Source organism: Ruditapes philippinarum, unplaced genomic scaffold (genome assembly GCF_026571515.1).
Source record: "Ruditapes philippinarum isolate M1 unplaced genomic scaffold, ASM2657151v2 ctg1285_1_1_1_1, whole genome shotgun sequence".
NCBI classification, from domain to species: domain Eukaryota; kingdom Metazoa; phylum Mollusca; class Bivalvia; order Venerida; family Veneridae; genus Ruditapes; species Ruditapes philippinarum.
In genome coordinates, this window is record NW_026856576.1 from 310 (window position 1) to 144,488 (window position 144,179).

The 144,179-nt window shown below is 32.0% G+C and overlaps 6 protein-coding genes across 7 annotated transcripts in view; 3 read left to right on the forward strand and 3 right to left on the reverse strand.

Annotated features, from left to right (window-relative positions):
• Window positions 1–7,322: 7,322 nt before the first annotated feature.
• LOC132747031 (T-cell-specific guanine nucleotide triphosphate-binding protein 2-like) lies at window positions 7,323–11,230 on the reverse strand (the record flags this gene model as incomplete). The annotated part of the gene is given in 2 exon segments (XM_060736341.1): window positions 7,323–8,000; window positions 9,967–11,230. Coding segments are annotated over 2 exon segments (725 nt in total), but the record flags the coding sequence as incomplete, so codon positions are not given.
• Window positions 11,231–25,579: 14,349 nt separating this feature from the next.
• Window positions 25,580–26,935, forward strand: LOC132747032 (GTPase IMAP family member 8-like). The gene is made up of 2 exons (XM_060736342.1): window positions 25,580–25,698; window positions 25,943–26,935. Exon 2 carries the CDS (start codon window positions 25,951–25,953, stop codon window positions 26,698–26,700), a length of 750 nt encoding a protein of 249 aa, XP_060592325.1. The 5' UTR covers window positions 25,580–25,698; window positions 25,943–25,950; the 3' UTR covers window positions 26,701–26,935.
• An 11,333-nt stretch (window positions 26,936–38,268) lies between these two features.
• LOC132747034 (interferon-induced very large GTPase 1-like) lies at window positions 38,269–91,577 on the forward strand. 2 transcript variants are annotated; one of them, XM_060736344.1, is made up of 25 exons: window positions 38,269–38,610; window positions 42,829–42,851; window positions 58,964–59,083; window positions 60,976–61,200; window positions 61,613–61,678; window positions 64,443–64,634; window positions 64,849–64,917; window positions 65,191–65,364; window positions 65,826–65,894; window positions 66,649–66,840; window positions 67,380–67,448; window positions 68,228–68,416; window positions 68,659–68,727; window positions 70,469–70,639; window positions 71,631–71,699; window positions 72,930–73,118; window positions 73,702–73,770; window positions 74,523–74,711; window positions 74,951–75,019; window positions 75,381–75,551; window positions 76,471–76,539; window positions 77,480–77,551; window positions 78,163–78,192; window positions 82,353–82,418; window positions 83,109–91,577. In XM_060736344.1, exons 4-25 carry the CDS (start codon window positions 60,981–60,983, stop codon window positions 87,983–87,985), a joined length of 7,350 nt encoding a protein of 2,449 aa, XP_060592327.1. In that variant the 5' UTR covers window positions 38,269–38,610; window positions 42,829–42,851; window positions 58,964–59,083; window positions 60,976–60,980; the 3' UTR covers window positions 87,986–91,577. The 2 variants fall into 2 exon arrangements, with proteins under 2 accessions (XP_060592327.1, XP_060592328.1); XM_060736345.1 differs by lacking the exons at window positions 38,269–38,610; window positions 42,829–42,851 and adding an exon at window positions 56,864–57,028.
• A 16,297-nt stretch (window positions 91,578–107,874) lies between these two features.
• LOC132747037 (GTPase IMAP family member 8-like) lies at window positions 107,875–108,624 on the reverse strand. The gene has a single exon (XM_060736347.1). The coding sequence runs from the start codon at window positions 108,622–108,624 to the stop codon at window positions 107,875–107,877; it is 750 nt and encodes a 249-aa protein (XP_060592330.1).
• Window positions 108,625–117,172: 8,548 nt separating this feature from the next.
• On the forward strand, window positions 117,173–118,803 carry LOC132747033 (uncharacterized). The gene is made up of 2 exons (XM_060736343.1): window positions 117,173–117,279; window positions 117,836–118,803. The coding sequence occupies exons 1-2, from the start codon at window positions 117,199–117,201 to the stop codon at window positions 118,127–118,129; spliced, it is 375 nt and encodes a 124-aa protein (XP_060592326.1). The 5' UTR covers window positions 117,173–117,198; the 3' UTR covers window positions 118,130–118,803.
• Window positions 118,804–123,162: 4,359 nt separating this feature from the next.
• The window catches only part of LOC132747036 (uncharacterized), a 22,760-nt gene continuing 1,743 nt past the window's right edge, over window positions 123,163–144,179 (reverse strand). Inside the window, exons 2-5 of the mRNA XM_060736346.1 lie at window positions 134,420–134,476; window positions 129,335–129,746; window positions 128,769–128,962; window positions 123,163–127,494 (exon numbers count right to left, since the gene is read on the reverse strand). Coding sequence (XP_060592329.1) covers window positions 126,127–127,494; window positions 128,769–128,962; window positions 129,335–129,746; window positions 134,420–134,422 — 1,977 coding nt within the window. The 5' untranslated portion in view covers window positions 134,423–134,476 and the 3' untranslated portion in view covers window positions 123,163–126,126. The remainder of the gene's footprint in view (window positions 127,495–128,768; window positions 128,963–129,334; window positions 129,747–134,419; window positions 134,477–144,179) is intronic.

The following is a 144,179-nucleotide window of genomic DNA, read 5'->3' on the forward strand; positions in this document are numbered from 1 at the left end:
GATTTTTTGCAGTATTTTAGCTCAACTGGAGATTGTAGCTTTTAAAATGTTAATATACTTTTTTTTAAATACAGAAATGTATATCTTAGAAATAACTAGGAAAAATAATTTTTAGAAGTACAACTTTACAGCTGATGTGCAAACCAAAGACATCTTAAACACTATTTTAAGGAAGAAGAACTTTAATAAAAGTCATAGTTAAAAGATACCGATTGTTTTTGGTATGATTTAGCAATTTGCTTGGTAGTCAAACTTTCAAGTATAATTATAATACTAATTTAAATGAATTAAATGTGTAACATGGATGTAAAACTTACCTGTATGTAAAATTATAACTGCAGTATGATCCACCATGACCTTTTGGTGGTGAGTAGGTGTGTATAGCGTTAAATTATTTGTAAGATGTTTGGACAATATTCAATGAAATAAGGGTCAATGGAAAACAAAAGGGCAAACATTACCATTTATCTACTTCAATCATTCGATCAAATTAATCTTTGAAAGAATACTAAGTGTCTGACGTTTAATCCATTTGTTTTTAAAATGCTTCAACATAGTTGTCCAAGGTATATATTTTAATAAACTATTTGGTGTTTTGGGTGTCTAGGATTGAGAAAAAATGTCTCAGGTTGCATCATCTGAAGAATACGGTGGATGTTAAAAGTCACTGGTTTTTCTCGATCAATATCAAATATGCACGTAGCAGCTCCTTTGTGTGCAGTACCATTGTCATCCAGAAAATACTGGTCGTTCATATAAGTTGAAAGAAAAACTTTGTAGAAGTGGGTTTTTCCATTTTTTCTTAACACGACTTCTCTATAATATATAATAGTTATAGTATACGAAACTTGTTAGTTACGAGGATATTACACTGGCTTGGGCGACATCAAGGGATGTTTCTGCTAACAAATGGCGAGGCCATTAGGCCGAGACAATTTCTTTTGCAGAAACATTCCGATATGTCGCTCAGTCAGTGTTATATCCTCGTAACTAACGAGCTTCATATACTATAACTGTTTTATCGCAATGGCATGATGTTATTTTTTTTTTAAATAGAAATAAATAAATAAATCGCTAGCTACATTACAGTTATTTATGATAAAGCAGTTTTTTCAAGTTGTTTTCGCTGCCGCAAAAAAACAAAATATACAAAAGACATCAAATTTTAGAGGCGGACTGTAAACAGTTACCAATATTGATTCAAGATTAAAGGCCTCTTTTCATTGGACATATTTCATTCAGCGGATGTACCTTTTGATTAAATGAGAGTAAATTTCATTTCATTAATAATCTTTGTTTATATTTTTCATTGTATTTATTTATTTATTTTATTTTATGGATTCCATTTTTTTCCTACTGGGAATGTTCGTTACCACTGCCCCATTTGAGCCTCTGTGAAAGAAACTACATTGATATATACAAGGTGCGAAAACTCAACCGCTATATAGCAGTCGAGTGTTTTTCCTGTATGAATCAATGAAAAAACTGTACTGCTATATATCAATACAGTTTTCAAATGCTCATTGCAGTGCACTTAGTATAATGGGTTAGTAAGAACAAAGGAAAAGTTCCAAACCATGCGATAATTGGATTAGAAAGAATGGGAAGTGTGAAAACAAAAGTAAGATACATAATTTTTTGACTCTTGTCAATCGCTAAGCAATGCATGGTCGCCAAACATTTGTTTATATTGCACTTGGTAGCTTGCATAAAATAGTGAAACCAAATTTCATCACCAGTCACAATATAAGAACAACAGCGACTGTCATAATTATAAGGGACACATTTTCAATATTTTCGAACGAATAAAACCAGTCCTTACCCAGGTCAGATGCTTGCAAAAGGAATATCTATCTGGCAGTTATTCGCCTGAATAAATCTGTAAAAACTACCAATCATTAATTGTCTAGTTTACCTAAATCAGTATTGAAAATGAATATGAACGAAACAAACGTTTTTTTTTCTTATGGCATAGACGGGATAGTATATATCTATCTTATAATTGTAGTGCATTATTGTAGTGCTATTATACATACTTGTCATATTGGTCATTTATTTATGCAAAATTTATATTTTGTAAAGATTTTTGACATGTTGTAAGGTCATAATAAATTAATGGTTGTAAATTTACTTTGAAACTATTACGATGTTATTCTGTGTAAAAAGAAAATAAATAACTCAATTAACATTGATACGCTAAATACACAATGTATTCATTTGACGATAACCATTAAATGTACTTTGATACAAGTATACAATGCATATGTATATAGAAACATCATTATTATACAGAAGACAATTATGATTAGCAAGCCATAAATGGCACAAAACAATGACTCTCCTGCAGTTATCGAAAAAGAAGAGCCTTTCGAATAACATTCATTTGTTCAAATTCTTTTGTAAAATTACTTTTACTGCTGTTGGCATATTATTTAATGGTTAGATAATACATGTATTAAACAGTGTAATTGTGTGGGAGAGTAGATTTAATGTTTATTTTGTTGTCTGATAAATCATCAATTCTGTCATCTAACTTGGCGCCATGTTATTTAAATTTTTAAAAACAGTGTTTAACTTACAGTGTGTAATTACTATCATTATCAAACAAGCACTGAACTATCATTGAATTATGTATAGCTCTTTTTATCATTTTGCTAAGTACATCAGTCATGCCAGTATGATAACTGTATATTAAATTAAATGAAATGTTCTGCATGATATACTTCAAGTCTTTTCTAATGAAAACATTGTATGTTAATTGATACACTACTGTGCTCTTGTTTATTTTCTTTTTTACACACAATAGCATCTTTATGATTTCAAAGTAAGTTTTTTTTATGGTATGCCAATTCCGTTAAGCCTAAAGGCATAATTAACACTAATGGAATTTTTATTTAAAGCTTAAATGGATACTGAACTGCGACTGTGCAAACAGAAGTGATGGGCTAAACAGTGATAGGGTGATTTTTTCATGATATAAACAAAGAATATAACGCCGCTTATAGTTCCCAACGAATATTTTATTTAACGTGCTCTATTTTGATGGATTTAAAGCACTCTATATATGGTATGTCATTACGTGTTCGACTTAGGTTCATTTCAATATTGCATCTATTGTAACATTATTATATAATTAATCATCATCAGTGCAATAATCATCATCATTAAAATCATCAATCTCATCATCATCATCTTCATCATTATCATCATAATATTTTCGTCATCGTCGTCGTCATCATCAATCGTCGTCGTTCGTCGTCGTCGTCGTCATCATCATCATTATCTTATAATTTTCATCATCAATCAGCAGCAGCAACATTATCTCGTCATCGTCGACGTCTCTTTAGTCAATCAAACATCATCGTCATAATCAGTTTAAAAACGTCGTAACTCCATCATAATCACTGTCATTTTTGTCATCATAAAAACGACATCATCATCATCAGAACCACATCACTTAGTTATTGTCAGCAGATAATCATCATCATCATCTGCACCATCACCATTGTCAAAATCAGATAATTATTATCTTTATAATCATTTCTATCATGACCATCATTTTATTTTTGTCTGTTTTAATGATAAATGTTTTTCATCCAATTAAAGAAGATTGTACAAGAGGCAATACGATTTCACCATATACCTTCATTCTATATGCAGAGATGTACCCCTATCATTTATTATAAAGGGGTATATATTTGGCATAAATTCTTTTTGTTGGACTATATTTTACATTTATTGGCAGAACATCAAGATTTTAGGTATCGGTTTCTTATGGTTCCGATTACTAAGTTTAAGTGGTATATATATTCATTTTAATGCAATGTATGGCAAAACAAATGGACTTTGAATACAGATAATGGATATTCATTAGTAAAGAAAACTGTTGTTCTGAAGGTCATTGCTATTTCAATCGACTTAAAAACGAGAAAGAAAAAAACGGCGTCAGGGATAACTGCTTTAAACAATGAATCATATATGATATTACGTGTGAGCCTGAAAATATAAGGAATGTATTCTGATCATTTAAGACGGAAAATGTCACTCATTTCTTAACTAAATGCGGGACTAGTAAAACGAAGAATTTAAAGTGATAGTTTAAAAAGTATCTATTTAAGCTCGGTTGTGTTAAAACTTGCATTTTATTTGAACTAATCACGAGTCAGCTCCCTAGCCATTATTTCATATGAGACAACATAGTCTTGACAAAGCCAGTATTTTTGGGTGAAAAAAGTTTCTTAAGGTCAAGGCTGGTGATGCCTTTAGCGCTTTTGTCCTGCATAGTACCGCCGTGATGATTCAAAAGCTAAATGAAACGTACGTGTACTATCTCATTCAGTAAAAGTTAACCGGTAAGAAGGAAAAACAACAAATTTCCTTGAAGCATGCACAGATTTTATTTATATGTACATATGACAACACACGTTCAATCTCGTTATACAAAAGAAGCTGTAATTATTTAGTTAATTCCTTAAATGTTATAATATATATTAGAAGTCTTAATATTATGTTTGATGTAGTTAATTAAATGACATTCTATTCATATTGTAACGTTATGATGATTTGAAAAAAAAAACAGATATTTTAAGAAGCATACTAGGTGTAACACTGCAAACAAAATAACACACAATGTGACCAGGTTTATATTCTGTAATTAAATATTCGTTTCTGCCTTACATACATACATATTTACAAACAACCTTAAAATACTCTTGGATATAAAATTCTTACGGAACCAAATTATTGATTCGTGTTTTATGTTACAAAACAACAACAACAAAAACGAAAAAAAAAACACAAAAAACACTGTTCCAGCAAAAATAGCGACAATTGGTTCGATTCTAATCAGAATATTTATTTCACAAAAATTAGCATTGCATACTCAAGTAGACAAGCATACTTCATAGCAAAACCACATAACTGCCTTGATTAAATATATATTATGCTTAAATTCGATATTTGAAAATGATAATTATGATACAGTCTCGTTTAAAATTTTAAACGAACATTTATTTTAGACGCCACATGTTTAATCTAACTTTAAATATCGTTTAACATTTAATTAAGTGTTTAAGTACTTGTAATGTAAGGCTGTTTGTGAAGAATAAAAATCATAATGCCAGTTTTGGTTATAACAATCAAATGAGCGTTGTTTAAACATATTTTGACGTTACATCATTTGCATTATACAAACATAGAGTAAAGTCGCGCTAAATGTTAGCATTACACTACAGGCGCGTCAATGAAAAATAATTAATTTACAATCTTAACAGTCTTTATTTCGGGTATGTGATAGATAGAATATAATATTATTTGGTATTAGTGTAGGTTCATTAATGAATTTATTGAACTCGTTGAAAAAATAATATTTTGCTCGCCATAGACTCGTATGATATAATTTTATTCAACTCGTTTAATTAATTCCCGTATTTTTAAAAACCCAAAACTCATTCAAATTTCCTATATATCCTCTTTCGTTTGGGAAAGAAGTTTTTTCCCGTTTCCCCGGGAAAAAATTTTGTATTTTTATATTTTATCAATAATGCCCTCAACATTTTCCAAAAACCATATATGTTTTATATCCATTTCTTGTTAACCCCTACCCACAAAAAATAACCAAAAACCGTTTCTTTTTACATTTTAATATACCACACATCCCACATGTCAAAACAAATTTTCTTTTAAACAAGTCATACAATTTTATTAAAAAAAATCCATCATTCGCCACTGTTTTGTTAAAACCATTTAAAAATTTCATTCTTTCCTAAAGCAAAATTAGTTTAAATTTAAAAAATGTACTGTTTTAAAACATAAAATATTTGCAAAAATTTGTTTTTTGACCCAAAAAAAAAGTCCCCTTTTTATAAATTAAATGATTATGACAAACCCGTTGGGATATTTGGTGGGTAATTAAGGGAAACTTTTTACTGCAAGGTGGGATTATCTTTTTACAATTTAAACCCCAATTCATTAAAAATTTATTTATTTTTTTTATTTATTTTATTTATAGATTTTGTTTTTTTCATTTTTTCCCCTTTTAAATGGTTGACATATTATTAAAACTACAAAATTAGCAATTTAATTAGACATAATTTTATCATTTGATACAACCTTAATTGTGTTAAAGTCAATAATACAACTACATAGTAAAACCTACAACATTATGTATAATAATTACTCGTATTATATAGAAAAACAAAACAAAAAAGCACGCACATAAAAACTGCAAACTTCTTATTCATGTACTTATACATGTACTATGAAATTTTATTTCCATGGAAATAACCATATCCCAAAGTCAATTGAAAAAAATATATAAAAGTTAGATTTCGTTAATTGCAAATGAACTACCACTACCTTTGTCATGGTACAAAATACCGCTTTATATTTATTTGAAATGCATATTAAGCTTAAAATTTTTTTTCTTATTTTCTCACTAGGTACTTAAAGAGTGTAACTCTTTCTTTCCATCTACCAAAATAAATGTCCAAAACTGCACATGTCCGTTTTTTTCAGTCACTGCAAAATTTGTCATTGACAAGTATCTTGGTTAAATAATAACTGACAAACTGTCCAGATTTCGCTAATTAATGCAATATTGTATTTCTTGACTTTTACTAACCTCTGATTAAACTTTTTTACAAATTGTACATTTCAGAACGGTGTTGTATATTATAAACTATACTTATATTAGTAATAAAAGTAACATAGCGGAAACATTTTAAACTTTATACAAAGCAAATATAGTAACAATTATAATCATTTGATCCTAAACTGACTTTTGTAAGAGTCAACGTCTTTATAGTGAATGCATTAGTTTGAAGCAGCATCACTGATCATTGTTTTGGTCATCTTTTCATCAAAGAAACTGATTGCTCTTTCATGGAGCAATTTAAGATTCGTTTCCAAGGCATTCTTAGAAAATCTATACAGTAACGTGCTCTCCTTGGACCAAGTGAATAAATCAGCCAAGCGCTTCTAAATAGCTGCCTCCTCCTTTTGAGTTGTAGGTGATTTGATAGCCTTTCCTTCAACATTTTCTGCCCCATCGACGACAAGACGGAACTCTCTTATATTATCTTCGGTGAGGGACAAAATGTCCTTGTACCCGGAAAGTGTTGAAGCATCGACATTAAACTGCTTCAGGTAAAAGTTCAATTCGCTTTGAAATTTTGCTTTCTCTTCATTTTTGTTTGAGCTCATTGTTATATCAAGAGCAACTCCGTGTATTCTCTTTAAGAGAACTATTTTCTTCTCATCTATCATTTCCCCTGTTACTGCGGAAAGAGATAATGCAAGGGCATCTTTCTTCAATTCATCACAGTTTTCCGAAGTCATATTTACTCGGACTGAAGTTGTCGATAAGAAACACCTTTGGTTTTTGTATTCCACTTTCTTCAAGGCACCGTTCTGTTGTTTGTTTTATTGATAGAAGAAGCTTATCTTCATCATGATCTTCTGAATTATCCTTTTCATCGTTTGCGATATCAGCATCGATATTTGTTCGAACAAAAACAAATTTTTTTTTGCAACTTTGTACCTCCGTCGCAAGCCACATGTCATTTTCTGTAAATCTGCCCTTGCTGATTATGATGAAAAAGTCATATTTCTTATATTCAACATTTTCTAAATAGTTTTTCTTCTTGAATTTGGGTGTTCCAACGCCAGGGAGATCCCAAACCAAAAAGCTCTTGTTATCTGGATGCTCGTATTGTGTGCATTCTTGCGTGGTTTCATTGACACCAACTTTAGCGGCGCCTGGTTGTCTAGCTTTCAGGCCTCTTAAAGAATTAATGAAAGATGATTTCCCAGAACCGGCATTCCCCGTGACTGCTGTATGTAGCGGAATATGTTGCCATCTTTTTAAGTCCTCACTTATTTGATTTTTTACACCATGCATTCCTTTTTTGCTTATAGTATATTTGTACTGAGCTATATCTATTTGTTCCATTGTTTCTTCCTCTGAATTCTGACTCGAATCTGGTTTTGAACCGAACCAACTGAAATAAACCGTTTTTGTATTACCGGTATTTGTATATTCAGGTTAGCAGATTGGGGCTGACAAACCAAAACTTAGTAGAATATATATATTTTATATCGGTAAGCTTACATTCCTAATATAAATGAACAATTTAGTCTGTATAGCAATAAAATTAATTAATACTTCGGTGAACTCAATAGGTAGAACGCTGAGCAATGAATCGGGCGGTCAGGGTTCGATTCCCGAATGGTGCAGCTCATTTTCGTTGTGATTAATTACGGTCATCCGCTCTGTACCCCTGCTATGTCATGTACATAAGTTACCAGTTCCTTCTGCTTGACAGCTTGCTAAAGAACAATGCGGTGGCTGACATTTTCTTAGGTAAATTCAACGTACCTACTGCAGTGATTCGGAGTTTATAAAGAAAAACATGGGTTTTTACCAACGTATATTTCTGAACTATTCCCTCCAATGGTCAATGAAAATAATCATTATGATCTGAGAAATAACTCAAACTATTTAACTGTACAAAGACGTACAGAAATTTATCCTAGATCTGTAATCCCTTCATGAACTTTCACAAACCATTCGCGATGCTCCAAATCTTTCAAATATCAAAAATTTAATAAAATCATTTTTAAGCCGCCTGTTGTTCCTAAATTCTTTTTAAGTGGGGATCGTACTTCTTCTGTTCATCATGCTAGAATAAGAAACCAATGCAGTAATTTAAATGCAGATTTGTTTAGGAATTACTTACGTCAAAATCCTTTCTGTGACTGTGGTAGCGGAGAAGAAGATGCAGAGCACTAGCCTATATTTAAATGCAAACATTTTACTGAACAAAGACTTAACTTATTTTTAGCTACTATACCTTTTCACCCCATAAATACAGAAAAACTCTTATTTGGAAACCCATTACTTAATGATGTCGAAAATGAATTTGTTTTTTCTGAAGTACAAAAATTTATTAAACATTCTAAAAGATTTTTATAAATTCAAAATTGATGTATACAAGTAAAAACCAGATCAGGACTTGAACCTGAGACCTTCCTATAACCATGTCCACACAAAGTCTAGGCTGCTCTACCGGCTGAGCTATCTGGTTAACTTGTAATGGTATATGTTTTTTTCTTTAATCTATCCACTTTCTACAATTTTTGTACAGTACAATACAAAATCCAGGTCACTCATGATACAGTCATAGACAGTCTTATGTTCCGCTTTTATTCCTATTCTAAAGTGGTACCGATAAATATACATGTAAATACTTTACTTACTTCAACTGACCGCTAAATCCATCTGTCAATGATTATAAAATTGTAAACTTAAAATGTGTTTACAAATATGTCATTTCCTTGTTGACACACGTGTACGTAAAGTAGATATATGACGTAAAACAATTGCCGAATTTGATTTCAAATTATCGCTGTCGACACTATCACACATCATCTCTGTCAATTTCATGGGTCAGGCAACGTAGGGGATTTTTTTTTCTCTCTCTCTGTTAAGGGCTGTTTAAAAATTTTTTTCAATTTTGTCAAGCTAAATAATTCCCCATTCTATCCAGGGTCTAAAATTTCTTTTGAAAGACCCTGTTCTATCTTAATTCTATGGAGCATTTTAATTGATAATTTATAAGAAATATATAAATACATGTGTGTGTGTGTGTGTGTGCGTGCGTGCGTGCGTGCGCGTTTTGATTTATTTCTCACTTCCACCTGTGTAACTATTCTTATGAAACTATCCGGAATATATGTATTATAAAGTTTGACTGTGTGGGAAAGGCTGTAGCTAATGTTGTAATAACTTGTAGCCCAACCCATTTGCACTATACTTATATGTACATTTGTTTTTGTTTCTTTGTGTGTTATTCATATCTTACATGTATTATATAGTTGCAATAAAATATTATTAAACTAAACTAGTGATTCGGAGAATAAACTAACAACAGCACCACCACCAATAAGATTATTTTACAAGCTTACCGCTGATAGAATTTCCTTTTATCTTGAGGTTCTTTCGGTTCTGCCATGTTTAATCTGCCAAATACATAACCAGAAGTCTTGTCACTTGCATATATAAACAAATCTCAATATTTAATATATGTGTACATGCATATTTATACAGTAGCTATAATAAAACCGGTACTACATGATAATTACAGAAGTAAATTAAGTAAACACTTCGAGTATTTTAATACCAGATGGCAGGCACGTTCTTTTCACAGTATAACAGACAACGAAAGGCCATATAAGGCCACATTTAGTACATCACTCGAAATATATATGAATGCATTTATGAATCTCGATTTATTTGATGTAATGTACCGTCGACTGCGTAAACAATTTAATAAATCCCTGTCAAATATGAATATATTGTCCCAATGCACTGCTTTGTATTTCTCATCGACTCCATATCTTTTATGTCTGTTAATAATAAATAATCGATTTGGTTTGCAGGTAACACCTGTCAAGCCGTAACATTTACGTAGCAGTCATATTTCTCTACAGTTCGATAAACAATCCATCTCCTGTACCATTCCCATTTCATCATCCATTAACTTATATATTTTATTTAGACAATACGTGCATACCTCAGTAATTACAGACTTCCCAGACCATCTCAAGTATGCGCACTTAGATTTATATATTTCCATTGTTTACACAAAAAATTTCAGCGCTGTGTTTATGTACTTTGATAAACATATTTCCTCGGTTTACACCAGACATTGTTTTTTTTTCTTTCGACATTTTAGGCCTTTGTTCATGTCCTAACAATTAATTGTAATTAATCATTATGTTTCATTATCATGTATCTTTCTATTGACTATTTATGTATTTCGGCACTGTATTTATGCACTTTGCTAAATAATGTATGTTTCTATGGTTTACACCAGAAATTGTTACTGTTCAAAGTGAACGAAACTTTGAGCATACAATCACGGCCGGATGTTAGACGTCAAATGCCACAGGGTGACAAAAATGTGTAGCCTGACCTTGACTTGAACACAGGGCCTTTGGAATACCGTTTTGCGTCTTAGCACATCATGCATTATATATTAACTTCAGACACATATAAATTAATAGTCAAAAATGCATTTTATATTCATAATACACCTTACTTTCGGTTTTTCAGCGGTAGAGGTCACCTCTTTGCTACTGATTTTTCCTATGACAGATAATCTTTCTTTCATTTTTGAAAGCATCTTTACCCTTTTAAGCGTTGTATTGATAATTTAAAAGTAATATTCATTTACACATTCTCTTAAATAATATGTAACATTTGGTCCATCAAGTGATACAGCGCAGGCAATCAATAGCCTTGCCACAGTATAGCATATTTAATGAATACACAATCAGGAATGGACAATCGCAAAAGAAGATAAATCACAATTTTGTGCACAGGAACCAACATTTTCAGGACAGTCTTTCATTAACTTAAGAATAGTGACAGTTTGCCAATGTCGTCACAGGTGATGAAACTTGGGTCCAGTAAACACACAACAAACGCCCAATGATTGCCAAAAACGGTCTTTGAGTGCAAAGAAGGTTTTGCATGCAACTTTCTTCTTTTGGGAAGGAGTCGCAATAAAAGTGCCGGTGAAAAAGGGCAATTCTATCACTGGGAAGTACTACAAAGACGTAGTAGTACTTAAGAAACTGAAACAATATTATAAGAAACGACGCCCTGTCACTGGTTTTAAGCATATCCGTCTTCTTCATGACAATGCCCCCGCTTATACCTCCGTTTCGGCGTTTTTGAAAAAAGAAAAAGTAACTGTTTTGCCTCACCTCTCGTTTTCTTCAGACCTTGCTGCATGTGATTTCTTTTTGTTTCCGAAATTGAAATCCGTCCTTGCTGGGCGGAAATATATGTCCCGACTGTTACCGTGACGCCTTCAAGAAGTGGATACATCGGCTAAAACTTTGCATTTCTAGCCACAGGGAGTGCTTGGGGGCATAAAGAACACTTTTGAGCAAATTTGGGTATCTAAAAAGTTGCTGGGGTCCCATTTATTTTACAGCCTTTGCGCGAAAACCTAAACACCCCCCCAAAAAAAAAAAACCAAAAAAAAAACACAAAACACAAAAAAACACACACTCACACGAAATCGCAACAAAGAAAATATAAAACGGGCGAAAAGTCAACTTGGGAAAACTTTTTGGTTAATTTAAGCATATTTTGCATATGATTTTTAGCGCATATCAACGTATGAGTAGCGTATACGAGCATAACAGTATAGTATGCAAAACATGTATTGTATATAGTTTGTAAAAGAATGCGTTTAAAATAAACTTAGACTTGCATAGTTTACTTATATTCTTTTCTGTTGTTAATATTATACAAATATTGTGATTTTTTACACGATACTTCTGCAGTTAAAGCGCCGACTGTAGAAACATTTCACACATGTTGAAAAAAGATATTCTAGTGGCTGATATCAAGGTATGTAAAATACAAGAGGAAACGTATAATTCGATTTTACTGTTTAATATTGATTGGGCAGGCTAGATTTGAGTCAAAACACCCAAATTTTTTTTTTGTTTAGGTTTTGTGTAAAGCATGTATAACAAATCGGAAATGGCACAACCAGGTATTTTTTACAGGGTTCATTTTTAATTTAATTAAAAATTAAGGGAAATATTTCTATATGAAATTAGTCAAACACTTATTGAAATTTGTGTTGAGAAACTACGTGTAAGTTTTTTTGGATGGCTGTTTTTGCTTCTCGCTTGATACTTTTGTTGTTTAAGTATTCATAGTAAACTAAATCAATTTAACCCGAATAAAGCCCAAGAAAAAATGTATTTCTTTCCTGTTCTTTTTATATGTGGTTAGATGGCACGAATGTGTTATTTAATCGATTTAAGGGCGCTTATTTAAAAGGGGTTTATTATAAATAGTTTATTTCCAAAATTTTTTGGCTAACTTAGAATTTTAATTTCTTATCTATCATTGATTATTGACACGACAGTTTACTCTTGTATTGTTGAATGTCATTTACGGTATAGCTCGAATTCGATATTTCTTTCATTATCTGTTTACATTAATTTTGACAATTTAGGGCTGACAATATTTCGCTTCCATGACATTTCGTCGAAAGACATCTCATTGAATATGACAGTTGGTCGAATCCGACATTTTTTGGAATTTTACAACTTGTAGAATGTTATAATTGGTCGTATTTTAGTTAATGTCAATCATTATCGAAAATTTGTAAATTTTGCGGAAAAAAATAAGTGAAAGAAACAACATAAAATGTAGGTTAAAATATATAACATTCTTTATTTACACAGCTATTTTTCTTTGTAAAAAAAAGAATTTTCCGGTGAGTTATCCGAATGACATTTATCACCGATGTGTATGTCATATGCGTAAGTTCACTATTTCAGTCAGTATCTGATATTGTGCACAATACCTATTCTTATATAAAAGTATACGTCTCATCGCCTAAATCTTACCCCATCTTAACAAAGGTCGTTCAGCGTAATAGCGTAGTGGTAGAGTGTCCGCTTTATGTGTGAAGCGACACTAATTCGAATCCTGGAAAAGGGCATTTTTATAGATATTTTTCAATCAACTGGATTTTAGCACAGGTGGCAGTATCAGTGTTTGGATACCCACCCCTATCTGCCCCTGAACCCCTACTACAACCCTGGAAAAAAATATAATTCAACACTCTAAGGCTTACTATAAGGTACCAAATACAAAACCACCGATGAAATTATATAAAAAAAAAAAAATTTTCCACTATCAAAATTATAGTTATAGAAAGGTGAAAAGCCTACTATATGTTCATTTGCCGAACAATGTGGAACACGGGAAATCGTCGTTTCTGCGACTGAGGCGCATTCCAAAGGCATTTTGCTGCATCATTCATTTACATCAATAAAAAGAACTTGAATTCCACAGCTTACTTAATTCAAGTTTAACGAATATCAATATTCTATCGATTTTTTGTATTTCACGGTAATTTTTGACTTGTCGCTGCCATTTTGGATTCTGATACCTGTGTGTTATACGCGATCTGATTGGACGTCAAATTTCGCTCGTCCAATTAGATTGCGTATTTCAACCCAGGTATCAGACTGCAAAATGGCTACGACATTTCAAAAAATACCGTGAAACAGAAAAAATCGGAATGATAGTGATATTCGTTAGACTTGAATTAGATAAGCTGTGGAATTCTAGTTCTTTTTATTAATGTTAATGAATGATGCAGCGAAATCCTGCCGGAATGCTCCTCAGTCACCGAAACGACTATTTCCCGTGTTCCACAATGTTTGGCAAATGAACATATTGTAGGCTTTTCACCTTTCTATAACTATAAATTTGATAGTGGAAAATTTTTTTTTTATAATTTCATCGGTGGTTTTGTATTTGGTACCTTATAGTAAGCCTTAGAGTGTTATTTTTTTCAGGGTTGTAGTAGGGGTCCAGGGGCAGATAGGGGTGGGGTGTCCAAACACTGATACTGCCACCTGTGGATTTTAGTTCCTCGTAAAAATCATACACACAATGCTAATCGATAACATTTAGTTTTTACAAACACTTAAATGAAAAAGACTGGGTTAAAGTCAACGCAGACGGTAATAAGGACTTACTCATGCAATGGTAGAACATTTAATTTATACTTTAAAAAACAAGGTAAAACATGTTGTGGATATTTATTTCTTGTAAACAAAAGAAAAATGTATTTTAGTGAATGAATAAAAGAAGTCCTATTTATATTACTTTTTAGTTTTTTCAAATACAATTAGAAAAGTAAATGTCAAACGGACAAACAGTTCGCTCAGTTTTTCGCTTGAAAGTTAAGCAACAAAAGCCTTGTTTTATGTTACAAATTAAGCGTTTATATTAATAGAAAACAACGATATCCTCGATACGACATTTGCAGTGGTGAGTTCCATCGGTTATGAGTTACATGCAAAATTGAAAGTGTGTCGGTAGCAGGAACCCAGTTTGGATAAGTAGGACAATTCCATTATTCCTTTTTATATACATTTGTATTTAACTTATTGTTCGGTTCGAGGCTCAGCTCATATTTTACTTAAATTACTACTTTTACAATCAAATATCATGTTATCTATTGAAGAATTAGAAATAATAAAAATGTGTTTGTGTTAGAAATACACAATTAAAATGTTTTAGCAATTATTGTTCTAACTTGCAAATACCCCATAGGTAGCTTTTTTAATTTATAAGATATCATCAGCATGATTTCATTTCAGTGTTTTAGACTATGACAAATTATATACATGGACACAATGATAAACACAAATTATACCAGTTTGCTTACATGCGTATAGTATACATCAATTTACACTGGGGATTATAACCAATAGAGTAAAAAAAGTTTTCAAATTTGTTATAATTATATCTCTGATATTTTGAATGATTGACTGAGAAGATGAATGTCTATTAAGGAGGGTTTATAAAGTCTGATTTTATTGACCTGTCAATTATGAATATTTTATAGCAATCATTTAGATATTTAATGTCACTTCGGCTCTGTCCGTGCATTCAACGAGAATTGATACGGAGCATATAAAAGTTATGTTATGAAATGTCACACCAGTTTAATTCATAGGCTTTGTTCCATCCGCAAACGCATAGTATTTTGTGTGATTGCCTAATATGTTTTAGGTCTGTGGTTCAATCCCTACTTTTGCCATTGTTTTAAACCTACTCTGTCTATATTTTTACAGTTATATTTTGGTGCTTGCAAAATTGTCTCGATTTGTATTGTTTTTTTTTCGGCATTGAAATGACAATTATTTAATTTGATACGGATGAATTTTAAATATTAATTCTTCAACCGTATCATTTAAATATAGTTTATAGTTTACCAAAATAATTGTATAACATAATAAATAAATTATAATACAAAACGAAAGAAACAAAAGACAATCGAAGCTTTAATAATATTGAAAATATAAAAAAAACATGGACCTTCGCGGTCTCAATCTTACAATTCGGAAGAATTCATAAATTCATGAACCTGAAATCGTGAAGTCACAAATTCCGTTGTGAATTCATGAAGATGAAATAGGAAATTCGTGAAGATGAGATGGCTCTTCCGGTCTTTCGTAATTGTGTATGTTACTTTACGCGTAAACACGACGTGTATTATACGTACTCTACGACTTTATCCCTAAAGAGCTATTCAAAAAGTATCTTCTTACGTTTGTACGGAAGCGTATCAGAGCCTACAGTTGGTGAGATGTTTTGCGCTAAGTCGACTTATTTTTATTCGCATTGATAAGATGTTTTTGCATTTCTCAATAAAATGTACTGACAAAGATGAGAAGCTTTTAGGCATTGCAACTGCATTTTTCTCGAAATGCTTAAAGCTTTTGTCTCTTCGGCGAAAATCCTGTTGAAACTTCTTGATTTCACGACTTTGCTGAAATATTTAGTAAGACGCAAAGACGTTACTCGCATTGACAAATACTGTATGTGTAGAAACATTCGCGGGCTTCAAATTTTCGCGGTCTTCGCGGTGACATTTGATCCGCGAATTCATGTTTAGCGCGAATATTTCTACACCAATAATTTCTTAATAGTCATATTTTCGCGCTTCTATAGAACAATGTGCCAGTGTGTGATTTGCTTTCACACTTATTATTTAAATGTTTACTGAGTAATTGTGTTTTGTTTTCTAAGTTATTCATCATTTAAAATCGTTTATGTTTGTGGTTTTTTTTGTATTGTTTTTTTTTTTGAGTAAAACCAAAACATGATCTGATCAGATGCGTTTATAACGCAAACTGTGAAAAATTTTGCACGTTTACGGGCATTCTTTTGTTTGCTATAATTTGTCCGCTAGACAATGTCTTTTTCTTTACAATAGCGTATTGTTTGACACCTGGTATCGAAAATAACTGTGAACTCCCACGATGATAATAATTATTAGTCCCCTACCGGTTTACCGGAGGGGACTTTAGGTTTACCCTCCGTCCGTCTGTCCGTCCGTCCGTCCGTCAGTCCGTCCGTCCACAAAACTGGATCCCGCGATAACACAAAAACTACTAAAAATATTTTAATGAAACTTGATATATGGATAGATGGCAGTATGGAGATTATGCACGTCTTTTTCTTTTCTTCCTATGTTGAAAATTCTGGTTGCTATGGCAACAAATAGACTGAAAATATGGCAAATTTTACACATAACCTGGATCCAGTGATAACACAAAAAGTACTGAAAATATGTTTATGAAACTTGACATATGGGTATATGGCAGTATGGAAATTATAAACATCCTTTTCTTATCTTCCTATGTTGAAAATTCTGGTTGCTATGGCAACAAATAGACTGAATTTCAAGATTTCTGATTCTAGTTTTTAAGTTTTTTCACTATAAGTTCTTTATTTCTTAAGGTATTTTCTTTAAACTTTAAATATAAGTTGCTTGTAATCAACCACATCATATGTGACAAGGTTTACAACTCTAGCACAAAATTTATCAGAATTACCTCCCTTGAACTTAAAATTTTCATAAAAAAACATTTTTTTTTTTTTTTAATAACTTCTTTTTCTGAATGTATCTACTTCAAACTTCATATAAATGTTTCTTATTATCACTCAACATTTGTGATGGTCCAATACTCTAGCAAGACTATTTCCAGAATTATGCCCCTTTTGAACTTAGATTTTTTTTTGAGAAATTGGTAATTTTTACTCCAACTTCTTCAATCATGATAGGATTTTAAAAATGATATATTTTGATAACAGGGATGTTTAAAAAATAACTTTAGAGTGTCCTTCAGTCCGTCTGTCTGTACATAAAAACTGTTTCCTGTGATCACTTTTAAAGAACTTTTTCAACAAATTTACTTAAAATAGGAACATAAGTAAATGGCAAATGGCCCTTCAGAATGTTGCTTGGGCTCTTACCGGTAGGGGACTTATGGATTGCTTGCAATACTATGATAATTGCTTGTTTTCTTTATTTTTTAACCTGAGTGGTCAACGCGAATTCATGATTTTCCGCGAATTCAAAATAGCGCGAATATTTGTATAGACCCCCAAAGTGGACCTTTCCGCGAAAATTTGCTTCCGCGGATTTAAATACACATACAGTAGCTCACGCAATTCAACAAAGTTTTTTGCAATGATTAAAAACTTCTACTTATTACGTATTAATCATTACGCCTTCATGGAATGTTTTATGTATTACGTATTAATCATAACGTCTTCATGAAATGTTTTTGGTCAAAACGAGAAGAAACAAGTTGACATGACGTGAAACTTTTAGATAAGTGGAGGCCCTTATAAACTTCCGTACGTTTGTACTTAAGTCGACTTGTATCGCTCTTTTGTATTGTTTATAGATAAAGTAGCGAGATTAATTTTAATCTTCGCGGGAATCAAAGTGTAAACAAAACTTTGGGATGATTAAGCTAATTCCTTCATATTTCTTTCGGACTTAAAATATTGTTTTGTTCGGGTCACCCGACCCTTAATTATAACCTACAATTTAAAGGTCTGTCAAACATGCTAAATTTTCAAACAAATATGAACAAATAATTAGAAGTCCCATCAACAACATGATTTAAATATTATATTCATGAAATCGATGTAAAAAAAGTATTAAAGTTTGGAAAATAAAAGTCGAAAATGATATGCGATCGAAAACCGCGAATTCGCCGTACAAAACTAAGGAAGTTAGCAGTGAGCAGTAGCAAATTTATTAAACGTAAAGTCAGCAGAAGCACAGCAGTAGCAGTTCAAATTTATAAAACATGAAGTTGGAACTAGCAGTAGCGCAGCAGTAGCTGTAGCAGTAGCACATCCGTAGCAGTAGCGCAGCAGTAGCAGTTGAAGAAGCACAACAGTAGCGGTAGCAGTGGCATAACATTAGCAGTAGCGCAGCAGTAGCAGCAGTACAACAGTAGCAGTAGCACAACAGTAGCAGTTGCACAGCAGTTGTGACAGTAGTTGCAGTAGCAAAGCAGTAGTAGTAGCAGTAGCAAAACAGTAGCAGAAGTACAATAGTAGCAATAACACAGCAGTATGAGTAACGCGGCAGTTGCAGTAACATAGAGGTAGCAGTAGCACAGCGGTAGCAGTAGCATAGCGGTAGCGATAGCTGTAGGACAGCAATAGTAGTAGCAGTAACATTGTAGCAGTAGGACAGCAACGCATTTTCGCGACTTCACTAACAATGTTTAGATGGAAAAAAGAGGGCCTTAAAATAGGGCAATATTTCGCCCTATTGACTGGGAAGGTGAAAATTCGATATATATCACAGGGTTAACAGGTGAAAGTGCAGTTCTTCGTTTTGCATTGCGATTCCATTTACAATCGCCCTTCAGACGTCAGTGTAAAACCAAGCTGGTTAAACAAACAAACAAACACATTAAAGTTCTCTTTAAGTATACGTTACAACATACTGTAATGTTTGTAATCAGTTTGAAGTACTCTACCTTAAAGTTTTGAAAATTATGTCATCTGGTTATTGTTTAAACATTTGATCGCTGAATATCGTGGTTTCGTTGTTTTGAGTTAAATTTGTGCAGCGATGGCTCGAATGCGACGTTTTGCTGACTTTTCTCATCCTTGACTTTTCGACTCCTAGGTTATTCCCTCTCCCAAGATATACTTATAATGGATTTAATATTAATATCATTAGTAAGGAAGCTTATCAGGGCCTCCACTTAGCTAAAAGTTTCACTTGTTTCTTCTCGTTTTGAAGAAAAAAAATTCCATGAAGACGTTATGATTAATACGTAAGACATAAACATTCCATGAAGACGTTATGATGTTATGATTAATACGTAATATTTCAGGACAGTCGTGAAATCACGAAGTTTCGACAAGATTTTTGTAAAAGAGACAAAAGCTTCAAGCATGTCGAGAAAAATTTAGTTGCAATGCCTAAAAGCTTCTCATCTTTGTCAGTAAATTTTGTTAAGAAATGCAAAAAACATCTTATCAATGCGAATGAAAATAATTCGACTTAGCGCAAAAACTCATCGACTGTAGGCCCTGATAAGCTTCCGTGCATTAGGGTTAGGGCCCCATATTTACTATCATTAGGGTAAGTTATAATGTTGGTAACCTTTCATTGATGTTAGAAAACATGTAATATTTTCTTTGGGGTGACAAAACGCTATGTATTACGTGATTAATGAAGTTGCGACTCGAAAATCGGTAATATTTTCACGAAGTTGAATACGGAATATTTTATCTAAATGCGTGACTATCACTGTTGCGTTATCGGATAGATCAATACCAACAAGAGAAATAAACAAGTTTGCTTATATATGAAGGTATGCATTATTGAAGTGTAAGTGTTGTTGCATTGAATTTGTGTCCGTTTCTGTTAATATCTTTATGAAGTTTCATGCAAAACGTGATGTACATTGTATTTATCCCTGGGTGGAAGGAATAAATATTTGATCCAATCATTTTTGTTATTCGTGGCTCTTAAACAATAACAATGTTCTTTACAAACATTATAATGAAAACCAGCATCTAACAAAATCCTGCTTTTTTGACTGAAAATTGTCAAATGAAAGTCGTAATAAATGTTAAAGCGAATTTATTGTTAAAAATATATTATTCATGTCACTGCTCAGTTATTTCTGTGCTACTGCCGATGCTTCTGCAAGTGATTTGCTTCTGCTTCTGCTGTGCCTCTGCTACCGCTGTGCTATTGTGACTGCTATACTACTGCTTCTGCTGTGCTTATGCCACTGTTACTGCTGTGCTTCTGCAACTGCAAATTTCACTTTTATAATTTTGCTACTGCTATTTCTGAACGGAACATTAATAACATTGCCTGATTTATATAAGTCGGTAGTTTGGAGATTTTTAACATTCTTGGATCTTCTGTATAACCTCCTTAAAATTATGGAACATGATTAAAATGAAGATTTCTTTTGCTTGAACATAATCAAAGTAATGTTTTAAACAATTGAATAATATTTTAAATGAAAATTACGTGTACCATTAACATGAGAGATATATAATTTAGTTCTACTAATTTTGTAACATAGTTAAAGTTTGTTCCCTGCCCTAACTCCTATATGAACTTGTATCCCAAATGTTGTAAGTGGTGTTTTTCTAAAGACAAATCAACACCTTTTAAAAACATGGTAAAGGCAATCAATAATTTTACTGAGAATGAAATGCACTGACTGATACGATAAGTATATCTCATCAGCACAGAAAATATAGAAAAACAGAAGCTGTTTTATGCAATTTTGAAAACAAGCAGACTGCATATAAACCATAGTTTAATATTTGTGCAATGCACTGAACTGTATATTAAAATGATTATTCTAAATACAACAATCGGTCAACTGTCTCGACTTCGTCAATGGCACATTTATTCTCGCTATCAATGTCTAAATGTTGTACTTTTCTTGTCCCTTTTGCTTCATTACCGAAAAACATTTCAACATCTGTTTTTTTTATATTTTCGGTTATCCCAGTACCAGCATGATACAATTCTGGGGCTGTATCTAAAGTTTTAAATAAAATATGATGATGTGATAAAATTTTCTTGATGGACCTCGTTGATAAAGTATCTACTTTTTATATTCGAAAACACCTTTTCAATATCAAATTGTCATTTGATAATAACGTCTTAAAGGAACAAAGGTTTTATAATTACTTTTGTGACTATAAAATCCAGTGCAAATGACCGCTCAATAAAAAATAATGCGAAATGCAAAGAATACGGATACGAATTTAAATATTTTCCTGCAAACAGGTTCTTTCTAAAGATTTTGGATATGTGACCAGACTCTGGAAGTGTTCACCTGACGTTCCGAAAGGTAGCGTATAAAGGCAGCTCTTTTTGATATAATAACGTCAACCAAAGTTCCTTACGTTATGTCAACAGTCTACATAATTTTGGGACATCCCTCATAATTAAAAAGTCTTTAACAAAACACTAACGTGCTATATTGCATGTCTTTTTGTACAAACTCATTGATCTAGTATACATTTCAATAATAATAATTTATCGTTGCAATATGATACTGCAGAAATAAAGTGCCAATGTTACTAAAAATTGAATAAACGTTTGATAAAAAATCATACAATTTTAATCATAAATGCATGATATATCAATGATAAAATTTCTAAAAAAATGCTAACGTTAACATTTTCATTTATCAAAAATAACCTTTTGTCACATCTTTCCGGTGTAATACTTTTGTGACAAGTATGCCTTTCTTGAAGGTAAATTCTTGCAAAACAAAACATATCTGTGGAATAATATTAAGGACATTGTTTGAATTAGCCATTAAGGACATAGGTATTTATTGGATTTCAAAGTAAATCTTACGGATTTTAAAGTATGGCATTACGGTATACATGGTTCATGTATGACTTAAAGATACAACACTTGCCTTAGTGACAAGGCGGAAATACTTTCGGTTTCAATTTAGTGGTTATGAGATTAAAAAAGAAATTATGGGAATTAATCAATGTTTTATCCACTTATGCTGCACAAACTTATCAGAAAATAAAAGAAGAAAATGTGCCAAATTAGTTGTAAACCTTTACGAAGGTTGTTCACTACGAGTCGGGTGTTGTACTGCAACGCGATGACACTTTGAACGATTTCGTGGATGATGTTATGCAGAATTGCCCTATTTAATATCTTTCCAACAGTGTAAACACTACCATTCAGCTTAACTCATTTGTAAGCTAATCGCAATTTTAATACAGCCAGTCGTTGACCAGTGTTATAAAAAATGGTTGAGAAACTGATTTGGAATTTTAAATAAATAAGAACTTATATCATTGTTCCACCAAAACCCGGTCATTCGGTAAAGCAGATCTGTACTGAAGTGGGGGAAGATTGTGTGTCTGATAAACACTATTTGTGAGACAGTTCGTTTGTGGAGACAGAATATCTGACTTTCTGTCAAAAGTTCACGTCAGAAAAGTGAAAGAAATTATTAAAAATAATGGAAAGTAAAGGATTCGTGATATTGCCAAAGCTGTTTTGAAAGTGCAAATCATTTATGCCAGATGAATTTCACATTTATTGACAGATGACCAAACTAAGGGTACGAGTACAAATCGCTTAGAAATTGTTTAAATGCTCCGAACCTAATCAAAGACAATTTGCAAACACTGTTACTGGTGGCTAAACATAGGTTTACTATTTTGAACAAGTCAGAAAAATTGGAAACAAAATTAAACATGGTAGTAGGTCTGAATTTCCAAACGTATCATCAGCACAAGAATGTCTATTATTGCATTTTCTTTATACACATTACTAATAAAACAACCCCTTGTATATACACAATGGTTAATGTGTTGCCGATCTCATGTTTTTTAAAGGGAGATAAACTGTGAGCAACCTATTTAAAAAAGTGACACGTTAAGCTTTGTCTGGAATTTTCATTAAAAGCTATCAAAATCACCCAATTGCTCCACGCCTGTTTATACCGACCTGAGATTTATTTGCATTTATTTGCTGGGTTTGGCGGAGCAGTGATGATCTTGCTTGCTATATCAATGCTTCTGTGTTTGCCAATTCTTCCCTGTAAATATTTCAAGTTTGATGAAGCTATATTCCAATAACAATGTCGGAAATAAACCTTGGACCACCACTAGCACACGTGGACCGGAGCCCAATCAGTAATAGTTGAAGCTAACATGACTACTAGCTTTTTGGCTAAAGTGAACATATAGTGCTCACTTTATGATGAACGTTAATGATCAATTGCCATTTACCTGTCGTCCGATATTTGTGCACTATTTGATGTTATTCTCGAGCAAACTTTCATATCATTCGCTCACTTCGGGTTTTCCAGAAAAATAAACATGTGCGAATGTGCAAACTGATCTATAAATGAAAATCGTTGCAATGCATTGAAATTTATGGCATATGTAATTAGATTTTGATTCAGATGAGAACACAATTTCTTGATTGACTCTTGTCAATTTTTACATGTTTGTGCACCAATTGAGTTAAAGAAACCTTTGTGAAAATAAATTACTTTGTTTCCCCATATAATCGTATTTTTCCCTTATTTAATATACTTAATTAGTATGTATCTTCATAACTTGCCTTTATATAATATTGATGGGTTTGAGGTCCCTTCATGTCATGGTCAACCCTTTCAATGTTTAGACTAGATTAATCTTCTATCTGGCATAAAATCATTCATTTGTTGATCGTTGAAATAAGGAACATTGCATTAAACTAAATTTTAAAAAGGATCTAAATACATATACGTTATACTCAAATCAATAAAATTTGTTATTGACTTATTATTTCCTTTTATATAAGACGGCGAAAGAACCAAATTCCTTTTCAACCTTTACCTATTGCACAAAATTAAAATGATGGTTTGAATCATATTTCATTATTCATTTTAAAGTCAACTAAATTTATTGTTAAACATTATACATGTATTCTGTAATAGTAAATACAAGTTGAGAAGTTAGACATTTTAAATCGGATTTCTATTACGAAATCAAATAATTATTTTGCCAAAGAGACATGATACGGCGTATGCTAGGGTAATAACATAGAATTTGCCGGCTCTGCACTTTATCCCATACAAATAATAATGAGAAATTATTATAATAACAAATACATTTTGTATTTGTATTTAGAGATATCACAAAAAGTCAGGTTGTATCGGTACCATGCTTATCAATGTACCTGGACATAAGCATTTAATTATTGATTAATTATATAAAAAATATTAGTTGTTTCCTTACAAGTGACGTAAATTTTATTATTATACCTTTACCTCTCTGTTTTTCAGTAGGTAACGTCTCCGTATTAATCACTTGAGTTTTTCTCGAAGCACTGCTTAAGCATATGCCTTTGTGAAAGAATTTATTTCCTCATTAGATATGAAAACTAACAATATATAAAAAATCACTATAGTTAAGAAAACGCAAAAAGTAATTCATATCATGTTGTATAGCAAAATATTAGAAAGCTTTTTCAAAACATATTGATAAGTATATTTGAATTTGACGTACATTGTTTTTTGCTTGTTTTGGAATATGCAATTAGATTTTGATTCTATTAAGAAAAAAATTTCTTGATTGACTCTTGTCAATTTTTCCATTTTTGTGCACCAATTGAATTAAAGAAACCTTGGTAAAAACAGTTTACTTTGTTTCCCCACATAATACTCGTAATTCTTCCTTAATATACATCGTATGTATCTTCATAAAAACATATTGATAAGTATATTTAAATTCAACATATTAAATTATTTTATTGCTTAACTGCGATTTTACCTTTAAGACTCGCCGGTACTTTTAATCAACATATATTAGTTAAATTGTGTAGCACATATGTAGCGGTATTGATTGTTGTAGTAAAGTTTAAAAAAATATCAAAACATTGCCTGATCATATATTGAACATTTGCTTTGTATTTTTATTTATGGTTTCAAATATTCAAAAGTAGGATAACACATCCCTCTTCACAAAAACACACAAGATACTTCATATCAATAAGGTAAGCTAAATTGAAATTTATATTAAAGTCCTTCATTTTTATTATATTTGCTGATAAACATAAATTACGTTAATCTTAAAGAATAAATAAAATAAAATGTCTTTTATGACAAGTTTTGTTTACGTTGTGATAAAGGTTAAATTTGGCAGAATATTTAGTATCAAGGAATATATCAGAAAAATATACATAATTCACTTGGACACAGATATAAGATCAGACAGTCACAGTTGTTTTTGAAAAAAATCGCTTGGATTGTTTGGTAAAATTCAATTTATTAAGATTAAATTGTTCTTTAAAAAAATCATCATTTAATTTTTAAATACTAATTTTACTACAATATTTCTAATTTGGTGCATAAAGTTATTTTAATTTTACTTTGCTAATAACATGCACTCTTATACACATTCGAATTATATTTAATATTCATTTTATTTATAAAAAATATCGATTTAGATACAACATTTGACATTTGTTTTAGTCAAAAGATATACACATTTTTGTAGATTTTCAAATGGATAGATACACAAGAAAACTTATAGTTGTTGGGGAAAATGGAAACGGGAAAAGCTCAACATGCAACACACTTCTTGAAAAAGAAATATTTGTCGGAGCGAATAGAGCACGCACCGCTCGATGTGAAACCTGCTTTATACATATGGGATCAGTTAATGTTTGGCTGGTTGATTCTCCAGGGATGTTTGAGCCAAACAGTGTCCTTGCAGAGCGTGCATTGGAAATACAAAATGCAGTTACAGAGTGTGAAGAACCTCACGCTTTTTTAATTGTGTTTAAAGCAGATGCACAGACGGATGAGCGCATAATACAAACTGTTGATATGCTTCGTCTTATCTTTGGACAACAGGTCATGAATCACGCAATTATTGTAATAACGAATGCAGCTAAGTTCAAGTCTGACGCAGATTTTCAGAAATTCTACCAGACTGGTAAACTAAAGGAAATAGTCAAAATGTGTAAAGAGAGGATTGTTAAATTAGAAAATATAAGATACACACAAGAGAGAAAGAAAGAAATGGTTGATGATATATTTGCGGTAGTTGATAAAGTATCAAGAATGGGAAAGCATTGTTTTAAAAACAGTGACTTGGAAATTCATAAAGACATGTTAGAACAGCATCTAGCCAAGGTAGATGCTGAAAAGCCGATAAATGAGCAAATAGAATTGATGAAAAAACGACTTAAAGAGCAGCTTCCATTGCAACAAGGCGACAGTGGTTACTATGATGTGGTAGATGGTCACTGACATTAAGCACATTTAAAGTTCTATATATATGAACAAAGTTTTTACCGCCTCTTATCCGAACAATTTTTGTTCCAGCTCAAAGATGCGTACGGGGAATGAGAAACAGATGCAAAAAGATACATAGTATGGCATGACTAGATGTAGTTATTGCTATTTATCTAAATGTATATACTCGTTCCTTTATATATTATGGTACGCCCTAAGAAGTGTATTTACTTAGAAAAATGTTGTTACTTTCATGTGTCGATGATATTATGATAATCATTACTTTATGTTATTTGTTCTGATGTTTGAATGTTTGACTTCAGTTTATCTTTACGCCGATTTCTACAACATTTTGTTTTTATCTCGGAGTATCCACCTAACCGATATTCCTGGACAACTACATTTCTACTCATCTAATATATTTCCTCGGACAAATGCCTGTTAAATTAAATTTCCGCAATGAATTGTCACAGAGAAATGACGCTTCGCCCGAGGACAGAACAAGGATCGCTTGATCCGGAGCTATTTCTTTTGAGCTAGGCGGGCGGACTTTGCCTTCAATGTTCGGTGGACAATAGTTGAGTTGTATAAGAAACAGTGCCTTCTGATTATTTTGAGCAATACACACGGCTACCTGGATGCGGCGTTCTTATTCGGATGCAGTAAATAAGATTTCCGCATATAAACTGTAAAATAATTTCATTGTGTGTTCTTTGTAACAAGCGGTCTACTGATAGATTGCAAACCAGCCGATTTGACGGAAATAACCAGTTTAAAACGAACCACTATGAAGTTTATCTTAAGTAATTTAAGAAAAGCGATAGTGTAATTGAAAATAAACATGTAGTTTTAAACATTTAATCCAATGAATGATTTTTTCCTATATATATTACAGATCGTGAATTGTGATAAAAGCAAATAAATACGAGTATCATGGTAGTAAATTTGAATTACCTCCCCTTACATGGAGCTAAATTATTGCACAGGTACCCATTTTCAAGGACAATCCGTGACCCATTTGGTATAAGTCTCGAATCAGAAATGAGAAGTCTGAAATTCGTGATCTGTTGAATGCTACATTTAGTACTGATACTATATTTTCAGTCTTACCTTATTATCCACTAAATGCAAGAATAATTGCAAGCACGTGTTTCCAAATAAAAGAAAGAAAATGACTAAAAATTTAATATGCAAATTTTTTGTCGGCGTTCAAACTTTTTTTCTCTTTCCGATCTAATACTGTCTACCACTAAACAAATTTCATATGCTGAAGAAGACAGAAAATAATTGCAATGTTGCCGGATCGGTTTGACTGATTCTGTTCATGAACTTAAGAGGTATTGCAAGCTACCGTCAATGACTTCTAGTCCCGGTTAAAGCCAAATTTGAACATGAAAATAGTAAATTTTGAATTAAGAATCATCCGCAGATGTGCTCACACGGAGGTTTTCATGTAACCTACAATACTATTCTTCTTTTGCATCACGGTAATGTCTAATAAGAATGTTACTAATTACTATTTATGTAAGGCTCGTTATGTGTCATTTGTGTTGTAATGTACATTTGTTTCATTTAATTAGAACATATTAAAATTGCATTGCTCATTTATTACCGAAAACATGACTATAAGCAGTTTCGTTTAATCTTTAACATATCATGTACATGCATTGTATATTATATAAATATATAATATATGATTTTGCTTCAGCAGATGTTGAGTTCCAAATCTTGCATTGGCCAATATTTTGTAAAAGTAGTCTCTACAAACAGGACAAATAGTTTAACTTTTTCTGTTTTGACGACATTAATTTGCTCTATTTTCACTAACAGTGTGCAGACATTAAATAACTAATATACTTGAAGGTTGGTGATCCAATCCGTTTTAAATTCATCTGTATTGTACATGAACGTAAGTGGATTGTCATTTTGGATTGATCAATTTCATATCATAAATTATGATATACATGTGCGTACATCATACTGTGTATATAACATGAATGAATAATCTTAACATGCAAATGTAAGGTAGTTAATTTCTTACGATTCTACTGAACGTTCCACATTTATGATGTCTTTACACCTTTAAGAATCTCTCACATATTTATTTTCTGAGATGTTTTTAAGTCTTTAATTTTTGTGATATACACTTTTCTTCCATGGATACCCTTAAATGACATATTATGGCTGATGCAAGTATATTAACCCATTCTAACGTAGGTCTTTATATTTAATCATTTAAGTAATATCAATATTTTGACATTAAGAGTTGTACTTCGTTTAAAATATATCTAATACCTTGTAAACACTCGAGACTTTTAACTTTGTTTCATCCTAACATAAGTGTCATTAGGTTGAAATGTATGCAGATAGGTATTATTAAGAACATTCAAGTAATGTCTTTTCCATTTAAAGTTTTTCGTGATAAGTTTTGAAAAAGATCTGCTTTTTTAGTTAAGTTAAACCGTAAACGGCACTGCAAGAATAGCTATTAGGGGAGCTTTATTCGTCGACACTTATTCAACGACACGTTACTTCCATTATCCATTTTTTCATTTTTAAATAAAGTAATTTTGACATTTTCAATTAATATCATCATCAAGATTACCTAAAAATACATAACAATACAATTAAACTTTACATCAGCAGAAACAATGAAAAGTTTAGTTTGCTTAAATATAATATAAAATTGCTAGAAAGACATACGTGAAGAGTATATACAGTTGTAACTTCAAAATTGTATAAGCATATTGCTTAAGAGATGATATAGGCAAGATGTGTAATACAACAATAGATAATTTTCGTCCTCATATTCGAGGAGCAGTTTCACTTATTACTTCAGGGAAGCTTTATTTTCTTATTTTTTATTGTTTTGTTGTTTCTTTGTCACTAAATATAAGATATAAAATTATTAATTTAATACAAAATAGTAGAATTTGTATATGTTTACGACATATGCATTGCGCTATTGTTTATATCAATATAATAGATTCTTAATGAATGTTGTCGTGCAATGACATCTTGATAAATGCGAGGCTGACGTCTTGAGGAACGTTCCATATTTATGATGTCTTTACACCTTTAAGAATCTCTCACATATTTATTTTCTGAGATGTTTTAAAACTCTACACTCTTTTGTCATATATAGAGGATATTGAATGAGTGTAGGTTTAATACTAAATTTATTGAACGAGTTGAATAAAATCATATTATGCGAGCCTCTGGCGAGCATAATATTATTCTATTCAACGAGCTCAATATATTTAGTATTGAATCTACACGAATATAATATTCTACTTATCACATATATAAAATAAGAACGGTAAACTGTTAACAAGAGTCACTTTTATTTGACGCGCCTATAGTGGTAACGCTAACACTAGCGCGATTTAACGCTATGTTTATAGCGCAAATGACGTAACGTTAAAGTGTTATTACACTAGTGTAATATCGTCTAGTGTAATATCGTTTTTATTAAATGGCTTTATTACACTCCTGCGCCGCGGTTTATGTGATTCCATGGATACCCCTCAATTGACATATTTTGGCTGATGGCTGACATGTATATAAACCATCTAAAGTAGGTCTCTATGTTTACATAATTTCAGAAATAACTTTATGTTTGCATTAAGGGTTGTGATCCGTTTAAAATATATCTCATATCTTGTAAACACTTAAGATTTTTAATCTTAAGAATTTTGTTTTATCTTAACATAAGTGTCATTGGGTTAAAATTAATGCAGATAAATAATATTAGGAACATTCAAGTATTTGTTTTTTCAATTTGATGTAATAAGTGATAAGTTATGAGAAAGGCTTGCCTCTTTAGTTAATTTACGTCGTATACGGCTATGAAAGAATAGCTATTAGGAGAGCATTATTTGTCGATACTTTACTTCTATTTCAACGAATAAAAATATAAACCTAAAAAATAAAGACATATATACGTCAAGGTACCACATAGTGACGAATACAGGTCCTCACGTACAAACAGGCAACTCATTTTTTAGCCTATTTTTTCATTTTTCATATTTTAAATAAAAGCAGTTTAAATTGTTATGACATCATCAATTAACATCATCGTCAACATAACTGAACAATGAAAAACAATTAAACTTGTTAACAGCTGTCGAGAAAAGCTTAAACAATAACACATATTCATTAAAGGAATAGGAATGGATGGATTGATGTGTGTCTAATATAAATATTCATCGTTTAAAAAGAGGAACCATGACAGTTTTCCTATTGACATCAACCCTCTAAGAGAGAAATTCGTGTTTTAAGACACTATTTTTTACTTGAGAAATAAGTTCATGGGCGCCGCCATTTTGGCGTTCTGTCATTCTCGCGAGACAGACGAGACCGAGATTGTGACGTGTTATACCCACTTCCGGTATAGGTGTACACGCTGGTACAACTGAAATATATCTTGATGAAGAACTTATTAATTTTATTGCGTACTTTATATATTATTTATGAAAACATCATATGGAACTGAATTGCTTTAATTAATTAATTGAAGACGCCGCGACATTAATTATCATTAGTCCGATATTCAAGCTTGCTGATGATCCCACCATATGATTTAAGCAATGACTGCTTAATTTTCAAAGATAAACCATAAATTTAATTTGGGTACTATGAGAAACTTCTTCAAATTGACGATATATCCTTTTATTTTGTACTTAATTTTCGCTAGACAAGCTGTCCAAATAGGGTACATCGCCGGTCATGTATCTTTTTTTTTCAGGTAAAATATCAACTAAATCCAATATGCTGAGGACGCGATCTTCCGCCATTGACGCTATAAATGAGAACGGGTTTATTCAGTCCCCTAAAGCTTTTTTCCACGTTATCTTCTTACCAAATTCTTTTCCCCAACAGATTAATAATATCTGTCATATGTTGCGGTTCGGACCGGAATATCCGTCCCGAGGGGACCCGCCCATTGGGCGGTAACGAGGCTTGCCGAGTTACCGCCCATGGGCGGGTTCCCGAGGGACGGATATTCCGACCCGAACCGCAAACATATGAAAGATATTTTTTCTTTCATATTCTGCCATATTATTTCATATATAAAATGGTTTACCTCAATATGATATATGTTCATGGAAATTAAAGTCATTTCATCCATAACTATTTTCTTACAATAGCGTATGAACTTACAACTTAAATAACAACGGCGAAATGACGTCATCCTAAGACATATTTCCCTTCTAAAACGACGTCATTTTAACGCGGTTCATTCATAAATGGCGCTAAAATGACGTTGTTATTTGGCACGCGACTCATCTGGCACCCCCCATGCCAGATGAAATTTCCGGCATGGGTAAAACTCACGGAAACGCCAGTCTGCTATGCAAGAAACACATTTCTACTACCGTAAATTTAATCCAATAAAACAAAAAATCATTAATCTACTAAATATTTAAAATGATTATTGGTAATTGAAAAAAATGTGTTGCTATTTTATGACGTGCTGTAATTTACTATAGTATAATTTGACAGGTGTGGAATCTAATTCCCCCTAAGGTCATTCAGTTCACTGATGAAGCGTAAAAAAATAGATGTGTTTTTCGTCATTAGAATATTTGAGACAAGGGTGATTAACCAATCAGGGCAACATTGTGCATGATCAAATGGTCTGGCGGCACAGAGGTATACAAGGAGCAATAAAAATCGTCAGTACACAGTGTGACAGGAGCATAAATTAGGAACAATTAAAATGGACAATGCGCAGTATTAGACATAAGTAGTAAGAACCAGCAATTGTGTGAATAAATTATGTAAATTAGATTTTTGAGCAGCCAATAAAAATGATTTGCCTGCAGTTAATATAAGGCTACGATTACGATGCGCAGCATCATACGTTGTCAGACATGTTAACAATTTACTTTTCAAAAGAGTTGCTTATATTTTTGAAATGTGTACATCAATTATAACGTATGTTCACACCTTTAAATTTGAAAGTCAGAATCAAACTGCAAATATTTAATTATATGTACTATTAAGAACACGTTTTAAATGGAAGTGTCTAGCGTACGAGCCCGTACGGCTAGCAAAAAGTTTTAGCCGTAAGTGAGTCAAGTACGACTAGCAAGGACACGCTGTATTGGCTAGCCGTACGGCACTTTTCAAAATTTTATGGAAGTCGAAAATGCATATGTTATTTTATGACTTTGAGCGAGGATTTTAACCAAGAAACAGCATTAATTGTCTTTGGATGTTAACTTTGTAGAGATTAATCGCCTTGATCGCTATAGATATCTATCTTTGTCGTCGCAAGATGTCGAGAAAAAATACCCTTTGCTTGCATTTAGACCAATTGAAATAGTTTACAAAATTTTGATAATAATCCTTTTTTGTTTCATTAAGTTTAATTTTCGACACCTTTTATATGAAAAAAAAAACAAACAAAAAAAAACCAAACACTGAAATTGATTGTTGTTAGGCTCTTGATAATTGCGACTATTACCGACGGTACTGTATAGAAGTTTGTCAATCAAGGAAAGTTTGCATGTTCCGTGAAAGGCATTCTAAAATTCTATTGTCAGTCCCTGGATATGTTTTAATTAAGGCTAATTAATTGATTGACTGTGCTTATATGTTCGATATTTATCTACTGTTTTGAAAATTATATAATTGTTTTTGCATGTCACCGTTTTTTTTTTTTTTTTTTTCATCAATGTTCTTTTTATTTATTTATTCCTCTCCGATCATTTTTTATTCGATCCATGTGCTTAAAATTAACAAAAATGATTTAATAATTCATACAAATAAAACAACAAATGATAAGAATGAAAATCAACAATTTTATAACGTTCGACTTCCATATAATTTTGAAAAGTGCCGTACGGCTAGACAATACGTACAGTGCGTCCTGGCTAGTCGTTCGTGACTCACGTATGGCTAGAACTTTTGGCTAGCCGTACGTTTCTTTATTTTTATTTTTGATATTGTTACGTATTTTGAACCATACAAAATCTCCTCTACAACTCCTGTGAAAATTAAATTGTCTGGTCAATACTTTATTATATTAATAGTTCCTTACGATTCAACTAGATTTATCATGAATCTAAAGATGTGGGGAAATGACATCACGCGCACCTGTTTTTATACGGCCAATACACAAACATGGCCGCGCTTACTGATTTGTAGAAATCGGTGATTTAGCGATTTAAATTTTGTTATCATTCGTTTAATATTATTATTTGGCGGCAGAAAATTTGCAGACTTATTATTTATAGTATTCTCTTTCTGAAATCAAGTTTTTATTCTAACCTTGTCTTTCCCTTTAATATAAATATCTAATATGTTTTAAACAATAAAATAACATTCCACATTGAGTAAACTGAAAATCATTTGGAGAATGATTTTAGTATTTAGGCGAACAACATATAAACATTAGTTATAAGTGTATGCAGACTAGAAAAGTTACAAAATTGGTTAGTAACAAGTTAATGTGGGCTAGAATAACTTATAGTTCGTGTTGTCGGGTCAGTGATTTCTTTTACTAACTATTTATTTCATATATTAAATTCAAAATTAAAATGACTTAATTTTTCTTGATTTTTGTATTTATTTATTATATAATAATTTATTTCATTTTTTTGTTTCTTTTTCATTGAATATTAAATATAAAATTTTTATTAGAGTAATAAAAACATGTATATCACTTGTGTATTACGTTATTGCTTATATTAATATAATAAATGTTTTATGCTATTTTGCATTTTTTCGTGCACTGACATCGCCATGAGTAAGAGGCAGACGCCTCGATTTACAGTATTTTCCTCGGGATAATATATTAAGTATTTATTGTTTTTTACAAAGCGGTGTATTATTTCTACGATAACATCTCATCTGTTAAAAGGATCAATCGCACAAACAAAAACTGTCGTGTCCTTTGAAGCGTTTGATTGTTGTAGCGAAGTCTCAATTCGTTTTAGATTTTAATCCATTATGTAATTCAATACCTTATTTAAAGTGTCATTATGCCTATCAAAGTTTAAATAGATAGTAATTGTACAGGCTAAAGACAAAATAAGTTTACTTTTTGCAATAATTGTGTTCAAATAATGTTTTACTATGCAAAAATAATAAATAATCCACCTGACCCACGCAAATTTATATTATATCGTTTCGAATGTATCGGTAACGGTCATTTTATCAAGAAATGAGTCGGACAGTCCTTTTAAAAGTAAGGTAGTTTTATGATTGATTCTAGTCATTTTAATCATAACGTATTGTTCAATCACCAAAATAATAGTGAATATTTTGAAACAATTATATAATTTAACTTAACTTGGGGGCGAAAAAAAATGAATATAATGTCACCTTACACCTGTCTCACAGGACCAATACAGTTTGACACCTTGAAATAAGTTATAATCGTTTTATCCACTGTTCATTTTCTTCTGACACCGTTCTATTAAAGAAGAAAATTTCATATAAGCTTTAAGCTTTCCTGATGCAATTTATGTATTGTAATTTTGTCTTTAAATATCGAAGAAGAAATAAATATTGTTTAAACCAACCAATAGTAAAGTTTGTATGTTTATTCAGAAAATATTATATACTCGTACATAATTGTCAAAGGGGCTGCATGAAGATATTTTATATAAAGCCCGGTAACAGTAACTCATACGTATGTTCACATGTCTCCAATTATCATAAGAACTATAATTGTTCTGTTCGTTGGTATATCGATTGTTGTGATATTGTATGCGTCGGTTGCTTACTATGAAACCTTACATGTACCTTTAGAAAAGGGTTTAAAAGAATTATGGAATTGTCCTACACATCTAAATTGGGTTCCTGATACCGAAACATTTGCACCATCTACAAAAGGCGTATCGAAGATCTTTAGCCGACACAGGTCTTCACTGAATTAAACAAATTTTTGACATGTTAAGATATCTGATAAAAGTTTTATTCGTATTATAATCGTATGTCATTATATAAGGTAAATTATTATAGCGTGTTATTCTATTAAGGATTTATTAGTAATTAAAAACACTTTAAAGCTATAAGAACAGCATAGCGGGCTGTTTGTCCGTTTGACATTAATTTTTCTAATTGTATTTTAATCTATTTTTTTAGAAACTTAATAGTGACATAAATAGGATTTTTTTGTTATTCAAAGAGATTTTCTTTTGTTAACAAGAAATCAATACACGTAACATTACCTTGTTTATCAAAATATAATATCGAAATATGTGTGTTACTTTACTGGTTGATACGTTAATACCCCCGCAAAGGTATTCAAACAGTATCTTTTTTAGTCCTTACTAAAGTCTTGTATTGTCTTTTTGTTTTTTATATATACTATAGGGGGAATAAGATATGTGGCCTGCTTTCTAACATTGTCTTTTGATGTCTTATCTGTGATATACAGGCTTTGTAACCTCTGATCCCCTTTCAAAACTCCATTCTGTTTTGTTCCGCCTATTGAATTCTCGTTTAAGGCACACACCTTTTATTACTTGAGGACCATACTCCGCTTTTCATGGAATGAATTAGATACCGACACATCGCCAAATATGTTTGCAGTTAACGTACTTGTTATATTAACCTTTTAAATAGTAGGCTGGTTCTGACTGCAAACACTGTCGCTTAAATGCAGTCATCTCATCTTATTGACACACACACAAATATATATATATATATATATATATATAAGATAGGAAAGAATATACCATGTTTTCGCTGTATTGGTAATGATGTAGTTACTAACGAGGTAGTATCAAGCGAGTGAAACAGCAACAAGAATTATTGTCACATGAGCTTCTCAAGAAATTAATTAGTGTTGATACTTCCATATAAAAATATCCCCTCATTCTTCATTATAGAAATCAACTGCATAATACATGTTGTGCATGTCGGATCATTTCCGAATTGTTACTTGCATTCACAAATAACAATATACAATTTGTTGTTTTTACTTAGACATCCAATAAATAAACTGCAATATTGGAGGTATATTCATCGTTGGCGGTATATTTCATTAATATGAAAAATATATTTGAAAATTAAAAACTTTATACCGATTTAACATATAAATCACTTATTTGAAATTACTGTGAGTACCGGATAAATTTGTTTAAGATGTTTCTCGATATTTTCCTTTCAATTCACCGTATGCCCAAATTTGTGCCCCCCCCCCCTTTTCTTTCGTCACACCTTCTCCCAACTATTCTCGTATAGGCTCTTTTAGTTCTTATTATTTCACTTATTACGTGTTCCTTCCCTCCATCGCAACCCTTGTATCCTTTAAGTTTTTGGTTCGGTGCCTTCAGGGTGACCTTCTGCTGTGGTTGAGTTGTTTCGGGAGCTGCGCTCGGTTAATGTTGCCTGGCCTTGCTTATTATTCTCATCTTTAACGGGGTTGTCAACGTTATTGGTGGTCTCGTTACTTGTGACAAAATTTATGACTCAATTATGAGTTTTAAAAGCAGTGTAAAATAATTCGTAGGAGGAAACATGGTTAAACAGAACTTATAAAACTGGGAAACTGAACTAGAATTTGGAAGAACTCAAAACTTTGAGAAACATAAAAAAGTTTGTTTTCGCAATTCCTTTTGATAAATTAAGAATAAGCCGCATATATTATTTCAGAGGAACCATTTACATAATTTTTCATAGCCGATAAGATAAGTTTTAAATTTTGAAATGACCAATGAAGATGAATTTAAGTATATGCAGGTTTTTCCTGTAAATTTTACAAAATATCAAACTGATATAAGACGGCCTCTGGACGACAAAAACACCATTTTATCTCTCTTGGCAACTAGCTGTTTGTCCACAGTCCCCGTTATATCCTTGACATCATTCACGATACATTATATATTAAAATAGAGAAAACAAAAATCCCCAAAGAACGCCATTAACAACAAAATTGAAAATATTGCAGGCTCGGTTTGATTGAGCATGCTCATTAACTGTAGTGGAACGTTCTTGCAACCGTCTACGCCCCTAGCACTGGCTAAAGCAGCATTGTATATCTAAACGTGGTAATAGAGAAATTTTTAGTTTCAAAACATCCGCATGTGATCATAAGGCGGTTATCATGACACCTTCAATGTGATACTTTCGTGCCATTACATGAAAAGCAGCGTATATGGTCCTCAAGTAAAAGAATGCATGTTCCTTTCCAACAAAAAAAAAAAAAACAATGAGCGTAACGAAACAAAATGGAATTTGAAAGAAGATCTGATGTTATGAAGCCTGCATATCACAGATAAATCTTCAAAAGACAAATTAAAAAAAGAACAAAAAACCCTAAGGATGATTTAATAGTACTCATGTAAGAACATATTGGAACCACCCATCCAGAAAGAAGGATCAATTAGAATGAACTTCATCACCATAAACATGCACACACAGCCATAATGTCGTGCTGAACGATATTAAGTGATCGAAAATATAACAACTTTGATTAAATGTACGGGCCTCTATGTCACATTTATGTTTTAATATTTTGGCAGCATTTAAATTTTGAGAAATGAATAGCCCACCTCTGACATGGCAGAAAAGTATAAGTTAAGATTATTTACCAATGTGAAATCCATAAATCAATCATGAAGACAATATACTAGTATTGTTAGGGATATGTTTTGCACATGTTATAGTTTTAGACAAAGGGAGGAATATTCATATTACATTTTAATCACTTACAATTGTTACGATATACTTTTGTTTTTTTTTATTTTTGTCATAATGTGTTTCCTTATCACGTTTGTTAGTCTACGTCCTTCAAAACTGTATAATTGTTGACTTTGGAAACTATGAAATTAAATTGGTATACAAGAGTAACTTTTGTAAACAATGGATTAATTTAACAGTGATATCAAAATTAAACAGGGTAAATTTAAATTGCGATAACAAATACATCATGATCGTGTGTTCTGTCTGATTATATTGCTTGAAGTAAGTGCGATTTAATTTAACCACTCTTTTAAAGAATAGATTTTTTAAAATGTTTACCACTTTTCTTCTTATTCTGTTGTTGTTTATACCTAGGGGTTGCAGTGAGAAAAGTACGTAGAACTTGGTAACAAATATTCTCTATTTAAGGTAACAGGATTTAAAGGGATACCTGCTCAGGACATAATATTCTGTTCTCTGATCTGCTTGACAGTCAATAAAATCAAATTGCAACATGCCACGCGTGCATTTAATAATTATAGAGGATATCTTATGATTGTAGGTTTAGTAATGCATTTATTGACCAAATTGTATAAAATAATATTATGTGAACCTCTGATCTGAAAGATCGAGAATGTTTAGAGAAAGTTATCAACTGTCAATAACCTTTATATATACCAACTTCATTGGTTGTGCATTTGAAATCAACTGAATAACCAGTTTTAAGTTGATGGTATCAAAGTCTACACTCTTTTACAAAATTTGCAGTAGGCTATAATAACTAAATGACCGTCGTTTACTTGTTTTGCAAAAAAAAAAGCTTTTCATAAGATCATATTTTTAATTCGTAATTTTTCTCTATGCTTTTTGCATATATTTCACGAAGTCTCTATTTTTATCGGATTTTTATTTATCTAAACCAGCTTTACACAGTCTTGTTCTCCTGTGTGACGTTAGAAGTGTCATTGTAGTCATATTTTTGCGGTATTTCATAAGCGTTGATTATATAAATTGAGCATAAAAGAGATGCTTTAGCGTTCTATAAAAGATTTATTTTTGAATATAAAGACTAAATTTGGTACTAATAATTGATTTATGATTTTTTTTTTGGTGAATACCATTACAACAAACAAACTGCTAAAATATATATTATCTATTTAAGCTTGATAACTAAAAAGATCAGCATAACGTAAATATATAAGTATAATTATGCAAATTTAAATGATTTACAATACATCCGGAACGTTCGACCATTTTTCAAAATGTCGGACAATTCCTGTTGGTATGTAATAAAGTGCAGATTTTTCAACTAAATATGCATCTTAAAATTACATAAATAGTCATGTAAAAATGGAACGAAACGTTTCTTTAACAAACAAAAATGTCAATTCAAATTATTAATAAAATTTCATTTTTTGCATGACAGATCTACGTTTATATGAATAGATAGTCCAAGTATTTTTTTGCCAATTGATGCTGAATTATGTACTGACAAAACTATGGTGTCAGATTCCTGCCATTTCGTGCTTTTTTATTTTGTTGCGGTTGAAAAAAAAACCTTCTGACAACCCCCTGATGTATCTTATGGATTGGGGGCGGCGCCGAAAAAGTAGACACTTATTTAAGCAACTTTTCTCAAACAAAAGCAAGTGTTGGGGGCCTTAATAACTAAAGGCTTTTTTCACCATTTGAGACAACAAATGGGGGGAAGGCGTTAAAAGGCGTGTATATCCGGTAATGGGTCAAATAAAACACTACTTGCTGATGAAAATAAAGAAAACTGATAAGAAATTAGAAAAATTTATAAATGATAAAAAACAGCTTTAGGATAAATATATAACCCTTGAACGGCGTTAATACGAAACAAAATATGAGAGAGCAGATACGTAAACAATACCACTTTTGATTGCCACATTATAGCGACAAAAAATAAAACAAATAAAATCTTAAAAAATAAAGAGAGCAACTAAGCGATTAATATTTGTATTATTCTATTTAATTGACCCTTTGAAAATGTCTTTGATCTTGAGAGAAAATATCTTCGTTGTAAAAAGTCCTTTGTAAACACTTGATTTTGCAAAGAAATGGTGTAATTAAAATTGGCATATTAAAATCAAATTATTTCTTTATATTTTGTTTTGTTAATACACCTTTGGAATATATACTTCATCATTATATATAAAGATACGTGTCTATCATATCTAAAAAAAAGTAACGTCAAACATTTTATGAAACTTTTATTACTTGTTACGAAATTAAAGACTTTTTCTTTAAAATATGATAAACAAGATCAACAAAGAAAGCCGCTTTAAAGCCGCTGATGAAGCAAAAAGGTCCCTTACACGTAAATGAATTCCCTGCCGCATGTTTATTGCTTGATTATTAGATTATTATAAAAGGAATGTCAAGATGTAATGAATCGGCTTTTCTTTCTCAGACCCCTATGTTTTACGCTTGATTATTGCATAACAAACAAATATCGCACCAGACGGAGTCACAATATTCGGTAACATACTCTAACATCCCTTTATGACCCACTGTCATCTGACCAATAAAACTGCTGATAAGTATAATTTTATATCAGATTTTTTTCCAAATCTTAACGCTGTTCGCTGTCCGTCTGGTATCTGTCCCAACTGTTACGTGACTATCAGTAAAATTTAAGGCATTGCTGGGATGGAACACATTTACCGTGCGTACAACATGAAGGGTATTTAATTATTATTATTATTATTATTATTGTTATTATTGTTATTATTATTATTATATATCATGTCACTCTGCCTGTGTATTCGTGTATGAAATTCCATTAAAATTTATATTACAATTTAAGGACCTTTAAATTTAAAGGCTTCTTTAGCATTACTTGTTTTATATAATTATGTTTTGACCACTTTATTATCAACATCATAAATATCAGTTGCTATCTTAATTTTTATGGTGGCGATCGACATATACTATTTTTCTTTCATGAAGTATTACTAAAAGTAATAATGGGTATATAAATCAAGATTACAAGTACTTAATTTTAAGCACCTGTTCGATGCACAAATGAGAACGGAATATAATACATGTACACTTTTGTCCTTACAATACTAATTCGTATAAATGTTTTGACATTTCTAAATAAAAATAAAAGGTCTTACTCATTCAAATTGATCCGACATTCCTGACTTTCATTATCACTATAACATTCATATTGTATATGCATGTCACCAATCTGCAGACTATCATAATACTATTTTCGAATTTCAAGTTTAACACCTGATCACAAACATTATAAGCGTCCACAAAAAGTAACGTTTCTGTTTCTTTTCTCATTTTATGATTGTACAGCAAGCCTCAAGCTTCGTGGGGCACCACACGAAAAAATGAAATTACGACAAAGAGACTTCTTTCGCAGATACGAAAATACGACAACGTGGTTACATAACCCAAATCATCTACCATACTTAACACACATTAATTAATGACGATTATTCAACGTTTTACGATTGATTACAGAATTATATTTATAAGTTTAATAAATTGATTCTAATCACTTTACTACAACGACTTTGAATTTTATTTTATTACTGGCACACTTTTGAGGTAGTTTTATAAGACGGGTCTTGTGGATATCAAAAGAACAATTCAAGATCACATTTTGTAGTTAAGCAGTTTTCGCAATGCCTTTTTACTGGCGCATTTACTTGTTGTTGTTTTTGGGGTTGATGTTTATGACAATCAATGGACACAATAGATTTACCACTTCCTAAAATGTTTCTTCATATCGCACATTTTGTTTAGACTAATCTTTCTTTTAAGGATGTATAGGATATTTTTCAATATCTGAACCCTTAGACCTGTTCACGACCAGTCAAAAGCAGATAGACTAGACAAGACTTAATGTAAAAGACTAGGTTTTGAACATCTTTTGATTTGATGAAATTTTTAGTTATTTCTGTTGATCAAAGAATGTTAATTTGTAAGTTTTTGCGAAACTGAACAACCGTGGTTCTTTAAGTATTTGCACTTCATCAAAAGTAATAATCAGCAACAATACTCAATTCGTTCTAATTATGGTTGCTCTTTAAAAAACTGAATGTGTACAGTCATGTACTTATACATCATATATCGCATCAAATGCAAGGTTATAAAATGTTTTGCAAGAACTTCGCGCTTTTGAATTATAAAACTATCCTTATTAGTCGGTTAAAAATATCGGACGATTGTCAATTACGAGGTGTAAAAAATTAAATTTGTAATTAAAAATTCTTTAAGTATTGTTATTGTATTTAATTTTGTTTCCTTCTTGATTTTCTTGTTATATAATAAGCATTCATGATTAATGATGTTTAAAGTCGTGTAAACATGGATAAAATTGGTAATCGTACTTCTTTGACAACATAAGATTTTTTACATAATATTAAGAATATATTTTAACTATAGTCTTATTGCACGTTGATGTTTTATGAAATTGTTTTTTTAAATAATTGCTTATTATACTTTTTATTTCAGTATCCCAGCTTGCTGATTTTCTGGTAAGTATGATTTTCTCGATAAATATAATAAACTGTCGAATTGTGCACTTTGTGTATACTGTAACAATTAGAATATATTTTATATATTATATAATATAAGTTTACGTTTGCATGCATTAATGAAAACACAGACCAAGTGTTACATAACAGGTTTCTTTAATATGTCTGCTTAGTATAATATGATATTTATATTTATATGATTTACAATACATACAGTAATATCTTTTGAACCGTACATTTTACCATCTTTTTATATCTTAATGAATCATGAATATTTAAAGGAGTGATATGCTCTAATATTATCCTATTTCACCTCATTTCCATTTACTTGTTATTATATATTTGACTACTTGCATTGAAAGACATTTCGCACGCTCTCTGCAAAGATTACCACATTACAACTTATGCGACATTTATCATGTTTGTTGAACAAGCAAATAAAAGCAAAAGGGACTGGTGTCCGCCATTTTGATTCTTTCTAAACAAACATACATTAAAGTTGTTTCTTTAGATGTAAAACAAACTTCATATTCTACTTCAAAATTCCCGTTCTTCACGATAATTGAGTACAAAAAATTACCATGGATTCATCTTAATTTACCAGGGAAACACCTTTTGTGATATTGATAGAAAAAAGAAAAAGAAAAAAAGAAATAAATTTTAATACTTTGTTTGACTGTCATAAAGAATTTTATAAATAAATTTTAATGTGGTAATTGCTGCTTTACAGCACACATCCTCGTTCAATTTAGACCATTCAGCCTAACATAAAAAGCTATATTTGAATTAATAGTATCACAATCATTCTTTTTCAAAACCTAATTTGGGATTGAAACTCCCAATTTCCTGTTTCAATATATGTATTTAAAAGACTTTTACAAAATTTTATAATTTCCTCATGCTTTCATAAGTATTGATAGGGTTTTTAAAACCCCTTAATTCGCTTTGATATCTTTTACGTTGGAGTGTGCGAAATATTTTATTCTGACTTCAAACTTCTAATTATAAGTAAGTTAGTCCTCATTAGACTTTTCGATATTTGAAAAAACAACTTCATTCTTTGTTTCCAGATTTTTTCATTATGTGTTGTTATTATTGAAGATATGAAATAATCAGTATTAAGTCTTTATGGTACTGCGTAATAACATAGCAGGACGTGGTAATATCCCGTGTAATACATAAAAGCATTTCATTTTTTAAAAAAAAAATTAAATGGCCTGGCCATTCTAGCTTTTGTCAGTTATTTAAATCAAAATATTATTTAAAGTGACATTATGACAATCCAAGTATAAATGGTGAATGCACAGATTTAAGAAGAAATAACCTTTCGATTTGCCATATTTGTGTTCGCATAATGTTTCACTGTGCAAAATAATATATTATCGACCTGGTCGACTGTAAGTTATATAAATGTCGTTCGGACTGTATTCGTAACGTTCAATTTATAAAAAGAGTAGGACAGTCTTTTTACAAGTTAGGTAATTTTTATATTTGAAGTCATTTTAATCATAAAGTATTCAATTTGGTCAATCACCATTATAGTAGTAAATCTTCTGAAAGAAATTGCTAATAAAACTTAATTTTGCAGCAAAAAAAAAAATGAACATAATGTCATTTTCAACACCTGTGTTACAGAATCATTACACTTTGACGAAATGATTTAGCACTGACTTTGAAAACAGTTATAATAATCTTATCTACTGTAAAGCAATTTTACGCTATTTTACTTTTGACAGTATCCTTTGATGTTAAAAGATATGGCAATCAATAGAAAAAGGTTCAGAAAATATTATATTACATAATTGCCAAAGGGACTGAACACTGGTATATTATTAGGCCCGGTATCAGTAACTCATAAATATATTCACATGTATATATGACTGGTTTGTTTCCAATATCATAACAACTATTACTGTTTTGTCCGTTGGTATATCGATTGTTGTCATATTGTATGCTTCAGTTTTTACAAATTTAGCTATTAAACAGTGCATGTAAAAATGAATAATATGTTTAAAAGTATACAACTAAGTCAACTATCGTTATCTCGACATCGCTTTTCTCGATATTTCGTTATCTCGATGAAATTTTGAAAGTCCCGATTTTCTTCCTTCTTTATCTATATTGGAAATATTTGTTTATCTCGATATTTTTATTTCGATATTATCAGTATCTCGATGTAAAATTTCAGCCCCAACAGTTATTTTCACACTATTATCCTTTGTTTATCTCGACTTATAGTTTTCTTTCGTTTGTTCCCTTCAGACGTGTGAAAAACACAAACTAGACGATAATTGCTCAATAGCCTGTGTCATAATGATGATAATGTTTGTAACAAGTTTAGCTATCTTTATAAAAGTTAATCTATTTAGCGTGTTGATTGACTTATGTCCAAAATGAGTGAATTTTGCGTTCTTTATAAATATTCGAACACTGTATTAATTCATTATGACTTTAAATGTAAATAAAATAGTGAAAGTATAGAAACGCTATCGTTGCAATATTGTTTCGCAACATCACCACCAACACAATCAGCGGTCGAACAATCTCGAGAAAGACCCGATAAATAACACGGGAGGATATCCGGATCAACCACCCTGAAAACAATGTTTTCACTATATTGGTGTATTACTGAGTAAACCTCACTATTTTTTTTATCACAGACACCCGTATTTCATTTGGTAAAAATCCGCTTATGTTACTTTGTTAAATATTGGGTAGGCCTATGAAACAAGACTTGGGGATATCATAGTTTATTTGACATAAGGTATGCACATGTCTTTTGTAAAAATCGGTTTCTGCCTTATTCAAACCCTAAAATGTTTATCTCGACATTTCGTTATCTCGATATTTTTTGGACGGTCCCTATGACTTCGAGATAACGAGAGTCGACTGTAGTCTTACTGATGTTTTTTTTCTTGCGAAATAAATTCTAACATCGTTCAATATCGTTATCGGATATTTCCGGAAAGTTTTTTTTTCAAACTCTTTGGCATAATATTATTAACAAATACTCATCCTTTATCGCCATGTACTTAATTCGGTTATTAACGGTTGATTATTAATGAATACCAAATATTTTGAAAAATTACATTTTGAAAATGACTGTTTTATTACAAAATTGACCGATGTTAAAAATCATTTCAGTAAGATTACCTTTATTAACTCACGTAATTCATTTTCCTGAATGCGATATTAGAATTGAATACAAATAAAAAACATCTGTATACTTAAATATTTAGCAAAATATTAATGTTGACAATGTCTGTAAGCGCCTAGGTGAGAAATGTTTTAACTAAAAGATGTTTTTCAAACAGCGTATCTCTTACTAATTAATTTAAGAAATAATTAAAGACATTTAATGATAAAATATGACATGTATATTAAAAACAAAAATGAGATTAAATGATTACTGGGACTGAGAATTTTATAAATTAAGTATCTCGAAATACATAATTGAATATATTAACAAGGGAAGAAAAAAATGGAGACAAGAACGATCGAACGAAGGCAAGATGTAATGAACGAATGAATATACGATTGATGGTAAGGGCAAAAGAAGGAAAACAAAAGAGAGAAAGAACGAAGGAAGAACGCACGATCATATAAAGGATCAAACGATAGAAAGAAGGAACGATTAAAGGACGAGGAACTAAAGAAAGAAGGAATTAACAAAGGAAGAACAACGAACGAAAACGGACAAAGGAAAGACAAAGAAATGTATGAACTAATAAATGAAGACAGGAAGGAAGGTATGGACGAAAGAAGGAAATAAGGAACAAACGAACTAACGAAGGCAGGAATAACGAAACAATAAACAAACAAAGGAAGGAAGAACCAAAGAACGATAGAATGATAGAAAACGTGAAGAAAGGAAGGAAATATAGAGAGGGAAGGAACGAAAGGAAAAAGAAGAAACAATCAAACGAAGGAACTAACAAATGAAAAAAGAATGAACGGACAAACAACAGACGAACGGACATACCAAGGAGGGAACGAAAGGACGAATGACTTAAAATGGACGAAATATGATTGAATAACTACTTATCATAGCACCGGCTGCTAAAGTGTTATAGTTATACATAATTATGTTTATGGTATTTTTAGTTTGTTTAAAAGGTTGGTTATTAAGAATTGCTAAAGCTAAACATGCGTGTTTTTGCAAGTATTTTGTTACACTCATAGGTGTTTGTTCATACTCCGACCGTAACATGAACTATTTGCTTAGGAATTACTACTGAATATTTATGAATTACTATTGAATATTTTCCCAGACAGAAGCAATGTTTAACTTGCTGCACAACTTTGACTTTCCTTGCTGCAAAACTTTGACTTGCTGCGCTACTTGGACTTGATACAGTATAAAACTTTCTAAATAATTTTGATTTGTTTCTGCAACTTTGAGACTTGCTTGTATTGCTAATATAATAGTGTCCTTGCTGCATAGCCTAGACTTGCTGCACGACTGGGGCTTACTGCATAAGATGAACTTCCTACAATGTTAGAGATTCTACACAGCCTAGGTTTTCTGCAAAACATCAACAAACTCCTTAATTTGGACTTGTTGCATACTTTTGTCTTGCTGCGCTTCTTAGACTTCCTATGTGGCTGCTCTATTTAAAAGGCACATCTCACTTGTTCACAGGTTAGCTTATTTCATAGGAAGAGGAGCTCACTAATAATTGCTCATTTCAATCGAAGCAGACCTCTTTTATCAGGATCCTAGATTTGCTGCGTTGCTTGATTCCTTCATAACATGAATTTCGCCAGGTGTTTTGCTGACGGAATGAGACTTTAGCTACTTAAAACGATTTTTAACCATTTTATTATGGTTTCGTTCATAGTAAATTGTTTCTACCTCTACTATTTTATTTTCAATTTCATGTCATATAAATACACATGCGCGAACCGAATAGAACACAACAATTATAACGTCACTTCAAAATGGCTATTTTGACAGGCAAACGCTTTACATCATTCACATTGGTCTTAACAACAAGCAAGTGGTCGAATGATTTAGAAGTAAGGTCCAATTACTTATGACTTTGATTGCAGTTTGAACTGTTGATGAGTGTATCGGTACGTGTGTGCGTGTGTGTGCGTGTGTGTGCGTGTGTGTGCGAGTGTGTGTGTGCACGCGCGCGCGCGTGTGTGTGTTTATTTATACTCGAAAACTGTTGCCCATTGTGGGCTAGTCCTCTTGAAGAGTATTTAATTTAGTCATTTTAGATTTTTGAGAATAGTGCAAAATACTGATACAGAAATAAACCTATTTCCAGAAACTTCTTCTGGTTCTTTAACATGTCAAAAGTCCATGCATTCATACACGAAGCTACTAGTAAAACTCATACGAAAGACTGATTAATATTTTTAATGGCTAGCCCGGGAATCGAACCCACAATGTCGAGACTTCAAGTCTTGCGCTTTAATCAATATATTTAAGCGGGCGGGTTACATGATTTATAGTTTCGTAGATGCCATTATAAATATAATGGACTTTGATAACACCTGAATCAACATGAAAACAAAAAGTATCTTTTTGTGCTCATGCAGCGCCTGTTTAATAATGCTGTAATTACAGTTAATACTTGTGCAAGCTTGAAAAAGTGATTGCAAACAGTTATGCAAGGCTCTCAATAGTACGACCCAATAATCCGACTTTGCATGTTAAAATATTTAGACTATTAAAATATTTTTAAGATGAGTTTTACTTGGATGCATTTTTGTCATTGGCCATCTGTTTTAATATTTTTTGATTTAATTGATGAAGATGATTTGTTGATTCTAACGGATTTGCAACAACGACCGCAATATTAAAAAACACGTAAGAAATTTTTTAGAAATATATCAGAAATATACTTGAACATTATAGACTTAATATCGATCAAACACATAAATTATTTATTTGACATAACTGAGAGTACCGTAGTTTAGTTCTTATCATTCCACGTATTACATGTCAATACTCTTCTTCGCCATCCTTGTTTACTCTTCCAGTTTTTGGTTCGGTGCCTTTTAGGTAGTCTGCTGGTGTGAATGGTTTGTTTCGTGGGCCGCGTTCTGTGAATGTCGCATTGCCTTGATCTCTCCTTTCATCTTTAAAGGGATTGTCACATTATTGGTGGTCTTGTTATTTTATGCTAAATTCATAACTATATAGCATTTTAAAATAGTTTGTAAATGGAAACATTGTTAAACAGAACTTAAGTATCTGAGAAACTAATATAGAAATTAGAAAAACTCTATGAGAAACCGAGAAGTTAGTTTCCACAACTCCTTTAGATTGATTAAGAGTACCTGCATATATTTATTCCGGTGGACCATTAAGATTATTTTTACTTGGCAAATGAGATTCCCAGATTTTAAATTGTAATTTTAAAACTACCAAAGAAAAATCTACTCATATTCAAGTCGTCTCTGGAAATTTTAAAGGAAATCAAACTGACATTAAATACAACCCATTATCTCGCATTGCATTTGGTTTTCCCCTGCAAGTAGCTGTTCGTCGACAGCCTCTATCATATCCTTGCCATCAATCAAGTTACTATATGCATTTTAATAGAGAAAACCAAAATCCCTAAAGAACGCCCTTAAAAATTAAAATATTGCAGACTTGCTACGCCCCCTAGCACTGGCTTAAGCAGAATTAATCATTTGAACGTGGTAATTGAGAAATGTTAATTTTCAAAATGTCCGCATGTGTTTATACGGCGGTTATAACGGAGCTATTTAATGTGACTCTTTCGTGCCATTCCATGTAAAGCGGCGTATATATGGTTCCCATGTTAAGGAATGTGCCCCAATCAAGAACGGAATGGGCGGAACGACACAAAATAGAATTTTGAAAGAAAACTTAAGCGAAACACTAATGTTGTGCTAAACGATATATAGGGATCGAAAACATAATAAAATTGCTTAAATGCACGGGGCCTTCATGTCATATTTATGTTTCAATATTTTGGCGGCATATCAATTAAGAAATTAATAGCCCAACTTAGCCACCTTCGAAATGACAGAGCATTATAATTAAGGATTATGTGTCCGTTGGTCTTTTATGTCAAATCCATAAATCAATTACGTAGACAATATACTTGTTATGTGGGGGATATGTTTTACACTTGATGGGGTATTTTGTCATAGTTGTTAACAAAGGGAGGATTGTTCCTATTACATTTAATTTCTTACAATTGTTGCGATATACGTTTTTATTCTTTTTTTTATGGTTTCCTTTCTTATATCGTTTAGTAGCTTACGTCAGTCAAAACTGTATAATTGTTGATTAAACAAAACACTATGGAATTTAACTAGAATGCCAGAGGTACTTTTACAAACCATAGACTAATTTACAGTGATATCAAAATTAAATGGCAGAATTTAATTGTGATAAGCAATACATCATGATGGTGTGATATCATTTTATTTAATTTTTGCCTGATTAAATTGCTTTAATTGATATTTTTTATTTTTACCGCACCTTTCAGGACTAGATTCATTTGAATTACATCATTATAAGTTGGTTAAAAGTATCGGATGATTGTCAATGATGCTTAAGTTGAAAAATATCGTTTGAAAATTAAAACAAAACGCATTGCATTTAATTGTGTTTGATATGTGGATAAATACATGTATTGTGATAAAGGCTCATGCAGGGAAACGTGCCGTCTGATCTATTAAGTTCCAGTTAGATAATGGATGAAAATAAGATTTGATCTTATCAAGGTTCCCGACAGTACTTGTACTCTTCTACCCTTAAAACCACGTTCACATATTAAACTGTTTCCTTGAATTGCAAGAGAAAGTTGTTCTTTGGTTTCTTTTAATTTATAAAGGTTTCCTTTACGAAACCTTACGATCAACCTATACTATATAAACATGTTACATAGCTTCAAAACACTCCCATTTCTGTAAGATGATATAAATGTGATTTGAGCACAACAAGGTAAAACATTCCTTTTGGTACTAACTATACATTCGAGTGTCCAAACGGTTAACGAAGCACGATTTGTAATCTAAGATTAGCTGGTCATCTGGGTCCAAACCAGTAAGGGACAAGCGTTCTTTTCGCGCGCAGGAATCGTTTGGCTCATTGCTTAAAACTGGATGGTTCCGATATTATATTCAAAATTCTTTCAAAAAGCGTATAGCACAATATACACAATCGAACTTAAAATAAATTTGTATAAATGAAATGAAACTAACTGTGCATCACTGTTCGCCGATTTGCTTTTGTACGAGCAAAATTCAAAATTTAACTATCCAGATACACAACAGAAATGATCAACAAATGACATTTAAGATACAGAACTCATATTTAGGTTAGATAGTTAGTAGAATAGTTTATATTTAAAGATCGTAAGTGTTTGCAAATAGTCCTCGTTTTTTCCTTTATTTTGATAAACACATCATTAAAACAAATGAAAGGGGAGATTATTGTTATTTCAATATAGTGAATTTTTATATTTTAAATTAGATGAAGAAGTACCTCATGCAATATCTTATTAGTTGTACATGTATGTTTCTCAATACCTTTTGAGTTCGATTTGCTATATCTTGTAGTCAATATTTTATATTTTGCTGTAAGGCTACTATTTATCTAGAATTTTAATGAACAAAGAGATACCGTTATCATTAATTACGTAGGTATTCTACTTCACATCATTTGTACTGGCTTATTTATAGAATCCTGTTTTCTATGGAGATGTGATTCCGTTGTTGAGGCATATAGCATGTTCATTCAGGCATTTTACGCTTGGCTTTCCTTTCTGATTACATTCGATATTTTGTCTTTCTTTCTTGGCTCCTGTTGCTGCTCTTCTTTCCTTTTAGACATTGGTTATTTTTGTTCATGTCATTTGTTGTTTCATTCTTCTTAGTATATGTATATAAATTTTTTTTTCTGTGTTTTCTTTATTTACTCTCCCTGGAACATAATGACTGTTATAACTGTTAAATTTATCTTAGCGGGGAATCATTTACACTGGCTCGTCTAACATGGACATGATCTGTCTAAGAGCGTGGTTTTGTATACCATTAACCCGTTTGAACTGAAGGCGGTGGCCCTCAGTTTACAATCATGCATGTCGTCGTTAACATTTCTATGTCAAGTGTAAATAACCTTAACTGATTATGTTCATTCTTGTCAAGGGGTAACGGCATTTACAGTTCGTATTTCATTCCAATCTAGGTATTTGGCTTATTCTAATTCCCTTTTGGTCGATTTCCCTTTTAATTGCATGTTTTAAATTTTATGTGAATCTTCCTTATTTCACGACTGCTAATTTTCTCACCTGCTCAACTATTACGCAACATTGTTGGACGAGAATTTTTTGAAGACAGATGCCGTTCAGACAAAGATACTGTATTACAGGGCAATTCCCCCATCAACACAGCAAACGCTACGGTTACATTTAGAATAGTTGTATCCCTCATGCAAAGTTTAGTATTTTGGAATATTTTGGACTCAAGTTGAACGAAAGATTTTACATGTGAGACATAAAGGTATTTTGTTACCTCGTGTAGACAACATTCCCATTCATTACAGATCTATAATTGCTTGTAGAATTGCAAATACTTGAACAATAACAGATCGAATAGTACAAGATCTTATTTGTAATGTGCGTTCCGTAATGTGCGTTCCCACAGTTTTTGTACAATACAAAAGTGTTGCTTGGTTTAATCTTTTGATCGAATTTTTAAGTAGATAACTTTTTACTACGAACAATGTAAATAGCTACGTAATTGAGATTTATTGAACCAATACATGTAATAAATGGTTATTCCACTTTAAAGGGACTATTGTAATGCTATCAAGTTACATAATTAAACAAAAAATGTTATTGTCGGGACATAGAAGTCATTTTTTAAAATTCTTTTAATACCAATGTAACAATACTTGAAGATTAAACAGTTAAAAAGTAAAATGTTGGATTTTCTTATTTCTGTTATAATTTTCTTTTTCTTTAAGTAAATCGATAAATAATTGGAAGGTATAACTTTGTTGACAGTATCTAGTACAATACGTGACTGCAAATCCCAAAATAATTGTGTCGATAATTCTGATAATAAAAGTGCGGTACATCAACCTGTATGAAAAATCTAAGTTAAGCCAAAACTTAATTTTTCTGGAACAGAATATTATAATAATTACTCATATAAATGTCGATACTATAGCACTTATTTGAAATATACACTACCGAAATAGTAAATTTCGAAATCAACAACTTATTTGGCGTTCTAGTAATATTCCCGGATTCAATTCTTTTAACCACTGGAAAATGCAACAAGCCGTGAATGATAAAGTGGTTTCATCAAACATATAAAATAATGAAGACAACAATGAACACTTTAATGGACTATTGTAATGCTATCAAGTTACATAATTAAACAAAAAAATTTATTGTCGGGACATGGAAATCATTTTTTAAAATTCTTTTAATACTTTAATGGACTATTGTAATGCTATCAAGTTACATAATTAAACAAAACAATTTTTTGTCGGGCCATGGAAGTCATTTTTTAAAATTCTTTTAATACCAATGTAACAATACTTGTAACTTGTTACCGTGAATGATAAAGTGGTTTCATGAAACATATAAAATAATGAAGACAACAATGAACACTTTAATGGACTATTGTAATGCTATCAAGTTACATAATTAAACAAAAAATTTTATTGTCGGGACATGGAAGTCATTTTTTATACTTTAGTATTAAAGTATTAATTTATTAATTTATTTTAGTATTAAAGTATTAAAGTGATTATCATTAACTTGTAACAATACAATGTAACAATCTTTTAAATCTAAAATATTTACATATAAAAATGAATTATCCATTATTATTTATGCAGACAAGTATATTTTCTAAAACGATGTATTGTAAGATATTTAACGTGATAATATTGGTCAAAATAAATGCAAAAGTAAAACGCATATCTAATAATCTGTGTTATGCATATATTATCATCGCCATTCATATTTTCACTTTCATGACTGACAAATATTAGATTCAGACAGATAAACGTCCCAAAATACTATATGATCGGCAGGTCTTAGATTCGGTTTAATTTGTCCGGAGTGTTACGTACGTAGTTCTCTGAAATACTTAAAGGTACAAAAACAATGCAACGTGATCTGTTAAAAAAAAGTAAAGCGTTGCCAAAAAATCTGTTCAGATGCATTTGGAAAAATAAGAAGAGTTGAAAAGAAACAAATACATTATCACTCAAAAGTTCAATTCGGTAAATTGCGAAATAATATGCGAAGACGAAAAAGGAAAACCATCAATGGTGTTAAGATATAAAGACAAGCGCATTTATTAACATTGGTAAGATTGCATGATTTCATTTATTGTAGCACTTAAACTCATGCTAAAGTAGATCTAATAGAATAGCCAATTGATGATTTAGCTTCTTATGTGTATAATTATTAGGTTAAGAGTGTTTCTGTTATATAGCTATGGCGAGTAACTGTCAAATTGTCCTTATAAATGATTTCAAAATGTAATAAGGAACGCACACCTCGACCAAGACGCAAGTTCAAGATATATAGGCCTTCACTCTTACTTAGTTAAGCTGAGCGGATGGGCTGTTTAATATTACATAATGTAAAGTCAAAACATTTACAGAGACATAAACTATAATATCACCATCGCATAGGTTATATATAAGATTTTATAATTCATAATTTCGTATGAAAAACATAAAATATTTAAACCACTTTTGTGTCTCGAGCTAGGTCACAGCCCCGCAAGCATGATCTAATTTTCCGATAACACCAACGTGAAAAGCATAAAAAGTTGTTGCAAATTAGCTGTCAGACTAAAAGATTTACTATAGTTATATACATCGATGTCTGATTGCCATTTACACATTGTATACTAACCGAAATACGTATAAATAACACTGTAGTTCTATATCACAGACGTTCATCATATATGTGTCTGCATAAAATTTGTTATTACGCTTTGTTCTTAACGACAACTTTCTCTCTTCAAATCCGGTAAAAGTTGATGGGTTTTCTTATTAACTTGTCGTCATGATCAATGTGCTTTTTACGGGACCTTAAAGTGTTACGGTTATACATATAACACTCGAATAACGCTTTGTTATAGTCACATTTACACATGTATATTCCCCGTATATCCCAGCAGCAACTTTTATAGCTTATATTATACAATGTAGCTTATATTATCTTCTATACTCTCCCATATACTGTATGTGTAGAAATATTCGCGGGCTTCAAATTTTCGCGATCTTCGCGGTGACATTCGATCCGCGAATTCATGTTTAGTGCTAATATTTCTACACCAATAATTTCTTAATAGTCATATTTTCGCGATTCTATAGAACAATGTATGTCAGAGTGTGATATGCTTTCACACTTTTTATTTAAATGTTAACTGAGTAATTGTGTTTTGTTTCCTAAGATATTCATCATTTAAAATAGTTTATTATGTTTTTTTGTATTGTTTGTTTAGAAAAACGAAAACATGATCTGATCAGATGTCAAGACGTTTATAACGCAAACTGTGAAAAATTATGCACTTAACGGGCATTCTTTTGTTTGCTATAATCTGTCCGCTAGAAAATGTTTTTTTCTGTACAATAGCGTACTGTTTGACACCTGGTATTGAAAATACGTGTGAACTCCCACGATGATTACAGTTATTTTCCTTATTTTCTAACCTGAGTGGTCAACGCGAATTCATGATTTTCGGCAGTCACCTCCGCGAATTCAAAATAGCGCGAATATTTGTATAGACCCCCCCCCCCCCAAAGTAGACCTTTCCGCGAAAAATTGCAACCGCGAATTTAAATACACATACAGTATCCGGATAAGTTAAATTTGATGTAAATATACACACGGCCGATATTCAAATTAGCAGAAAACTACCTTCAGGCAACGGATAATGCCCACCAATTTGAAGAGTTTTGAAATTAACCAGGTTCAATCTGTTCTAAAAGTAAATATTTTTAAGTTATTGATTTATATAGTACCGGTATGCCATATGATTATCTACTCTGTCCTGGAGCACATGATTTACATTTTATGGTGATAATGTTTTGTTTGTTTATGTTCTTGTTTATTTCATATAGGTGACTAGTATTATCACTTTAAAAACGTTATCATGTATCATTAAGTTTTTCTGTCGGTAGATGTATTTACAATTGTTAAAAGCTCTCTCTAAAGTTATCGTTTTGCTGAGTACTCTTCTCAAATTTACACTGTAGCTCAACATCACTAAACAAAACTTCCACTGTGTTATATGATGAACATGGAAAGAAGAGTTAAAGTGTTTTAATTTGTATTCCAACAGTATTCAAATGTGAATTTGTTTGTAAGATATTTTGGCTTTTGAGGGTAAAAAACGAGATTTTAAGATAAAAATGATTACTTCATGTTAAGCATTCACTACGTCATGCATTAGTTGGTCAATTTCTGGCAACGTTTTCCACTTTTAAGAAATGAATTAGATCATAGTACTTTAATTTGATAAAGTGTTAAAGCATGACTATAGGACTCAACTCGAATAATTGCTCTTTTACGTTTTCAACATGCGGAATAAACGATTTCAGCTTGATGATCACGATAACAGCTTAACGAATTCACGATCTAACTTCCGGAATTCACGATTTCAACTTCATGAATGTACGATTTCATCTTCACGAATGCACGACCTCTACTTCATGAATTCACGACTTAAACTTTATGAATCAAAGTTAAAAGCGTAATTCATGAAATTAAAATAATAATTTCATGAAGATGAAATCATGAATTCATGAAGTTGAAATTGTGAATTCCCGACGATTAAACTTTGAATTCAAGCAAATGAAATGGCGAATTCAAGAGGTTGAAATGTCCCGATCGGTCTTTCGTAGAAATACGTTTATTCATATTTGATAAAGTTCATCGATTTCAAAAAGTTTTCACAAAAGTAACTCATAGCAGTAAATGAATGCATGCATGGTTGCAGATAAAGCATGTGATCGTTTAAAATATATTGTGTTACGTCCACCAAGATCTATGTAACCAATCAATGATTTTAAACATGTAGTATCTAGTTTTAATCTGATTAAACATTTTGGTATCTTACGCACGTGATTTCAGAGTTGTGAGCCTACGTTAAACAGGAATATTTTGTTGTACATACCACATTCAGTGCAATATATGAATTTTTAGGTAGGTTTTTTTTGTTAACATATTTATTATCGCTTGTTTCTAGCATTGGCATTTAAAACATATTTCAGTGACTTATCCTTCTCTACTTTTTTCTCTTTTTTGTCTGTTCGTATTGTAATAAAACTTAACTGTGGAGATGAAGAGAAAATATCATACTAGTATGCGTTGAAACCGAACTGGTAAAATGCATGTCTGACCTCTATAAACAATGTTTACAATGTCATGTCCTGGTTCAACTGAAAGTCAAAAACAAAGTTATCAAAAATCAGGGCCGTCATGGTTGTTGATGTTTTATCTCATATATCCGAGATGTTTTCATCTTCGTGATTTGTTTAGATAATGATTATAATTGCATCCTGTACCTTGTACTCTGCTTTATGAAACAGTCTAAGCTGTTTCTCTGGTAGAAAGTACATTTGCAGAAATGATTTTTTAAGTATTATCGTGAAAATGAAATCCATTTGCCAGTTTATAACATATGTAAATCATGTTAGCAAAGAGAAGTTTGGCTTTAGAGTGTAAAATAAAGATATTTTAAGATAGATATGAATCACAAAGTTTTAAATAATATGTACATGTGAACGCCTTTGCTATAATTTAAAACATGAACCCTTGCAATACTAGCATAGGCAAAAAAGCCTTTTCTAAAGACATGAATCGAAACAAGGCAATATATATGTAGAGTTAATTCAATAAAGTCTAAAATAATCTTACCTAAGTATTGATGTTTTAAAAATACTATAATCGCGTATTCAGAAATAAACTTTTAAGATATCGTGTCGCTTTTCTACGGAAGTATTGGGGCAACTTTTTAATACTGCCACACGACACTTGACAATGCAATTTACAGTCCAAATTTTGTAATGGATGTGTGTCATGTAAAAAATGATTTACTAAGTTTTTTCCCTTTGTGTTGTCGATCATGAAGAAAAAAGAGATCGTTTTATCTAAAGTATTGTATACCGCTATTTGTGTTAATGTCTATAAAATCATGTAAGTGAATATCGTATTTTAGCGTAAATATACGCTATTACCAGAGGGCGTTTAAAGCTTAATAAGTTTCAAGTTTTGTGAAAATCAATTTATTTGCATGAGAAAAAATGACCTTAAATATTTAAATTTAAACTGACCATGCTTATTTCATACATTTATGATAAAGTAAGCGGGGAGACTTTTCCAAAAGGAGTTATTTAGGAGTGTTTCTCCTGCACATAAAAAGCCAAAACTCCTCAAGTGTAATTAAATTATCAGAAAAGTTGGGGCGTGCATTTGATTTAACAGTTTTTATTAAAACAAACATGAAATGAAAAGAAAACTTTAAAAACTATATAAGCAGTGGTGAAAGTGAAAATGATGTTAAAGTCAATAACTGATGACGATCAATGGATCTCAGAAAAATAATTATAACAAAGTTTGAAGTTACATCCACTTTAACCACAGCTTGCCGGAATTCAAGACTTGTATACTAATCACTTTACCACTACGATTTTGAATTTTATTTCTCGCACAATCTGTGGTCATTTTTTAAGACGTGTTAAACAAAAAATATTGAACGATAAAAACAAAGGTTAATTGATTTGGTCGGTACACATTTTTCGTGATACCTAATCATTGGCACATAGAAATATATTTTGGTTGTTTTTATGACAATCCATTAGTGATTACCAACTACTTAAAATGCTAATTTGCCAATCTTTATTCAAACGGTTAGTTGTAGGGAAAATGTAAAATTTCCATTGTTGTTTTAAAGTTTGTATTCTTCTTCAAAAAAGTAAACAATAATCCACATTACTCATCAAAAATTCTATACATATCCTTCGGATGTAATCTTTGTTCATTAAACACAAAGAGGGGCAGTCTTACTAACAAAAAAAACAATTGGCATATTGTGTATAGACTGACCTTTTATTAAAGTGTGTATCGAACATTTTTCAGCGGCGGAACAATGTGAGAATAGTTTTAAGCCAGGAACACAGATATTGAAGAATATGAGTGACGTACCCTTCCGACGATTCGATTTTTAACATCTTTAAAAGGTGGAACGCTAGACTTAAGGTAAAAGACACAGTTTTGCCATCTATTCAATTGAATATTTTCGAGTATTTCTTTTTTTTTTTTTTTTTTTTTTTTTTTTTTTTAAAAAAACATGTTGAAAAATGGTAGATTATTTATGACATGTCATATTTTATCCAGCCAGGCGCCACTCGACCGAGAAAATACGGAAAACTGATCACTTTGTCGGTCGTATTTTCGTGTTTTCGTATTTCGCCAGACAAAATCAGAAAAAAGCAAGAAAATACCACAAAGCGACGCGATCACATTTCGTTTTATCATCTTTCTCTTCGCGGGGGACCATACATCAATATGACCACTTTGTTGTACTTCCGCTCTGTCCGACGCCTGATGAAAACTTGAAAATACGTTGTTTACCTGGCGACCCATAAAGTAAAAATACGGCATGGCATAAATCAGTCACCATATGCATATAAATGTTTGATGCTTTATGAAGGCTATTGTGGATTTTATGTATTGGTTTTTGTATTATGCAATACTCATTCGTTTACATTATACGCTACCCTATATAGTAAAGAAAGTGTACAAAAATGAATATCATATATCGCATCAATTGAAAAGTATTGCAAGTATTAGTATTACCGACTGTCATTGACTCTGGGGCAATTTTTGTCCGACTAAACTATAAACCTTTAATTAAATCTTTCTTCAGAAATTGCATATTATGATTTTTAACTCAGGTTTCAGCTTGCAGATTCTTTGTTACATGATTCTCACGATAATTGTCATACAACCTCGTATTGTGCACTGTGTGTTTACTTTTATAATGCAAATGCATTAACAAAGTTTATATCTGCATAAATGAATTAAAATACGAACCAACTGGTAACATTTTAGGTCTCTTAAATATCTTAAGGTGAAGTATGAAATTCATAAATGTATTAATTGCAGTACAAAAACTTATATCTATTTTAACCGTAGATGTTAACAGCTAGCTGTTCAAAGCTCTTTGAATTGTTATGAATCATGCATGTTTAAAGGAGTTTTATCACGAAAGTTCATCGCATTACCATTTAAATATTAATAATACTGATCACAAACATTTAAAAGACACTCCCCATGCACAGACTTAAATGCATAAAGGCAGCATGACAATACTTTAAGTGGGAATTGTGTTCAGGGGATAAAAAAAGTCCGATAGATTTTTTATCAGCTGCACGTTCATATTGTGTATCTTATTTAATCTGATTTGATAATTCTCATTATAAAAACACTCTATTAGAGAACGTGCAACATCTTTAAACCATAAGACACTTTTGCTTAAAAAAGGGAAAAAGAGAGAGTAGGCATTTACTTTATATTAAGGATTGATCACATAATATTATGTAAAGTTCATTGTCTAAGAACCATAATTCTCTTTCTTTTATTTTGACCATATTTTAACTTTTAACTTTTTTTGTCCATGGTATAGTTAAAATACTATTGAAGATAATAAAATGGTATTTTACATAAAATGCGTACTGTATCAGACCCATACATAATTGGACTTTTATTTCCATGTAATACAAACGTTAACGACTACAAAAGAACTCCATGACGTATTTTGACATTAGATATTTTGTCATTTTTATCAATAAAATTAGAAAATAAAGTATTTAGGCCTTATTATGAGGTCTTTTTATCATGATACTTTTGCAAGGTACAAGGTGCAGAAGATAAGTTTAATCAAATTATATTTGGTGGGGATATCAATTCAACAAATATGCCTGCAGATATTGCACTTTTTTGAGCCAATTGAACAGCATTTGACACAAAAGAATTTTAAATGCCATTAGATAAAATCTAAAATTTAATATTGCAAATCATAAACGTTTTAACATAATTTTTTAATCATCGTTAAATATAATGAAAGTGTCCATATCCATGATTTGTAGAGACAATGGGCGTTGATATTCAAACATACAGAGCAAGAATTGGCACTTACACGCATTCCCGATGTGATGAAACTATTGGGAACTACAGACAGTCAAGTGGTTGTAATGTTGCAGTCACTGACATTTATGTTAGCAATGGCCTGAAAACTGTTGGTTGTGTGTTTTTCATTTGCGTTCTTTTAATAATTGCTGGTATTGAACAAAACCCTGGTCCGGTGGAAAAAGGTAAATATTTGCACATACAGACACACACAAACACATGTATATTACAGTGATATTTTTAGAGTGTTCATTACTGATACTGGTAATTGCTTTAAGGCCAGGAAAATTAGAATTTCTATAGAATTTCTAAACATTCTAACATATGTTCTATACAAAGATATCAAGTTATCAAAGTTGTAAACGACTCTCGATATTGAGTCCCTAACCGTAATAATAAGTAGTACATTTCCAGGACTGTCTTCACGTTTATCATGTTCACTTTGCACTAAGACCTTTTTCTATTGTTTGTATGGAGTATTCCCCAAAACCCAAAAGAGAAATTAAATTAAGCGTAAATTTAATATGCTGAATGTATTTGTATTACGTAAATTTCATATTTAATCATTCACTATGTATGCAGTTTATACCTTAAAAGGTTCTGAATGTTGCCAGAACGATGAGGTAGATGGAGTTGTAAAAGGCGCAGAGATGAGGGCAGATGGTATTTGTATAGTTTTAAATTTTATACGTTAAATGAATGTTTACATGCACTTTAAACATTTACATATTATTATATATAACACATAATCATACAACTTGTTCCATTTTAGCTCACCTGAGCAAAACATGCTCATGGTGAGCTATTGTGACACCATCTGTCTGTCTTCGTTCGTCATGTGATCTGTATTGCGCGTCGTCAACATTTTCTTTATTTAAAAACAATATTTTTTTTAAACAAATGTGATATCATCTATAGGTCCTCTACAAAATTATGCCCGTAGTGTAAAATTCTTCCCCATCCCGGGGATCATAGGTTTTCCTAATATGTATAAAGAAACGACAATGGCTAGAAGTAAAATAGTTGGCATGAATAACTGTGTAGTGAGCCTCTACAAAGTTTTTTCAAATTATTTAGCCATGTGTCAAAATTCACAGGGACATTGATTTTCATTATGTACATAAAGTAAAAACATAAACATTCTCCTCTGAAATAACAAAGGCTTAAGCTAAGATAATTTACTTGAAACATTGTTTAGTGGAACTCTATTAAATGTTGTTCAAATTGTTTCTGTTATCTCAAAATTGAGCCTGCATCGGGGAATATAATTGTTTCCTTATAAACATAGAGTAAACTTGTTTTTAAATCCTTGCCCTCTGAAATGATAATGTCAAGAGGCTCGGTATTTGACTAAATCATTGTATTAGTGGATCTCTAACACGTTTGTACAAATTAAAGCCTTGTGGTCAACATTGGTCCTGCCCAGGGGCGATAGTGATCTCATTTTTATGACCCCTTCGAAGAAGAGGGGGTATATTGTTTTGCTAAAGTCGGTCGGTCTGTCCGTCGGTAGACCACATAGTTCCGCTGATTATCTTGCAAATGTCTTCATATAATCACTATAAAATCAATAAAACTGAACATTTTATCAATCAATTCAGTTTTGTAACTGATAAATTCATTTTATCATATCTGACAACTCTTTCTATTCCTGGCAATACTGCCTAATTATGTCTATCGCTTACTATAAAGGGGACAACTCTAAAGTAAAATACTGATATAAGTAATACGATTAATCTCCCTTTGAAAAATCAATACTCTGAATTGCCGAAAATACCTTTCCCGGACTTACATCGAGTATAAAAAAGTTTATTTGTAGGCAAATCTATCCAATCCTTAACGCTAGACATAAATTTCCGGTTTGACATAGAATAAGCCAAAATACAGCTGATTTCCAGCAAGGCACGACAATAACACCTTTTGTTTTATCAAATTTCATTTTTGACAATACTCTGTATTATTGAAATTGGTGGGACAAAATATCTGAAATCATTGCCCCAAAACTTTGTGAATGCGTCTACCCCTGCAGAAGACGGATTTCAAAATCTGGAATAAAAACGATCTATTTTCGCATAATTTTCGGAAGCAAACCAGTCTATCTCAAATTGACCAAAACGTGTTTGCAATAAATCGAAAGTTTGAGAGGCAAGTACCCAATCGTTAAAATCTAAAAATTTTTATGAATAATCAGCTTGATCATTCTTCGATTCTTTGACCCATTCTATTTTTGTTAGAAAACGGTTTAGGTAGGGACAACAATGTTACTGTCAACGTCTAGTGATGTCATTTAGCTTCAATTTGATATACAATTGACTTTGCAATTTTTACTTATACTGGAATAATGGCATTCGGGCGATTTGACGAGTTCAACCCCTTGTCTATATATTATATAATTTATACAGTATATATTTTTTTCGAGAATTACTTTTTTACACTACCCCAACACTGTGCTGGGTCCCTGTGTGCCAGTATCATCATTATATTATTATTATTATTTTTTTTTTTTTTGGGGGGGGGGGTCCTTTCTTTTTTATCAAATTCATTCAAATATAAGAAATATTATGAATTTTTTATCATCAAAATATTAATAAATTTTGTTATCTGATAATTTTTTATTCCGGTTTTGTGGCATAGATTTCGGTTTGTAAGAAGCAAGGGAACCTATCACAATATTACATTTTTATCGATGAGATCAGGAAAATCATTTTGGTTAATTCATTTTTCTCAGTTTGTATTTCGAAGTAAATCTATATTTATAATAAATTTCAAAGCAGAACTAATATAAATTATTTAATCTTGCTTTTTACACGTCGATTTCTGTATAGCAATATATATTCCGACTAACATTAAATGGGGAAGTAATCATAATAGTATATTTTCGTCCCTAACGCAATCAATATAAATCATTTTACCGTGATTTTTGCATGTAAGTTTTATTCAAACGTAAACATAAAAACAAATTCAAATAAATGATTTGATTGTTATTATTTTAGTTTATTTCGGTTAATGAAAAAATTATTTCGGTAAGTTGCCGGAAGCGAGCTGATTTCGGTATCATAACGTACCAGCAATTTAATCATACCCCATGAATTATGGGCAACTTCTGTATATATCAGAGAAAATCAACAGACATTTGTGCATCACAAGTCCGGATAAAATATGCACTATCTAGCCTAGTTGTCGTTATATGATGATATTGTACGTTATTAGTATTTTAGTTATGATAAAAGTGATTTGTATGGGAATTTGGTTTCATTTGTTACACCTAATTGCCTGTCAGACCTCAGTGGAGTTCCTTTAATATCATTATATCAACTGACGATATTGATATTGAAAATGTCTTCTGAAATATGAAATAGGGAAGTGTATCAACGAAGACCAACTACATAATTCTATCATTTCTTAATAATTCTATTTCAAACTTTAGATACAGCCCATAAATTGTATCATGCAGAATCAACTCGACGAATAAAAATAACTGGATTAATGGAACATATGAATAAACAGATGCTTAAAATGTTTTTTGATGAAGAAGAGAGGAATGGCGGCGGAAAAGTGATAGCTATTGACATTGATAACACAAATAAATGTGCAATTGTCGAATTCGAAGACGAGACAGGTGACAATAGTTTGTAATTAAAATGTATCAGTTTGAATTGCTCTATGTATGCATTAACATTCAAATGATGTTTATACGTATGAATGCTTGTTATCAAGAATTGCATATAACAACTTCTATTTTTCATAGTTTTTGTGCTGATGATTTCTCCGTATCGTATCAGTGTATTACATTTTCAATACAATTGTTGATTTCTTTAACCATATTTTTTAAGGTGTTGATTTGATCATGAAAAAGACACCGGTGACAATATGCGGTATGCAAGTTCATATAGAGGTACCTGGTAGGTACAAACCTTAACTACTTTGGATTATTAGAACTAAATAATATCCCTCTCATCTACAAAGGTATACCTTGTTCTCATATCACGTATTATTCCATTTTTTAATATTACTTTATTTATGGTCAGCTTTGAGTTCAATGTCATATGATTACTCTAAATAACAATTTTTCATGTATAAAAACAATACGCAGTAATTAATTCATCATGTACATTCATATATATGACATAAATATTTTCAAATAAAACAGTAATGATTCGTGCATTCATTTTAAGGAGATGAAACAGAAAAGCCAAAAATGATAAAAATCTCAAAACTACCGGCTAATATAAATAAGGATATGTTGTTAATGTTCTTTGAAAACAAGATAGAGTGTAATGGAAAAGTTGTTAGCGTGACCGTGAACACTAAGGATTCGTATGCCATTGTTGAATTTGACAAGTCAGCAGGTAGGTTAATTAATCAAATTCTTTTAAAGCTTATACATTATAGGCTTTTCATTTAAGCTCAAGAATCAAAAATCATATTCCAATTATCCAACAGTTAGTTCCCTTTCATATTGCATTAGCGTGTCATATTCATAAAAATGCCTACTTATGCTTTCCCATGAGTATCTATTTTTAGAGATGAACACAATTTAATGTTATTATTGATCCAGTTTTGAAAGAAATTAAAATAATAGCACAACTCTGCAAATAAGTTATGTCTTTTGTCAAGTTAAATATGATTATGGCATATTGGCGTATTTTTTCTCTTTTAAATGTGTATTCATGTTCGGCTTTTCGGATATATACTGCACTATAAATGCACTAATGTGGTTGATAGATTTACATATAGGCATTGGTATGAAAATTGAAATAGTGAATTGGTGCCTTTATATTTCCTATATAGCTATAACACTGTTTTTCAGCTGTTTATGGAGTAATGGCTAAGCAACCATTAGCAATTTTTGGTTTTACAGTAGAAGTAGATACTTTCGGTAAGCTAGTTATTATTAATGATTCAACAAGTTATTCAAACAATGAAAGCATAAATGAGTGTATATACCACAGCTTAATAGCCAAGGGCAATCATTGTTGTTTTTTTTATGGAGTAAAGGACATTTATGCAAGATATAACATCATGCAACAGTACCTTATTAAAAACAACTGACGAAAAAGTCACAAGACTGCACGGCGGCCAATACATATCACAAAGGCGTCAACATACTTTCGATTTGCATTTATTAGTGAAATCGCAAGACACATGTGTAATTCGAATCACGCACCTCGCTATTCATGTTTCCGAACTATCTTTATCTTTTATTCATTGAAAAAAGGGGCGAGATTCCCGAACGCAGAGTAGATAAATGAAATAACATACACATTTACAACAAAACAAAATTTCTCTTGTTACATGTTCTCTCTTTATAAATGGAGCTGTGAGTTATGCATATAATACGTATACAATTCTAGTTATCGAAGTTTGAAATAATATCAGCCTTACCTTCAAACAAAATGACATTATGTTTGAGATGAAGTATGTTATACCGTGTATACCATGTGATTGGTAATATCATCTTGATGACGTAACATTAATGTAACTGTCCAAGTATGTCCGAATTGGCAGTTGCATTTTTTTCAGGACATTCTTTTAAAATGTAGATGTATGCAATTTCCATATACAAGATGCATCCGTTATTTAGCGCACTAAATATGTTGCTGTATCTTTGTACAAAGCTGAATTTGTATCAGTTCCAGAAACGTCACTTGTGAAATCACAGGATATACCGCGTATAAGAATTTCCGGATTAAAAGAGAATACAAACAAGGAGATACTCACAATGTACTTTGAACATGAAGAGAGAAAAGGCGGCGGAAAGGTGAAAAATATTGAAATGGATCAGAAGGGGACGCTTGCTACAGTTGACTTTGAGGAGAAAGCTGGTACTTTTTTATAATGCTAAAGTAATCATGTAATTGTGTTTTTGATTTTGATTTGGATACATGATTAGGAGAAAGTTCAGAAGTTTTTAAAGTTTTTTTAAACATTTTAGATTACATATAAAACAAAAAATGTGATTATTTCATGTTATTTTATGAATTATGAAACTATATCTGGTCTTGGTAAAAATTCAAAATGATGTAAACGTGATTTTCATTATTATGCAATTCAATTAAATTTAACAAATTTTGTATATCTTTGAAATAAACTTTTAACGGAGTGTTAACGTACTCTACTCTATTCGAGTATAAACTTCTGCATTAGCACGAGGATACAATTAAGCCTGAGTCCACACTATTGTTGAATATACGTCAACATTTCGTATATTGCATTAGCTTACGTATAGAATAGATTGAAGATTATAATGTGTTAGCTTAAAGGGTACCAATAAACATGTGTATACCTTTCTGTAACGATAAAAGTCAGATCATAGTTTCTTGATTTGTTACCTTGTTATGTTTGTTTGACATTGTTATTTCAGGGGCTGATGCATTTATGCTGAGAAATCCGAAATCTATACTGGGTATGGATGTCACAGTAGAAGTCATTGGTAAAACAGTTATCTTAACGGATTTTGAAGTCAGTTGTATAACACTTTATCTGCGATTTAAATTATTTTCACTTTTTTTTACAGTCTCTGTTTTGACTAACAATCTATATTTTGATAAAAGTAAACATTTACATTTTTCTAAACGGGCAAAGTCGTTTATCATATTCTTTATATCACAGGACATTCCTTTATAGAATAAAATTTACAACTTTAACCTGGCTAGATTAAATGTATGTCTTATTTGCGTTTGACTAGATATTAAAGAAGTATGGAACAACATGTAATTATGTGAAGAAATGTGTGTTTAGTGTGGTGTATGCAAGTCCGAAGGCTTATTTCCAATAGGGTCCTTTCACATACACTAACTGGAACATAAAAAAACACTCATTTGACAAACAAACATACAAACAACATAAAACTTATAAATGATACACTCATTTTGTATCTATAATCATATTTTGATTTCTCGAAATAATAAAATAGAACTATATGTTATTGAACACATATGATTATTGTAAAGAAACAGAATATAATGTGTCTGAACATTATAGTATGCTCTTGGTTCTAACAATTCATTCGACCAAACATTATAAAAGATGTATTTTTTTAATAAGTTTGGTTTCGAATTGTTCGAAATATACTTACGAAGGCAGTACATTCACTGTTAACATAAGGATAAAAGAATTGCTAACTATATTATATAAATTGAATCATATACTTTTAAATTTTAAATGAGATAATACTAAATATCATTATTTTAAATGAATTTTACACTAAAGATACATCATCTGATAAAAGTCGTGGTAAATCAACAAGAATAAAAATTACTGGCTTAGCGGAAAACACCAATAAGGAGATGCTTGAAATGTTTTTTGAGAGAGAGGAAAGAAAGGGTGGCGGAAAAGTAAAACATATATTCATTGATGGACAGAATAAATGTGCTGTAATTGAGTACGAAGACGAAACAGGTAAATTCAAAATTCATTCATTTTGCCTAGTTGAATTTGTTGAAACAGGTGTTTTGATGAAAGTATATCCTATTTATTTTAATAAAATGCAATACAAAACTACATTACTATGTCAATTAAGATACTTAAAATGCAATCGTCAAAACAGAAATGCCGAGAGTTTCTTTATTATAACGTTTGCATTTTCGAACATATGGTCATATGGTCATTGACCTTTCTTTATTTACATTTGCATTTCTTAGGTTTTGAATCGATTATGAATAAGACACCGATGACAATATTCGGGATGGAAGTGGGAATAGAGACACTTGGTTTGTATACAATCTTTTAATATGAAATATGTTATGTATTATTTTGCAAAAATGGTTTGGTTTCACCGTTATCAAAATTTGAGGTAATGAGCATAATGGTTTAAATTTATTGCTTTCCAACGTTAGAGTAATCATGTTTAAGAAATATTTACCGGTAATTTCAAAATAATTCTTACCTGTCTGTTTTGTCTGTTTTTCATGCCACCGCAGCAATGCGGTGGCATAAAGCGATTAACGTGTGCGTGCATGCGTGTGTGCGTGTGTGTGTGTGTGTGTGTGTGTGTGTGCATGCGTTCATCCGTATGTGCGTGTATTTGCGTGCGTGTATTATGTAGACCATATAGTGAACCTAAAATTTCTCTTTTTTAAACAACACTTGTCAGATTTTAATCAAGCTTGCCAGGATTATCCCTTGGGTGAAGGATTTCAAGGTATAAGCGGGGTAAAGATGCCAGACAATCGCTTGTGGTTAACCACTGCGTTTATTCGCCGGTCCTATTGCGCTTTCAAGGCGCTCCTGTTGCGTCGTAAGAGATGCTACTGAGTTACTACGGCGATCCAACTGCGTTCATTTTAGAACGCCGTGTGACGGCGTTTGTTTTGAGCATTCTCAAAATGCGCGCAGTCAGTCGGCGTTCTGTGCGATGTCACTACGATGCTACGACGATGTTTGCGATCTTAAGCCCCAGCCACATTAGAGTTTACGACCAGTAAAGACCAGTTTACGATCAGCAGTAACCATTTGTCGCGGACAATCTTTAAAACGTCTTACGACGGTCATTGGTGATTTTCGATAGTCGCAGGTTATCTTATTAAGGCCCACGACCAATTTCAGTCGTAGAGAGGTTTTTGAGCTTGCAAAAAAACCTCTCTGCGATCAAACAGGTTGCTAGTGATCTTGTAAGGTCTTAGGCTGTCGCACGATCGTCGCTCGAAAGTGCGACAATCTTACGACAGTCTTTACAACTTGCCACTAGTCACTGATAATCTTCAGTAGTCTTTAGTATCGTGTGATGGTCGTACGACAAGTTGTAGGTGATCGTATGACAGGTCACGGGAAGTCGTAAGTAATCCCAGGCAATCTTGAGACCATCGTACGTTTGTTGATGACCTGTCGTGCGATTGTCAATGATGATTGGTCGTTCGAAAATCGCAGAAGTGAATTTATCTGTTCAAAGAGGGCTTGGTCGCAGACAATCGCCGATGATCGTCGGTTTTACACGTCGCCAGTAGTCGCAAGAGATCGTCAGATTTAGTGTGACTGGGGTTTTACTGCGCTAACCTCGGGGTTCTGAATTTTCTTTGGACACCGTGAGAACGCCGTTCTAGTGTGACAGGGTTTTATACAGTAAATAACTATTTTGGTCAAGTAATTTTTATGTTTTATTTTTGAATAAATTATTGCCCTACAGCTTTTATATCTTATCATTAGACACATCTGCACATTGTCTTTCATTTGACATGATTACAGATTATCTTGACCAACAAAACACTAGACACTACTGCTTTTTGACAAAATTCAATTGTATAGAAACAAAAATATCTACTGCTGTTATATTTATGCGGTGGCATAGCATTTTTACACAAATCAATAGTGTCTTCTAAAAGTATTTGTTTCGAATTTGATAAAACCAAATCTTATGAGCATCTTCATAACAGTCCAAACTATTTACATATTTGCAAAATCGCATACTAGGGTTTTATTCGTCAGTATAATACATTTTAATATTTTATTTTCAAGATGATATTGACGAGCCTAAAAAGATACAAATCACAAACATGCCAGTCATTGTTAATCAGGAGATATTGAAAATGTTCTTCGAAAATAAAACAGATTTTGGAGGAAAAATTATTGACATCAACTTTATATCTGAAGAGAATAGGGCCATTGTTGAGTTTGATGATTCTACAGGTAATAAAGTATATAATTAAGCCTGATGTAAAATGTTATGAAGAAAAATTATATAACTGTTATTTTCTCGTAGAAATAAAACACAGCGTAGAAACAAAATCAATACTTCTTGTTACCAATATCTACGTTTAAAACGGTAAATAGGAATTGCACACTGCTGGTACTGATAGTACCAAGTATCAAGAAATTGATACATGTTTTAAAGCGAACAGGAGTCAAAAGATAATTTCTTTTTGTCTCAAAATTGAAGTTCTTGCATCATTGCTTAACGTTTCTCGTTTCGTTGTTGTTTTTTGTCTTCACGAACAGGGCTCCGCTATATCATAATGGCACTGTCTAGACATTATTTAAAACTTATCTCTTTATTATGTTCTGTGCCTATGAATTGAATTTTGGCTGATTTATTCAGTTCAATTAGAGACTAAAAGATGAGCCTGTTTATTATTTTACGTTTTGGATGATGTTTTTCACGTTATACATTGCAAAAATCACAGCATTTAATGTCCTTCCATAAAATATCTTTTTTTTAAGTTTGAGAATAGGGCCTGAACTTATTCAAAATGTCTTCTAAAACTGAATATTATGCAGTTCGATTTTAATTAGTAATTTGTAGTCGGTAGTGGTTAGTGCAAACTACGTCAACGCCAGATAGAGCAACGTTGAGCAGAATTGAACATCTAAACATAAAGATGGTGTTTTTATTTCTTTTTAAGTAAGAGTGCACACATGTTTACATTCTGTGGTGATCATGGAAATATCAATGTGATACGTTCGTGCAATTTCAAGAAAAATGACATATGATCACCTAGTAAATGAATGCTTATTTGGAAGCATAAACAACAATCGAAGGAACTTAATGAAAATTATATGTTTGATTAAGTTTGAGATTAAATTAATATTACACGTATGGAATTATTTTCTTTCTGCTTATAGCATAAGACTTAATGTAAGCAGGTAGACACCATTAAATAACTTTACATTTGTTTTACAGCTGTTTATAGGATAATTGACGAGCGACCAATGACAATTCTGGGCTATGATGTTAATGTAGATGTCTTCGGTAAGATAAATCATAAGTATGTTAATGCTAAAAATAAAAATGTTATAAAGCGATGCACAAGCGAAACATGATGTAGGCGATACACAAGTTTGAAAAATAAACCTATTTTCATTCCCTCAGTAAGATAATTAGTTTTGACCGTCATTGTAAGAATTTACAATCTACTGAATTTTCATAAGCTCATACAAAATTAAATGGCCACTTTAAATGTTTTTTTTCTTTGCGGGATAATAATCAAAGTCACTACTTCAAAGCTCTGAAACAGAAAGTTTCTTTCTGCTAAAATTGATGTTTCATTATTGAATATCTTCAATTTTTTCTGGTTAAATGGTTTGTGCTCCTTTTTCAAAAGTTTCAAAGGATTGGCATTGGAAATATGTACATGTCTAATTATCGATCATAACGGTTCAAATTTTAGGTAGCCAGGCCAGTTGTCAAAAACTTGTTCACAATCAGAGAATTTTTTTTAAATTAAATGTATAATTTTGTTGTTTTTTGTTGTTTTTTTAAACTTAACGTCAGTTATAAAAGTAAAGACGTTTTTTTAACGGAATTCTCAATAAATAGCTATATTCAGTATATTGACAATCTTCCGAGCGCAAAAAAAATATTGGGGGCGACTGTTATACATGTACACAAATGGACTTATCAGACCCTCGACTCCTCCTTAACCTTATCCCTCCTGTGTTTTGCAAATCTTCAATTCCGTGTTTATAGCATCATGATATGTAAAAAGATTTAAACGATATACACACTTTATAATGGTTAAAAAATTAATTATCTCAACAGATTTTCTATGTAACGCTTGCTTCAACTTACCGACTTAATAACATATGAAGATAACATCGATATCATAAAGAGATTATTGTGTAAAGTGCATACTAAGTTTTTCTGAGTTATCTCCGGGTATCTGATATGGAAATTTGAATTTTAAAACCTGAACCATGCTACGTCTAACAAAAATGTGCAGTTAAACTATTGGCATTTTTTGTGTAAGGAAAAACGTTCATGTAGCCACTGTGAATGCATAGTGCAACACATTACCAAATACACTAGTTTAAGCAGATTTCAAATATTTATAAACACAATTAAACTGTATTTAAAGCTATTGTCGAATTGGAAGATTAACCTTTTCTGGGAATTCTATTTAATTTTTGTATAAAACTGCGAGGTACAATATGCATCCTTATGTTGTTGTGTCTGTGTATGCTTAAATTATATTACTTTTAGATTCGTCTGTTGTTGTTGAACCTCAGAATATACCGCGTATAAGAATTTCCGGATTAAATGAGAACACAAATAATGAGATGCTTGCACTGTACTTTGAACATGAAGAGAGAAAAGGCGGAGGAAAGGTGAAAAATATTGAACTGCATCAGAGAGGGACATTTGCGATTATTGAATTTAAGGAGAAAGCGGGTATTTTTCATAATTTTTAAGTAATCATGTTTTAGTGTTTTTGCGTGCTTGTAACTTTGGCAACTTTTTGATGTATGATAAGAAGAGCATAATTCAGTTTAGCAACCATTCTAGGTAACTTATAAAACAAATACTGGGATGTTTTCATTTATTTTCAGTATCCTGTCCTAGTCTATTAATACATATTCATTTCAATGAAAAGTTTCAGTCAGTGATTTATATCAAATAAACGTATCAAATTCTGTTTATCAAATTTCGATTATCTTGATCACATTTGATAAATGGAGTGATAATGCAGCTCTTTTCATGCATATACATCAGCATACACACGAGCACATATTTAAAACAGGAGTAAGCAATATTGCTAAAAAGAATTATACGATAACTCAACGTTTCGTTATCTGACGTACGTTAAAAGCATGCGCATGTTTCATCCTTTCACGTTATAGTGTAAATAAAGATAAATAATGTATTAGCTAGAATGACATCAATAAACATTCCATATCCCATTGTAAAGATATATGTAAAATACATGGTTTCCTTATTTGTTATCTTATGTGTTCGTTTGAAATCGTTATTTCAGGTGCTGATGCGTTTTTGTTAAAAAATCCGAAATCTATATTGGGTATGAATGTCACGATAGAACTTATTGGTAAGCATATATTAAATAGCTTTATTTTTATTGGAATTGCAAGTAAATTGTAGTCCTGTTCTTTTAGGTATTTTTATTTTCTTTGCCAGTCTCTGTTTAATGACATATAAGCGAACATTCTATTTCTATTATAAAAGTAAACATGTTCTTTTCTAAAAGTACTTGGATTGATTATCACAATGTTTTTAATCAAACGATGTTCTTTTTAAAATACGATTTAAACCTTTTTAGAAACCTAGACTCAATGCATTTTTATTTGCGTTTGACTAGATTTAAAATGAGTATTAAAGGTTAATTAAACATGTAAATATGTAAACAAATGTATGTTTAGTGCGGTGAAAATAACCAACCGGATTGTCCATGAAACAAACACTTACTAGAATATACAAAACAAATAAACAAACATACAGTCATCATAAAATTTATAAACGATAAAAATGTATCCATAATCAATGTTCATTTCTCAAAAGAGTTAACTCAAAAAGTCATATAGAAATATATGCTATTGCTTAGTATATGAACATAATGTTTTGTTTCTGAAGATAAAAGTATTAAGTAGGATTTTAACCATTTAAATGTGTCATTCACGTAAACATTTGTTTTAATTATACATGTATTTTGGCAAAACGTTTGGTTTCTTATTGTGCGAAATATAATTCTAAGGCAATAGATTCATACCAAACATACGGATTAAAGGAGAGCAAATGTAGTGTTTTAATGAAATTCTACTTAACATCATAATTTAACTTAAGATACAACATCTGATACGAGTCGTACTAAATCAACAAGAATAAAAATTACTGGCCTGGCGGAAAACACCAATAAGGAGATGCTTGAAATGTTTTTTGAGACAGAGGAAAGAAATGGTGGCGGAAAAGTAAACAATATATACATTGATGGAAAGAATAAATGTGCTGTAATTGAATTTAAAGACGAATCAGGTAAAATTCATTTTGAAAAGAAAATATTGATTACCTAACCTTGTTGACATTGTTTGCACAAATGTTTCAATGATAGTATATCCTTTTTATTGTTTAATTCAATATAAAACTGCATGGTCGTTTCCTTCAATATACCTTAAATGCAATGTTCAACATATTATGTTTCTTTATTATATTTTCTGCCAGGAATCGTTTCGAACAATTCATTTATCTTCTATGTTTTAATTTACACTGTTTAGGTGTTGAATGGATTATGAATAGGACACCGATGTCAATACTTGGAATGGAGGTGGGAATAGAAACACCTGGTTTGTATACAGTCAATTTTATTTAGAATATGACATATTTTATAAAATATTATTTAAGTTGAAATTGCTTATTTTAATCAGCATGATAAAACTCATTTGAGCTTATCAGCATAACTGTTTTGATTATTTTGATGCTGCCAAACCACATAAGAGTAATTGTATCTAAGAAACTGTTTTTGTTTTTGATTTCAATATAATTCTGACCTGACTGTTCTTCTTATGTATTTTTTTGTTTTGAATTTTATAACTCCAATTCTTAAAATCATAATGCATAAAAGTCTAAATAAGATTTATACGAGGAAAGTCGCCTATGAAGGTTGTATTAATTTGTATGATTACTTTAATCATATTTCATTTTAAGATGCTATTGACCAGTCTAAAAAGATACAAATCACAAACTTTCCAGTCATTATAAATAAAGAGATGATGAAAATGTTCTTCGAAAGCAAAAGAGATTTTGGAGGAAAAATAATAGACATTAGAATGAAATCTGAAGAAAATAAGGCAATTGTTGAGTTTGATGATTCTACAGGTAAGACAGTATAAAATGTAACACTACTGTTGTAAATCTTTATGAAGAAAATTGATATATCTGTTATCGTATTAAATTTTGTAGAAATAAAACAACGATACCAATAATTCCCTTATGATTATATCTAATATCAATTGAAATTACACACTGCTAGTGCAAAAAGATTTGCTATATGTATTAACGGAAAAATATCTGAAGATTATCTCCCTCTATCTCAAAATTATCACTTGTTTACCAATTTCGTCTTTGTCTTTCGCTCATACAGGGTTCTGCTTAACCATAACGGCATTGTCAAGGCGATGTTATTCATTAAAACTTATCAATTTTTTAGTTCTGTGTCATTTAATTGGATGTTGGCTTATCTAGTCATTTCAATGACATACTTAATTATGAGAATGATTATTTGTTTTACGTTTGGTTAATGCTTTGTCGCGTAATACTTGGTAATAAAAATAAAATGTTTTCTTTTTGTATAGTTTAAATAATAGAGACTAAAACTTTCCAAAATGTCGGAAAAACTGAAAATGTTGCAATTTGGTGTAAATGAGCGTTTATAGACGTAAATGGTCAGTGCAAACTAGTCAACGGTTGCTAGCGCAACCTTGAACAAAATTGAGCATTTTCACAAAAAAATGAGTTTTTTAACATTGAGTGTATATGCAGATGTGTCTATTCGGTGGTGTTTATGGGACTTTCAATGAGACACGTTCGTGCCATTTCTAGAAGTTTTGCTTATGGTCACCAAGTGAAAGAATGCGTGCCTTTAATCAAGAAAAACAATCAACGGAACTTAGTAGAAAGAAATGTCTAATTACATCATGCTAACTTTGAAAAGCTATGAAACCGTTTTCATTCTGCTTATTTGATACGCCTTTATGAAAACAGACGTCATTTTGTAACTTATAAATTTGTTTTACAGCTGTTTATAGGATAATGGACGCTCAACCGTTGAAAATTCTTGGATTCGATGTTGATGTAGATGTCTTCGGTAAGATTAATCATAAATATTTTGATGCTAAAACGAGAAACATTTAAACATTTTGCTCAAATGAAAACTCAAATTAAAATAAATTCAACAATTCTTATGTTTAAAATGAAACCTGATAATCATTATGTCAGTAATGTTAGTAATCTTGATCCTACAATTCAAAAATCGTTATTGAATTTCTGCAAATAGGTTAATGAGTTTGTGTTCTTTGATCAAACGTTATCAAAGAATTGGTTTTTGAAATATCTTAGGCATGTCTTATAATCGATTATAAGGGAACAATTTGTACGTGGCAAAGCGTTTAACGTTTTCACTCAATGTGTGAAACCAACTTTGTTTTTTGTTGTTTTTTTTTTTTTTTGTTTTTTTTTGTTAGTAATTTACTGAGGTGTGAACATCAGCTATTCAGCTCGTTAGGCACTTGGGATTAATTGTTACATAGCTTTAATCGAGCATATTAACGTATAGTCTCACTCTTCAACACTGTAAGATTTTTCTTAGTTAAACACTGATTTCTTTCGTTGCTACAAATGAAATGAAATAAGGACGTTTTATATAACTTATTTATTTAGACCGTTTGAGTATTTTTTAGAAATTAGCATGTGTAATGAAAATGAATTGATCATGCCCGTCTGAATACTGTCTGCATCGTTTTCTGTTATTAACAAATTTTCGTTTTTGCCCATTTACAGTTCCTTGAACGTATCCTTCCACTTGAGATTTATTTTATTCACAAAGTTTGTGAAAGCCAATGTCAGTTTTTTAATGATTAAACATTAAACTCCATAACCGTTATAATCAATGGATGAAAATAACAATAAAGCGTGAAAAGCAAACAATAATATTGCGCAATTTTTCACACAATAATGTTCTTAAACAACTATTTTATTGCTATCATTTAAACAACTATATCAAAAAAGCAAAATATTGTCTTTTTCAGAAGACAAAGACTATTCAGATATTAAACCTGGCGAAAGAGGAATGCAGAGAGCAGAATCTTTACAAACAACAGGTTGTTATTAGCCAGGGTTATGACCAAAGCATAACCCTGGTTTTTGAAAGATAAATGATTCTCTAAAAGTAATTAATATCAGGAAAAAATAAGGAGATCAAATTTCAAAGCAGAACTAACATAAATTATTTAATCTTGCTTTTTACACGTCGATTTCTGTATAGCCATATATATTCCGACATACATTAAATGGGGAAGTAATCATAATAGTATATTTTCGTCCCTAACGCAATCAATATAAATCATTTTACCGTGATTTTTGCATGTAAGTTTTATTCAAACGTAAGCATAAAAACAAATTCAAATAAATGATTCGATTGTCATTATTTTAGTTTATTTCGGTAAATGAAAAATTTATTTCGGTAAGTTGCCGGAAGCGAGTTGATTTCGGTATCGCAACGTACCAGCAATTTAATCATACCCCATGAATACCCCTGGTTTTATCCTTGTTTCAAGAAAGTCTCAATATATGCTGTTACATTTGATTTGCAAATAATAATACTCAATCCGTAACTTTAGAATACACCATCGACTTTTTTTTAAAGAAAAACATTCGTAGTTTAAGAATTATTATTCTTTACATAAATTAAATGCTCAGTTTTCTCTTTCAGGAACAGAACAAGACTCCTCACACAAATATGGTATATACATGATTTTGTTTATTTTGACAATAGAGTCACTTACTAAAAAATACGAGGAGTGTTCACTGTCACTTTAGGTGGCAATACATAGTCTACATAATACAAAAATGGTTGGTTCAAGATCAGAGTATGCCCTCAAAAGGCGGTCTTATATAAATAACTGGCTCCTTGGCTTAGGGCATTTATTTTTATGATGAAATCTGTTCTGTATATGGACGAAATAAAATGACTTGTTCACAAGTTCTTTATTGGTTTATAAATTCAGAAGTGGGGTAATGTCGACTGAAGATGTATTCAATGACCTTTAGCCTATAACATCATCATCTGTCAAGATGGTTGCTAACATGAAAAAAGTTAATACTTATTCAAGATACTTCACTAAATAAATAGCTAGTATCAATGGCATCTCATAAAAATCTGCTCATACCATTGTCAACGTGATTTGAAAATTGGAAAGACATGTGGTTTTCTTGACAGAAGATAAGATGCACAATGCGACTATTGTGCAAGACATCTCGAAGCAGAAACAAATCGTTGTGCTTTCCATCCTCCGTATTGTCCTGACCTTGCCCGTTGTAAGATGTGATTTCCTTTAGTTTCAAAAACCAACAATCTAAAATATTACCTTTCAGGTTGAAAGTTTGTTTTGCGCAAATACTTTCGGTTCAGCAAAATACCAGTGTTTGAATTGTATACCTTGTATACCTATAAAGAAACGAACATTACTTGCTTAGATGAAATTTTGACACTCCTCGTATGTTTATACTACAAAAGCATTATAATAATCTACTTCAAGTATATAACGTGTTTGACAATATGATATATTTTAAGAATTTGAATGATTGAAACTACAGCTTTTCTGACTGGACATTTTCATAGTATAAATTGCAGATTGCTGTTTGAAAAACACTTTAATATTTTTTCACTTGACCCCCTGTGAAGTAATTTGTAATTAAATGAGGGACTTCATTCGTAAATTGTTCATTGTCATTCAATTCATAACAATCACTGAAGTGTGTGTATTATCGAGTTTGATACTTTCAGTTGATTGTAGTATTGCATAAATTACTTAATTATATCAATGAACGCAATTATTTCAACGTATTTGGTATTTTTATGAGAAATGTTATACATTTGAAAAAAATTGTAAAAAAAAACATCATTTTATAAAGATTTAATTCGTAGGTAAAACTATTGTTTCAATACACGAATCAGTTGGAAGACAAATGAAGGGAACAGAATCTTCACAGACACCAAGACAAATCATTTACGAAAGTATGTAAAATCAATTTATTTTTTACAAACTACTGGAAAGTGCAAGTTAGCGTCCACTACCCCTAGCACCGGCTTAAGCAGAATTAAACATTTAAACACATTAATGGTGAAATTTTGAATTTAGAAACATCTGTTAAATTTCACCATTTTTCGTGTTTAAATGTTTAATTCTGCTTAAACGGGTGCTAGGGGCGTTGACGGTAATTTGCACTTGACAGTACCGTCCATGAACAGGCTCAATAAAACCGAGTCTGCAACATTTTCAATTATGTCGTGTTTGGTTTTCTTTATGGATTCTGTATTTCTCTATTTCATAACCTCGGATCCCCTTTCAAAATTCCATTTTATTTTGTTCCGGTCATTGTTTTCTCGTTTAGGGCACATGCATTTTTTAATTGGGGACCATACGCCGATTTCCATGGAATGGCACTAACGTGTCGCATTTAAGGCTCCATGATAATCGCTGTATGAACACATCTGCAGGTGTTTACAAATTCAAAATTTCACCATTTTCATATTCTGCTTAAGCCAGTGCTAGGGGGTTTGGACGGTAGTTTGCACTTGGCAGTACTGTCCATGAACAGGCTCAATCAAACGGAGCCTGCAACATATTCAACACTTAATCATGATAATGGTGAAATTTGAACTTAGAAACATCCACAGATGTACTCATTCGGCGGTTATCATGGAACCTATGTAATGTGACACTTTCGTGTCAGTCCATAAAAAGCGGCATATGGTCCCCGATTAAAAAAAATGCGTGTGCCCTAAACGAGTTAATAATGGGCGGAACTCAATAAATTGAATTTTGAAAGGGGACCAAAGGTTATGAAGCCTACAAATCACAGATAAGACAAAAGTCAAATTTAAAAATCAGGCCACATATCCTAAGGGTTATTCAACAGTATTCAAGTGAGGAATACAGGAACCACCCAACAAGAAAATAGCCGAATAGAAAGAACTTAATTACCACAAGCACAACATAATGTCGTGCTGATCGTGTCACCGCAGTGTTTATTGATCTAAAGGTTATGACGGAAACATACACCATTATTTAAAAAAAATCATTTAAAGTAATTAAATCAATAAGGAATATGAAGTGCTACTTTTTAGCTCATCAGAACCGAAGGTTCACGGTGAGCTATTAGTATCCAAGGGGAATGCTCCGGCGTCCGTAGCCCGTCGTCGTGCGTCCAGAATCGTCTTTTTCTCTGAAACTACTAAGCAGATTTTTTTAATTTTCTCATGTCATTTCAATTTGCCTCTTAAAGGGGTCAACAGATCTAAAAATAGAAAATCCTTTAATCATCTTCTATTACAGAACTTATTGATGGATGATCACAAAACTTTGTCTGTAGCATTCTTGGGTAGTCTTTTATCAAGTTTGCTCATTTTAATTTGATTGGACCCTTTTAGGGGTCTCTAGGGCTAAAAATGGAAAAACTTTTAAACATCTTCTACAGAACTAATGAATGGATGATCACAAAACTTTGTCTGTAGCATTCTTAGGTGGTCTTTTATCAAATATGATAAACAAGATCAACAAGGAAAGGCGGCGTTCAATGAACGCAACCCCCATACGACCCAGCAACAAGAACCAGTGGCAAGGAGCCCAGGCGAACCCCAAACAAAAATAGGACAGGGTACAAGACAGAGCATGGATACGTTAATCACAAAAATGATAAATAATTTGTAACTGATAAAGAATTCAAAGAAAACAAATACATGATTGAATAATAGGAAATAAGTTGTAACTAATAAGAAATTCAATGAAAACAAATAAATCATTGAATATTAGGCCCACAAAGTCCAAGGGCACAGGGGAAGGCGATAGGAGACCGGGGGAATGGGGGTGAATCAAAGAAATAAAACTTGGGGGGAAAAGGGAAGATACTTACCGTAGACGAGAAAACAACAAGGGACACAAGCAAAAGTGTCACAAAAACAGTATGAAACAACATAGACATACATCTGAGGAACACAGAGGGGCACCGCCTTGGAACGGTCAGCAGCACAAGTACTGCTGGGGAGTTTAAACTGGTTAATGGTGCACCATACCTCACTCTTAGCCACACCATGTTCCTATAAACGAGACAGTGTTTTTGCTCATATTAATTTGATTAACCCCTTTTAGGGGTTTCTAGAGCTAAATATAGAATAACCTCTTCTACAAAACTATTTCATGGATGATCACCAAACTTTGTCTGTAGCATTTTTAGGTAGTCTTTTATCAAGTTTGATCATATGAATATGTTTGGCCCCTTTAAGGGGCCGATAAAGTTAACAACAGAAAAACCTATAAATGACATCTTCTACAGAACTTATTGATGGTAATCACCAAACTTTGTCTGTAGCATTCTTAGGTACTTTTTCATCCGGTTTACTCATTTTAATTTGATTGGCACCTTTAAGGGACCACTAAAGCTAAAAATAGAAGTACCTTTAAATGTCTCCTTCTACAGAACTAATGGATGGATGATCAACAATTTTTTGTAGCATTCTAAGGTAGTCTTTTATGAAGTGTGCTCATATAAATTTAATTGGCCCCATTAAAGGTAAAGCTTAAATGCCCAGGTCCATGTCATGGAATTTCTTCAAATTCTTGTTTAAAGATATTCTATGCTCAAATTTAATATTTGAAAATATTGACAATGGGTAGTTTTCAACAGTGAAAAGCAGTTGTTTCTGGTGAGCGACTCAGGGCCATCATGGCCCTCTTGTCATTATAAGTCGCTGGATATGATTGTCGAATAATGTAAACTCGTGATCACTATACCGGAATGTTTTTTACTTTTACAGTCAGTAGCCAATCCGGTTAAGTGACATTTGACTCAACTGTACTACGTTTTAAATAGTGTAATAATTTCATTTAACAAATCTTTCAGGATCTGCTGTTGCTGAAACTGCTGACAGTAACCCTGTTGAAAGGCTGGATTCTTCAAAGTCGAGAGGTAGTCAATCTGATTTGTTCAGTTTAATTTTATCTTTATTGATAAAAAGCAAATCACTTCATGTCTTATTTCACTCACTACAAATCACAATTACTAACAACATTAAGTGCTTAATTGTGCATAAACTCAGCAAGTCAGATGACTTAGAATTATCAAATGCTTCTAGTCCAATACTTTCTGGGTGACCATGACATTTCTACAGTTGCTGAATATTAATTTTCGTTATTTTCCTTAACTTCGACTTCGAACGCGGTTGATAAAATTGTTTTAAGCCAACACAAAATTGTTAGCTAACTTAACCTGTTTGTATAATAAAATAGGATATCTGAAGCCATATATTTTCAATTATATTATTTACATGTATATCATGATATTCCTTTTAGGAATTCAAAAGATAAAGTGTTGGCACAAAAATGATAATAGATAGACTTCTTTGAGTGTGTTTATATAGGTTGTGGCCTGATAAAAGACTACGATAATTGTTATGTTAGCATTAAGCGTTTTAAGATGAATATTAAACTCAGTTTTCTGCATACTTTGCCACTTATGAAGTAAGGCTTCTAACGACTGAATACAAAAATGATTCCTTTCGTTTGGTATTCGTTTTTACACTTAATGTTATGTTATTTCACTAAGAAATTAGTTGTAAGTCTGGGTTTAATATAAAGCCAGTGATTTTTATTTCTGCAGCTTCGGCTGAAACTGAAGGCCAGATATTTTATCAAATACTGCAACAGCTTGGATTGACAGACAAATTCCCTGGTAAAATATCTATGCAAGATGTCATAGCTGTTACTCCAAATGAATCCATAGAGCAGGTAAATGAGAAGATATCCTTAGCTGATATTCCTTGGTTGATTCTGAAACGCTTGATAAGTGCTCATAGTGAATGTAGAGACATTACAATGTCAAAAGAACAAAGTACTGAAAGTAGTCTGAAATATGAGGATTCAATATCACCTTCATCGGAAAGACCACATGACAATCAAGATATCAGCCCTTTAGATATATTCACTGTTGTTTTTCAGTGTTGTGATCCATCTTTGAAACAAATTTTTGTTCAAAACCTATATCTTTGTAAACTTGCAGTACCCTTCTTTTATAGCTTTTGGGAAACTAATGAACAACACACTCCAATAATCTCTGTTTGGCCGTTGCGGTCGCTGGCCATAGAAAATAATCAGAAATATGCTAATAAAAATGAAAAACATTGTAGAGAAAGCGATGTCCTAGAACTACCAACAAAAGTATTAGCATTTGGAAGGCTGGGTCGCCCTCGCTATTCGAAATCTAAACTGATAAATAGTCTTCTTTTAAGTGAAGGTTGTAAGACATTTTTTAACATGGACTGTCCTTCTGGGAAGTCTCCAAGACAATTAAGTAATGGGCAGATAGAGATGTTTCTGTTACCAACCATCGATGAAAGAAAAGATAGATTTCAAGATGCAATGACTTTTTTAAACTTAAGGGGTGATCTTTGCAAACATTTTAGCACAGATATTTTGTACTTCACTGCAAACTTTGTAGATTCAATTGTTATGATCGTTGATTTAGACATGGTTTTGAACCAAAGTAAGAAGGTTGAAGATGTTCTTCTTCAATTTTCCTCAGTTATTTTGATTATTGCGGACCCATTAAACCCTGATGCAGTTAGATTCGTTAAGAAATTTCAAAGTGGTGTGATTTCATCAAAATCAGAAATCAGTTTAAGAATTTTGAGTACACATAAAGGCACTGTTGAGCAGAATGTCGTAGATATGTTATCAGGCATGACAAAAAATATATCAGAACAGCTTAAAATCAATAAAACAAAGTCTTTTGAAGAACGATTATCGCAAGCAAACCTGGCAACCATAAAAACCGACGAAGAAGATGTCGTCTGTCAAAAAGGCAAGCTAGAAGCTACTACACTTATTAAACAAATGAAAACTGACGGGGAACCAAGTGGCTGGAAAACACACTTGACCCCAGTCCAAAGTAACTTATCAAAGCAATTAGGAATGTTATTAAAAAAAAGAGAAAGAGAAAGAGACCTCATAGAAGTAGGGAAAATAGATGTAAAAATCATAGAAGTGAGACGAAAACAAATTGCATCGATAACTAATTCTGTTAAATGCTTTCTTTACCTGCTGATAAAAAACAGCAACTGTCCTTTAATTCTTAAATATTTTCTTTCCTGGTTACATTTTTACATTGAAAGAGAAAAACGCCAAATATTACCACGGTTGATGCATGCACATCGAAGCGCTTGGGAAAAATTAAAATCACTTAAATATTCTGAAAAATTTGTTCATGGAGAAATCATAGAAACTCAAGAAACTGTCATTACAGATTTGGAGGAACAAATTGACGGAGCATCATTTACAGTTCAACATTTCTTTCGTGAAATTGGTCATATAAATGAAGCCATTTTAGAACTCAAAGAAGATTCAACCAAATTAGGATTACCAACTTTACACCAGATGTCTAATATTGTTAGTCGTCTTCTCCTTGATGGCTACCATTTCGAGCTGATAGATGGTGAGAGCTTTTACATGCCATACCAATGGATTAAAACTGTCCTTAAAAATGTTGATATATCTATTGGATCTAGTAAAGTCATGACACTTAGCGTTTTAGGTCTGCAAAGTTCCGGAAAGTCAACTCTTTTGAACAGGATGTTTGGATCCAATTTTTCTTCAAGAAGCGGTAGGTGTACTAGGGGAATACATGTCCAGCTGATTCCTATGAAAGGTACACATTTTGGTGAAACCTCTGAGGTGTTTAGCTATGTACTTATTGTTGACACAGAAGGTCTGAGGTCACCCGAGTTAAGTAATGTGCAGCATGAACATGATAATGAATTGGCTACTGTAATAACCGGTGTAGGTGATATCACAATGTTAAATATTATGGGAGAAAATCCAAGCGAAATGAGGGACGTTCTTCAAGTTGTTGTGCATGCCTTTCTACGATTGAAAATGACAAATGAAAAATTAGATATAAGAAAAAGTTGTGCATTTATTCATCAAAATGTATCTGATACGTTTGCAAGAGAAAATATGATAAGTGGTTTAAGCAAATTAATGCAGACTCTAGATGAAATGACATATGAGTCGGCGAGAAGTTTGGGAATTATTAACATCACAACATTTAACCAAGTTATCGAATTTGATATAAGGCAAGTGTGGTATCTGAAGAATTTATGGCAAGGAAATCCACCGATGGCTAAAATAAATAATGGATATAGTGAATGTGTAGTTGATATAAAGTGCAAGATCTTGGAAAAGGCCTCGACTCTGAAAGATAAATCATACAAACCATTGACGGATATAGTTGAACACGCACATGATTTATGGAAAGGTGTTCTCAATGAAGATTTTGTTTTCTCTTTTAGAAGTAGTCTTGAAATAGAAGCATATATGGAAATGGAGAGTGTTGTTCACAATGAACTTTGGCGACTTGAAAGCCTTATTCGTGAAAAATTATTACAAATATCGCAAAACAGCTTTGCTAAATGTGATCAAAAGGAAAACTTACGAAATGTAGCAGACAGTCTGATAAGCGAGCTTTACGAAATCCTTTTAGATGAAAAAATCAAAACTGAAGAAAATATTAAAAAATACTTTGAGGGAAATAAATTTAAAGATATTGTCATTCAATGGAAAAGTAGCCAGCAACACCGTGTAACCATGTTATTTGAAAAGCTTCAACAAATCATCAAAGAACATGTCGAAAAAAGCCAAGTAAAAAGATCATTAGAAATTCTGACAGTACATTGTCAAGGGAAGCACGAGGAAGAACTAAGAAAAAGATCTATGGAAGTTGCAAATGCTCACAAAGGTCAGAAACTAAATAGCGAGAAGATTGATCAACTTTTTGGAGAAATATGGAAGGAATTTCTTAACAAGGTTGATACTTCTTCTACAGGAACGGAAAAACACAGAAAGAAAATGAAAAATATTTTTAGAACATGCCTTGAGAATATTTTTAAGCAGAGCCATGCTTTGCTTAAGCAGGCTTTGAAAGACACCGATTTCTTGACGCCATTACCAAATGTTAAACAGTTAGCAAATTCGTTTTCTGACACGGGAATAAATGAGTCGGACATAAGCTTCACAATCGTACAGAAGGGGAAAGCATGGCTAGGCTTTTCTGATACAATGAAATATGTCGGGACAAGAGTAAACCAAATATTCGAGTCAGTTGATGGAAAAATAAAAGAGCTTTGCCAAGTTAATGATGAAATAACGGAAATGTCTGTCAATAAATTAATGCATGAGCTAGATATTAGTATACAAGGTATCTTATCGGCAGACTGTAAATACAGTTTTAAAGTGCCTTTTTATGTAAAAATCTATGTACATGTAAGCAGGCATGCTCATACAATTTTCGAAAGTCACAATGAAAAGTACGTTAAAACCCATGGCACTGCTGTCCTTCTAGAAAGATACAGAGTTCAGCAGAAGATAAGTTTCGAGTCTCATTTAAAATGTCGCCATTTTGAAGATTTAGTCGCAGAACTATTTTCTCATGTCATAGAAAGTTTTGCAGAAGAATGGACATTTCAAAGTCTACCGAATAAAGTAACTGAAAGCCTTATGTCTCTCCTTCCAAACGTCAAGAACAGGGTTATAATTGAAATATGCACAGATCTTTTGGAAGAAGGCAAATTTGAAAATTTTGTGAGATATATTGATGATCCACATAGTTATGCTACTTTATGGATAACTAAAAAGGCTAATCAGTTTCTCTTTGACTCAGAGTTTCAGGTCGTTACAAGTATTTCGTCATTATTACTTAAAGATTTGTTTAGAAGTGTCTGCAATTGCGTTAATGGTGTCCTAAGAGAATACGATAGGAAATCATCACCCTCGATCGATACGTGGATAAAATCTTTTCAAAATTCAATGAAGTCGTTAGATTTTTCCATTCCATCTGAAAGCTTTCGGAATGTCAGGAAAGAAACATCATCTAATATACAAAATGTGGAATACCTGACTACGAAAATTTTAGATTATTTGGGCAATTCTGAAAAGAAACTTGCATCCAAGTTAAAATCACAAAAGAGTCATACAATAACATGGTCAGGCTATAATCCTATATCACGAATTATAAAAAAGATATGGGGATGTAAGGAACAGTGTGTTTTTTGTGGAGAACCATGTGCCAAGAATCAGGATCATGACGGATCTACACACTACAGTATACAACACCGTCCTTCATGCTGCAGGGGGGTTTGTATCAGAACATCGCAAAATGCATGCCTAGCATCGTGTGAGTTTGATATTCAATCAAACGCAAGGCATATGTGCTCTGTTTTCAATTATATTTGCAATAGTGGAAAACGAGAAGAATGTGGTAAACATCATTATTATAGGGATTACAAAACATACCTTCCAGATTGGGACATAGCTCCAACGTCTAATATGCATGACGCATCTAAATTCTGGATATGGTTTGTAGTGACATACAAAGGAAATCTTGAAAAGCTGTATGGCTATAAGATTGAAGACATCCCCTCAACATGGAACACTATAACAAAATCAGAGGCCAAAGAGAGCCTACATAAAATATATTCTGCATAACAAGCGTCAATTATAAAAAAGAATTTGAAAGAAATCAACACATCAATGCCTAAAAGTGTGTTAGATTCCATGAAAACTGACGAAATCAAATAAATTTAACGACGAAAAAAGATAAATAGTTGAACATTATAATTCATGTTTTTGTCAGAGCTATTATCCTTATATATCATAACAAAAGGAAGACATGACAATTTGTATAAGGTTGCCGTACTTCAATTCAGAGTTCTTATATTTTTATGATCCATCAGAAGCACTAAAAACGAAAAGGTACATGAACATTGCAAAATCGGTTTGATTGAGAATGTACATGAGGAATAAAACGAATAGGTACACCATCCCTCACGCCCCCTAGCATCGGCTTGAGCGCTACTGAATTCACAACACTTAAAAGTGCTGGTCCCAATGGTCCCAAAGGACCATATATATAAGTACCTGACAAAATTTATTTTTCAGTCACTGATGTGCATTTACAGGATATAACAAAAAATAACGATAAAGCTCTTTTACAAAGTGAAAAGAAATTATTATCGCTTAACTGTTTGAGCATGCAAGAAAAGGTGTTGAAAACCTAATGAATTTATGTTTCTTTTTCCGTTTCTTTAGCGGATTTATTACCAATTTTAGGAATTTAAGTTATATGGTTGATTGCTACCAGTATGCAACATTATTTGTAACTAAAATGGCTAGATTCATTTGAGTTAATAATAATAACAATAGGACAATAACAAGTTAGTAATTCAACTTGCTAAACAAATTGTTTAAAAGTGTTGACAATTTCGTGCCTGAAATGCACTTTGAGCGAAACTTCAACCGCCAATCAAAGCATTTGACCGCCGATCGGTCATTCAGCCGATTCCAATTTGAATGATTATGATAATTTTGAAGTTTTAACAGATTTAAATATGAACGACACGTTATTTATGCAAAGAATAGCGAAATGTATTATTAATACCAATAAATTAATGACAATGATACTAGATTAAAAATTTTGAAGAAATTTTGATTTTTAATTTTAATTAACTGATGGTATGCATATTGATGTTTGTAAAATTGGGTTCAAATCAATTAAATACATGTATATTTTTTATTTATGATGGTTAAATTGCGCTTTAGTTAGAATGCTAACCTTAAATAGAGTTTGTTATGATATAACATCGGTCATTATTTTCCGTTGTATATTGGTTTAAATGAACAGTCGATTTAAGTTAAGATAGTGATTTAAATTGAAATGTTTTTTACCTGTTTTCATGAGGGATTTGTGATTAGCACTTATGTTTATTGTGTTGTTTGTGCATCACCCGTATTAATCAGAAATCTTGTTGATCACATGAATTTACCTAAAAAAGTCTATAATATTTGATTTTTAAGAGTAGGATTTTTCAATTTGTTGTTTACTTTTCTTCTCTTTTTTACAAGTGATACATGCAAATTTCCAAGCGTATGCACCGTCTACAATGACATGTGTATGGTTTAAATTTTGTTTATCTGTAATTTTGTTAATTTATTATACATTCGTAAAAACAAAACCCTATAAAGTTTTACAAAATGAATGTTAGAGTTTAGAAGTAATTGCTTTGAATTTAATTGGAGAATGCCTTTATTTGCTTTATTTGCATTTTAACAAAATGTTTGTTATCTTTTGTTCGATGCAATGGAAATATAACAATCCATTTTCTGCAGCTTACTTTTCAACTATAATAGAAATTTAAAAAAATCACGTGAACATGCAAAAATTTATTTAGGAAGATGAGTGTAAATGGATATCAAAAACATGTAATTTGCATTCCAAGAAATATATTAAACATGCTATTTTTCATATTTCTTTTGTGTATTTTTTATATTTGCTGAATATGTAGGAAATAAATCATATCTAATTACAAATGAGTATGATCTAACACGTTCTGTTTGGTCTGGTTTGTACAAGAATATCTTTTTTCAATTAACACGATGAATGAGTTTCTGTTAGACATTTGCCGTTACTTTTTTACGTTGATAGTAAATGCTTTTTAGTTAAAATTCATATTGTATATAAATGAAAAATGATTGTTTGAAACTGTTACATATAAAAGCAATCGCATAATCACTCGAATTTTTTATACATATCGACAGTGACGCGTCAGATATGCTCTTTTAGAATATATGTTGTTAGTCCCCTACCGGTTTACTGAAAATATGACAAATTTAACACATAAACTGGAGCTAGTGATAATGCAAAAAGTACTGAAAATATTTTTATGAAACTTGAAATATATGTAGATGGTAGTATGAAGATTATACACATCATTTTTTTATCATGACTATAGGGAGTATATTGAGAGCTGTTATACTTAACAAACGTCGGCAACCTCGTTTTTTTTCTTTTCTTCCTATTTTGAAAAACAAATTGATTGCCATGGCAACAAATAGGTTTAAAACATGGCAAATATAACAATATTTGTGATAAGTCAAAAAAGCTGAAAATTTTTATGAAACTTAAAATATGGATAGATGGTAGTATGGAAATTATACACATCATTTTTATCTTGACTATGGGGAGTATATTGAGAGCTGTCAAACGTAACAAACGTCGACAACCTCGTCAAGATATCTGATTCTAGGTTTTGGGCTTTTTAACTATAAGTTCTTTATTTCTTAAGATATTTATTTCAAACTTCAAACATAAGTTTCTGGTCATTAACCACATCATATGTGACAAGGTTTTAACTCTAGCACAAAAAATATCAGAATTGCCTCCCTTGAACTTACATGAAAAAATGATGTGTTTTTTTAAATAACTTCTTTATTTCAATGTATCTTCTTCAAACCTCATATATATGTTTCTAATAATCACTCAAATCATTTGTGAGAAGGTTCTATACTCCAGTAAGACTATTTCCAGAACTATGACCCCCTCGAACTTAGATTTGTATCGAGAAATGGGTATATTTTACTCCAACTTCTTCATTACTATAGGATTTACTTCAAACTCCCACATCATAATAATATGACAAGGTTAATAAATCTATCATCCTTATTTCCAGAATTATCTCCTCTTTAAACTTATTCCTATTCATTTTTTAGCTTTTTTTTACTTCAAATTCAAAATAAACATTCTTTATGAACAGCTTCATTACTAATTGTTCTTTGTTACACTCACATCATGTGTGACATCTTGGATCTTCATTTCAAGAGTTATCTACTCTTTAAGAATTTTGCTCTTAAAAATGCTATATTTTGGTAACAGGGATGTTTAAAAAATAACTTTTTAGTCTGCCTGCTCATAAAAACTGTTTCCTGTGATCACTTTAAAAGAACTTTTCCAACAAATTTTCTTAATGAAACATTAGTGAATGGCCAATAGCCCATCAGAATGTTGCTGGGGTTCTAGCCGGTAGGGGACTTATGGATTGTTGTTGTTGCTTTACATATATAAAAGTAAAGGTGTGATAGAAATTTAATATCATGGCATAATATCAATGGAACATATACGATATTTAGACATAGGTTGCTTTAAATTATGTATTGTCTACTTGACCTTTTTGTCAATGGCTATTGTACTATTGCTTTTCTTCTTAATAATCAGACTATGGAAATAAAAAATGTTGTGTGTGTGTGAAATAAAATGAAGTTTGTTGTTGTTTTTATTTCTAGAATTCAACCGAGTTCTAGGGTCTTCCGTGGCCGAGTGATTAAGGTCGTGAACTTCAAACCACTTGCCCCTTTCCGCTGTGGGTTCGAATCCCGAAAGGGACCTTGGATGTTTTCATGTGAAGAAGCTATCCAGCTACCTTACGGAACGTCGGTGGTTCTACTCAGCTGCCGTTCATTCCTGAAATAATCCAAGGAAGGGCACCTGAGGTCTTCCTCCACCAGTAAAGCTTGAACGTCGCCATATGACTTATACTGTGTCAGTGTGACGTAAAACCCAATCAAACAAACACAAAACCGAGTTCGAATCATGCAATGTTTCCTCATAGAACAGTTAAAAATTAAAACCTTTACAAAATAGAACCCTGCGAGTCGGATATGTCGCCTTGTTAACAGTATAGCTTACAATTTGCATACACCTTAAACTTTAGTGGCATTTGAACTGATTGTAACAATGTTACATCAGGACTGATGTAGCTTCAATAGCTTATATTGTGAAGGGGAATTGGCCTTGACAAAAATAAAGTATAATAATTAACAAAGGGCAATAACTCTAAAATAATGAAGTACAGAGTACCGATTCTTGTGCACTGCTCTTCTCAATGAGATCTATCATCCTATGAAGTTTCAAGTCCATAGCTTATACAGTTTATGAGAAATTGCCCGGACAAAAATAAAGACTTAGTATGAAAATAAACAAAGGGCAATAACTCACAAAATAAGAAGGGCAGAGTAATGGTTCTTGTGCATTGCACTTCTAATAATTGGATCTATCATCCTATGAAGGGTCAAATCCATGGCTTTTTAATGTTTTGGAGAAATGGCCTAGACAAAAATAAAGTATGAAAATTAACAAAGGGCAATAACTCCAAAAATAAGAATTGCAGAGTAATGATTTGTGCGCACTGCAATGGGTTATTGAAAGAAGCATGTATACCAAGATTGGAGTCAATCCGACTGATAGTAACTGAGTTATGACCGACTCCCGCCGATAAAAGTAACTCCTATGTGTCGCTTTTTTCAAGATGACACAAAAACTCAGGTGAAAAAGGAATGGGTAACATATGGTTACAGAAATTTAAAAAAAAGCAATGATCCTGTGTTTAATCTAATAGTTTTATCTTACATATAAATCACGAATACGTTACTAAGAATTTATTGTAGTTAAGAATGTATTCTTAACTATCATTTGATATTACAGACATATTTTACCTTTTTGTAAAATAACGAACTGTTCTTCCTCAAAATGTATTAATTATGCAATCGCCCCAATATTTCGAACCAATATAAATATTTTTAGGACGATTGATTTCATCACCTCCAAGTAAGTTTACCAATTATTTCATTTGTACTTGTTATCCAGTTTTTTGGCTTCCAACAGACCTTTTAATCTTTGTCAAACAGATCTACAAACATTTCAGGATTTCAGGCATTGCATTTCTTTTTGAGTTAATGCTTTAGGTTCTATTTTTTTTCACAAAAATATGAAACTTGATTATTAAACAACGAGCACATACCAAGAATATGAAGAAAATTTATTAGTGCTTTGGATATTCAACTATAATAGAGACCAAATGTCAAGACTGAATTTGTACATAACCTGTGACTGTTCAAGTATTTGACGGCGTCTTTGATGTGTAACATCAACATTTAACTTCTTTATTCTGTAATACTTTCACGACAAGTGGCAGATTAAAATTACAATTAAATGCTTTGTAGGATTTCCTGCAAGATGTGGTATTCTGATATTCTATGGACTTCTTATTCTTATCATGCAAACTTGATTTAAAGTTTGAACGTTTTTCTACGAATTGCACGACCAATTTTCCCGTCTTGTAAATGAACATCAACTTGATGATACGGTTTAAACTTATTAAAATGAGTTCACTTGAAAGTTCTGTGAGTGTATGCTTTTGTAGAATTATTAAAATCCGTTTCATAATATTATAATAGTATATATTGCAATTACGGTCTCTCCAATAAAAATGCTTGCAAAATGTACAATGTAATTATAAATAGTCTCAAAAAAATGCCACAGTCTATACTTAACATCCTTTTTAGAAAAAAAAAACAACGAATGAAACAAAAAAAATGTCGACATAATATATGTTGTTCGCTATTTCCTTTCATTCAACATTAAGCGTGTTTGCCATACATTCGTAATAAATCCAAAAAAAATATACAAAACATATCAACAAATTTATACACTCTAACAAACATTATATTTGTAGAAAACATGGTCTCTCTATCCATTTTATGCCGACAACTCTAAGCTTATCTGGCGTTCAATCCAACAGATCAAATGTCAAAAGAAATGACGCTAAATCAATATGCTGTGGATGCATTGCAATCTGAAAAAAAAATCTAAATGATTGTGTTCTCATCTGAACGCAATACAAGCCTGGCTGATAGTTATGTTTAACAGTTGGAAAAATTGGGATAAAATCGCCATTTTGTGGAAGAAAATTTGACATTTTCCGTGCTTAAAATATATGGAGCAACAAAAATTATGAATCCTGTATTTAGGTTTTACTACGCACAACAAATGAGCCACAACAGAATGTTCTTCTCCACAAGCCTCAATATTTGTTTTCTCTTGTGACCTACAGGTCAGACCACCTTATGTTTGTTATACGGTCGGTCTGTCTTAAATCATCAACAAACTCCGGACTGTTCACCACATGGCAATGTAGTTTTAATTAACATTCCTAGAAAACGTAAAGTTGTTATAATTGTGTTTGAAATATAGTTGTTGAGGCGTTTCCCAGTCAGCAAATTTACTTTTGAAATGGACCGTTTTATCATGAAGCAGATTGGTTTTCCTCAAATGTTCACCTAAATAGCGATTCAGATAAAACACAAATAATTTCGAGTAGGTAAAAGGTTTAGATATCAAATAAAATTGAAATCAGAACAAAACATTCGTTAGTAAAGAACATATAGAATATTTATTCTGCGAGACAGCTCTGTCAAGAAAGAGGTAGTCATGTCGCCAAAGGAGATAGCTCTATGGTTTCAAAAGGGGACCAAAATGATATAGGCTAAGAATTTAAAAGGAATATTTAGGATATTGGAACAACGGGTATCATTATGGAGAGAATAATTAACTATTTTACAATATTTGTTTTATATATGCAGTAACTATTGCTTCATCATTCACGAAGTGATCTTACTTTTATCCCAACTTCAAGATGAGCACTAGGTTTTACAAATGCGTACCCTGTGTACAAATTGATACGTCACATTTCTAATGCACACATACAATTACCTAACAGGAACACAGTAAATGTACAATTTCTTTTAAAACAATTTAGTATGCCTAAGAGTTTGAAGCGTCACGTAGTAACCGTTCACATGAGAGAAAAGAAATATGAAATATTTAAAGTGACAAGAATAATTTGTTTAGATTTTTGTGATAGTTTTAAACGTTCCTGGGAAGATTTTGTTCATTTTTTTAAATGCCCAGTGAGTTTCCATTTTAGATTAAGTAAAAGTATCTACATTTTTTCAAGCTAGTCAGAAAGCTATGTTTTTTTTCTTTAAAACGCCTTGTTTATTCATTAACGCAGTGTGCAGGCATTGTGCAAAACTAACGCAGAATGGAGCAGCACTATGGCCAAAATGAGCACCAAGGAAAGGAAATGAACAAATATCTTTATTGTACATCATATTGAAAGAGTTTGATTAGCGCATACGGTTATAGCTAAACCCTAATTAATTATATATATTTCCATGACAATGTTTTCATTCGTGAGAATATCCATCTTATTTTCGTCGAATCTTAAAACACAATTTTGGATAATTATATTACATTATGGATTTTGATATTCGCTGTACATTAGCAAATCTACTCGTCTCTTGATATACAAGATATATACAGGATATTTGTTTAGTTTAGTGTAAGATCGGAATATATTTCACCGAGTGAGCACCAAAAGGTATATTTCACGAGTGGCGCAGCCAGGAGTGAAATATGAACTTTTGGTGTTCACAAGGTGAAATATATTTCGATCTTACACCAAACTAAACAAATTTTCTTTTTATTTTATGCAAAGAAACGTTTTAAAAAGACATTAAACCTAATACTGAATTAAAAGCGCGCCAAATAATAATACAACGTGACGTCATTTACGACGTCACGTCATTAAGTTGGTTCCCAGTACTGTGCACGCTGGTATTTAAATGAAACAACGTAAAAAGCTTAAATTCAAAACAGTGAAATTATCAAATTGATAAAACAGTGAAATTACCAGTTTTACATCACTAATATTTCTGTAAACCACCGAAAAGCATGTAATTAAAACGGACAAATATTTACTATGTTTTTTTTGTAAGTTCTGTTCAAAAAATTAAATTCTTTACTTGTATTTTAAGGTTTGTTCTTAATGTCACTTGGTAAAAGTGATTATATGTGTATAAACTAAGAGGATATTGAATGAGTCAGGTTCAATACTTTATTTATCATTGAACCTCAAAGAATATAGAAAATACAATATGCTTTTGAACACATATACAAAATTAAATTTGTCTACAGCGAAAACAAATACATGTATTGGGTCGCCTTCAGTGTGACGATAACAATTTGAACGCTGTAAATGTTTTTATTATGCAAATAACGTCATCTTATAAATGTATAGTACTTTCATTAGTATAATATTGTTTTCATCACATTTGTGTGTCGTAAAAAAATATTATGAATAAAATATATACAAACGATCAGATACTTTGTAAGTATCCACAGATGTGTCTCCTTGGCGACATGACTACCTTCTTCGCTTCAGAGCTGTCTTGCAGAATTAAATATTTTCTTTAATAACGAATGTTTTGTTCTGCCTTCAATTTTATTTGATTTCTAGACCATTTATCTACTTGAAAGGTATTGATTTAATCTAAATTGCTGTTTAGATGATCATTGGAAGAAAACCAATCTACTTCATGTTGAAACGGTCCATTTGAACGCTAAATTCGCTAACTTGGAGACGCCGCTACAACAACATTTCAAACACAATTATAACAGCTTTACGTTTCCTGAAATTGCTAATCAAATCTACATGGCATAGCATTCTCTGAATTTCGATATTTCTTGTAGAATTTATCAAATAGATCTTAAACATGAAAACCATTTACCTTTGTTGACACCTGATTTTAGCGATATGCACTAGCTCTGGAATCGTTTACCAGGCGTGTATCTTTAAAAAAAGATACTCGGCCAAAGTTAAACTTGTTAACTTGCATATGTTGCTTTATTGTTTGCAATGCAACGCCATAAAGAAATATTTGCATAGCTTGATTAACAATGGTAGGGTAATTGATCTTGAAAAATGGAGCACTTTTAGATGTTTGTGCTTTTAAACAAACCTGTCGTGTTTCGGTAAGTGAACTCAATTTCTAACACCAATATCTACGCAGTCGGTAAGGCAATTATTTTTTATAAATACTTGATTAATATGCAAAAATATATAAACTTTATATCAATTGAACACATCAAAAATCATATAATATATAGGACACTTATTGAACATAATAAAGTAAGAGTGTCTGATAAGCTGTGATATTATCCTCGTTAGTTTGGACAATATTCAAAACTCAGATCTTGTGAAAAATACACTTAGTAAGTAAAAAAAAATGTTCGTGTGAAAATCTAATGAAATCTGAATACAAGAAGAATTGTGAAACAGAACTTAAATATCTGAGCATTTTGTTTTAGAACTATCCTTTACATTTCATATAACATAACATTTATTCAACATTGAATGTTAGAACATTTATAGCCATATCCATGATATCCATTTCAATCTATAATACAAACATATCAAGGCAAGTACATGGTTAACAGAGAATAATACAAATGATTTATACAAATTAATCTTATTTTTTCCTTTTTAACATAATGAACATAATTGTTTTTTTTTAAAGTCGTTCATTAACAATATTTCTCATCGTTATTATCATTTATCTGTTGTGTTACTTCTATAGAAAAACATATAACAAAGAATATTTTTCTCTTGTTACATATATGCGAGCAATGTTTGTGCTCATTGAATACATTTTTGTAAAACAATTCAAATATGGATCGGTTGGAGGTCCATTTCATTGTGTTTATATTAAGGTAGAACGCGACACTTTGCGAACTTTCGAGGAGCGTCTTGAAAATTGGCATGCATAAAATTGACCATATTTCTGATTGGATTTCGTTGATTTTATTTCAATAGTTTTAGCCATTTTTTGTACACACGACGTCAAAGTTGACCATCAAAGCCCGTTTTTGAACATGACGTCGTTGCGTATCCTTGGCAACTGTTACGGGTATTTCAACGCCATTGGCGGACAAAATATCTTAAATTTTAAAGCATTCGACGGAAATTACTTTTTCCTTTAAGCTGATATAAAATTTATTGTTTTACACCGAAAATTGTTTGAGTAATGGAAAGAAAATTGTCAATTTTGTGTAAAATTTGACGTTCAGTTTAGCCGCAATTTTCGGCTTATAATCGGCTTATTAAAAAATTCCTGAAATAAATTTTTGATTTTTTTCTTTAAACGTCCTTTAAAATGTATACTTAGTCAAAATAACTAAAAAAATTAGGGGGTCACCGACTCAATTTTTTCGGTACACGTGATTTTATTTCCCCCACCCCTTTGGATAAAAGTCACGCTATCTCGGGGCGTTTGGTTTTTTGATGTTATTAAAACGATCGTCCTGTGTCAAAATCCCGCTTTTTACGGCATTTTACGCTGTTATGACCACTGCGGAAAATATATGGATACAATAAAGGGAACGGAATTCCGTATTTTATAGATAGACAGGTAAAAGTAATTGAAATTTGATGTATGGGACCGTATATCATGCAATACGTATATGACTAATATTAATAATATCTGTCATATTTTGCGTTTCGGATCGGAATATCCGTCCCTCGGTGACCCGCCCATCGGGCGGTAACGAGGCTTGCCGAGTTACCGCCCATGGGCGGGTGACCGAGGGACGGATATTCCGATCCGAACCGCAAACATAAGTCAGATATGTTTTCTTGCATATTCTACCATATTCCATTATACTTTAAATTCTTTATCTTTATTTTCAATGAAAATTAATATCATTACAAACGTAACTACTTTCTTAAAACAGCGTATGAATTACAACTTCATTCATAACGGTAAAATGACGTCATCCTAATCGTGCCATTGTACAGCATGCGACTCATCTGGAACCCCCATGCCAGATGAAATTTCCGGCATGGGTAAAACTCACGGAAACGCCAGTCTGATATGCAAGAAACCGTGATCCGTACACTCGTAATATGCGGGAACTTTGAATGAAGTCCGTATTTACTAAAATGCGTATTTTTTTAATTACACGGTCAGATATTACCAAAATATGATTTTTTTTATTCTTGTAAATACAGATCTTGTATATAAAACAGAGAATAAAGATGTACTTCAGAATTACCCACTTTCTACAAGAGGAAAGAAATAACAGTCTGATCTGACATTTGTCAGAATAACATTAAATAAAATGTAATATTTCTCGGTTTTATTAACATGTCAGTTGCATACTGATTAAATGGTTAGTGAAACATCGACAGATCCTCTACAGTTACCATAGCATGTACAGACAAAAATGACAATTTATATTGAAATATCTTTATTTTGTATAAAGATTTACAACACAACACTCCTTTGTACAGTATATAGCTCAGGGCCACCGGTTCGCTATACATGCATATGTTCTGCTAAAATCCGCATTGTATAGTGTATTTACAGCGTTTCATTATATTTCATGTCTAAATTTTCCTGTTCAAAATAAATTCTACCATAAATTTGGCTATACAGTGAATAATGAATATTTGCAAAGGCCGATTTGATATTAATGTGTTTAATACAGCGTTTATGGTGAATCCTCAATTAATCGTTATTTTTAACATTATGATATTCTAAAATGTTAAGCAAAACGAGAGAATATGTATTACAGATGTTTATTTACTTGTAGAATCGAACGTGCTACATCTATAATCCAACACCCACTAAGCTAACGTTTCAAACATGACTGTTGCTTCATCCTAATATAATTGTCTTAATTTCATTAATGAATCGTATACCGGGTATTTTAATTTGTCAATATTTCGCCAATTCTGTCAAATTGTTGCAATAGTTTTTGAGTACAAGTGAAATTCAAATTCTGGTTTTTAACAGCTGAAATAAAATACATATCACTCACAGTATATCACTCATAGTGTGGGTAATGCAAAATGTATAGATTTGCAGAATTTCTTGTAGACTACGTATTAATTTATGATTGAATTTCCGTAAATTTCTAAATTTACATAAAAATATATACATTTGTAGTTTCTTTTTGTTCCTTATGGCATATTTCTCGATTCAAGTTTATTAATCTTATTGTATTACAATATCAAAAAGGAACACCGCAATGATTACTCTCAGCTGTCTTTATTTTTGTTTGCGCAGCGTACGCGTTGCCGTTGAACGCCTGACGTCATTTACTTTACATACGTCTGTTTACAATAAATTATTCCTTATGAAGTTATTAATTATGCTTAAAAACCAGAAAAAAATTGATTGTTTTTCGTACAATTTTAAGAATTTGCAATGGAACGTTGTTGTTGTTGTTTTATATGTATTAGTAAAACTCTAGAACAATTCTCCTGATAAGCTGAACATTATTGCCGCACTTTGAAGTCTCATACGTATCTGCTGCATACGTCGAATTTCGTTACAAAATAACTCACGGGGTGGGGGAAATAAAATCACGTGTACCGAAAAATTTGAGTCGGTGACCCCCTATTTGTTTTAATTATTTGGACTAAGTATACATTTTAAAGGACGTTTAAAGAAAAAAATCAAAAATTTATTTCAGGAATTTTTTAATAAGCCGCTTTAAAGCCGAAAATTGCGGCTAAACTGAACGTCAAATTTTACACAAAATTGACAATTTTCTTTCCATTACTCAAACAATGTTCGGTGTAAAACAATAAATTTTATATCAGCTTAAAGGAAAAAATAATTTCCGTCGAATGCCGTAGGATTAAAGATATTTTGTCTGCCAATGGCGTTAAAATACCCGTAACAGTTGCCAAGGATACGCAACGACGTCATGTTCAAAAACGGGCTTTGATGGTCAACTTTGACGTCGTGAGTACAAAAATTGGCTGAAACTATTGAAATAAAATCAACGAAATCCAATCAGAAATATGGTCAATTTTTTGCATGCCAATTTTCAAGACGCTCCTCGAAAGTTCGCAAAGTGTCGCGTTCTACCTTAACTAAACATACTTACAAAAGATAAAACGAAAACAAAACAGTGAAAATCAGGTTATGATAATGAAATTCGTTTGGGAATAAAGAAGAATTATTGCATTATGAAAAGCCTTGTATATAAAATTGCTGATATTAATAATGCTTTAATTAGAGTCTAAATTTATAAGTGATATAAAGTTTTGCTTAGAAGGCCAATGGCAAAAATATGGATTGAAGTAGGTTTTTCTTAAGTAAGTATATTTTGGGCATACTAAAAGAAAGTGGTACTCGCTTCCTATAACATTTATATTACAATTTGAACATATTCTTTCATTTCTGGGAATATTTAAATGTCTTCCTTTTTCAATCATTAGATCATGAGATGATAGTCGGAATCTTGTCAGTGCTATTTTAAATTTACAATTTGGTATTACATCTAGATATTGTTCTACTTAATTATTTCTTATACCAGCTATATGACTGTAATTTGTTTGAAGTTCTAATTTCAGCATCCCATAATTGTTTATATATATATATATATATATTGATTTTTTTGATAAATTAGCAATATTTTGTAAGTGATTATTTGGTATCAGAAAGTAAAATATGAAGAATTTATATCACTAATTATACCAAAAGTTAAATTTGTATGTATGTATTTTCACTCCCGCTGTATTTAATGTATACATGCTTTATAATTAAATGATATGCTCAAGTCACATTGAATGATAATAAGTTAAAGTCTGTATACGTTCTATTATGTTCTTATTTCATCTGTTTCTAACTTAAGACGAAATTAGACAAATTTTTGGTATATAACCAAACAGAATCAAAGACAAGAATACCGTTCTTGTATTTTTAAAAAATTGACATAATTATGTCTTCAATACATGTAACTGTCAGTTTTGATACAAAAGTAAGTGTCTCAGTTAAGAAACCCCGTAATAGTAAGTCATTTATTTTCTAGACATAGTAATATCTTTTCAATAATATTTATCTAGATACAAATCTCTAACGGGATTCGAATCCACAGGAAAGAGAAACAAATGACTTGAATCAGCGATAAGGTACATTGTATACATAAAGAGATGGTATGTCTTAATCAAATTTTTAAAAATAGAACTAAAAAACAACAACAAAAACAACAAAAAACACCTGATCATAACAAAGAAGGAATTAGAGGTACAATAATAATTATAATAAAACGTTCCCTGTACTCTCCGACGTAGAGTTGGAGCCAAAGCTATGGCCTGTGTGATATCAATTTTGGTCCATTGGCTAAAATAAATCGTGGCCTCAAGATAATAAGTCGGGGCCACATTATAATAATTCGTGGCCACGAGATAATATCTAGAGGCCACAATATAATAAGTCGTGGCCACAAGATAATATTTTGAGACTGCCAGATAATACGTGTGGTCACGAGATAATTTATTGATTTATGTAGGCCTGAAGATAATAAATCGTTGCCACGAGATAAAAACAATACTGCAGCCACCGTAGTAAATTGATTTGGTCGCTACAAACATTCCGTGACGCATTTCTACTGGCTCATTGAAATATACTACTCAACTTTTACTAAGCACCATATGTTTGAGTGTGAATACTTTTTGGGATACTTTTATTAGATTTAAAGGTTTTAAATGTTGATTTACTGTTTTATCAATTCAATTGAAGTACTAATTTAACCCTATAAATGAGTTTTACACTGATTTTGTGCTGGAGAAGAGGATGGCCCCTCTTTGAAAATTTCAGAACATGCAGCGTGTTTTCCAAATTTGTTAAATTGAAGTTTTTGTTTACAGTTTAAGACTAAAGAACGTGTGTGTGTGACCCGTGACTATAAATGACAGCTTGGCAGCGCCTTCTCTTACACATTATCAATGGCACTTACAACCTAATATGTAAATTACCATAAAGAGGTCAAACTATGCAAAGATATAGCCCTTGTTGTGTTGGTAGCGCGGTGGAGATATGGTTGTACATGCTGAAAATATTCGGTCATTGGTAAATGTTTCCTAGCTAGAATTTTGAATCTTTATCCCTTTCCTAAAATCTTAGTACATTGTTTCCAGGTTTGATTTTAAAATATTTTTGCTCATCTGGAGGCGTGCAGCTTTAATACATTATATATTGTTTACAATTATTACTTTTATAACAACAATTATATTTTTTCATTAGGTAAAGGGCATGTAATGTGATCTGAAGCGCATGTCTGAGTGTTAAAAAGCTTATCCCTAAGACGTTTTTTATGTGTAATGCCACCCTACATTTTCTTATTAATATTTGTATGTGTTTTTTATTTTTTTTTCTATTTTTTATTATATCTTTATATATTTTTATTTTATTTTATAATCTTGCATGCTTGGGAGACTGTTGAATAATATTTTACCAGAAATTAGCTCAAAAATATTAATCTACTTTGAAATATTTAAAGTGAAACAATGCACCAGGATGGTTAACAGGCAGAGATAATAGTCATTTTGGTGTAAAGGCTGACACGGGATCATGAGTTTTGTACATATTCATTCAGTAGCTTGTTGTTTTCCTATGTTATAGCATGATACTCTGTCAGTCTAGTTTATCACTTGGAATAAGTACATGTAATTTACTCTTTAGATGAAAACATTTACAACCCAAAATAACATGCTTTTTGTAATTTAAAGTTTACTTTTAATTTTGTAAGAAGAAGCTAACGGATAATATGAGTTGGACACTTTAAGGCCCTTGAGTATGCCTACAAACCAATTCATATAAAGCCCTACGGATCTCATATGAGCCAACTTAACAAAAGTTGGACATGCCAAGGCCATCAAAACAAAAAACAAAAATAGAGTCCTTTCACATCGCAACCCCATACGAGACATATTCCTAGGAATATTAACGATACCGGACCACCAACTCAACAAATATAGTCATATGAGCCAACTTCATATTGTCTGCGAAGAATGATATAGAATGGAATCAAGAACCCTTTTTACTAAAGCTACCCTAAATAAAAGGCAAAAAGGTATAAAAACGATCTGTTCTATGTCATTTACTCAATCTTACTAATTATGTGTATACATGTATATTTATTTAATATTTCACCAGTTTTGGGATATTCTCAATATTATACAAAATTGAAAAAGAAAACCAATGTTTGGCTAAACTTTCATTCCAAATTCGCCTGTAGAAACCTGGAAAGAATGCTCGTGCATGTCGGTATTGCATACGGAAAATATGTAAAATATGTGTCAGGTATCAGTCCAAGTTGCATAATCTTATTGGTCAGTCAAGTTCATATCATTTATTTTTCTCCATGAAGCATATAATGGTCTCATTGGCCTCCCGTGCATCAAAATTGTACCATCACAAAAATCAACTTGCATATATATTTAGTATCATTCAATGAATTACTGAATTCAAAATTTATAGGTCACCTTTTGGTTGATAGTAACATTTAAGGACATGATTTGTGACATGTCCGGGGTCCGTACTCTCAGTGCCTGAAAGGGCAGATGGACCCTCATTAAGCCAAGAATACATACTTACATACCTTCTCATACTCCCTATTAGGTTTCTGATCGTTCTAACGGGTATGACTGCCCATTCTTGGCCCAACATGGCTACAAACTCTTTTATGGTTCTGGGTTGCACCTGACGAGCTTAAATTCTAATCTACAGCTCTTTTCACATGTGTTCTTTTGGATTTAAGACAGGTGAGCGAGTTGACCAGTCCATGCGCTCAATAGTCTCCCTCTCTAGGTAGTACTATAGCATCCTGACCCTATTGGGGGCGAGCATTATCGTCCATTAGAATGAACTGATCGCCGCTTGCTTCAGCATACAACCTAAACTGGTTGTCTTGGATATCATCTATGTATCGCTTACCTGTCAATGTGCCTCTATTTAGCACAACGAGGACTGTTCGTCCATCCCAGCTGATGCCTACCCACACCATAACTGCCCCCCCCCCTCCCCCTCCGTAGCGGTCATGCTCAGCCATATTTGCAGTCTCGTCTTCTCCAGACTCTAGCACGCCTATCTGTGAAGTCTAGGCAGAACCTGGACTCATCAGTGAACAAAACGTGTCTCCAGTATTGCATGGTCAACCGTGTATCCTCCATGGTCCATTCAAAACGGACCTGACGATGTCGATGCGTCAAGGGGATATGTATGCAATGTCTTCCCGACGGCAAATTACCTTTTACTTACCGTCTGCGTGGAAACACGGACCCCCGCAGCATTACCAAGGTAATTTCGAAGAGAAGTTGCTGTCAAAAACCTTGCACGACGTGCCTGAATAAACAAAAAACGGACCATGAGCTAGTGTGATGATACTTTGGCGACCTCCAGCATGCCTCCTTGCGGGTGTACCATGTAGCCGGTATCTCTCCCAGACTCTGGTGATGACGGTGTGGTGAACCAACCTGGTGGAGGGTGCCCCCCTGCTGCACCATCTCTACAGCCCTACATAAATCTGCTTCTCTCAAATGCCGCATAATAATAGCATTCGCCATATCGAAGTGACAGATGTAAGAAATGTAAGCCACTGAATGACAATAAGCCGGCAATGTCGCCGTATAACAAAATACGAGGCATGTGATTGTACACCCAATCAAAAATATGAAAATATTGGAGTGTATGCTTTCCATGCTACCTAGACGAACGAATTAGTCAACACGGATTCATGTAAGACGACTATCTCAAAATATTGCTGAATCAGAATTTTCAAAAATTGGAAAAATCTGTTTTATACTTGTGATAATGTAAAAATTAACTTATGGTGCTTAGCAAAAATTGAATATCAAAAGTTTATGTTCTTGTTTATGGCACTCAATTTACACACTCGATTATCTACGACTGAAAATGGCAATGTACCCATCTTAGTGCAAATGGTGAGTTTACAGATAAAACTAAAATTGCCATTAATTGTTTTAAATTTTGTTTTCTTCTTCGTGAAACAAACAATTACCCACATTACTCATCAACAATTCTATAGATATACTTCTGAATGTGTGTATCACGTTCAGTTGATAAAAAGAGGGACAGTATCTTTGTATTTCAAGCACTTTTGATATTTCAACATAAATCTATCCTAATACTAATAGTTACTTTTTTGGTCAATGACCATTATAATCATCAATCTGTTGAAATATATATCCAATTAATTAAGCTTGATAACTAAAATGATCAGTTTAAATATATTTGCAAATTTCACATTGTGTTAAGCCTGACGTTTCATTAATTTGAAAACGTGTATCGGACATTTTTCAGCACCGGTGTCGCGTCATTATTACAATCGTGGTCACATTACCACGCGTGTAATTTTTATGCGACACCGGCGTTTTTTACATTCGATTCCCTGAAGCTACAGGAGTGCACACTGTGCAATAAAAGTGTGCATCCTAATATAAAAAAGGCAACGCCTGAAAGCGAGCTTGGTTTACTTTTACCGTGAAAAAGTATAAAATAATCGTTCATTTTCATTTTACATTTTCCGTTTTAAAACTGTAATTCGGTATTTTTTATACACTGATTCCGTTTATTCTGGTTCCCTGTCCTGTTATGGATCCTATAAAAGTGCGCAGGACATCAGTCTACGCATCCGTTTTTAATCAGATTTCCTCGGTTTTTATCGTTATCTTGTAATTCGAAAAGTTGCGATGTGTCAATTCAGTACTTCCGACGAAAGTTTTCAAAACCATCACTAACTAGCAGGCACTCGCATTACCGTAAAGCTCGCTTAGCAAGCAGGCCCTTCGGGTCAGCTCTTCCAGCTCCCTATTAAAACAAGGTTACCGGAATGGTAGCAATGTGAATTAAGTGTTTTGAATTCAAGTTAAGACGGACATCACGCTTGGAGAATGGAAAATGCATTTAATGTCAGCATTTGTTTGTTAATATATTAAATATTAATAATGTTTGAATATGTCCCAGTGTAAATACTCCCAAATCATCTTTTTCTTCTTCCAGTACACTGGCCACCTTCAACTAAATGAAGTTTACTGCCAGGTTAATACGCAAGAGGGAAAGAAAGAGTTGCCGACAACTAAATACTGCTTTATGTAAGGGGAGATAATTCAGATTTACTACCATGCTCATATTAATTAATTTGCTTTTATCACAATTCACGATCTGAAATATATATTTAGGAAACAATCATTCATTGTATTAAATGTTTGACACTACATGTTTTATTTTCAATTACACTATCGCTTTTCTTTCGTTAAAATAAACTTCGTAGTGGTTCGTTTTAAACTGGTTATTTCCGTTAAATTTAGGCTGGTTTGGTTTGCAATCTTACATCGGCAGACCGCTTGCTACAAAGAGCACACAATGAGTCATTTTACAGTTTATATGAGGAAATCGTTCTTACTGCGTTCGCCAGGGAGCAGTGTATATTGCTCAACTTAATCAGAAGTAACTGTTTCTTATACAACTCAACTATAATTGTCCAATGAACATTAAAGGCAAAGTCCGCCCGCTTAGCGCAAAAGAAATAGCTCCGGATAAGTAATCAAGGGGTCCTTGTTCTTTCCTCGGGGTCATTTCTCCGTGACAATTGATTGTGGACATTAAGTCTAACAGGCATGTGTCCGAGGAAATATGTGAGATTAGTGGAAATTTAGTTGTCCAGGAATATCGGCTAAATGGATACACCTCCGAGATATAAACAAAACGTTGTAACAATTGACGTATAGTTCATACAATAAACTGAAGTCAAACATTCATATGAAAACAAAAACATAAAGTAATGCTAATATAATCGACACATGAAAGTTACAACACTTTCTACTAAGTAAATACACTTGTTAGAGCGTATCATTATATATAAAGGTACGCGTATACACGTGAAGATAAATAACAATTACCACATCTATTCATGCTATACTATGCATCTTTTTTTACATCTGTTTCTCATTTCCGGTACTGATCTTTGAGCTAGAAATTAAAATGTTCAGATAAGAAGCGGTAAAATCTTTGTACATGTAGCAACATAGAAACTTTAGATATGCTTAGGGTCAGTGACCATCTACTACATCATAGTAACCACTTTCACCTTGTTGCAATGGAAGTTGCTCCCGAAGACGTTTTTTCATCAATTCTATTTGCTCATTTATCGGCTTTGAAGCATCTACCTGCACTAAATGCTGTTCTAGCATTTGCTTATGACAATCCAAGTCACTGTTTCTAAAACAATGTTTTCCCATTCTTGATACTTTATCAACTACCGCAAATATATCATCAACCATGTCTTTCTTTCTCTCAGGTGAGCATCTTATATTTTCTAATTTAACAATCCTCCCTTTACACATTTTGACTATTTCCTTTAGTTTACCATTCTGGTAGAATTTCTGAAAATCTGCGTCAGACCTGAACCTAGCTGCATTCGTTATTACAATAATTGCGTGTTTCATGACCTGTTGTCCAAAGATAAGACGAAGCATGTCAACAGTTTGCATTATACGTTCGTCCGTCTGTGCGTCTGCTTTAAACACAATTAAAAAAGCGTGAGGCTCTTTACACTCTGTAACTGCATTTTGTATTTCCAATGCACGCTCTGCAAGGACACTGTTTGGCTCAAACATCCCTGGAGAATCCACCAGCCAAACATTAACTGACCCCATATGGATAAAGCAGGTTTCACATCGAGCGGTGCGTGCTCTATTCGCTCCGACAAATATCTCTTTTTCAAGAAGTGTGTTGCATGTTGAGCTTTTCCCGTTTCCATTTTCCCCAACAACTATAAGTTTTCTTATGTATCTATCCATTTGAAAATCTACAAAAATGTGTATATCTTTTGACTAAAACAAATGTCAAATGTTGTATCTAAATCGATATTTTTTTATAAATAAAATGAATATTAAATATTTTTCGAATGTGTATAAGAGTGCATGTTATTAGCAAGGTAAAATTAAAATAACTTATGCACCAAATTAGAAATATTGTAGTAAGATTAATATTTAAAAATTAATTGATTATTTTTTTTAAACTTAATGAATTGAATTTTACCAAACAATCCAAGCGATTTTATTCAAAAACAACTGTGACTGTCTGATCTTATATCTGTGTCCAAGTGAATTAAGTACATTTTTCTGATATATTCCTTGATACTAAATATATTATGCCAAATTTAACCTTTATCACAACGTAAACAAAACTTGCCATAAAAGACATTTTATTTTATTTATTCTTTAAGATTAACGTAATTTACGTTTATCAGCAAATATAATAAAAATGAAGGACTTTAATATAAATTTCAATTTAGCTTACCTCATTGATATGAAGTATCTTGTGTGTTTTTGTGAAGAGGGGTGTGTTATCCTACTTTTGAATATTTGAAACCAGAAATAAATTACAAAAGCAGATGTTCAATACATGATCAGGCAATGTGTTGATATTTTTTTTAAACTTTACTACAACAATCAATACCGCTACATATGTGCTACACAATTTAACTAATATATGTTGATTAAAAGTACCAGCGAGTCTTAAAGGTAAAAACGCAGTTAAGCAATAAAATAATTTATGTTGAATTTAAATATTATTATCAATATGTTTTAAAAAAGCTATATAATATTTTGCTCAACAACATGATATGAATGTCATACTTTTTGATTTACTATAATAGTGATTTTATAAATTGTTGGTTTTCATATCTAATGAGGAAATAAATCCTTTCACAAAGACATATCCTTAAGCAGTGCTTCGGGAGAAACTCAAGTGGTTAATACGGAACAGTTACCTACTGAATAACATAGATGTACAGGTATAATTATATAATACACGTTACTTGTAAGGAATCAACTAGCCATTCTTATAATAATAAATTAATAATCGAATGTTAATATCTCGGTTCATTGTAAAACTAGGAACCTGTACAACGTGACTTTAAGTGCTCTATCCAAATACATATTCAAAATGAATTTGTTATGACATTTTTGATAATGTATTATGTTTATGGGATAAAGTGAAAAGGCGGGCAAATCTAGTATATTACCCTAGCATACGCCAGAAAATGTTCTTGCTCAAAATCGTAAAAGAAATCCGATTTAAAAGCTCTTACGGCTCAAGTTATATTTACTATTACAGAGTATAGTGTTTTAGAATTAATTTACTTCACTTGAAATGAATAATAACATATGATTAAAACCATTATTTGTATTTTGTACAATTAGTTAACATTCAATTTTAGGTTTTGTGTTCTTTCGCCGTATTATGTTAAAGGAAATGCTAAATCAAAAACAAATATAATAATTATGTTCGATTCTTGAAGATCGTTTAGCATAACCGTGTTGTTGTGTGTACATGTTTTTGGTGTTTTAGTTTCTTCTACTTTACCTTTTTAACTTGGACGGTTCCAGTATTCCAACTTGAATACTTTATAACCACCCTAAGGATATGTTGCCTGCTTTTTTAATTTGTCATATGATTTTTTATTTGTTATATACAGTCTTCATAATCTCTTATCCCCTTAACATATTCCATTGTGTTTAGTTTGGCCCATTGTTTTCTCGTTTAGGGTGCACACTTTCTTTAACATGGGGACCATACGCCACTTTTAATGGAATGGCACGAACGTGTCACATTAAAGGTCCCATGATATCAACCTTATGATCTCATCAGCGGATATTTCTAAATTCAGAATTGCACCATTTTCATGTTTAAATGTTGAATTCTGTTTGAGCCGGTGATTAGGGGCTTGGACGGTAACTTGCATTTACCAGTACCGTCCATGAACAGGCTCAATATAACAGAGCCTGCAACATGTTCAATTTTGTTGTTTGGGATTCTGTTTTTACCTTTCTTAAGGGTTTGAGGAAAATATATTTATATTTTGATTCTTTTCAAACTTTAGGTAAATGTAGAACTTTAACATAAATGTATATATTAATATATCTGTTTGTAGCAAAACAAGCTGAAAATAATTAATAAGAATAACGATCGGTATCAAATAGAAACAGCTCTTATTGTCCATACGTTAAAAGAGCGAAAGTATCGTACTTTCGTGTTCTTTTTATGAAGCCGTAGAATTGAAGGCTTGGAAAACGTTTATTTATGTAATCAGACATTAATCTATGTCGAAATCATCCTGAATATTAAGTTCCTCGACCTTTATGCAATACATGTCTACATCTATTCTTGCTTAAAATAGCAATGTCAGTAATTGACAACGTACTTGCCAAACAATTAAGTGAAATCTCTACGATGTATTTACAAACACTTTATGGAATATAACTACAATTTAAAGTTCTGAAGATCAACAAAATACGTATTTGCTATTATAGTAGATGAACAACTATAATAAACATAGGCTCAGTTATTTAAACAAATTTGGCTGATAAACTATTTGGTAGCAATACCCCAGGCAAGTGTCGTTACTAGTTCTATATGAGTGCAAAGATGTAACTTGAAACAATTTTGGACGACCAGGAGCAACAGATGAGTTGTTTTAGACACAGCCGCTGGCAATGCTGCTTACACTAGGCGAAGATATTGTTTACACAGGCTCATTTGTATCATCACACTTATACATATTACGGGTAGAGCTAGACATCATAAAACATTGACATAGCAGGCAGTCAATGTCAACACTGTCCCGCTAAATCAAGCAATAACTCTTCCACTAAACAGAGATACAGAGGGAGTGGCTTAATCTCCCAATTAAACATACCGACGGGATTAAAACAAGTACAGCTGAAATGAAAAAAAAATAAGATACATTAAAATTCTGGAAGTGCATATGTTTTTTATGGTACTTGGATTGGGGGATACTTTTGTTTCAGTGTTTATGTAATTATAATGCTATTCATTCGACTGAGAAGTGAGAAAATTATAACTTGGTTAAAAGCGCTGGAAAATATCAATATTGTCAACACCGGTCGAATGCGAGTGAAAATGTGGGTACCTTTAGCTGGCATAATTTCGTTTTGATTGAACTTATCACTAAAATTAATTAAAAAAATATCATGAAACTATATATACTATAATTTATGTAGTACTCACGGACCTTAGAGATAGGATAGGTTGAGTACGTGAGTATTTGTTTGATTACATTGATTAGCTGTGATTCTGGTTGATTCCTCTAGAAGCAGTCATTGTAGGCAACATTGAATAGGTGAAACTAATCCGTTCATAAGACAGGCATGTTAGTACATCCGGACCAGATAGATAGGTAAGTCATTTACTTATACTGTAAAGGTTCTACATGTATTACAAGGCTGAGAACATGAGACTGTGTGAGATTCTACGGTATATATAAAAGAACAAATTACAGAACGCAGCTTTTAACATGCAAAAGGCAATATACCTGAGAGGCTTGACAAAATTAGAAGAAAATCCCATGTTCTGAAAGGAAATTAATCATTTATGCCCCTGGCAACTTTCCGGTTGTGTTGATAACATTTTATCAATGTTGCAAAAGACAAAATCATTCCTATGCAATAAAAGGCTTCTGCTTGCGCAAAATCTGTTTTATCAAGAGCTATACAAAATAAATGAAATAACTGATGATGATGACGATGATAATCAATTTCATTTATGAAAATGTAAAGACGTATCAGGGGACACGATGAAAGAATAAAAATAAATAGACAGCTTATCAAAATGCAAACTCTTTTGTCAGTTTTACAATACAATAACATATAAACATAGTGAATGAAATTTATTTATTTATTGAATTCTGCAATAAGTGTTAACAAGTTAGTGAAGATTAATTCTTAAAAAAGCTTTAAAAAGTAACTTGACTTTTTCCAGGCGAATTCATGTATAACAACTACATTGTTTCAAAACCATATTAAATATTCGACAAACTGAGTGCTTTATTTTGTGCCAACGTTTTCAAATGATAAGGATTCGGGCGCAAAAAATATAAACATTTTTTAAAGTTTTATTTCATCAAATTGTTAAAATTATAAGTTTCTTTTATTAAGAATTTTAATGAAACGTCGAAAAAAAACAGAAATCAAAACATGATGATTTTCACTAAACTGGCTTTAAAATATATTGATACGTGTCAGGATCATGTCGATTCGGGCATGTGCGTGAGGCGTAGGACATACGCATGCAATGAAGTACATAAGGAACTACACTTAGGTCCAAAATAAAATCTAAATTTTTCTTACATTGATCGGTTGGGGCACTTACAACAACAGATGGAAAGATATTGAAAATCATATTTTTGTGTTATACTTCGCATGATTCGAATTTTAACGCTTTTCAATTTTGGGTAATTTTTCACAATCAGTTTCATTATTACGGAAAAACATAGTGAGCAATTTATCTGAAATCGTATGAATAAGTAATTAGCTCAGACCTACATCTAATGAAACATTAATCTTGAAAAAGTATTCCCAGTTTCTTCATTTAAAATAAAAAACTTCAGTGGATACCTTATAAGAATATATGGTTTAAGATGAGAGAGTATACCTACATGTACACTCGTAGGCTGACAAATTTGACGATACGACATAGTCTAACATTTAATAGGAGATGTACATGTATATATTATCATGCGTTGGGTCACAGTATGTGAACTAACAAAGAGAATAGTCAATACTTCCATCCGGGAGCAAAACACTCAATCGTCATTCGGATAAGACTTCTTTACAATCTTTTTACTTTCCGTATCCGCATTTACATTGCTTGTAAGCATCATTTCCTGTTGGTTTGCCGTGTCGGTCTCCATTTGTTTTTTTTTTTCTCTCTCTCTCTCTGTCTCTTCAAAATAAATTAATATCAGTGAAATCATCGGCTGCTTTGAAAAAAAATTACATTATTTTTATACTTAATGTATTGCTTTAAAGGCAAATAACTACCATTTTGAAGATGAAAGTGGCCTTATGCTCATTTCTTTCGCTGCCAAGCTGAGCTGAATTAGTTATGTATTTCAAGACAATGACCATAATAATTATGATTGACCAATAACTGATAATGAAAAATGTTTTGGGTAGAATTTAAAAAAAGAAAAACTACCTAATTTATGAACAGAATGCTCTAGTCTTTTTTCAAATTAAACGTTACAGATATATTCCGAACAATATTGTTTGAAATGTCAGTGGTTCACATGGATGATTGATTATGTTTGCAAAGGAAAGAAAGAGATATCGATAAAGTGGGTTAATGTGGTAGAAACCACCAAAAGATTCGTTTTCTTTATCAACAAAGTTTGTGTTTACTTCATTAAAACTTTTTTTTTTACTTATTAAAGCGGTCCTCGGTATATGTCTGAGCAAAACGGATGCTTTTATTTTTTTTTGATAACATAATGCTTAATTGTTCACTGCTAGCAATTAAGATCGTTAAATATAGATGTTTGTTAATCAATATTAATTGTTTAAAACCTGTCAAGAGCGCCCAGCTTCAAGATAAATTTAATGGAAATAGTGCTGACTTAATAAACACTATACTACTTAGTGGCTAAAATTATGTTTTGAATCTTCACGCCATGCGATTTTACGAGATAGAATTAAATGATAATTTCATAACAATTTAATCAAATAAATGCTCAAGTAAAATATTATTTTTACCTCTGAACTGTTTAAGCGATCAATAATGTTCACAATTTGTTGTGAAATTATAGGCACCGACGTAACTAAGGGCGTTCGAAAAATAATGCAGTTACTTTGTTTCTCGGCAACTGCTGGTAGTTTTACAATTGCCTTTGGTCTTCCCTTCGAAATATTCCCCACGTACATGAACACACCATCTCAGACGGTCGATCTTCTTTTTGAAGCAGTTTCTCGTACTCCTAGACCTATTAGATACTTATAAATACCAAATCCGAGGGAGTTTCTAGAATTACTGGTATTGAAACAGTATCCGTCGGCTAGTAGTATCCGACAATACGGTTATTTTCGTTTATCGCAACTCTTCAAAATTGAAGGTACGGCTTTTTTCAGAACGCTATCATCAAAGGAAACGCTCGACTGAATTTCTACTATCAGAGGTAAACATTAGATATATTCGTTCTTACCTTTAGATTTTACAATCAGGTGTGTTTATATTTTACGCATGGGGGATTTCACGTGCTACTAATGCGCATGCGCAAAGGATAACTCTATTAGGCCCTAATTAAGACAAGTTTTCCCCCTTTGCCGGCGAAAAACAGACGACTTTTCAAAAGTCGCCAAAAATAATCAAAATCCATAATAATCAATCTATATAAACTAAAAATTAGTATTTTCGTCGTTTTTGACCAACAGATCTGAAAAATAAAATCGAAAAAGGCATAAAATAGGAAAACTGTTGCTCAATTTTTCTAACCAAGGGAGGCAACTCTGTATATCATAGTCTGTACTTGAACAGTAGGTTGTTTCCCGTAAAGAAGGTTATTTTTATTCTGGGGCACCTTATGGGGTGTTTGGAATGATTAACAAAAATAAATTATAAAATAAAAACGGAGTCAATTTGAATTTGATCTTTAATATTTGTCATGCCGATTTTACTCACCATATGTTAAAAAGTAATTTATTCTTTTTTTATAGATGCCAAAAAAATACAATGATGACGATCTTATGCAAGCCGTGTCGGCTGTTAAAAGAAAACAATTATCAATATCTAAGGCTGCATGAGAATTTAATGTGCCAAGAACAACCGTGCATGACCACGTGAAAAATCCGGTTGTTAGGACGAAAAAGGGCACAGAAAAGCAACTGACAAATGAGGAGACGGGTGGATTGGTAAATTTTGTATTGTACATGGCTGGACAGGGGTTTCCTCTTACAAGAAGGATGGTGAGATGCTATGTCCAGGAAATTGTGAAACGTTCAGGTATGTAATTTCAAACCTAGTTGTTTGAACATTAACATATTCCTACATTCAGGTGGAACTAAATATGTCCCCATTAGAATGATCAAAATAACTCTTTTTTTTCTCATAACAATATCAGTTGCTATAGTGTCTCACACATATCAAATCAAATTATCATTTCAATGAAATATATATGTATATAATTATAAGGACTAATGAAATCTTATATATAACATAACATAATTTTCTTTATGAAAATCCGAGATATAGCCCATATAGTCAAAAGAATGTTTTTTAATGTTTCATTACAGGACGCAGTAATTTTTGTTTCTTTCAGCTTTTGCCGACTATTCTGACTATTCTATATCCGTTTTGGGGCAGCTTTATTTAAATAATATATTAAAATATACCGACTAAACTTAATATATTGTAAAGAAGTATTTAAGAGACTTAGCGGATTTAAATCAACGTACTGCAATCACGTTTATCGTTGTTATTGTAATAAAACAATATTTTTTTAAAGGTGTACAACTGTGATGAGACCGGGGTGGTCGGGCAAAGAGTGTGAAGAGAGGGGTTATAGGGCCAAAGTCTGGTCATGTATTTCAAAAGAATAACATTACAATGACCATGTAACTTGCGTGACATAGCGCATTTTGTGTGTGTCAGCCGATGGGAGTTTTATACTACCATGGTCCCCCCATATTTTAAAAGGTGGTTTCCGCACCGGAACTACAAAGATGGTCTACCAGGTAAAAATCTTTAACAATATATATCTTAAAATATCTATATTGTAGCTTGCACTTCATTTTTAATACACAATATATAATACTAATGTGTTACCAGATGTATCGACGGAGTGTTTTTTATCCTTTAATATTAAGCTCATGATGACATACAATGTTTCGTGTTCATGTAAAAATCATAAAAGCCATTTATAAAAAAAGGTAAGTAACTTATTTTTGTTAATTGATTTTACACCTACATTATATTTAATATTTTTCACGCATTTTCCTTCAGGTTCATGTCTTTTTAGTTCCTCTGATAGTGGGTATATGGATACGGAACTATTTCTTCAGTTGTTTTGTGAAAGCATTCGTAAAGCCGTCCAGTGATTCTTTTGATGGATAACAGAGTCTCACATATCATTACCATTAGTGGAGGCTGCTAAAAAGAGAATGTGGTACTTGTAGGACTGCCGTCTCATACCTCACATTATCTACAGCCTTTGGATGTGAAGTAATAGGGCCTTTGAAAGACAAGGTATCAAGGCCTTGCGTCAAGCGTCAGCTTTTTCACGTCCTGGCTGTAGCATCGGCAAGTCACGTTGCCTGTACTATTAAGCTATGCCATAGACAGACAGCCCCCAGCACTGTTAAGGATGCATTTAGATTGGCTGGTATAATGCCAGTCAATCCAGATGCAATTGACACCAGTCAGCTGGTACCCCCGTCTTTCCCTGTGGAAGAACGAGTAGATAATCCAACCATTACATGTGAGACATGTGGGCAGTCTATTGGACAAAAACCACTGGTGAAAAGAGGTGTGGTTCCTGCCCTTTGGCCGATATATTGGTACCACTACCTGCAAAACCAATGCCTCAAAAGAAGAGACCCAGCAAGGCTGTGACAAGTGCTCGAGTTCTATCTGGAGATGAAATACTTGAAATATTAAAGGTATACTTTTAAATAATTTTTTTTTTCATATATGCGTTTATTTAAGGTCGCCGCCGGAAAGCCCATATGGGCGACCGTACACTCAAGTCGGGCCATCCTAGAGCGTCCCGCCGATATTTTTTCGTCGATTTTTTTCCAGCTTTATTGGTGGAGGAAGACGCAGGTGCCCCTCTGGGCATTATTTCAGGCACGAGCCGGCACCAAGTTAGAACCACCGACCTTCCGTAAGCCAGCTGGATGGCTTCCTCACATGAAAGATTTCGACCCGAGTGAGGATCGAACCTACAGTGGTGAGGGACCTGTGATCTCAAGTCAGCGACCTTAACCACTCGGCCACGGCGGCCCCCTTCAAATATTATATTTACCAATACAGATTTATAGTAAATGATGTGTAGAATTTTGTTAAATTCCAGTCATCTTTTATAACAGTGTATTATAATTATGTTGTTTAAATCACATGCTTCTTTTTATATTATTATAAATTTAAGACCCACATATTTGGGTTTTAAAATGAAAATGTAATTAGTTTGACTTTTTGAATTTCCAATAATTGCAGGAACGTGAAGATGCAGAAGTGAAAAGACTGGAGGAGAAGAAGCAGAGAGAAGAAGATAGGGAGATGAAGCGGAAACAGAAGATAGCTGAAGATGAGCTGAAAGCAGCAAAGAAACAGAAAAGAGAGACAGAGAAAAATGAAAGGGAGCAAGAGAAGTTAAGAGAAAGAGAGAGGAAGGAGAAATTTGGAAAGTTAGCTGATAGGAAGTATACGTGTGGTGTGTGTGGTGTTAGAGGAAGAGTGTTTGATGAGCAAAATGGTGTTGAGTGGTATGGATGTGATAATGATTTGTGAGTTAAAACTGGTTGGTATCATTTCGAATGTTTGAGTGAGAGCGAGAAGAAACTTCTAAGAGAGAGTTTGGATGAAGATGATGTGCAGTGGTACTGCAAAGCATGCTTCCCACGTTTCTATGAGGAAGAATGATAAACACAATATATGAAAAACTGAGAACAAAATAATAAACTTTATTTCACTTGTTTAATATAAAACGGCAAGTTTATGCTTAAAGTATGTTGGATATTTTTATTCATGTTCTGTTACAAATTGAATTTTTTTCTTTTTATATGTGTTGCAGATAACATTTATGCAGAAAGAATTTATTTAGATAGATATTTCGTACTTGTAAATTAATGTGTTATTCATGAATACAATAAAGTTACACTCAGGGTACTAACATACAAAATACGGCCGTGGAAAGTAGTTAGTCTTGTTTCAATGAACATGAGTGAAAATGAATAACAAGTATTCTTTTTCTTATGCATACATGTATCCGTATTTAAATTTTCTCATCTCACATTATAAAAGTAATGAAATACTAAATCATTTCCAAATAATAAACATATTTTTCTGAATGTGACCCGGAATTGTCGACGACCCGGAACTGTCGAGTTCACTGTAATACGTAATGATATTGTCGGCGAAAAATCACTGCATATGTAATATTTAATCTCATCAGAATTTCTGAATATTTCATATTAAACCCCTATATAAAATAACACTATTTGCCTAATTAGGTCTTCAAAAAGTCTTATAATAAAATAAATATAGATACCGATTTAAAAACCCGCAAAATCAACGATTAAAAAAATGTGTCGGAAACTGCTTCTTTAGCGCGTCAATTAAGGTTAATTTACACCTCCCGTTGGAGCCCCTTTTGTAATGCGATGCGTTCTTTAGAAATCCGGTTTTTATTTACAATAACAAAGCGTGACCTGTACTTAGTCATATCAAAAGTTTATTTAAATTGGAGACGTGGTATTTGGGAAAAATTTAAATAACCTCAAATTTTTATCGGAAATTGCTTCGATACCAGTATATCTCTGTCGAGATAGATGATATTTCAGTTTTAGAAACAGAAAATAATCGCAAGGGCAATATCTGGGGAGTAAAAGTGTTAAGGGAGGACTTTAACCTTCTCTTATTCCAAACATTCAGTCACGATGCGTGCCTTATATGCTGGTGCGATCTTGTGCAGGAGTCTGAGGTGCTTGAGTCCTATTTTGGGGCTGCGGATTTGGAAGTTCTTCAATTTTCTTAGTCTATAAAACTTTGCTGTAAGAAAGTTTTTGCAGCCCTTTTTTAAATTTTGCCGTGCTGAAAGACATTTGATCCTCCCGATAAGATCGTACACCTCTCTGTGAATATCTGTACATCGACCTACCTTTTATGTAGGCCCTTATTTCGAGCACATTTTGTATGCAGTCTAAAGAGTAGGCTTTGTAATAACGTGTACTGTACCGAGGTCGGTGAAGTTATGAGAGAGATATTTTGCTATGTTACGGACAAGTAGTTACTGTATCGACATGTGGGATCACCTTGTTTCCAGAATTTTGTACTTCACAACCGCAGGTGTCAAGTGCCGTGTGGCAGCCGTAAAAAGTTGCCCCGTACTTCACTTCAGTGTTGTTATATTTTCTGGTCCTTCGGGATCATTGATGCCAACACAATAAAGTGTTGAGAATTGAGTACCGCTCAAGCCGGTGCTAGGGGCCGTGAGAAATGTTGCACTTATTCATTATCCCTCATGTACAGACTCAATCAAACCGAGTCTGCAATTCTTATGTTATTTTGTTGTGATTAATGCTTCCGAGAGATCACTTTGTTTCCAGAATTTTCACTTTATGCGAGATAAAGTTTCACTTGCATTATTTTTCGAACACCCCTCCTAACAACAAACATGGTTAAAAATATCACACTTAACTTCACAAAATACATCTTCCTATAAAAGTAGTTTTATTTTATCAATAAAATTCTTACATTATCTGATAATGGAGACGAATCACGTCATGAGTTATGAAAATAAGTACACAGCAATACTTGATAGTATGCGTCCATTAGTACAGTCTCAGTTATGACCCTGTTATAGTTCAGTTCAATACGCCTCGTGAAAAGTTTTTCTCAAGATATTATTACTTACACACCAGAACGAAAAGTGCTTCAAATTTTTTCTTTGTAAAATAACCTATATCGACATATTGTTTAACCAAGTGGCCACAAAACAATGCTGTGAATAGAATATTGACTGTTATAGAACTATAGATGAAAGCCATCTACATTTCATTGTTATCCATGATAAAAGCGTATTTTTTTATATTTGTGTTCCCTTTTTAATTTGTTACGCGAACACATTTGATTAACCTGTCCAACGCGAAAAAATACACTTATCTCTGACAAAAATTATCAGTGCACTGTGTTTCCATTTAATATACAACATCTATAAAACCATTATATATTAGAACAGTTTCTAAATCACTACACGTTATATTGAAGCAAAATGAATATAATGTTTTTCTATCGAGAAAATCTTTTGTAAAATTCCAACCAAGCCGACGAAATCCAATATTATATATAATTCACGGTGGCAGATAACGTTTGTAATAGTAATTTATACTTTTTGTTGAAGTTCCTTCCCTTGTCGGTATTTCCGTTCAAACAGTTTAACAGCTTTTATATGTAGAATGGTTAAAAAGACTTTTAGTAAAAAGCTTAAACTGTGTTGAGTTACCTCATAATAAGATATTTAAGTTTAAAAATATGGTACTGCATTTATAAAGAAAGCATAATATAAACACAAGTTTTGTCAACCAAATATCTTTCTCGGTATAAATATGGTTATATGAAGGGTGTATAATTTCTTATGTACTAGATATGAGTTTGGATGTGTTAGTTAAAAAAAATTAAGTAAACATTTTATGGTGCTTGAAAAGGAAAGGAATAATATGTAAATATCCGCATTTTTTAAGCAGTATTGTTTGATTTTAAGAATATAAACTTTATGTATTTATTTTGTTTGTTTATTACTCTCAATGTATTACAATTGACTTTTATAATGTGTTGCTATAATTCTGGACTGAATAAAATGTATTATATAATAAAAGAGAAGAGACTATTTGAACATTACTGTTTAAAACTTCGGTTAAAATATCGTTTTAGTAATTAGTGCACGATTTATATTCATGGTTTTTAAAACCCTTAAGGATGTGGTATGAGATTAAGGAGATTTGTTTATACCTTTCGTTGATGTTTGAATAAGAATTTGTATTTCCTGTCCAAAAGTAGTTTTTATGACAATAAATTGCAAATACCGGACAAACAAACTCCTTTATGATAGCAGAAAATTTTAGATTACATAAAACTTAACATGAGGTTGTTTAAATATTGTCTCTGATAATTTATAAGTATGGTAAAGTAGCCTGCCTCAAGATTTATGCTAATTTTCATATGAAGTTAAACGAAAAGAAGTATGAAGTGAGCAAAGAAAGAAATTTACGTATGCAATTTACGAGAATTACTAGAAAAGAGGAAAAAATATGCCAAAAACGGCCATAACTGAGATAGTCACGCAGTAGAAATGTTTCGATGAATACTGCAAAACAATCATTAAACAAATACATTATGGTTAATGAATATCTAGATCGGTGAGTAAGATGTCGAGGAGGGTGTTAAACCTTTACAACGGTGATCCGTATGTTGAAATAAAGGCAGTAACTAGTACACAAAATCAAGTACGATTCAGTACATATGCACTGTTCAAGGTAGATTATTTTAATATTGTCTGATGATGTTTTACCTGAACAGTTTGAGCGTCCGCGGTCAAGTGGTTAAGGTCGTTGACTTCTACTAATCAATTGCTCTAAGCGCTTTGAGTTCGAATTTTGACAGGGACTTTGATGTTTTCATGTAAAGAAGCTATCAAGCTAGCTTACGGGACGTTGGTACTTCAACTCAGGTGCCCGTTCATCCCTGATATAATGCACCGGCATCTGACGACTTTCTTCAACAGGTAAGCTCAAATGTCGCCATATGACCTATACCGTGTCGGTGTGACGTAAAACCCAATCAAACAAACTTTAATAACGAAATCAAGTCGATAAGAAAATATACGAAAGACCGCTGGGAATATTTCAACTTTATGAATTCCCGACTTCATCTTCATGAGTTGACATTTTTACCACGTAAATTCATGGTTTCAACATAGGGAATTCACGAAGTCACGACTTCAACTTCATGAACTCACGATTTAAACTTCACGAATTCACAATTTCAATTTCAAATTTTGAATTTCACGATTTAAATTTTGTGATTTCAAGATTTCAACTTCACGAATTCAAGGGTTTCAACTTCACAAATTTACAAATTTCATCTTCTTAAGTTCAACATGATGAATCCTTGTTTTAAATTTAACTATTTCAATTTAAGGATTTAAAGATCCAAAATCGCGAAGTTCAAAATGTGAATTCATGAAATTGCATTTGTGAATTCATGAAGTGGGAATCTGGAATTCGTGAAGTGGAAATCGTAAATTCTTTTAGCTAAAATCTTGAATTCAAGAAGTTAAACTCTTGAATTCAAGAAGTTAAACTCTTGAATTCAAGAAGATGAAATCGTGAATTCGTGATTTATATATGTTATGTTTAAAGTCGTACATTCATTAAGTTTAAAATGTGAATTCTGAAAATAAACCCGAGAATTCAAAGGTTATAATATTACAATGGACTTTCGTAGACATGTATTTAAATCGCATGGATAATGTTTGAAGGTTATGATTGCTTAAAGTAAAATTGTATTCTATAAATTTTAGCTTGCTTAAAGTGGTGTTATAAACATATTATGATTTCAATGCACATTGTCCTTTGACATATTGATATGAATATTTATCATGTTTAGTGATTAACTTTGGAATACTGTTTGATATCTTACAACAGCTACCTTTTTACCGGTATATCAGTGAAGGCCAGATATTTGATTCACCTTTGTTCAGGTATAAACATTTTTAATATGCCATTTATGACAGTAAATTAAGTACAAAAACAATCTTGCTTTACAAATGCTTTTATTACACACTCACATCAAAACAAATATAATTTTGAATAAAACGTCTGACTAAATAATGATACAAATAGAAAAAAGAATGTATTTGACTCTTGATAATCTGATAATGTAAAAGAAGAAAAAGCAATTTATACTTATGTTTGTGATTCGCCACCTTTGTTTAAGTTTGATAAATGTTTCCTTTACAAAAACATAGTTTTCTAAATTGGAATGGTTTTGAACCAAACCGATCCCTGAATATCAAAGCGGCATTTGGAAATTTTAACAACGACAAGTGTCTAGAATAAATCACCAACTTGTTGCATGGTTTTATTTCAGAATTATGTTACCAAAAGTCAAGTACCTGTAAAACAAACATTCAATTGAAATTTGTCTTTACAAAAAATTTCTTAAGAAAATAATAAATTTTCTATAGCCATAGATTAATAAAACATAATAATATATCCCCGTACTGCCTCTTTCCGATCAGCTAACATATTTTTCTATAATAACTGACAGTGAAATTATAAAAATAAAATTTCTCTTACAATTCTGCAAATATTATCATTTCAGCTAATAAATGCAACAACTTTTTAAAATTTTACCTGAATTATTATTATGAATCGTGGACGAATCATTACTGACCAATTTTCTTGTTCTTCAAAATTTCACAACCACTTTTCAATCAGTTAACAAAATATAAACTGTACCACATAAAAATTGTCATACAATGTTAAAATATAACCAGTTATGTATTTTGAAGAAATTTTGACAAACTCAACTTCAGATAAATGGTAATAAACAATTTTAACCTAATTAAAATGCCATTTTTCAATCTAGATATCTATTTGCAGTGGTAAAGCTGTCACAATTGGGGTATGGATGTACATTTCAATTTGCATAACAGAAAAAGCATGTTCTTGTGAAATTTTTAGGATCTTAGGGTCTATATGACCCCATTCTAGTGACTCCTTACTGAAAAGTTATCACAGAGAATGTTTTTCCTTGGTTAAGTGGCTGTTACTTTACTGATGTATTACCTTCCAATTAAGAACTGTATGGTAAAATAAGTACATATTAAAATTACAGCTTTTGAAGTGTAGCAAACATAATGACTTCATGATATTGAAACAGTTGTCCAACTTAATATCCATTTCTGCAGACTGACAAAACACTGAGTCTGTAAATCAATTATTTTTAGAAAATTATTGCGATTTGTAACTGGGTAAATAAAGGATAAGTGGAAAACACACATTTTACATATTTTGAACTAAAATGCTAGCATTTTCTTTTTTATCGCCATAATTGACATTGCTGCTGATAAATTTAGTCAAGGTGAATACAAGATGTGCTTACAGTTTGGTTACATGACAAATAAGGTCAAAAATAAAAAAATTCGAGGGATGATTGAAAAGTGGTTGTGATTGAAAACTGGCAGTATGTGGATAGTATAGATATATACAACCGGTTAATTGTACGAAATCAAACAAAACATACAGAACATAATAATCAAGGTATTTTCGTCCATGACATTTAGAAATGATTCATTTTATTGAAACTGTGATTAAAATTACGAAATATAATGCGCATTTTGTAAACATTGTTTTATGAATAAAGCAACTTCATCGTCGCTTTTCTCCCAAAATCAAAGTTTATATATAAATCTATCTATAATAAGATGCTCGTAAAATGATTATTTATATTTGCGCTGTCGATTGCATTTATCTTGTTCGGCTCAACTCGCATGATTTACTGTTAGTGTAACAAAATATTCTTATACTACTAAGACACAAATTTCACTTTACATTATCTTTTGCTTTTATAATCTAAAATAAATAAATTCAGAACTCTACTTACTTTGTAGGCAAACAATATGTTTACCTTTTATTGAAAACAATTTTCAGCTTTTCATGCCACTCTGTCATTTGTAGGTCAATGTTCAGATGTAAATATCTTAGTTTCTAACTTAAAATTCGGTTAACAAACTTATTTTTTATACTGAAGATGAAACTTACATATCGAACATTAAATTAAATAGGCATTTTTTTTAAGAAAATGTTGCTTTTAACGGTGTTAAGTCTTTAACACTTAATCAAAAATAGATTATAAAAATATAATCTTATCTTTGAGGAAGAAAAAACAGAATTAAATGTACGCAAATATATACAACTTCAGATGCAATTGATAACAGAAGTCGGAAGGGTCTATTCTAAGTGAGTACAGAAGGAAACGGGTCATTAGACCTTGGAATTAACTGATAATTCATTGAAAATGTTTATAAGAACATCATTCAATTGAAATGGAAACAAAAATTTAACGTACAAATTTAAAACTAATACATCACTTTTTGGTAAAATCTTTTATTTCAACAAAAATTTAAGCAAAGCACTTCAAAACATACATGGTAGATGTAATACTACATGTAAATAGATGAATATTTTAATCCACTGTATAGCCCTAAACATCGGTTATTTACGATAATTTAAAAGAAAGTATGCCACAGTTCAATAAATAATCATTTTGATAAGCATAATTATTGTAATATAAACAAAGTAAGTTAAATGTATTACATGTATTATGTGTTTAAATGCATTATATTATGATGCACGCCGCGAACTGACAATAAACTTTAATTATAATTACTGTGCATAAAAACAGCTTTTTGTCAGATAATTCATTATCACAACATTGTTTGACTGTTATGAGAAATGTCCAAAGTAAAAATCGTATCAAAAGATGAAAATATTGAAAAATTAAAAAGACATGGAAAAAGAACTGTTAATACAATCAAAACAACTTATCAAACCATAAAATACAGAGATAAATGGATCAAAGCACATGCAAGCTCGCTAACTACCAAGTGATAACTAAGTACTATACCATAAATTCTTTCTAATATGTGTCAATATTCCTATTTTGGCACTTTTGTTTAAGACTTGTGCGACTTTACAATACCTTAAAGCGCGCATACTGCTTATTCAAAAAGTGCCCCCAACTTTAGTTGTAACTGTTATGGAAATGCCGCTCAGCATACGTTTAAGACTGTTGGATGCCGAAGTCTTTTTTCTCTCGACATTTTCTTTTTCTGCTTTGAAATTATCTAGCTTTTTTGCAAACTGAGCTTTTTCTTTACAGATTTTTAGCTCATCAATTCTCTCTTTAAAGCCCGTTCTCTTTTCCATTTCTTCCGACTTTATCATCAACTCAATGTGTTCTTCTATTGTAAGCGAATTTGGTCGAAGTGCAATTCTTTGAAGTTCGTTGTTGCATGTGTTGACAATTGATAGTAAGTGCTCTATGCCTTCCTCAAGTTTCTGAAGGTTTTGATCAAGTTCAGCTATGACCTGTTGCAGTGACAATGATATTCCCAGTGCCATTTCAAGTGCTTCTTTTACATCAAGAAAGGTCATTTTTACAGGCTTTCTTTCCAAGTAAAATATATATGGAGCATTCTGATGGGAATTCCAGTAGCACTTTTGCGGGCATTGCTCACAGTAACCATTTGAATCCATTGCCCAGCAGCCACGTTTTTTAGCATCATTCCTTATTCCACATATTCCATGGCAAGTAAACTTGCATACTCGACAGTTAGTGACATTTTGGCCAGGTGGCAGATATTTGTAGTTTTTGATAGTCTTAGTAGTTTCATATTCAAAGTCTTTGTGCGATTCAATAGTCTTTTCATTGTCTTCAAGCATCTTTATTTCTCGTCTCTGTTTATTGAGTTCTTCTAAACCATAATCAATCATAAGTAATAGACAATCAATGGTAAGTTCTAACCGTTTCCTTTCATCCAAAACCTTCTTTGTCAGTTCAAGGCTTGTAGTCTGAAGTGTGACCAAATGTTTAAAGAACAAACCGAAGGCGTCAATGCCCATCTTCCAAAACAAATATTTGATACCAGTCTTGTCTGAATCATTATTTTCAGCAAAAAGCCCCGAATTATTTAATGTAAAGGAATATTCCCCAAACGGTAAACCAGATGATTTAATGGACGACAGAGCAGGGGCAGATCTGCCGTCAGCAAATGTTAGCAGTGTGCACATGTTGTTTTTTATATCTTTACCAAATAGAGCCATTATAGACTCAAAAATATATCTTTGAGTAGATGTTAAACGTGCATCAGGTGCTTTAATCAAGAAACATACAGCATCGAGTCCTACAATACCTTTCTCACCATTCAATGAGAAAAGCTCATGGATTTGTTCAACCAAGAAATTGTCCCTCTTCATTCCTCTCGTGTCGCCAAAACCAGGGGTGTCGATAATGTTTAACGTATACGGTATCCTTCCGCCATCATGTTGGTAGATTGTGTAGCACGTGATCCAGTCAGTCTGCGACTCTGCCTGAAATGTTTTCGAAAATATTTAATAATCAGTAAGACATTTTCAAGGCTAATTTGAAAAAAGTATTTGATAAATTATTTGACTTTAATATTTACATAATTATCATTATAAATTTTGAATATTGTTCCTGCTAATTATTACTTTTTCCATGAAAGAACAAATCAACAAAACAATCTGGTAACAGGAAATAAAAATTATTATTAAATAGAATGTAATTTAAGGTATAAAATTTTTATTATGAATTATTTATGTCGAGTAAATGAGTGTTCTTTTAAAAAAGTGCAATTAATGTAGCAAATATAATGTTTTGAACTAAATATATACTTCTGATGATGTCATTTGAATCATCATCATCATCATCATCATCATCTTCGTCGTCGTCGTCTGCATCATCATCATCATCATCATCATCGTCATCATCATCAATATAATAATTATTATTCAAAATCCTTTATTGTGAAGTTCAAAATAAATACACTTACTGATTCCTAAGATATTCAAGTAAGTAAGCAAATGCGAATGTCTCTTTGTTTGTGTGAAGTTATTCAGAGAAAATTGTACAATGTTTGAAGTAAGAACTTGATTTTGTATAGTTGACTAAATTAATTTACGTTCCTTAATATTCATTTAATTTCTTTTTTAATATTTGTTTTTCTTTTACTTTACAATGTAGGTGGTATAAAACGTTATCGATCAAACTTGCTTGCTGGTGACTCATTGCCTTTATATTAAAAATCCACTTTAAAAAACGGTTTGTTCCACGGAAATTCAAAAACATATGCACTTAAGTAAAAAGATGAAATGCGTAAGAATACAGTATATATTTAAGAAACAAGCCCTCATATATCTATTCACATATTATGTAAATGCAGGAATTTGTTTAAATTTTTAGAGTCCAAAATCCTCGGAGCTTAGTGTTCTATTTTTGAGTGTCAAAATCCATATCAAATCATTATTGTCATTTAAATAACAATGTTTCGTTTGATTCTTAAACAGCTTCAAAACCTATACCAGACTCGGCTAGGACATCGCTCAATACACAAGTAGTTTTGGCAGTTGTGTAATTGTCCAATAGAATTCAGTATTGTACTCAACAATGTATCATAACCTCATAATATCAGGTCTTGTTCGTTCGCTAATTCATACTAGAGTGATAACTATCGCTATATCAGCATAGCGCGTAAGGCAAGATGCCCTAAAACAATACAGTTTTGCACGCCAAAATGAGATACATTTCAACATATATTAATGTCCAAAGAAAATGGTTCACAAACCTGATTCCCGGCTTTTATTTTCTCATCATTTTCAAGCTGAACAACTTTAAACCGAAAAGAATCTTCCCATCTTACTCCTAAAACGTAGTTAGTAATTCCATCTATCATCGTACTTTTTCCGGTACCAGTTTCTCCAACTAATAGTATTGTCTTCTCGTGAATTTGTTGTTTACCTGTACCTTTTAGACGAATGCCTTTTATAAAGAACATGGTGTAAATAACATTAATAGTTTCATAGATATTGTTCAAACTAAATACATAATTCTAAATGCATGCAAATATTCTAAGAATTTCAATTACCCAAAAATCGTTTTACAATATGCATAATTACATATATTGTGCATGCTACTAATTCGTAAGATAAGAAGTTTTTAATAATACAATTCCATGAACAGTAAAATATTTAACTGTAAGAAACCGTTATACTCATAACCTTTTTGCTGTATTATATGATGTCACTTTCAGTGTCATTATGATTCTCCAACTATTTTAGTATAATATTATTCTTCAGCATAAAAACAGCAAAAAATCTCATCTATTTTCACTGTCAAAGAAACAAAAATTACCTATTTCAACTTTCTTTGTTTTAGCCTTTTCATTTCTTGACTGTTTCACGTCGTTGCAGCGAAGTAGCCTGATGCTTGGAGTTTTTGAATCTTCAATCACTTTATCGTACGGAATATTTTCTGCCGGAGATTTACTTGTCGTGACAACCTCACTTTGATCGCTGTTTGGACTTTCATCGTCGCCGCAAATTGCCTTAACGCGAAAAACATATTTGGTGTCTGGTATAAGATCTCCAAGCCTCACTTCATTGTGTTCGCATTCCCTTGGATATGTTCTCCACTTTGAGGGCTCCTCATTTAGAATTTTATAACTTACCTGATAATAGTCACATTTTTTGACAGTATTCCATGCGAGATTAACGCTGTCGACAGATGTTGATAGAACTTTTGGTTTTGAAGGTTTTTCTGAAGACTATATGAATATAAAATTGTTGTATCTTGATTTTAATGTTTATCAGTTCATTAGACTAAATATTATAGCAATTGCAATGTCACAAACAAGAATATCGTTTTAGGTAATGAATACCCCTCGCACCTGCAAAATTACATATTAGCAGATACAGTGCTCCCAGTTATTTTTTATCACCAATGATTATTAGGGGACAGCCAAAGTATATATAAAATAAAAGACACCAGTCATGAAAGCAAAACTGTATCAGACTGGTTACCTTGACCCAAATGGCATTTCTCATCGTAATAAGCAAGACATTAACCTTCTAAATAAAAATACATTGGTCAAAAATATAGGCTGTGTAAGAAAGAAATGTCGGACAGTCAAAACTTTACCAAAGGTTAGCGGAGCACACAAAGCATCTACCTTCTAGATGTTAAAGTCATGAAAAATAAACCAAAAGCTTCATATGCAAACGTAAGCACCAGTGAAATTGATCTTGTCTCTATCACTGTGTGAAGTTTGACACTGCATCAAATCCTTTTACTAGTTTTTACAACTGTGTTGAGTTTCAATTGGGTATATCTTTACTCAAGACGAGCATTTTATTAACTGTCATAAAGTGAGGTAAGTAAAAATTAAGTTCTGCATATCCTGTTACTGATCTCACCTTGTGAAACTTTTAAATTAGTCAAAATTTCTTCAATCTTCATTCTATTTTTGACAAGCATTTTCGAATATTATAAAAAAAATATTCAGAAACTGAAAAAAATGTTATACTGCAGTTAATAATTTGCCAGTATGAAACATATATTAAGTTACCCATTTCTTCAAAAATGTCATTTAAGCTCCGTTTAAGATCAATAGGAGAGATTTACAACCACGTCACTGATATTTGCTGTGTGAACTACGTATACACACAATCAGAGAAGGTCGTACATTCACATGTAAACAATGGTAGCATTTTCTGTAAAGTTAACGAAAATGATGTTCCTGCGGCAAAGTTTTAAAGATCAGAATTATCTGAACATATCTATTTTTGTAATATTCAAAATGAAAAAAATATATACAAAACTATTCTCTAAATTGTATTGAAATATATATAAGATATTGTGATGTTATAAAGGGTTAAATTTTACTTAACATCTACATGTACTTTAATATTTTGTCTATACCAATCTTGTAACAACTCGCTATGTGTGTTCTATGAATTACCATTTTTATGTGAAATATGCCTGCTAATTGCTCAGTTTTGTTTCATTTTCATTTTCCATTTTTTTCACCAAGTCAATGTAAATATGTTTTATGATTCAAGGGTATTATAGTTTCGCCATTGTTAAATGTATGCTTAAGACCAAAAACTGAGTGTTGTTAACATAAATATAATTTAAAACTTTATGCTTAGTTCGTGTTCAGTTTTAAGTATTAAACAAGTTAAGCCGTACGCCTACAGATGGTAAAATGTAACAAAAATAATGAAATTTAGGTAATGGTAATACTGTACAGTACTTGTTTTTTTTTTTTGTGTAGATCTACCTTTACTGAGTTCTTAATTTATTTAAAAAGTTGACAAAATTAAACATGTTTACAGCAGCCAATATAAAAAAGAAAAGGCAATGTATTACTCAAAATAGTAATGTGTCACATCTGTGGTTGGAAAAAAATCCGGGATCAGGTAGATATGATGAAATCCGTGAATTTATTTCAGAATACTAGTACACCTCGAAAACTATATCATGGCATTATATATTTGATGTAGTTGACTAATTATAACTTTTAAAGGCGACACATTATAACAAATATCTAAACAATGTCTTTATAATAGTTCGAATATTTCTTTTGCCTACAGTTTTTATAATTGTCTGAAGATTTCTTTTCCCTACAGTTTTATTTATTTTCAATAAAAAAAATAAATAAATAGGAAATATGAGATAGGAAAGATTGTTTTGTTTATATAATTTTGTAGTCAGTACCTTTAAATTTCTTAATAGAATTGCATGGTTTCATACATTAATTAAACATAATAGCCTATATTTTCCCAGTCACTTTGCAAGCTTAATGTTAATGCTTTACTATAATGTTTTTTTTTAATCATCAGTCCTGTTTTATTCGCGATGAATTAAAGTTAAGATGAATTAAATATGCGGTTTTCTTTGCTCATTTAAAAAATGATGACAGTCTATTGACAATATTTCTAAGCAAGTTCGTTTCCCATATAATGTCTTTATTATAAATTAACAGTTAACTCAACATTTTGTTAATCATTTCTTTATTCATGAACCATTTAACTGATATTTTCTTAAATTTATGATAATACAATCATTTTTCTATTCGGGGACTTGATGCTTTAGCATCAAAACCTCTACTTAATTGAAACATAGCTCATATTTATTTCTTAATAGACATACACACCATAGTTTTCTTATGTAAAAACTTGCTGCATTAGTCACACAGTAGAAATTTGGAAAAACAACATGAAAAGGCAGTCATTTATTGCACATAATTTGAAATTTTTTAACTGAATTTTGAATCTGTTTGTGTTTCTTTTTTTAAAAAATCTTTTAACGTTTATCTCCTGTTTGATTTTCAATAAAAACTTTCACTGCGGCACATACAAACTGTTAGCTCTTAAAAACTCTGTGAAACTGCATGGATTTGGTCTACATCAGTATAACTGTCAATCACTTGTCCTAAGGCTTAAGCCAAGGGAAGTCGTAGTCCTCCACACTGTCCATGTTACTTTCTCCGTCCGGAAAATAGTAACCACTGCGGATGATCACGTGACCAAAATTGTACAATGGGCTCATAAAATGGCGGCCTAAACGCTCGGTAAAGACAGTAAAATTGAGGTAAGCATACAGTTAACGTTAAATGTATATGTAAAAAAGGCCGCACGGAACCCCTTTTATAAAAACATGTACTGTTCTATAATTGGTTACTTTGTAGCTCTCTCAGTTAAGGCCTGAAAGTCGAAAAACATGTTTTGGGTGATGAGAACAATGGCCGAATAGGTACTAAAATGCGTTGTTTTCAGTAAAAGAAACGCATTTTGAGCAAAATTAGCAATGACATCTTGTGCAAAATTTCAAGTTTGCCCGTCAAGAACAATTTCCTTCCTTTGTTAAGTTGCATAACGAAGTTGTGCATCATTTTAAAAAACGAGTACAATGGTTGAACCAAATTTAATGAGTACAATGGCCGAACGATTTTATTGCCTGTCCTATTTTGTCATTTTTGTCATCGAAATTGAGAAAAATAGGACAGGCAATTAAATCGTTCGGCCATTGTACTCATTAAATTTGGTTCGACCATTGTACTCGTTTTTAGACCCTACCGGTTTAACCGAAGGGGACTTAAGGTTTACCCTCCGTCCATCTATTTGTCTGTCTGTCTGTCAGTCAGTCCGTCAGTCCATCCGTCCACAAAACTGGATCCCGCGATAACGCAAAAAGTACTGAAACTATTTTTATGAAACGTAATATATGGATAGATTGCTGTATGGAGATTATGCACGTCTTTTTCTTTTCTTCCTATGTTGAAAATTCTGGTTGCTATGGCAACAAATATTCTGAAAATATGGCAAATTTAACACATAAACTGGATCCAGTGATATCTCAAAAAGTTCTGAAAATATTTTTATGAAACTTGAAATATAGGTGGATGGCAGTCTGGAGATTATGCACATTATTTCATTCTTATGTTGAAAATTCTGGTTGCTATGGCAACAAAAAGACTGAATTTCAAGATTTCTGATTTAAATTTTTCAGCTTTTTCACTTTAAGTTCTTTATTTCTTAATGTGTTTACTTAAAACTTTAAATATAAGTTTCTGGTCATCAACCACGTCATATGTGACAAGGTTTACAACTCTAGCACAAAAATTATAAGTATTACCTCCCTTGAACTTAGACTTTTATGAAATAAAATCGTCTTTTTTAAATAACTTCTTTATTTCCTAATGTTACTACTTCAAACTTCATATTTATGTTTCTTATTATCACTCAACATTTTTGAGAAGGTTAAATACTCTAGCAAGACTATTTCCAGAATTATGTCCCGCTTGAACTTAGATTTCTTTTCGAGAAATTGGTATTTTTTACTCCAACTTCTTCATTCCTTATAGATTTTACTTTAAAATCCCACAACGTAATAATATGACAAGGTTGTATAAACATAATTTCCTTACTAGACAAGAAATCTTAACACATTACTGTGATATACACAAACATAGAACTCAAAAGATTTAAGTTCATTCATGTCATTCATTCACTGGTAAAATTGAATGGCCAATGGCCCATCAGAATGTTGCTAGGGCTCTAATGATAATTGCTTGTTTGAAATGATGCACAACTTCGTTATGCAACTTTACAAAGGATGGAAACTGTTCATGACGGGCAAACTTGAAATTGTGCAAAAGATGTCATTGCTAATTTTGCTCAAAATGCGTTTAACGTTAATTGTATGCTTACCTCAATTTTACTGCTTTTACCGAGCGTTTAGGCCGCCATTTTATGAACCTATTGTACGATTTTCGTCACGTGATCATCCGCAGTGACTTTGACTCATATGGAAAAAATACAGCTTCAAGAGCATACACTTTTGTCATTTAATATTTTCATTGAATCTTCAACACTTAAAGTAAAGGAATACATCAGACCCAGAAAAATATCAATATAGATTGTTTTAAATCCTTACCATTTTTGGTTGCCAACGTCTTCGTTCGCTCTTTACAATATACTACAACCAGTTATCCTTAAAAATACAACAAAAATGCTTTACGCCAAATATAACGTTTGTAGAAATCTTCAAGTGAATAATACATGATCTTGGGCTTTGTATTTTAACAAATTTTAAGTATGATTTAACCTTTTCCCTTATATAAGCGTGTTTTGACGGCTTTTCACCCTCCCTCCTTTCTGAGGCCTCAAACAGTAAAAAAATGCCCTATTTAGGCCCCAAACACCGTTTTCTTTAGAGAAATGTTATGAAAAAGTGAAAACTTTTTCGGCGCCGTCCCCATCATATAGATACGTCAGGGGGTTGCCAGAAGGGGGATGTGCCCCCTTCTTTTTTGGGGGGAGGGGTTGAAAGGGGCGGCAGTCCCCCTCATCGCCAAGAAAATTTTGGACTTTTAAGAGGCTGAAAATGACCCCAGGTCGATCATAAGGTAACGTGTAGCCAACGCTGACAAGCCTTTGACTCTATCTCAATCCATTGAGAAGCTGCAGCACTCTGAAATTAGTTTTGATGGGAAAAAACAATAGAGAATAGTGATTTTATGGCAATTTTGAGACGCCCCCTAGGTGCCATGGTAACGGGAAATTTTAGATTGAGCATGATGTTACAAAAACTATGGTGAAGTCAACATTTGTGCCAAGTTTCATTAGTATTGAAGCATTTTTCATAGTTTCATAGTAGTTTGAACTTGTAACAGGAGGATTTTCAATGAAAACGGCCACTATTCACAATATGCTCATCAGGGAAAAGGTTAACTTAAAAATGTGTTTTCCTTAATATTTTAATATAAACAAGCATTTGATAGTATTGCGGGCAATACAGTAGTCCCCTACCGGTCCTTCAAAAAGTTCTTTAATTGTCATACACTCCTGTGTATTGCCATTTATAATGAATTTGAGGATGAAGTCTGTATTTGAAAATATCAACCAGAAAACATAATAAAATAAGTTTGTCTATATCACAGTAATGTGTTAAGTTTCCATGCTTAGTAAGGAAATTATGTTTATACAACCTTGTCATATTATTACGATGTGGGATTTTAAAGTAAATCCTATAAGGAATGAAGAAGTTGGAGTGAAAATACCAGTTCAAGGGGGACATAATTCTGGAAATAGTATTGCTAGAGTATTTAACCTTCTCAAAAATGTTGAGTGATAATAAGAAACATATATATGAAGTTTGAAGTAGATACATTAGGAAATAAAGAAGTTATTTAAAAAAGACAACATTTTTTCCCCTAAAAAATCTAAGTTCAAGGGAGGTAATACTGATATTTTTGTGCTAGAGTTATAAACCTTGTCACATATGATGTGGTTGATGACCAGAAACTTATATTTAAAGTTTGAAGTAAACACCTTAAGAAATAAAGAACATATAGTGAAAAAGCTGAAAAATTTAAATCAGAAATCTTGAAATTCAGGCTATTTGTTGCCATAGCAACCAGAATTTTCAACATAGGAAGAAAAGAAAAAGATGTGCATAATCTCCAGACTGCCATCTACCCATATTTCAAGTTTCATAAAAATATTTTTAGTACTTTTTGAGTTATCACTGGATCCAGTTTATGTGTTAAATTTGCCATATTTTCAGACTATTTGTTGCCATAGCAACCAGAATTTTCAACATAGGAAGAAAAGAAAAAGACGTGCATAATCTCCATACTGCCATCTATCAATATATCAAGTTTCATAAAAATATTTTCAGTACTTTTTGCGTTATCGCGGGATCCAGTTTTGTGGACGGACGGACTGACGGACTAACAGACAGACAGACAGACAGACAGACGGACAGACAGACAGACGGACGGAGGGTAAACCTAAAGTCCCCTCCGGTTAAACCGGTAGGGGACTAATAAAGTGACCCAGGGGTTAGCTAATATTGGCCTAAGGGACATATTTAACGCCAACCTTGCTGAGGTTCACAAGGCAATTCTTCATGCTATATGCTAAATACATTTGTACATATAAGTTCGTAGCATTGTAGTTCTACAAAATAAGACTGAAACGTATTTGTCTCACAACTAAGTGACAAAGGGGTGAAGTCAAAACTGACCCATGAGACAAGATTTATACTAGTTTTGTTCAGGCAAACAAGAAGGTAATGCTACATGTAAGATATTCAAACTCTATGAATTGTAGTTTCGCCAAAATAAGACTTAAACGTGTTTTCCTACAAAAAATACTTGACACCTGGGGCAGGGCCATATTGTATCCAAATACTTTTTAAAAACCAGTTATTTTGTTGTCCACAAACCGATGATACATGCGACATATCTAAGCTTTGGGCATCGTAGTTACACAAATAAGTCTCAGATGTGTTTTTCTAAAGTAAGTTTATATATATCAAGTGACCCCTGAGGCGGGTCGTAATTGAACCAAGGGGCATGATTCGAAGTGACCTTGATCTTGACATGATGATAGTCTAACATGAATGACAATGGAAGGAAACAGCAAAATTTAAATGCGCGTTCCTATTGATATCTGGTTTATTTCAAAATTGTTAGTTTGGTAATTAAATAAAAGTATATTACCTTTCCATTACACTTATTTTGACACGAAATTCATTACTTTATAAATTTTATTCATGCTAAGTCTTTTTGATACAATCCGTTTAGATGTTTAAACAAGCCTAATGCTTCCGATGGATCATTTTGTTTCCAGATCTTTATACTTAACAACAGCAGGTTTCAAGTGCTGAGTGGCAGCTGTAAAAAATTGCACCGTACTTCACTTCAGTGTTATTATATTTCTGGTCCTTCGGGATCATTGATGCCAGCACTAAAGTGTTGAGAATTCAGTACCGCTCAAGACAGTGCTAGGGGCGTGACGGATGTTGCACTTATTCATTATCTCTCGTGTACAGACTCAATCAAACCGAGTCTGCAATATTCAAATAATTGCTTATAAAGTCAAGACTGCCTGAGCGACCCCCTGATTTAAACGATTCTCTGTCTTATTCGATCATGTTTAAGGCCGCCCAGCAAATTTCCTATATATACGGTCTCTCTGTCATATTTAACAACCAAATTATTGTTTGGTCTGATTTAAACGCCTTTTACACATTCTATCCATTTATCAGATAAAATAATACTTGCTAAATAATTGAGTCAAATTATTATCCAGAAGTAAGTACTCTTCAAACAAACTCTACACAACTCTGCCTCAATGACATAGTTTACATGTGTGCAGGTAACAAGTGACGTAACGTCTACTCCCTCCTGCCAAAATATGATTAAACATGTTGCAATCGCTGTTTGTAAGAGGTGTTATGTACATTATGACCTGAGCAAACTTGATTAAGATTTATGTCAGATTTTTTATTACTGTTTATGGAGTGCCTACAGAAGATTTGTTTCGGCAGCATGTTTATTCCTCGTGAATACTTCCTGAAAATGTTAATACCAAAACCTTCATCTCAAGATAAAACCATTTGAATATGCATACTTATATTGTTTAAAGTATGTAATTGTTTTCAAGGATTCTAAATGCATCACATTCAAGTTTATTTTTAACCATGATAATGATTTAAAAATAAGACAATTTTATTTATAGGATATGCATGCGATTATATTTGTTTAACATGCATTCTTATTTTCATTTGCATTAAATACTTAAAGTACCAATGTTTTATTGTAATTGGGCAGAATATTTCCTTCAAACGATTATGTCAAATTGGTTTAAAGGTGGTTTAAAATTCTTGAGACTCAATTAAGAGATTCCCTGTTATATGTGACGTTTTATAAAGCCCCTTCAAAAATCACATGACAGTCTCACCTGTATATAAGAGTGATTTGTTAATGTAACTTTTGATCATTACTTAAACTTTCTCTGCAACAAATTTAGATATAAAACGCGAGCTATTAAAGTATAAAAGTTTTCTAATATCGTTTACGATTCTTCGGTTATTTAGTCTACTTGAATAAAATTTTACTTATGTTTTCTCGCACTGATTTTAGAAAAATGAATTTCGACATTTGTATTGAGAATGATAATCTTTTTTATCCAAAAGAAAAAGTCATGAATATATTAAGGCATGTCATACGGGTTTATGTTTGTCACTCTTAACAGCATTATCGACAAAATTATATTTTATGTGCTGTCACGTATGATACTAGATACAGTCAAGATAATTATCCATGGTATAACAGACCTTGCAATTATGGACCGAGTTACTTAAAAAAAAATAAATAAGCAAATCCGATATTTGATTATTTTACCGTTTTATCTTCAAGTGTAATTACATTGGTAATTAAAGAATTTAAAAACAAAATGATATTTACGTCCCGGCAAAGAAGTGAATGATTACTAAAATATAGCATGATAGCATAAAAATAACCTTTTGAATGTCGAATACCTATTAATTCATTGTATGTATTGGTTTAATAAATCTCATTTCAGTAAATATGTCCATTGTTCATACTGTAATTTTTCAACCTAAAAATCGACCCAAATACATGTGTATTGTACACGACTTTTTGGACCAGCGCACCTTCAAAAGAGTTTATTTACGATATTGAGCTCGTTATTTTTCAACTTTTTATTGTTAAAAAACTTGCATTTCTACAAGCAAATATAGATACATGTAGTTTTCTTCACGATGTAAAACAAAATGCCTTAAAGTATTTATGAAAAATGTTTCATTCAATTGAGTCAAAATTATTTCTAAGTATTAAATTTGCAAAACTTTACATTAAGTGTAAAATTGTTCTGTATGTAACGATAACGTTTGTTGTATCTGTACCAATTTCATTCATGAAGGAAATGTCCTGTAATGCAGTTTCTTTGCCTGAATGGCATCTTTTCTTCAATGGATACTGGCCCAACAATGTAACGTTATAATTAAGAAGATAAGAAAGGAGGAGGTTTCACATTAGAATTTAGCACGTGCAAGTACAGGAAAATGGACCGAAATGAATTGGAATAAACAAACTGTGTTAGGAGGGCGTACGCACTGCATATGCCAGCATCTTTGAAAAGAAAAAAAAACTGTTGCAGTGTATTTACACTGGACATTGAAGTGTAAAGAAATACATGCATGAATGATAACCGAGAGCCACCACCTTCAGTTCAAATGGGTTAAAGGTATACAAAACCTCACTCTTAGACAGACCATGTTCATGTTAGAAGAGACAGTGTAAACGATTCTCCACCAAGCTAAATTTTACAGTCATTATGATTCAGGAGGGTAATTAAAGACAACACAGAAGTGACTATTTATATAAATATATAAAGAAGAATAAAACAACGAATGACAAGAACAAAATATCCAATGCCTAACAGGACGGCAAAGAAGTACCAGGAGTCACGACACAGTTACATTGAAGGTTCCTTGAAAACCGCCGTATGAACACATGCGGACGTTTCAAAATAAAAAAAATTCAATTTCCTCGTTTAAATAAGTAATTCTACAAAACAATTTGTACGGGGCGTGGACAATTATTTGAACGTCCCAGTAGCGTACATGAACATACTCGATCAAACCTTGCCTGCAATATTTTTAAATTTGTCGTTAAGAGCGTTCTTCAGAGATTTTGATGTTCTCTATTGTAATACAGTATTTAACGTAATTGATATCAAGGACAAAACGGAGACTGTCGACGTGCACCTAATGAAAAGTGAAAAGGGTGATATTCTCGATCGAAGGCCGACAAATGACAAGTAACAATTGTTTGTTTTCCGGTAAAATTTACAGAGAAGACCTTACTATCAGTGGAACTTTCATTTGTCACTTTAAAATTACAAATTTATATCTGAGAATCTCATTGGCCAAGTAAAATAATGTAAAGGGTCCTTCTGAAATAACATATGCGGCTTATTATTATTAATCTAAAAGAGTAAGTAAGCTTATTTGAATTTTGAGTTTTTCCGATTTCTACTTAAGTTTCTTAGATATTTAAATTCTGTTTAACCATGTTTCCTCCTACAAATTATTTTAAACTGCTTTTAAATCTCATAATTGAGTTATAAATTTTGTTATAAATGACAAAACAAACAATAACATTGACGGTCACTTTAAGGATAAGAACAGAATGCAGCATCCCCCCTCCCCTTCCCGAAATAAACAATCCAACTACACCACCAGGATAAGCAGAAGGCGCCGAACCAAAAGCCAAAGAGGAAATAATGGTGGCGACGGAGGGCAAGGACACATCAAAAGTGAAATGATACGAACTAAAGATCCGATATGGGACTTGTTGTTTCGACATTGATGATTCTACATGTTCTATTCTTTAGACCATTAGACGCTTCTAGCATTGGGTATCTTTCTGTAACTGTGTCTTGCACTATCGTCAAAAATCTTAATCTAAAATGAGTAATCTAAATACTCTTCTTGAAGGCTTGCCCATATAGACAATGGGTGGCGAATATATATAAACACACACACACACACACACACGCGCGCGCGCGCGCGCGCACACACACACACACACTCGGACAGATGCACGCACGCACTCACTATTCATGTGTTATTCCATTGTTTTAGGTTAAGAAGACCAATGAAAATATCTTTCATATCACGAGTAATTTTGAAAACAGAATTCGATGGATTTCTGCGTGAAAATGCATATAATATACAATATGAACTTTATATGAAACAGTAAACTTATAGATATGACAAATACATCGTCGATCAAGGCCCCTCGAGTAACTCACGTAATTAGTGTTATTTTACAATCAAAAATACTGAGTGTAAATAAAGAAGTTATATATTTGTATTTTATGTTTTGTCTCCAATTTATTATTCGACAAAATTTATAAATTTATAAATTTTCGATTAGTTTCGATGTGAAATAAATTCAACCAATTGTCACATTCTGCAAGCTTTCCAGATCTATCAAGTGTCGGATTTGACTGCCTGTCATATCTAATGAGATGTCCTTCGTCGAAATGTCATCGGAGCGAACATGTATTTGAGATAGCTTTTGCAACAGGTCTAAAACTGTTACGATAAGAACATTGAAATGATCATTGATAAAACAAGAATTACAAACTCAAATACTAAGCTAAGTTTATTCTGTGTAATTCAACGGCAATTAAGCTGTATCAAAATAAAAACCGTGTATTATGTTATTTAATTTGTCTTATATTAAGCAATGCACTATGTTTTTGTAAATTGTTGCCATCTAAAAGATATATAATTGGCATAGACGAGGGCTCCATATGATTTTGATATTTTTCATTCAAATCCATCTCCACACTGTTTGCATGTATTTCAATGTACGCGTGCATTGCATTATTTTACATGCTTTAAAACCAAGATATGCATAGTTTTAGATAGATTTTAACATATGTTGAAAAAGGAAATTGAAGTGGCAAATATCGAGGTATATGAAATACAAGAGGACACGTATGATTCGATATTACAGTTTATTGTTTGGATGGCTGAGTTTGTTGAGAGGCTCACGTGACAATAATTATTGCTGTTGTTTCACTCGATTGGTACTGTCTCGTTAGTATTTAGTAACTACATCATTACGAATACATCAATAACATTATATATATATATATATTATTCTTTCTTGTCTTCTTGATATAATTTATGTAAGTTTTAATAAGACAGCAAGAGTGAATTTAAGCGATAATGTTTGCAGTCAGCACTCGGCGTCAACTTAAAAGGGTTATATAGCAAACACATTAATTCAAAATATATTTAACGATTTTCAGGTTTCTGATTTTATCTACTATTGTAACGACTGTCTTATCCTGTGCTGTTGAGATGTCATTTATGCTATATTTAGAATTTGCTATTCTTTTTATTATCTGTTTACATGAATATTGACAACAAGGGGTGTCGATAATTCCATTCCATGGAATTTCGTCGGAAGACATCGAACTGAAAATGGCAGTTAGTGGAATCCGATATTTGATAGAATTGGACAACTTTTGGAGAATGACATTAAATATTTGGTCAAATTTATTTTATATCGAAAATTGTCGAAATGTAAATTATACGGAAAAAAATAAGTGAAAGAAAAACATAGAATGCAGGTCATAATATATGAACTTCTTTATTTACATAACTTTTCTTGTTTGTTAAAAAGAACTATTCCGAAAGTTAATCGAGCGACATTTATCACCCAGGTAAATGTCATATGCGTAAGTTCACTGTCTCAGTCAATATCTGATATTGTACGCAATTCCTGTTTTTATATTTATATAAAAGTGTACTTTTCACCGCCTAAATATTTTACCACCTAAAACGCAAGTATTTTCGTATGTAAGCTGCCAATGACACTTTTGTTAGGCTCTTAAATAAGTACACTTAAGAAATCGTAAATTTATATGAAGCGGATCTAACGTGTTTTATACATTAAAATAAAAAAGATAAATACGAACAAATAAAATAACTCCAGCAACGTTTGCTTTGATCCAAACAAATACAATTCAAATGCGTTCATCCTAGCCTTTATAACATAACTTTAATTTACGATATTGATTTAACTATTTAAGGAAAGGCAAACATATCTCAAATCATTTATTAGTATTATGATTTAAGTGTGTCAAAACAGAAACAAAAAAGTATCTTTTCTGTCGGGGAGTGTATCCTTTATGCCGATGCTTTGGTCTACTTCATTTTTCAAGTCAACATATGAATATGACAAAGTTACATGTCTGTAATGTGATAAACTGCATTTAACAATGTGTTAGCTAAATCGTTGGAGGATATTTAGCTAGCCCAATTACCGGGGCCTAAATTAACATTAAAATTTTACCAGACAACTTTTACATATCATCATTTTAAAGTGGATTGGTCCAGTACATCTATAATCCTTTTGCGCAGGAATGATTTCTTGAATATGCACACAAACAACTTTTAAAGCATTTATTCAATACACAAATACACAGGTGTAATAAATACACTTTAAATATGCCCAATTAATTTGAAAATGATTTAATTTTGGGCACTTCATAATAAATGTTCAATTATAACTATTTTCTAGACTATAACTGGTCTGGGTCTAATTTAGTACTGGCCCGACACCTATCAAATGAATCCAATTAAGGTTAAAAAAAAACAATTTATACGAACTCCCTGATTATTAAAATGTTATACAAGTATGATCGGTAGGTATGACATGTCTCCAACATATTACATTACCATTTCGGAAATATGAGCCATCTCACGGACAATCAAGTCCGGCCAATAAATCCACTGGATTTCTTTCAAATAAAGTTGTATGTCACTGTTTTAGGTCATATAGTTATCATATGAAAGATTAAAACTCAACTGCTGCACAATTATGATAGAGTGTCTATTTGTTATAATAAGAACGTGAAATTTTGCATTGAAATGTAAATAATAACAATAAAATGTGTTATTTTGATACAATTTCATTTCAATATTGTCATAACTTTCTAATTATACTTTTATCTATATACTATGGTAAATAAATAAAAGTACTTACATATATACACTTTATTGTTAATGCTTAAGATATCAATAAAATTTTCTTAACTTTTTCCTGTGAACTTTTACTACATTGAAGACAACACAGATCACTTTTAAATCCAGATTTATTTTTCACTTTTACATCCAACTACACTTTGTAATCACCTTTTAACGAAACTTTTTTAACACTCACTATTGAACGAATTTGGTAATTCGCTCATTAAAGTGTTTCTTTCCGAGTCATGAATATGAATATCTTTGAAAATAGGTAAATATCATGATATTGAGTAATTCACAAGTGAACTAAATTCCCGCCAATAAAAAAATT

Bases quoted from the DNA above. Each gene is read 5' to 3' on its own strand.
- LOC132747033 (XM_060736343.1), top strand. From the start codon at position 117,199: ATGCCTCAAAAGAAGAGACCCAGCAAGGCTGTGACAAGTGCTCGAGTT. The intron at 117,280-117,835 runs GTATACTTTTAA...CAATAATTGCAG, and splicing joins AAATACTTGAAATATTAAAG to GAACGTGAAGATGCAGAAGT.
- LOC132747032 (XM_060736342.1), top strand. From the start codon at position 25,951: ATGGATAGATACACAAGAAAACTTATAGTTGTTGGGGAAAATGGAAAC.
- LOC132747037 (XM_060736347.1), bottom strand. From the start codon at position 108,624: ATGGATAGATACATAAGAAAACTTATAGTTGTTGGGGAAAATGGAAAC.
- LOC132747034 (XM_060736344.1), top strand. From the start codon at position 60,981: ATGGGCGTTGATATTCAAACATACAGAGCAAGAATTGGCACTTACACG. The intron at 73,119-73,701 runs GTATTTTTCATA...TCGTTATTTCAG, and splicing joins TGAATTTAAGGAGAAAGCGG to GTGCTGATGCGTTTTTGTTA. The intron at 74,712-74,950 runs GTAAAATTCATT...TACACTGTTTAG, and splicing joins TGAATTTAAAGACGAATCAG to GTGTTGAATGGATTATGAAT.